Raw genomic sequence first — 144,179 nt, 5'->3', positions numbered from 1 at the left:
AACATTACTCATGAAAATGTTTAATCTTATGTATTTCCAATTCAACATATTTACACTGCAATCATGTCATTTCTAACTTCATTCTATCAGAGAATTAATCTAGAACCCCATATTGTATTGGCCTTTCGTGGCTCCTTTCCTGTCCTGTCCTGTCCATGCATTGTGGAAAGAACAATGTGCAGCTTTTTAAGACTGGCTGAAGAAAAAACACAGCCTCAAACCAACAACACACACACACACACACACACACACTCACAAACGCACTCACAAACACACACAGACACACTCACAAACAAAGTAGTCAGTGGATAGAGCTGAGTGAAGGCAGACCAGACAAGATGTGACAGAGACACAAGTGTGTAACCTGTACAAGTGTGTAACCTGTACAAGTGTGTAACCTGTACAAGTGTGTAACCTGTACAAGTGTGTAACCTGTACAAGTGTGTAACCTGTACAAGTGTGTGGGGAGAAATGGAAATGTGTTTTTTGCATGTCCAACTGCCCTTGAGAGACACACACACACAGACATGTCGAAGAAGGTAGTTGACATCGAAAAACATCCTATCACACTTCACGGGGACTCCCCAATACCACTGGCTGGAGCATCGACAGGGCTGGTGCTGGTGCTGGTGCTGACCGATCTACTTCATTAAGTCTTCATTTTAGTTCTGTCTTTGTCCCCCGTCCCCGTCCCTGTCCCCGTCCCCGTCACTCTTTTGGGCTTCTTGTAAGTGCTCAATTTCTCTAGTTATGTGTTCGTTCAGACTCTGAATTCATGTCTCATTATTGTCATTCAGGTTCAAATACTATTTTATATCATCTCAAATACTTGACTGAGCTTGATTGAGCTTGCCTTGCACAATGGAACAAGTAGAATCGTTGGAAAATTGCAAATCCCACCTATCTGGCACTCCAGGCAGGCTAAAGCAAACTCTAAATGTATTTGAAAGATTTCAAATAGTATGTGAACCCAGTTCTGTCATTATGGGGCACCCATCATCCTCTGTTCCAAACCGTCTGTCTGCACTTCCTCATAAAAACGTCTTTGAATGTTTTGACAGTGCTTAGCAGGGATGCAATTCCCATGGGAAGAAGCACAAAGCACGCTCCCGATCACTCTTTTCCCAACCAGATCCCTCCCTCGTATCTGTATCAGAGGATGGATTTTCTTCCAATGATGGCTGATTTCTCTGAGATCATTCAACCTTATTTATATGTACGGTAGAATCATTTTACACATATTCAAATCTGTTTTGGTGATGTAGTATAAAAAGTGGCTTGTACTCTTTGCTGTGTTTGCAATCATTACTGTTGTTCCCAATCGTATCAGATGGGAGCTGATTTGTTATAGGTCTAGGAGGCAATAGAAGTGTGTTTAAGTTTTAAATCCTCTTAGCACTACTGGCTGAGTGGTTATCCAGTTTTGGTGTGATCGTGTAACTAACTTTATCGGATCAGTATACAGTATATCTTCCAGATTAGGCCTTGATACTGACAATGGTTCCTTGGCACAACCTAAAGCCCCCTTATTCAAATAGGAAAAAGAAAAATAGATGATAATTTGTAGAGAGGGGATTTTGAGCAGCGTAATGTCAGCAGGTCCAAATAACTGTCAACGACCCCTCAAAACCCGTACTCTGTGGTGTGTGTTCTCAAAAAAACACTGATACTTTGAGTTGTAGACTCTCATGTTATTTGGCTTCTGTTTTTCCAAGAAGAAAGTCCAGACACTAGAATTATATCCTAAATTAGTTTTACATATGCACCGTGATACAAGAGCCTGATGGATAACTAAGCCGATGAGTACAAATTAAGTATATTAGAATACTTCAAATCTTCTTCCAGTAGCCCTTTACTCTCATACCTGTGTGCGGGTTGAAAACGGCAGATTTGGACATTGAAAGTGCTTAAATTGGAATGCAGTGGCTTTATACTAACATGCTATACTTGACGTCAGACATCAGGGTCTGCGCTTCACAGCGCTGTATGGGTTTTTGCCAATGATGTAAAGTACCAGTCAATTGTTTGGACACACCTACTCATTCAAGGGTTTTTCTTTACTTTTTACTATTTTCTACACTGTAGAATAGTAGTGAAGACATCAAAACTGTGAAAAAACGCATATGGAATCATGTAGTAACCAAAAAAGTGTTAAACAAATCAAAATATATTTTATAGTTGAGATTCTTCAAATAGCCCCCCTTTGCCTTGATGACAACTTTGCACAGTCTTGGCAATCTCTCAACCAGCTTCATGAGGTAGTCAACTGGAATTCATTTCAATTACGTAACAGATGTGCCTTCTTGAAAGTTAATTTGTGGAATTTCTTTCCTTCTTAATGCATTTGAGCCAATCAGTTGTGTGGTGACAAGGTAGGGGTGGTATACAGAAGACAGCCCTATTTGGTAAAAGACCAAGTCTTATGGCAAGAACAGCTCAAATAAGCAAAAAGATACGACAGTCCATCAAGGCAAAGGGTGGCTACTTTGAAGAATATATCAAATATATTTTGATTAGTTGAAAGATTTTTTGGTTACAACATGATTCCATGTGTTATTTCATAGTTTTGATGTCTTCACAATTATTGTACATGTACAATGTACAAAGAAAATAGTAAAAATTAAGAAAAACCCTTGAATGAGTAGTTGTGTCCAAACTTTTGAACGTTACTGTATATACAGTAACTCTTGGATTGCTGGTACTATGTATTGGCCATTGAGTGGCTTTGACGCCACCGGTCGGCCATAATGGCACTCCCCAGTAGAAGTAGTTTTCCATTGAAATGAATGGAATTCCACAGTATTTCAATTAAATGTTTCAAGGACAAATGATTTGTATTTCAGTATTTTTGTTGTTGTTGTTGTGGTGAAAGTAATATTAGTAATCTCAAAATAATATATTTTAAGGAAATGTTTTTATATATTTCTTCTTTTTTTATGTTTAGCTTACATAATATAATTTATCCGTAGACATTAAGGTGTCTGAAATAGAATTAATGTGGCAAAAACAAGTGTAGACATTACTATAGCTTCCAAAATTACAACAGTGGTGGAGTGCAAAGATAAAGGTTGCATCAACAAAAAATGTGTCTGAGTGAGGACTCTATGTATTTTCAAAGATGAGACATTGAGGATTATAATAAATACCGCTTTGATGTCATACAAGCAAACCACACACTCGTGAGTCCAAATGTGCACTTCACATTTCCATATCATAAAACTCATGAAATATACAGTGTCAACGTTTATGATTACGTTTACGACTACCTGTCCTGATGACTCTTGGCTGTACCCGTCCTCCTGGTCATGCTGCTGATCCAGTTTCTGCTGTTTTGCCTGTGGCTACGGAACCCCGATCTGTTCACCAGACGCGCTACCTTGTCCCAGACCTGCTGTTTTTGACCCTTTCCCTCCCTCCCTCCCTCTACCGCACCTGCTGTCTCAACCTCTGAATGCTCAGCTATGAAAAGCCAACTGACATTTACTCCTGAGGGTCTGACCTGTCACACCCTCAACAACCACTGTGATTAGTATTTGACCCTGCTGGTCATCTATGCAAGTTAGGAACATCTTGAAGAACGATCTGGCCTTAATAGCCATGCACTCTTATAATCTCCACCCGGCACAACCAGAAGAGGATTGGCCACCTCTCAGAGCCTAGTTCCTCTCTAGGTTTCTTCCTTGGTTCCTGCATATCTAGGGAGTTTTTCTTAGCCACTGTGCTTCTACATCTGCATTGCTTGCTGTTTGGGGTTTTAGGCTGCGTCTCTTTATAAACACTTTGTGACATCTGCTGATGAAAAAGAGGCTTTATGAATACATTTGATTTGATTTAATAGCGTTTTTACTGTCTTTTATGTCCCCTCCATGTATTTATTTTTTGCTCAGAAAACTTTAGGGGCCAAATAAAATCACCACCTGATGAGGGACCCTGCTCTAGTTCCTCAACAGTACAGGCTAGGAGAGCTCAAAAAAAGCACCTTATGGTTGAAGACTCTTCTTTAAGTCATAAAAGTGCATTGAAATAACTTAGGAACTGTGCATCCTTTGGAGAGGTGTGTGGCCACTTGGAAACACCAGTTAGACCTCTCACTCAAAACCTTGCCATTTTATTGTTTTATGTTGCACCTACCCAACATTTTCCAGGAATATTCTTATCATGTTACTGAACGCATCCAGAGTATTTTCAGATTTTGTTATCAACAAATGCGGCGAATGTAAAATGTAAAATTCACAAAAAATCAACACTTTAATGTTTGAATTCAGTCTTGTGTCAGGTGAACTGTTGTGTCCTCACCTTTAGTCTAATAATTTCCCCATAATCTCCAAACTGTTCCCTCTCAATTGCTACCATGGTTATGCGTATGCATTTCTTCTGTAAGAAACATTTCGATTTAGCCCTATCCCTATAGGCCAATTCCCACAAGTGTAAGGAGTTAAGTGGCCACAAGTCATTGCCTACAGCTGAGGAAAACAATTGAATGCATGGAAAAGGCAGTAGAAACTCTTTTACCGTTCTTTAAGCTTCTTCTCTTACGGGCCATTTTGAACTGTCCCGATGTTTATTACCTCTAATATACCACAGAATATCCATTATATTGACCAGAAACTCAAGTGGCTGCTCATAAAAATGGATTGGGAAAAAAATAGAAGGCCTTCGGGAGTAGGCAAGGTCAGGTGGGACCATACTAGCCAATGAGGGAGGGGGCAGATGTGCGTGTGGAACAACAGGCACAACTCCGATATAAAGTGTTTTTTCTCAGAATTGCCAGGATGTGACATGTCCTACGTATATCAGTACACTCGTAACAACCTAAGAATTATGGAACTACTATTCGATCAAATAAGACACACAAAGAAAATAATCCATTAAATTTTTTGTTAACCAAATTTGACACTCTTATTGATCTCAAAACAAAAACAAAAAATATGCCACTTGCTGGAGAAGACAGATTTTGGGCCCAGTTATCCCTCTCGCTTCACGCCTTCCTCTCTGAATATACCTTTGACCCAGCCATGGTAAGCATGTTGTTGAACAGTTAGAAACCGTTTGAAACACACACCACACACCAGCCGACACCACCACAGCGCGTTTGTCTCAGCCACTCACCAACCACCCTCCCAGCCCCCACATTCACTCCCCATGAAGATAGCCCAGTTGACTCCAGGGATCCCCGGATCCCCCGGCCTAACAGACAGCTCTTTGTGCTTAGGAGAAAAGCCTCTTAGCAGCCTGTTACTCATAGGACTCCTGTGGCCTCTTCTGTTCAAGGAGGAAATACAACTCTGTATGTTTACTCTGCTGTCGTGGGTTTGTACTGTTTTGTTTTTACTCAACGAATACATGCTTTTTGGGAGCAAAGAGTTAGGGAATTGAGGTTGCTCTTATTTACTTAGTTATTATTGCTACTCAGTTCAATTTTGATTCATCTCTACAATATGATTCAGTGGGATTTATAAATAACGATGAACTGAGGCTAAAGAGCCAAGGAGTCATTTGAATCAATTGCAGGTAAAGCATTTGAGCCTCCCCTATGCCAGCGTACTTTACCAGACACATGAAGTGGCTACATTTCAACCTACATCACTACACTGCCCTGACTATTTCTCATTGGTCCTTACCACGAGGTCAGATGTGACAATTGCAATTATCACATTTTCTACAACAAATGTTGTTTTTAATTTCTTCTGATTTGAAGACGAAAGAAATGCACACCTGTTTAGGCGAGGTGCTGGCTAGCAGAGTGGAACACTTGAAAAAGAAAAGGAGAGCTGCACATTCTAGGAGCTCAGATGCAATAATTGAATAACCTAATAACCAACATTTGGACAGACAAGCTGATTTATTTTGATTACCTGAGGACTCTGACCTTTGCTCTATGCCAAATTACAATGACTTCAACTCAAACACACTCCAGAGAGACATTGTCTGCTTCCCAAAATGGCACCCTATTCCCTACATAGTGCACTATATAGGGAATGGAGTGCCATTTGGGACGTAACCAGCTGGCTGTGCATTGCAGCGACCAACAGGGAAGATAATTGCAGTCAGCCATTCAGCAGTGACTGTTAATGATTATCTTAAGGCGGGCTAATCATTATGCATCCCACTGACAGGCACCTTGTCTGTTCATTGAGGAGGATGCCTAACCCTTACCACAGTCCTCATTTACCATTGTCATTGGATAGTGAGACATATCGTACGGCTGGTGAAGTCTGATAAAGACAAATGAGTTGTCAGATATGTAAATGGTCATTTATGTGTGAGCGTGGGAATGTTGTGGGATTACATACGTATACATTGTTGTGTGCCTCACGCTTGAGAATCTCTCTCTTGTTGTCAGAGCAAAAGTTTGTTAAGTATTTCTTAAAACCATTGTTCTGACAGGAAAATCTGGGACACATTGTCCCAATGTAACCTCGTGGAAGTTTATTTAATGTTGGTGAAAAACGTTTGAAAGTAACTCTGTCGTAGCTTTCACTGTATTTCCTCGTTTCAATTTTCTCTACATCACCGCTTGTTTGCAACATGTCTTGTTCGTGTCTTCAGAGACTGTATCTCAGACGATACACCGAATAGGATGTCACACACTCAAAGATATGCCCTTTCTGTTACTCTGGAAAAGGAAAGCATTATTTCATTACCTGGTGAAAGAATGAAAAATGCTGCTAATTCTCTTTGGACATGGAGGTTTTTCAAATAGCACAGCTAGTCTTACTGTGAGTAGCACAGTAGCACAGTACAGAAATGGGAAGTTGAGCATTTGTAGAAAGAAAAGTCACTCTGGCATAAGCACAGATAAGTGGCTGGCATTAGTCATTTGCTGGTGGTGATTGAGGGGAAAAATGTATGGGAAATCTCTGAATGTTGGCTAGCTAGTCACAATGCAGGAATTCCTTTACAGCCCACCAGTGGAAACAGTAGGATGATAGATTCCCATAACTAACTGGTTGGCTGAAAGACCCCCGTTTGTAGTCAGAAGAGAGCTATAGTCTGTGGCATTATGGCAAAAAAAATTGCATTTACTGTATTAAACATTCATTAGAATGTTACTATTTTGCATTTCAATGGAATACACAGTTATATTTTCAACCTCAATGTTTTTGTCTGTGATATTTGCCATAATAAGGAGTGTCTACTGTCCACAGCATAGCAGATTTACCAACCAGATATACCAACTAGCAACTACTAGCAAAACTGGAACATTCAGGTAGACAATTGGTGACTGATAACCCTCAAACCACAAGTGAGACTTATTGGCTTATTGGACGTCACACAAGTTGAAAAGAGACATGTTCTCCTATTGTATAAGGCTGTTTCCCCTAAATGGATTGAAATAGCATTGGAATGAATGACATCGATTGAAACGCAAACAGGCCTAGCCCCCAAGTCTAATTTACATTTACATTTAAGTCATTTAGCAGACGCTCTTATCCAGAGCGACTTACAAGTACATACATTCATACCATGGCCCCCCGTGGGAATTAAATGTACATGTGAATACGGGAATTTAGGGGTACCATTCACAGAAAGAAACACATGGGAGGAGTATCCATTATTGAATCACATCACCATTAGTCATTGACAGCATTGATGATTATTTAGTACCTACACGTTTTGACCCAGGTGAGTGTGGCATGCTGTGCTGCAGCGTGTGCAAAACAAATACTGCATCTTTAAAGGGATACTGTGATACAGGCCTTTTTCTACTTTCCCAGAGTCAGATTAACTTGTGGACCCCATGTTTATGTATCTGCGTGCAGTATGAAGGAAGTTAGAGGTAGCGTCACAAGCCGATGCTAACTAGCGTTAGCGCAATGACTGGAAGTCTACAGGTTTGGTAGCATACGCTACAGGTCATGAGAAAGCATGTTGTAAGGATGGTGATAGTATAGCCCTGCATTGATATCTGTTGACAGTTCGCTGTCTAAGCACGGCAACACGCAACAGATTTCACAACAACAGGGAAGCTTGGGTAATAATGGTGATTAAGTAAGAGTACAGAAACCCAAATAGACTTGTCAGATGTTTTAACTAATCTAATGTGGCTATGAAGTAGATTCATGCAATATCATTTTATGGTTACGAATTACGATTCTATCATTCTTTCTTTGACATTTGCCCGTAGGAGAACAGATTAACATGAGGTATGAGCATGTCTAAGTTGTTGTTCCAATGAACAAGTTGATACGTGTCTGATGGAACATTTCAGACATTGTCAGTGAAGGAGGACTCATTCTGCGGTATCGGACGCTTTTGTATGTAGCCAAGACCTATTAAAGACAACGACTCCCACAATCAGGACAAATCAAGGTTGCGTTCAGTAGACACCAAATTGGAGGAAAGGTTTTGATGTACTACCTGAACTGAATAGGAATGGCACCTTTCATTTTCTAGTTCAAAAAGCACACTATTGGGTCAAAATGAGCCAAGCAAAGACAAGCTGTACTAGAACCAGCACAGTAAGGTCCCGGTCGGCCCTGTAGTGTGAAACGGGTAAAAGTGAAATATGATTTAAAAAAATGGAATTGACAACACTTCAGAAGCTGAAAGCCTTTGCCTCAATGAGTAATGCTCTGTACTTTAGACAGTGCAGTCAGTTACTAGGTGTGTGTGTGTGTGTGTGTGTGTGTGGGGGGGGGGGGGGGGGGGTTATTAAGGGTTAGTTTAAGGGTAAATAGGATTTTGAATGGAAATATGTTTTTGGGTCCCCACAAAGATAGTAAAACAAATGTGTGTGTGTGTGTGTGTGTGTGTGTGTGTGTGTGTGTGTGTGTGTGTGTGTGTGTGTGTGTGTGTGTGTGTGTGTGTGTGTGTGTGTGTGTGTGTGTGTGTGTGTGTGTGTGTGCGTGTGTGTGCATGTGTGAGTGTGTGTGTTTTGTCTGTATTTATATTCTTTAATAATGTGCCATTAATTATATCCATGTTTTTGGCAAGCTAACCTGCACATTTTTGGCGATCCAGTCGGGAGGCTAGTGGCGTGTATCTTAAATGCTTGTTCAAACCCTTTAGCCTCCAGCACCATGGCATGATCTTAACCAGACTAAAGAATCCACGGGGTGAACATATTTCTGCTGTAATTATTGCCTGGAGACGCCGGACAGCATTCCACTCTCCACGGTGCAAAAATGACAGACAGCATTTGCATCCCAAAATTGCGTCCATTGAATCCACTCCCAAGAAGAGATGAAGAGTGTAGGCTGATGTTAATCATGACTGCAGCTGTATGTAACCTACACCTTCAATGTTTACTCACTGTATGTATGCATTTGGGTAAGTAGAACAGATTGGTGCAGTGTAAAGGAATGCAAATTCCACCCCAACATGGTCGTGAACTCACAACCCTCTGCACACCAACTCAAGAAGCACTGTCAATACCACTGATCCCAAACAGCAGCAAGGTTGTCAAGCTGCATGTTTTATGGAATTTAATGGGGAGGTAACACTCACCTGGCAATGGGAGTGTAAACAGGTTTTAATGCCCCTTTGAAGAGGGTATATTGCCTGTCACACTCTATTTTAGAGGCATATGGCAGCTCTTACGAGCATCCGTCCCAAATGGCATTCTATTCCCTACATAGTGCACTACTTTTGACCAGAACCCTATGGACCACAGCCAAAAGTAGTGTACTATAAAGGGAATGTGGTGCCATTTGGGACAGATCCCTGCTGCTTCCTCTCCAGGGTACACTCGTAAATCAAATGGGGGAACTGGATTTGAAGCACTGCACAGCCAATATGATACACTGGTAGGTCATGTTTTGCAAAGACAGTAGCGTATGAGCATACTAAATTCTTGTTAACAAAAGAGACCTTGTGTTTTGGCATTATGTAGGACAATGCCATGCATTATTGTGTTCACCATTACATGTGTGGTAATGTGAAGTATATACAAACCAAAAGAAAATACATTTCTTTAATCTCATTGGCCTATAATGTACTGTAAAGCCAGAGTGAATTTAACATTTTCAACACCTTTGACTTTAGGGATACCTACAGTACCAGTCAAAAGTTTAGACACACCTACTCATTCAAGGGTTTTTCTTTACTTTTGACTAATTTCTGCATTGTACAATAACAGTGAAGACATCAAAACTATGAAATTGACACATATGGAAACATGTAGTAACCAAAAACGATGTTATCTTTGAGAGTCTTTAAAGTAGCCACCCTTTGCCTTGATGACAGCTTTGGACACGGTTGGCATTTTCTCAAACAGCTTCAAGAGGTAGTCACCAGGGATGCATTTCAATTAACAGGTGTGCCTTGTTAAAAGTTAATTTGTGGAATTTCTTTCCTTCTTAATACATTTGCGACAATCAGTTGTGTTGTGCCAAGGTAGGGGTGGTATACAGTAGATAGCCCTATTTGGTAAAAGACCAAGTCCATATTATGGCAAGAACAGCTGAAATAACACATATGGAATCATGTAGTAACAAAAAAGTGTTAAACAATATATATATTTATATATTTGAGATTTTTCAAAGTAGCCACCCTTTGCCTTGATGATAGCTTTGCACACTCTTGTCATTCTCTCAACCAGCTTCATGAGGAATGCTTTTCCAACAGCCTTGAAGGAGTTTCCACATATGCTGAGCACTTGTTAGCTGCTTTTCCTGCACTCGGCGGTGCAACTCATCTCAAACCATCTCAATTGGGTTGAGGTCAGGTGATTGTGGAGGTCAGGTCATCTGATGCAGCACTCCATCACTCTCCTTCTTGGTCAAATAGCCCTTACACAGCCTGGAGGTGTGTTGGGTCATTGTCCTGTTGAAAACAAATGATAGTCCCACTAAGCGCACAACCAGATGGGATGATGTATCGCTGCAGAATGCTGTGGTAGCCATGCTGGTTAAGTGTTCCTTGAATTCTAAATAAATCACTGACTGTGTTACCAGCAAAGCACCCCCACACCATTCCACCTCCTACTCCATGCTTCACGGTGGGAACCACACATGCGGAGATCATCCGTTCACCTACTCGGCATCTCACAAAGACACGGCGGTTGGAATCAAAAATATAAAATTTGGACTCACCAGAAAAGGACAGATTTCCACCGGTCTAATGTCCATTTTTCGTGTTTCTTGGCCCAAGCAAGTCTCTTCTTCTTATTAGTGTCCTTTAGCAGTTTTTTGTTGTTGCAGCAATTTGACCATGAAGGCCTGATTCACGCAGTCTCCTTTGAACAGTTGATGTTGAGATGTGTCAGTTACTTGAACTCTGTGAAGCATTTATTTGGGCTGTAATTTCTGAGGATGGTAACTCTAATGAAGTTATCCTCTACAGCAGAGGTAACTCTGGGTCTTCCTTTCCTGTGGCGGTCCCCACGAGAGCCAGTTTCATCATAGCACTTGATACTTTTTGCGACTGCACTTGAAGAAATTATTTTTTTCCTTGAATTGACTGACCTTCATGTCTTAATATAAAATGACTCAAGTAAAAGTGAACGTAACCCAGTAAAATACTACTTGAGTCTAAAAAGATCAGATTTTAGTACAGTTGTGGAAAAAGTACTCAATTGTCATACTTGAGTAAATGTACAAAGTGAAAGTAAATTCTACACAACAAATTCCTTATATTAAGCAAACCATACGGCACTATTACCTTTTTTCTGATTTTTTTTGACAGCCATTGGCACACCCCAACACTCAGACATAATTTACAAAAGAAGCATTTATGTTTAGTGAGTCCACCAGATCAGAGGCAGTAGGGATGACCAGGGACGTTCTCTTGTGTGAATTGGACCTTTTTCCTTTACTGCTAAGCAAATTGTAACTAGTACTTTGGGTGTCAGGGAAAATGTATGGAGTAAAAGTGCATAATTTTATTTTGGAATGTAGTGAAGTAAAAGTAAAAGTAGTCAAAAATGTATATAGTAAAGTTATATAGTAAAGTAAAATACAGATACTCCAAAACACTTCTTAAGTAGTACTTTAAAGTATTTTTACTTAAGTATTTTACACCACTGGTTATTTCATAGTTTTGATGTCTTCGCTATTATTCTAAAATGTAGAAATTAGTAAAAATGAAGAAAAACCCTTGAATGAGTAGGTGTGTCCAAACTTTTGTCTGGTACTGTATATATTTCCATAACAGGTGTAGCTGTACCTATGTATGGGAACTGTTGTGAGTAATTTTTCCTTTTTATAGGTCCGTCTTATTGCCTAACCTTTCAAGAATTTCTTTGACTTCTTAAAACCATCACTGGAACACTGCTCGGCTGATAAGACAATAATAGAACGCTAATAAAAATTGGGTCATATTACTCCAGTGCTAGCCTCCCTACACTGGCTTCCTGTTAAGGCAAGGGCTGATTTCAAGGTTTTACTGCTAACCTACAAAGCATTACATGGGCTTGCTCCTACCTATTTTTTCCAATTTGGTCCTGCCGTACATACCTACACGTACGCTATGGTCACAAGACGCAGGCCTTCTAATTGTCCCTAGAAATTCTAAGCAAACAGCTGGAGGCAGGGCTTTCTCCTATAGAGCTCCATTTTTATAGAATGGTCTGCCTACCCATGTGAGAGACGCAGACTCTGTCTCAACCTTTAAGTCTTTACTGAAGACTCATCTCTTCAATAGGTCATATGATTGAGTGTAGACTGGCCCAGGAGTGTGAAGGTGAACGGAAAGGCTCTGGAGCAACAAACCAACCCTTGCTGTCTCTGCCTGGCCGGTTCCCCTCTCTCCACTGGGATTCTCTGCCTCTAACCCTATTACAGGGGCTGAGTCACTGGCTTACTGGTGCTCTTCAATGCTGTCCCTAGGAGGGGTGCGTCACTTGAATGGGTTGAGTCGCTGACGTGGTCTTCCTGTCTGGGTTGGCGCCCCCATTGGGTTGTGCCGTGGCGGAGATCTTTGTGGGCTATACTCGGACTTGTCTCCGGATGCTAAGTTGGTGGTTGAAGATATCCCTCTAGTGGTGTGGGGGCTGTGCTTTGGCAAAGTGGGTGGGGCTATTTCCTGCCTGTTTAGCCCTGTCTGGGGGTATCATCGGATGGGGCCACAGTGTCTCCTGACCCCTCCTGTCTCAGCCTCCAGTATTTATGCTGCAGTAGTTTATGTGTCGGGGGGCTAGGGTCAGTCTGTTATATCTGGAGTATTTCTCCTGTCTTATCCGGTGTCCTGTGTGAATTTAGGTATAGTCTCTCTAATTCTCTCTTTCTCTCTTTCTTTCTCTCTCTCGGAGGACCTGAGCCCTAGGACCATTCCTCAGGACTACCTGGCATGATGACTCCTTGCTGTCCCCGGTCCACCTGGCCGTGCTGCTGCTCCAGTTTCAACTGTTCTGCCTGCGGCTATGGAACCCTGACCTGTTCACCGGACGTGCTACCTGTCCCAGACCTGCTGTTTTCAACTCTCTAGAGACAGCAGGAGCGGTAGAGCTACTCTCAATGATTGGCTATGAAAAGCCAACTGACATTTACTCCTCAGGTGATGACATGTTGCACACTCGACAACTACTGTGATTATTATTATTTGACCATGCTGGTCATTTATGAACATTTGAACATCTTGGCCATGTTCTGTTATAATCTCCACCCGGCACAGCCAGAAGAGGACTGGCCACCCCTCATAGCCTGGTTCCTCTCTAGGTTTCTTCCTAGGTTTTGGCCTTTCTAGGGAGTTTTTCCTAGCCACCGTGCTTCTACACCTGCATTGCTTGCTGTTTGGGGTTTTAGGCTGGGTTTCTGTACAGCACTTTGATATATCAGCTGATGTAAGAAGGGCTATATAAATACATTTGATTAATAGAACGCTGCATAGGAATCCCCGCAAAAATGCCATCGAGGGGTTGTAACTGGGGAGCTAATAAATAACATTACAAAGACAGATTTGACGACTTTCTTGGATTAAGCTATTGTTTTGATGTGGCGATTATTAAAGGCTATGCCGTAGCTTTCATCTGGACGTAATTATGGCTCTAACCTCACAATGATATACACGACAGAAGTGATTCACAATGTGAAAGGCAATGACTGATTTTGACTGCCGTTGACAAACGCCCTTATCTTTCCCCTGACAATAACACGAATACGGCATAATATGTCATTTTAACAGAGCTGAGTGCACCATGACATATGGCTTACTTCTAACCCTAAGAAAATATACAGTCAACAATAGTATGATGGGTTAAGCTTTTATTATGTGTTGTCGTGATTGTAGACCAAACTGTTGTTTGTTAGGGTTGGTTTACATTTCTTGATGTCCGATGTCTCTTGAAGTCGCATTTGAGTGTTAACTTATTGACAATGAAGCTCCACAAGCTATACCTCAACAGATATGGATAGACATTTAGATCAAAGCTTGAAGAAGTCTCCTTGACTCCTTGGGTGATACAGTATATCATACTTGATGACGATGAATATTGTAGGACCTACTCTGAAACTGACTGCATTTCATGACATGGTTCAAAACATAGCTGTTCATCTGTGTTACACCAATCTAAGATCTACTCAGAATATCTTCTATAGCCTCTCCTGAGTCCGTACGGGAGTTGCAGCGATGGGACAAGACTAACTACCAGTTGGATGTCATGAAATTGGGGAGAAAAAGGGGTAAGAAAAGTTAAATATATGTGTGTATATATAGAATGTTGTCTACAGTTCAGTATAGTTATTTCTTGGCATTATACAGGCTGCTTTTTGGATGATCCCTGCCATAAGGGGCTTTCTCATTTTCCTCACAGATTAAATGGTTTAGCCAGTCGATGAATGATGATGACCCGTAACAGTGGTGCCAGCTGCTTAAATCCTATTGGGGCATCATGGGATGTTTTTCTATGCCTACTTCCCTCACTCAATCAATGGAGTAGCTTTATTTTTTACATACGTGGCAGAGACCGCCATCAGTTAATAATGCAGTAGGTCCATTAACAAATCAAAACACAAACACATGACGGACTGTTATAATAGAGTAGCTTGCTTCACTAAGTTAGGTCCATTATGTAACACACACACATCTTTGTCAAGCATTGTGGGAGTTTTGGGCATATCCACGTTAACAGAATGACGCTGAGACTCCGATTAGTTACAAATGTAAACAAAAAACTCTATGCACAATTACAACTTTTAACAATTGCCACAGAAAATGTAACAAAAATCCATTTACTCGAAGAACAGTGCAGACGTAAAGTTTGGTAACAGAATGACGGTAAAATCTCCCTCGGTTTTAAATGTTTTTTAAAAACTCTTAAATATCTACTCCAAATTAAGATTCAAAGATGTCTGCAGAAAGAATGGGGTGTCAGCTATGACATGACACCTTGACTTGAAAAATATATTTTGGTTATCGAACTACAGTAAGTGAAGTGGACTAACACCTGGTAACAAAATTACAGTAAAAGAATGACATCATGGGTCCCTGATCTGTACTATACAGAAATGCATCATTATGAATGTCATTCTCTTCTTGCCAATGTTTTCTGAACAGATACATAAAGGTAGAAAAAAAGAACATCCTTCTTTGTATGTTTGGGTATTATTCTTCACACTGGCTATTATTCTAATGAGCCAAACAAGACCAAATTTGGTTGGTCCGGACCAAATCTGTAGCAATCATAGATGTCCATATTTCACAAGTTTGGACATCACAGCACAGTAAAGCACAGCGGAGCACAGTAGAGCACAGCACAGTATAGTTCAGTACACTAAAGTAAAGTAGAGTGCAGTACAGTACAATACAGTAAATTATACTCTACTTTACTTTACTGTACTGTATTGTATTGTACTGTACTGTGCTATACTGTAAATATGGACTGGCTTTCATCAAGATGCCCACTCAAGAAAAAGCATCAAACTGTAACCAGTGCCTTCAACCCGGTTCAGTTTATCAGTCAACCAACCAGGGTATTTACAAACACAGGAATGAAATCATCAACATGTATTGATCACATCTTTACTAAATCTGATGAAATTCGAAGTATCAACATCCATCAGATGTAAGTGATCACAATATAGTAGCCATATCTCGGAAAACCAAAGTTCCAAAGGCTGGGCCTAATATAGTGTATAATAGGTCATACAATAAGTTTTGTAGTGATTCCTATGTTGATGATGTAAAGAATAATTACTGGTCTGTGGTGTGTAATGAGGAGCAAGCAGATGCTGCGCTTGACACATTTATGAAATTGCGTATTCCAGTTACTAATAAGCATTACTTAGTTAATTAAGACAATTACTGTAAGAACGATTAAATCCCTGTGGATTGATGAGGAATTGAACAACTGTATGTTTGAGGGATTTGGGAAAAGAAATGTCAAATAAGTCTGCCTGCACAGCCGATTGGGCAAACGTACTGTAAATTGAGAAATCATGTTGTTAAACTGACGATATTGCCACTCCTATTTTCCATCTCTTCAAGCTAACCCTACAGGAAAGTGTGTGCAATCAGACCTGGAGGGAAGCAAAATTCATTTCGCTACTCAATAACAGCAAAGAACCCTTTACTGGCTCAAACAGCTGACAAATCAGCCTGTTACCAAACTTTAGTACACTTTTGGAAAAGTTTGACCAGATACAATGATATTTCACAGTAAACAAATGAACAACAGGTTTTCAGCATGCTTATAGGGAAGGGCATTCAACATGCATGTCACTTACACAAATGACTGATGATTGGCTGAGAGAAATTGATAATCAAAAGATTATGGGAGCTGTTTTGTTAGTCTTCAGTGCAGCTTTTGACATTATCGATCATAATCTGCTGCTGGAAAAACAAATGTGTTATGGCTTTAGATCCCCTGCTATGTTATGGATTGCCTGTCTAACAGAACACAGAGGGGGTTCTTTAATGGAAGCCTCTCCAACATGATCCGGGTAAAGTCAGGCGTTGCCCAGGACAGCTTACTTTTTCTAATACTAACCTGTCACTGGCTCTGAGTAAAGCCTGCGTGTCTATGTATGCTGATGACTCAACACGATACACGTCAGCTACTACAGCAAGTGAAATCAGTGCAACAAAGAGTCACAGTCAGTTTCAGGATGGGTGGCAAGAAATAAGTTAGTCCTAAATGTAAAAAAAAAACATTCACTAAATGCTAAACCTCACCTAAATCCTGTAATGAATAATGTGGAAGTTTAGCAAGTTGAGGAGACTAAACTGCTTGGAGTAACCCTGGATTGTAAACTGTCAAGGTCAAAACATATTGATACAACAGTAGTTAAGGTGGGGAGAGGTCTGTTCATAATGAAGAGTAACTCTGCCTTTTTAACAACACTAGCAACAAGGCAGGTCCTACAGTCCCTAGTTGTGTCGCACTTGGAATACAGTCGTGTGGTCAGGTGCCACAGAGGGACTTAGAAAAATGACTATTGGCGCAGAACAGGACAGCACGGCTGGCCCTTATATGTACACGGGGAGTTAACATTAATAATATGAATGTCAATCTCTCTTGACTCAAAGTGGAGGAGAGATTGACTTCATCACTACTTGTTTTTATAAGTGGTGACAAGCTGAATGCACCTAGCTGTCTTTTTAAATTACTAGCATACAGCTCAGACACCCATGCATACCCCATAAGACATGCCACCAAAGGTCTCTTCACAGTACACAAGTTCAGAACAGACTATGGGAGCCACACAGTACTACATAGAGCCATGTCTACATGGAACTCTATTCCACATCAAGTAACTCATACAAGCAGTAAAATCAGATTTTAAAAAACGGATTAAAGAACACCTTATGGAACAGCAGGGACTGTGAAGAGACACACACATGCACAGACACACGCATACACACACAAATAACAAACACACTGTACACACACGGACACACATGGATTTTGTGTTGTAGATCTGTGGTAGCAGAGTAGTGGCCTGAGGGCACACACTTAATGTGTTGTGAAATCTGTTGCGAAATGTAATGTCATGTTTTTTAAAGAGTAGCTGCTGCCTTGGCAGGAACTAATGGGCGTCCATAATGAATGCAAATACAAGTACTGTGCTGTCTAAACTTGTGAAACGGTCTAAGATTGGTTGAGATTTGGAATGACCAAATTGTAACTTCTTTTTAACATCCATGGACATCTGGTGTCGGTCAGAGCTCAGTGGGTGAGGGGGCTGGTTACAGTAAATGGAAAGAGAGGGGGCTCATGGCTAGGTGTCAGTAAGAGCTGGGAGAGGCGACATTAACTGGAGAGAGAGAGATGAGAGAGGGGAGAGGGAGGGAGGGGTTGTCCAGACTGTTTAATCACTCCTGCTTTGACCACCAGACGTCAGAAAGAGAAAAAAACACCTATGAACTGAACATAACACTATGCCAGTGGAAGGGAGGACAGTAGTACTGAACATAACACTATGCCAGTGGAAGGGAGGACAGTAGTACTGAACATAACACTATGCCAGTAGAAGGGAGGACAGTAGTACTGAACATAACACTATGTCAGTAGAAGGGAGGACAGTAGTACTGAACATAACAGTATGTCAGTGGAAGGGAGGATAGTAGTACTGAACATAACACTATGCCAGTGGAAGGGAGGACAGTAGTACTGAACATAACACTATGCCAGTGGAAGGGAGGACAGTAGTACTGAACATAACACTGTGCCAGTGGAAGGGAGGACAGTAGTACTGAACATAACACTATGCCAGTGGAAGGGAGGACAGTTGTACTGAACATAACACTATGCCAGTGGAAGGGAGGACAGTAGTACTGAACATAACACTGTGCCAGTGGAAGGGAGGACAGTAGTACTGAACATAACACTATGCCAGTGGAAGGGAGGACAGTAGTATTGAACATAACACTATGCCAGTGGAAGGGAGGACAGTTGTACTGAACATAACACTATGCCAGTGGAAGGGAGGACAGTAGTATTGAACATAACACTATGCCAGTGGAAGGGAGGACAGTTGTACTGAACATAACACTATGCCAGTGGAAGGGAGGACAGTAGTATTGAACATAACACTATGCCAGTGGAAGGGAGGACAGTAGTACTGAACATAACACTATGCCAGTGGAAGGGAGGACAGTAGTACTGAACATAACACTATGCCAGTAGAAGGGAGGACAGTAGTACTGAACATAACACTATGTCAGTAGAAGGGAGGACAGTAGTACTGAACATAACACTATGCCAGTGGAAGGGAGGACAGTAGTACTGAACATAACACTATGTCAGTAGAAGGGAGGACAGTAGTACTGAACATAACACTATGCCAGTGGAAGGGAGGACAGTAGTACTGAACATAACACTATGCCAGTGGAATGGAGGACAGTAGTATTGAACATAACACTATGCCAGTGGAAGGGAGGACAGTAGTACTGAACATAACACTATGTCAGTGGAAGGGAGGACAGTAGTACTGAACATAACACTATGTCAGGGGAAGGGAGGACAGTAGTACTGAACATAACACTATGTCAGTGGAAGGGAGGACAGTAGTACTGAACATAACACTATGTCAGTGGAAGGGAGGACAGTAGTACTGAACATAACACTATGTCAGTGGAAGGGAGGACAGTAGTACTGAACATAACACTATGTCAGGGGAAGGGAGGACAGTAGTACTGAACATAACACTATGTCAGTGGAAGGGAGGACAGTAGTACTGAACATAACACTATGTCAGTGGAATGGAGGACAGTAGTATTGAACATAACACTATGCCAGTGGAAGGGAGGACAGTAGTACTGAACATAACACTATGTCAGTGGAAGGGAGGACAGTAGTACTGAACATAACACTATGCCAGGGGAAGGGAGGACAGTAGTAACGAACATAACACTATGTCAGTAGAAGGGAGGACAGTAGTACTGAACATAACACTATGTCAGTGGAAGGGAGGACAGTAGTAACGAACATAACACTATGCCAGTGGAAGGGAGGACAGTAGTACTGAACATAACACTATGTCAGTAGAAGGGAGGACAGTAGTACTGAACATAACACTATGTCAGTGGAAGGGAGGACAGTAGAACTGAACATAACACTATGCCAGTGGAAGGGAGGACAGTAGTACTGAACATAACACTATGTCAGTAGAAGGGAGGACAGTAGTACTGAACATAACAGTATGTCAGTAGAAGGGAGGACAGTAGTACTGAACATAACACTATGCCAGTGGAAGGGAGGACAGTAGTACTGAACATAACACTATGTCAGTAGAAGGGAGGACAGTAGTACTGAACATAACACTATGCCAGTGGAAGGGAGGACAGTAGTACTGAACATAACACTATGCCAGGGGAAGGGAGGACAGTAGTATTGAACATAACACTATGTCAGTAGAAGGGAGGACAGTAGTACTGAACATAACACTATGTCAGTGGAAGGGAGGACAGTAGTATTGAACATAACACTATGTCAGTAGAAGGGAGGACAGTAGTATTGAACATAACACTATGCCAGTGGAAGGGAGGACAGTAGTACTGAACATAACACTATGCCAGTGGAAGGGAGGACAGTAGTACTGAACATAACACTATGCCAGTAGAAGGGAGGACAGTAGTATTGAACATAACACTATGTCAGTAGAAGGGAGGACAGTAGTATTGAACATAACACTATGCCAGTGGAAGGGAGGACAGTAGTACTGAACATAACACTATGCCAGTAGAAGGGAGGACAGTAGTACTGAACATAACACTATGTCAGTGGAAGGGAGGACAGTAGTACTGAACATAACACTGTGCCAGTGGAAGGGAGGACAGTAGTACTGAACATAACACTATGCCAGTAGAAGGGAGGACAGTAGTACTGAACATAACACTATGTCAGTGGAAGGGAGGACAGTAGTACTGAACATAACACTGTGCCAGTGGAAGGGAGGACAGTAGTACTGAACATAACACTATGTCAGTAGAAGGGAGGACAGTAGTATTGAACATAACACTATGTCAGTAGAAGGGAGGACAGTAGTACTGAACATAACACTATGCCAGTAGAAGGGAGGACAGTAGTACTGAACATAACACTGTGCCAGTGGAAGGGAGGACAGTAGTACTGAACATAACACTATGCCAGTGGAAGGGAGGACAGTAGTACTGAACATAACACTATGTCAGTAGAAGGGAGGACAGTAGTACTGAACATAACACTATGTCAGTAGAAGGGAGGACAGTAGTATTGAACATAACACTATGCCAGTAGAAGGGAGGACAGTAGTATTGAACATAACACTATGCCAGTAGAAGGGAGGACAGTAGTATTGAACATAACACTATGCCAGTGGAAGGGAGGACAGTAGTACTGAACATAACACTATGCCAGGGGAAGGGAGGACAGTAGTACTGAACATAACACTATGTCAGTAGAAGGGAGGACAGTAGTACTGAACATAACACTATGCCAGTAGAAGGGAGGACAGTAGTACTGAACATAACACTATGCCAGTGAAAGGGAGGACAGTAGTACTGAACATAACACTATGCCAGTGGAAGGGAGGACAGTAGTACTGAACATAACACTATGCCAGTAGAAGGGAGGACAGTAGTACTGAACATAACACTATGCCAGTGGAAGGGAGGACAGTAGTACTGAACATAACACTATGCCAGGGGAAGGGAGGACAGTAGTAACGAACATAACACTATGTCAGTAGAAGGGAGGACAGTAGTACTGAACATAACACTATGTCAGTGGAAGGGAGGACAGTAGTAACGAACATAACACTATGCCAGTGGAAGGGAGGACAGTAGTACTGAACATAACACTATGTCAGTAGAAGGGAGGACAGTAGTACTGAACATAACACTATGTCAGTGGAAGGGAGGACAGTAGAACTGAACATAACACTATGCCAGTGGAAGGGAGGACAGTAGTAATGAACATAACACTATGCCAGTGGAAGGGAGGACAGTAGTACTGAACATAACACTATGCCAGTGGAAGGGAGGACAGTAGTACTGAACATAACACTATGCCAGTAGAAGGGAGGACAGTAGTACTGAACATAACACTGTGTCAGTGGAAGGGAGGACAGTAGTACTGAACATAACACTATGCCAGTAGAAGGGAGGACAGTAGTACTGAACATAACACTATGCCAGTGAAAGGGAGGACAGTAGTACTGAACATAACACTATGTCAGTAGAAGGGAGGACAGTAGTACTGAACATAACACTATGTCAGTGGAAGGGAGGACAGTAGTACTGAACATAACACTATGCCAGTAGAAGGGAGGACAGTAGTACTGAACATAACACTATGTCAGTGGAAGGGAGGACAGTAGTACTGAACATAACACTATGCCAGTGGAAGGGAGGACAGTAGTACTGAACATAACACTATGTCAGGGGAAGAGAGGACAGTAGTATTGAACATAACACTATGTCAGTGGAAGGGAGGACAGTAGTACTGAACATAACACTATGTCAGTGGAAGGGAGGACAGTAGTACTGAACATAACACTATGTCAGTGGAAGGGAGGACAGTAGTACTGAACATAACACTATGTCAGTAGAAGGGAGGACAGTAGTACTGAACATAACACTATGCCAGTGGAAGGGAGGACAGTAGTACTGAACATAACACTATGTCAGTGGAAGGGAGGACAGTAGTACTGAACATAACACTATGCCAGTGGAAGGGAGGACAGTAGTACTGAACATAACACTATGCCAGTGGAAGGGAGGACAGTAGTACTGAACATAACACAATGCCAGTGAAAGAGAGGACAGTAGTACTGAACATAACACTATGCCAGTGGAAGGGAGGACAGTAGTACTGAACATAACACTATGCCAGTAGAAGGGAGGACAGTAGTACTGAACATAACACTATGCCAGTGGAAGGGAGGACAGTAGTACTGAACATAACACTATGCCAGTGGAAGGGAGGACAGTAGTACTGAACATAACACTATGCCAGTGGAAGGGAGGACAGTAGTACTGAACATAACACTATGCCAGTGGAAGGGAGGACAGTAGTACTGAACATAACACTATGCCAGTGGAAGGGAGGACAGTAGTACTGAACATAACACTATGCCAGTAGAAGGGAGGACAGTAGTACTGAACATAACACTATGTCAGTGAAATGGAGGACAGTAGTACTGAACATAACACTATGTCAGGGGAAGGGAGGACAGTAGTACTGAACATAACACTATGCCAGTAGAAGGGAGGACAGTAGTACTGAACATAACACTATGCCAGTGGAAGGGAGGACAGTAGTACTGAACATAACACTATGCCAGTAGAAGGGAGGACAGTAGTACTGAACATAACACTATGCCAGTGGAAGGGAGGACAGTAGTACTGAACATAACACTATGCCAGTGGAAGGGAGGACAGTAGTACTGAACATAACACTATGCCAGTGAAATGGAGGACAGTAGTACTGAACATAACAGTATGTCAGTGGAAGGGAGGACAGTAGTACTGAACATAACACTATGCCAGTGAAATGGAGGACAGTAGTACTGAACATAACACTATGCCAGTAGAAGGGAGGACAGTAGTACTGAACATAACACTATGCCAGTAGAAGGGAGGACAGTAGTAATGAACATAACACTATGCCAGTAGAAGGGAAGACAGTAGTACTGAACATAACACTGTGTCAGTGGAAGGGAGGACAGTAGTACTGAACATAACACTATGTCAGTGGAAGGGAGGACAGTAGTACTGAACATAACACTATGCCAGTGAAATGGAGGACAGTAGTACTGAACATAACACTATGCCAGTAGAAGGGAGGACAGTAGTACTGAACATAACACTATGCCAGTAGAAGGGAGGACAGTAGTAATGAACATAACACTATGCCAGTGGAAGGGAGGACAGTAGTACTGAACATAACACTATGCCAGTGAAATGGAGGACAGTAGTACTGAACATAACACTATGCCAGTGGAAGGGAGGACAGTAGTACTGAACATAACACTATGCCAGTGGAAGGGAGGACAGTAGTACTGAACATAACACTATGCCAGTGGAAGGGAGGACAGTAGTACTGAACATAACACTATGTCAGTGAAATGGAGGACAGTAGTACTGAACATAACACTATGCCAGTGGAAGGGAGGACAGTAGTACTGAACATAACACTATGCCAGTGGAAGGGAGGACAGTAGTACTGAACATAACACTATGTCAGTGAAATGGAGGACAGTAGTACTGAACATAACACTATGCCAGTGGAAGGGAGGACAGTAGTACTGAACATAACACTATGTCAGTGGAAGGGAGGACAGTAGTACTGAACATAACACTATGTCAGTGAAATGGAGGACAGTAGTACTGAACATAACACTATGTCAGTGGAAGGGAGGACAGTAGTACTGAACATAACACTATGTCAGTAGAAGGGAGGACAGTAGTACTGAACATAACACTATGCCAGTGGAAGGGAGGACAGTAGTACTGAACATAACACTATGTCAGTGGAAGGGAGGACAGTAGTACTGAACATAACACTATGTCAGTAGAAGGGAGGACAGTAGTACTGAACATAACACTATGCCAGTAGAAGGGAGGACAGTAGTACTGAACATAACACTATGCCAGTGAAATGGAGGACAGTAGTACTGAACATAACACTATGTCAGTAGAAGGGAGGACAGTAGTACTGAACATAACACTATGCCAGTAGAAGGGAGGACAGTAGTACTGAACATAACACTATGCCAGTGAAATGGAGGACAGTAGTACTGAACATAACACTATGTCAGGGGAAGGGAGGACAGTAGTACTGAACATAACACTATGCCAGTGGAAGGGAGGACAGTAGTACTGAACATAACACTATGCCAGTGAAATGGAGGACAGTAGTACTGAACATAACACTATGTCAGTGAAATGGAGGACAGTAGTACTGAACATAACACTATGCCAGTGGAAGGGAGGACAGTAGTACTGAACATAACACTATGCCAGTGAAATGGAGGACAGTAGTACTGAACATAACACTATGCCAGTGGAAGGGAGGACAGTAGTACTGAACATAACACTATGCCAGTGAAATGGAGGACAGTAGTATTGAACATAACACTATGCCAGTAGAAGGGAGGACAGTAGTACTGAACATAACACTATGCCAGGGGAAGAGAGGACAGTAGTACTGAACATAACACTATGCCAGTGAAATGGAGGACAGTAGTATTGAACATAACACTATGCCAGTAGAAGGGAGGACAGTAGTACTGAACATAACACTATGTCAGTGAAATGGAGGACAGTAGTACTGAACATAACACTATGCCAGTGGAAGGGAGGACAGTAGTACTGAACATAACACTATGCCAGTGAAATGGAGGACAGTAGTACTGAACATAACACTATGCCAGTGGAAGGGAGGACAGTAGTACTGAACATAACACTATGCCAGTGAAATGGAGGACAGTAGTATTGAACATAACACTATGTCAGGGGAAGGGAGGACAGTAGTACTGAACATAACACTATGTCAGGGGAAGGGAGGACAGTAGTACTGAACATAACACTATGTCAGGGGAAGGGAGGACAGTAGTACTGAACATAACACTATGCCAGTGGAAGGGAGGACAGTAGTACTGAACATAACACTATGCCAGTGGAAGAGAGGACAGTAGTACTGAACATAACACTATGTCAGTGGAAGGGAGGACAGTAGTACTGAACATAACACTATGCCAGTGGAAGGGAGGACAGTAGTACTGAACATAACACTATGCCAGTAGAAGGGAGGACAGTAGTACTGAACATAACACTATGCCAGTAGAAGGGAGGACAGTAGTACTGAACATAACACTATGTCAGTAGAAGGGAGGACAGTAGTACTGAACATAACACTATGCCAGTGGAAGGGAGGACAGTAGTACTGAACATAACACTATGCCAGTAGAAGGGAGGACAGTAGTACTGAACATAACACTATGCCAGTAGAAGGGAGGACAGTAGTACTGAACATAACACTATGTCAGTAGAAGGGAGGACAGTAGTACTGAACATAACACTATGCCAGTGGAAGGGAGGACAGTAGTACTGAACATAACACTATGCCAGTAGAAGGGAGGACAGTAGTACTGAACATAACACTATGCCAGTAGAAGGGAGGACAGTAGTACTGAACATAACACTATGTCAGGGGAAGGGAGGACAGTAGTACTGAACATAACACTATGCCAGTAGAAGGGAGGACAGTAGTACTGAACATAACACTATGCCAGTGGAAGGGAGGACAGTAGTACTGAACATAACACTATGTCAGTGGAAGGGAGGACAGTAGTACTGAACATAACACTATGCCAGTGGAAGGGAGGACAGTAGTACTGAACATAACACTATGCCAGTAGAAGGGAGGACAGTAGTACTGAACATAACACTATGCCAGTAGAAGGGAGGACAGTAGTACTGAACATAACACTATGTCAGGGGAAGGGAGGACAGTAGTACTGAACATAACACTATGCCAGTAGAAGGGAGGACAGTAGTACTGAACATAACACTATGCCAGTGGAAGGGAGGACAGTAGTACTGAACATAACACTATGCCAGTGGAAGGGAGGACAGTAGTACTGAACATTAACAGTATACCAGTAGAAGGGAGGACAGTAGTACTGAACATAACACTATGCCAGTAGAAGGGAGGACAGTAGTACTGAACATAACACTATGCCAGTAGAAGGGAGGACAGTAGTACTGAACATAACACTATGTCAGGGGAAGGGAGGACAGTAGTACTGAACATAACACTATGTCAGGGGAAGGGAGGACAGTAGTACTGAACATAACAGTATGTCAGTAGAAGGGAGGACAGTAGTACTGAACATAACACTATGTCAGTAGAAGGGAGGACAGTAGTACTGAACATAACAGTATGTCAGTAGAAGGGAGGACAGTAGTACTGAACATAACACTATGCCAGTGGAAGGGAGGACAGTAGTACTGAACATAACACTATGTCAGTAGAAGGGAGGACAGTAGTACTGAACATAACAGTATGTCAGTAGAAGGGAGGACAGTAGTACTGAACATAACACTATGCCAGTGGAAGGGAGGACAGTAGTACTGAACATAACACTATGCCAGTGAAAGGGAGGACAGTAGTACTGAACATAACAGTATGTCAGTAGAAGGGAGGACAGTAGTACTGAACATAACACTATGTCAGTGGAAGGGAGGACAGTAGTACTGAACATAACACTATGTCAGGGGAAGGGAGGACAGTAGTACTGAACATAACACTATGTCAGTGGAAGGGAGGACAGTAGTACTGAACATAACACTATGCCAGTGAAAGGGAGGACAGTAGTACTGAACATAACAGTATGTCAGTGGAAGGGAGGACAGTAGTACTGAACATCACACTATGTCAGGGGAAGGGAGGACAGTAGTACTGAACATAACACTATGCCAGTGGAAGGGAGGACAGTAGTACTGAACATAACACTGTCAGGGGAAGGGAGGATAGTAGTACTGAACATAACACTGTCAGGGGAAGGGAGGACAGTAGTACTGAACATAACACTATGCCAGTGGAAGGGAGGACAGTAGTACTGAACATAACACTATGTCAGTGGAAGGGAGGACAGTAGTACTGAACATAACACTATGTCAGTGGAAGGGAGGACAGTAGCAGGTGACCCAACTGTGGTTTGTGACTATTATGATTCCCCATTGTAGCCAATTCAGAAACAGAATGACACATTTTAATCACTCAATAAATCATACAGTAAACCAAACTGTTATTAGTAAAAACAATATAACTAAATGGTAAGTCTACTTTTACTTGTAACTTCTATGAACTTTCATGATCCTCCCTCTTCATTACGGAGAAAATTAGGAAATCTCAAAGATATGTGGGTTTTTGATAACAGAACGACACAATTTTTTTAAACTAGGCAAGTCAGTTAAGAACAAATTCTTGTTTACAATTACAGCCTAGGAACAGTGGGTTAACTGCCTTGTTCAGGGACAGAACAATATATGTTTACCTTTTCAGCTCTGGGATTCAATCTAGCAACCTTTCGGTCACTGGCCCAACGCTCTAACTACTAGGCTACCTGCCGCCCCAATATTGCCTACAAGATACTAGGCAATATTTCTTAAACTTACAAAAGGCAAATTATTTCTGAAAAACGAAATATATAATGTTGGGGGGTCTTTACTTCAGCATGATTGTGTTTGGATGTATTTCTGATATCTTTTAAGACTTTTTTTGCTAGATGTTTTATAAGACTCCTCTGTTTGACTAGAAATCAAAGCCTTTGCTTATTAATACTTTTTAGGATGGAACACAGTTGAAAAATGTATGCCGTAATTTGGCTAAAATAATATATATACTGAACAAAAATAGAAACGCAACATGTAAAGTGTTGGTCCCATGTTTCATGAGCTGAAATAAAAGATCCCAGAAATGTTCCATACGCAAAGCTTATTTCTCTCAAATATTGTGCAAAAATGTGTTTACACCCCTGTTAGTGAATATTTCTCCTTTGCCAAGATAATCCATCTACCTGACAGGTGTGGCATATCAAGAAGCTGATTAAACAGCATGAAAATTACACAGGTGCACCTTGTGCTGGGGACAATGAAAGGCCACTCTAAAGTGTGCAGTTGTGTCACTCAACACCATTTCACAGATGTCTCATGTTTTGAGGGAGAATGCAACTGTCATGTTGACTGTAGGAATGTCCATCAGAGCTGTTGCCAAAGAATGTAATGGTCATTTCTCTACCATAAGCCACCTCCAACGTCATTTCAGAGAATTTGGCAGTACGTCCAACCGGCCTCACAACTGCAGACCACGTGTAACCACACAAGCCCAGGACCTCCACATCCGGCTTCTTCACCTGTGGGATCATCTGAGACCAGCCAACTGGACTGGGTGAAACTGTGGGTTTGCACAATCAAATAATTTCTGCACAAACTGTCAAGACCAGTCTCAGGGAAAGCTCCTCTGCGTGCTCGTCGTCCTCACCAGGGTCTTGACATGATTGCAGTTCGGCGTCATAACCTCCTGCAGTAGGCAAATTCTCACCTTCGATGGCCACTGGAGAAGTGTGCTTTTCACCGATGAATCACAGTTTCAACTGTAGCGGCAGATGGCAGACGTATGACGTGGTGTGGGCGAGTGGTTTGCTGAGGTCAACATTGTGAACAGTGCCCCATGGTGCCGGTGAGGTTATGGCACTGTATGGGCAGGCATAAGCTACGGACAACGAACACAATTGCATTTTATCGACAGCAATTTGAATGGACAGAGATACCGTGACAAGATCCTGAGGACCATTGTCATGCCGTTCATCCGCCGCCATCCCCTCATGTTTCAGCATGATAACAAACGGCCCCATGTCGCAAGGATCTCTATACAATTCCTGGAAGCTGAAAATGTCACAGTTCTTCCATGGCCTGCATACTCAGACATGTCACCTATTGAGCATGTTTTTTGAGCATGTTTTTGATGCTCATGATCGACATATATGACAGCGTGTTCCAGGTCCCACCAATATCCAGCAACTTCACATAGCCATTGAAGAGGAGTGGGACAACATTCCACAGGCCACAATTAGCCTGATCAACTCTGCGAAGGAGATGTGTATTGCCCTGCATGAGGCAAATGGTGGTCACGCCAGATACTGACTGGTTTTATGATCCACGCCCCTACCTTTTTTTAAAGGCTTTCGAATACATTTATTTCAAATGACTGATTTTCCTCATATGAACTGTAACTCAGTAAAATCTTTGAATTTGCTTCATGTTGCATTTATATTTTTGTTCAGACTCAGCTTTCATTTGAAACCAACCTGAATGTGCTCTAATGAACTTCACATGTGTAATAATGGAGCAGTGAGTTGGGAAGCAGGTGCAGGTGAAACGTTTAATAAAACAACAAAACCAGGAACGAGACAATTCCATGTGGCTACACACCGGTACACAAGAATAATACCAACTGGTGAATGAACATAAGAGAGGTACATATAAAGGGGAGGAAATGATGAAGGTAATGAAGTCCAGTTGTAAATCATAATGATTAACAGGTGCGCGTAATAATGAGTGCCAGGTGTGCGTAATGATGAATCCCTGGACCGGTGGTTATTATTCTGGCGACGTCGTAGGCCGGAGGGGAAGAGCAGGAGAAGATGTGACAACATTAGTGCTCATTGGGCCTTTACATGGAAATGCCCTTTATTTGCCTAGTTATAGATCATGTTAAAGGGATAGCTCACCCAAATGACACAATTACATATGTGTTTCCTTGCCTAGTAACCGATCCTTATGAACCAGAAGAGATTGCCATCTTCGGGTTTGTTTACCTAGCCACTGACACCAATTAGTGATAGATTAGCTATTGATTTTTGAAGAATGTAAGTTATAAATGTCCATGCTTTTGAGAGTGGTTACATTTCTCCAGCCACATCCCTCAGCTGTTTAACAAATGAAGTGGCAGGCCAACCACTTGTTGCTTTTCCAGTTGCAGATTGACCCTTTAATGCCCATACCAAGTTATTGGGCTACACTGTCAAAATCTGAAAAAACAAGTTTGCTCACACATTAAATCCAGATTTCTTGATTACATGATTACTTGAATCCAAATGCATTTTTTTCATCCAGTGTTATTGAAAAATATCATCAAAAGGCTTTCTTTCTGAAACGTTGCTTGGACCACCATTTGTTCATCATTCTTACCGACTTCCCAGGTATCTTTTCTCACTGTTTTGTCTGTCAAGTTAATAAATTGTCCTTTACCCGAGGTTACGCAGCATGTGACCCTGTCGTGTTCAGCCTGGTGGTCTCCCAACCGTCAGCTCTGTAAACATACCGTGCAGCTCGCTGTGTCATTACATCACTTCGCACAGGGATCATAAAAGGTTGATTAAACATTGACTTATCAGACTGCTGTGATATAATGAGTTGGAAGCTGTAGTTAGAAGGCAAACATACCAAAGGTATCACACAATGTTTGTATTTTCTCCCTCCTCCCTTCCAGGCCATAGCTGACAGTTATCAGCTGAGATATGAGAAGCCCTTGGGAATGGGAGACCTCAGCTACATGGGTATGGAGTGAAATTAGTGCCAACAGAAATTAAACCAAAACTGTAAATGTTTTACTGAAGCAAGGACAATTCCACAATTATTCCCTTAAATATGATTGATGGATGGTTCTTCACCATAAGGATGATTACAATTCAAATCTATTCTACATTTGCCAATTTATTTAAATATTCGTCCAGTTCTAGTCTTTACTAGATTTTTTCAATTTACTCCATATCTCTGTACTGTGACTAATGGTTGCCAATTTAACTTGAGTATATTTAAACTAATCCAAAATGTATAGCGGGGCTTTCAACCTGTCACGATGTAATACTCTACTCTGTGAGACAGCAAAACCTTGTCCAGACTTTACTGTGCTGCTATAGGTAATGTTATCACCCTCAGACATCTTTCTAAGACAGTGAACCATTGCTTACTGAATTGATGATCGAATTCAACCTCTTTAAGAGACAAAAAGTCTAATTAGAGGCTTTTGTGGCGTATTTTTTAATTTGTTGGTAACAATTTACTTGACACCCAGCATCATAACATGTTATGACACGGTCATATCCATGTCTTAATATGTCATAACCGCTGAAATAACTTTAACCTGTTAAAATATGGTCATAACACTGTCATGACCCATATACAGTACCAGTCAAAAGTTTGGACACACCTACTCATTCAAGGGGTTTTCTTTATTTTTACAATTTTCTACATTGTAGAAAAATAGTGAAGATATCAAAACTATGAAATAACACATATGGAATCATGTAGTAACCAAAAAAGTTTTAAACAAATCAAAATATATTCAATATATTAGATTCTTCAAAGTAGCCACCCTTGATGAAATCTTTGCACACTCTTGGCATTCTCTCAACCAGCTTCTTGAGGTAGTCATCTGGAATGCTTTTCCAACGATCTTGAAGGAGTTCCTACATATGCTGAGAACTTGTTGGCTGCTTTTCCTTCACTCTGCGGTCCAACTCGTTCCAAACCATCTCAATTGGTCCAACTCATCCCAAACCATCTCAATTGGTTGATGTTGGGTGACTGTGGAGGCCAGGTCATCTGATGCAGCACTCCATCACTCTCCTTATTGGTCAAATAGCCCTTACACAGCTTGGAGGTGTGTTTTGGGTCATTGTCCTGTTGAAAAACAAATGATAGTCCCACTAAGCGCAAACCAGATGGGATGACATATCGCTGCAGAATGCTGTGGTAGCCATGCTGGTTAAGTGTGCCTTGAATTCTAAATAAATCACCAACAGTGTCACCAGCAAAACCCTCACACCATCACACCTCCTCCTCCAATGTTCATGGTGGGAACCACACATGCGGAGATCATCCGTTCACCTATTCTGCGTCTCACAAAAACACGGTGGTTGGAACCAAATATCTCTAATTTGGACTCATCAGACCAAAGGACAGATTTCCACCGGTCTAATGTCCATTGGTCGTGTTTCTTGGCCCAAGCAAGTCTCTTCTTATTATTGGTTTATTTTAGTAGTGGGTTCTTTGTAGTAATTTGACCATGAAGGCCTGATGTTGAGACGTGTCTGTTACTTGAACTATGTGAAGCATTTATTTTGGCTGCAATCTTAGGTGCAGTCAACTGTCGATATCTGGGGCTAATGAACTTATCCTCTGCAGCAGAGGTAACACTGGGACTTCCTTTCCTGTGGCGGTCCTCATGAGAGCCAGTTTCATCATAGCGCTTGATGGTTTTTGCGACTGCACTTGAAGAAACTTCTTGGCATTTCTTGACATTTTCAGAAATGACTGACCGTCATGTCTTAAAGTAATGATGGACTGTCGTTTCTCTTTACTTATTTGAGCTGTTCTTGCCATAATATGGACTTGGTATTTTACTAAATAGGGCTATCTTCTGTATACCAACCCTCCCATGTGACAACACAACTTTTTTTAACCTTTATTTAACTAGGCAAGTCAGTCAGAACAAATTCTTATTTACAATGACGGCCTACCACGGCCAAACCCGGACGACGCTGGGCCAATTGTGCGCCGCCCAATGAGACTCCCAATCACAGCCGGATGTGATTCAGCCTTGATTCGAACCAAAGACTGTAGTGTCGCCTCTTGCACTGAGATGCAGTGCCTTAGACCGCTGCACCACTCGGGACCCCAAACGGATTGGCTCAAACACATTAAGAAGAAAAGACATTACACAAATTAACTTTTAATAAGGCACACCTGTTAATTGAAATGCATTCCAGGTGACTACCTCATGAAGCTGGTTGAGAGAATGCCAAGAGTGTGCAAAGCTGTCATCAAGGCAAAGGGTGGCTACTTTGAAAAATCTCAACTATAAAATATATTTTGATTTGTTTCACACTTTTTTGGTTACAACATGATTCTATGTGTATTTCATAGTTTTGACGTCTTCACTATTATTCTAAAATGTTAAAATAAAGTAAAACCCTATGTGTCCAAACTTTTGACTGGTACTGTATTTACACCTGTTGTGACATATATTGCGTTATTTTATGGCTGGTTATGACATCTACATAGGAGTGTCACAACCCTCATTTATTTTCCTTGCCAAGAAGTGTGCTTCTTACTGTAAGTCCTTTGTTGTTGTTGTTGTAATGAATTCCTTAAAGTCATGTTTTTTTCCATCATATTTGAAAAAGCTTGCATAGAATACACTTTATGACACTATCATGAAGCATTTTGACCATCCTATGTCACAATCACTTGGACTTTAAATGCACTTTAAAACAGTGTCAAGAATCATTATGACCCTCCTGTGTCACTTTACTTGGACTTAGAACATACTCTTTATGATACCGTCAAGAAGTATATAAGCCAGATAGGCCTATCACTTACATGCCCTTATGTCAGTTGTCAGTCAAAAAGAGGGTGTATTGTCCTGCTCCTGAAATCTGCTCCTGCATTCATCCCAGTCATCAGCAACAGAGCATTGTGCATTGTGGGGTAAGTGCATGTCTGACATCAATTTGTGTGCAATTACAATGAAAACATAATATGGTTCGTTTCAGAAAATGTTACATAACATAAACATACTGTTGACAATGGAATGGTTTGCCTTGTGTGGTAGGTTATATGGGTTTTGACACTCTTATGTATGTGTCATAACCAGCCATAAAATAACTATTGTGGTAGGTTTTGTGAGTTTTACACTCTTATGTAAGCACTGCTTACACAAGCACTGCTTGATATATCAATTATATATATCCTTATTCATTATATATCCTTGAGAAACCTAAGAGAATAATAAGGTAAAAATCGGTGTTATTTCTGTTAAACTCAGCATGACACTTGGTCTCTTCCACCCTCCCTGACACACCTGCTATGCCTTTGTAACCTAGCTTCTGTTTACCTAAGCCACCTGTCCACCACCTGTTTTTTCACTCATTTTTAAAAATGTCATTACATTTTGGTTTGTTCTCTTGCAGATAAACCCCTTAAACAGTTTGGTGCCTCCATTGTTTTTAATGTGGATTGGTTGCCATTATGACTGAATCTTTACTTCATCACAACGTCTCATCTGAATCCGTGCTCACAACGAGCACGCTTGCTCATCGTATCATCCAGGCGCGTGTTTCCATTGCCACCCAAACCCATGTCAACAGCGTGTAATGTGTATGTTGCATGTTTGAAGATGATTATATAGGTAGGTATACATACTACATGCAGGTTATAATACTATTGCATAATGTTGAAGAAAGAGATTTAACACCAACATGTTATGTTGCATTTATATCCTATTTCTATTTGCTACCTAATTCATCGTCGACACGTTGATGAAACACAAACTGGGTGTGTCAGTGGACACAACCATCTCAAACAGAACCTGCCCAAACAATTCAATATTTGACTGACACACACACACACACACCCCTTAGATTTGGTTACCTCCCATCTCTATTTGACAGTCAGGAGACATAAAACTAGCAAAGCTTAAAGGGGCAATCTGGGATTAGGTTGATACGTTTATAAGTAAATACTTCAAGAATAAATGGCTATGAAAGTCCAAAAATGTATGTATCAATCTCATATTGCCCCTTTAAACCTCCTCTCGAGAAGGAAGAAGCTTTAGTAATATGTTAAAATCATACCATTTATCATCCTTGCCAAGTATAGCTTTCACAAAATTCAGAGTTGTTGCAAGTTTGTTTGTTTATTATGATGCCTGAGACTGAAACATGTTATATCATCAATGTTATTATAATCTAAATTAGGACATAAATAAAGTGTGCTTGTCTCCTTGTTCTCGTTCCTTTGCTCTGTCTGGGGTGGAAAGGGACACCGGAGAGGCAAACGGGAACATGAGCACCTAAAGAACTGTTCTGCAGGTGTGGGAGAACCTTTTCATGCAATGTCATTTATTGAAGAAGATGTTAGAAATGGACCACTTGTTTACCAATGACAGACAATGTCGACTGTAGGTAACAGAAATGATATGTCCGCATAAATCCCCATTGCCTGACTTTATTAGTTATTTGATTACATTCATTGAACAGTGTTGATACCGACCTTATCTAACGCTTATAAATAGGTATCTCATCCATGACATGATGCGTCATCGCAAATGACTAGGTTCTTAAATCAGACGTCAACACTTGCCACCCGAACTGTACACACTAGGTCCTTTGTGTTGATTGAGCAAGACCTTTCGGAGTGACAAATGTATGCTGACTTCAACAATTCAAGGATTGTGCAAGCACGTGCCCTCACTAATCTCTAAAACAGAGCTTCATCAAGAGCCCGGAGTACTAAACCCACAGGCAATATACAGGCACGGTGTAAGAAGGACAAGCGATTGCTTCACAAGACAGGACAGTTGTTCAATAAACGAGGCCTCTGTTGACGTTAATGGAACGCATTGTACCTCTGTACATTTCATTACCGCCTCTAAGGAAATGAAATGATGTCCGCTAGTTTGTCTGTGCATATATTAGAATTAACTATGGCTCAGTATGCGATGACCTTTGACCCTTTGCACTCTCAACCCAGGAAGGCATAACCTGCTCAACTGGTCGGTAGACTGTCTTCCTTGGTGTAGCCTACATAATAAGGCCTTTCATATAAAATAGAAGCCAGATCCATGCAAAAGATAACAGCCGTGCCCCTGTGTGCAAACATGTATCAGTGTTCTGTGACACTTTATTTTTTTTTTTACATGTTAGGGCATGTCTGAGATCAGCAGGAAAATGTATTCCATACCAGAATAGTGACTATTAGTAGTAAGCTGCACTGGGGAATCGCAAAAGGAGTAGGTTTGGAAAATAGAACAAGAACATCATTTTATGCAAGGCTCACGTGGAGCCAGCAAACTTGTGCCCAGATTTGATTGAAAAGAATATAAGCGTCTCCCTGCAAAGTTACCTGTCTAGTGTAGTAGTCCAGTCGCATGCACGAGTTGCTTTAGCAAACCAGCCATGACACTTTTATGAGTGTTGCAGTATCATTCATAACAACCTTCAAGTCAACTGTTACCTGAATACCGTTGTGATGACAATAATGCGACATATGACTCTCATTTCAAGTGAAAAAATGCCTACACTACAGGAAACGGTCGTGGGCCCATTTCAGTTTTACGGTGTCGTTATGGATCAAAAGTGAATTGCCCTTTTGAAACATTGTGTAAGAACTGCCTTCTTCAACAACTAAATACCATCAATTAAAAACGTTTGGCTGCTCGTCAGTATAGACTGTGCTGTTCCACTGTCTACCCCATTCACTTCCTGGTTAACCAGACAAAATGTTATACTGCTTTATGGTTCTGAATGATAGTTTTGCACTCAAACAGGACAAAACAAACCTAAATCTTGCTAGGTATGTTGACACGCTGACTGCACACTACTGATCTTGATATAATGTGTTCTTTCCAAACATTGAATTTAGCCACTGTAACGTCTGTAAGGATTCTTATTCAGAAGACGACAGTGTGTGTGTGGAAAGTGTGAAAACGTTGCAGTCAATGCTTATCATAAGACGACGAGGTTGTTATAGGTCAATATTTGCAACATAAATGACTACTGTGACATACTGGGCCGGCGTTATGAGGGGCCTTGGGGGGCCTGGCCCACCCTACTGTACCTCCTTGACCGTCCAACTAATATATGTAAAAGGTAGACTCAGCAATGTAGATGCAGAAAGTAAATAGCACAGTGGGTCAATGTCCGCATCAACTAAGAGTGTTGAAGTGTGACGCTCAACTTCTCCGCTATTTTGGTCCCATGGGTACCACCGCTTTAACAGCGTGAAGCGAACCGTGCACATGAGCAGGTACTTTGTGTGGGTGGATGTGTGAGAGCATATATAAGTCATGCATCTTGTGCATCTCAATATCTGTGGTGCTGCTCACGGAGTCTACTTGTTTTTCTGTTTTTGTTTTTTTACAATCTATTTATTGGCATTTAAAAAAAATACAATTTAACAATCATCAGCAAATATGACACAGATAATGCCCCGTTATTCCTTCCACCTACACAAACAGCATGCTACATGGGAGCACATCGTACAAAACCCTTCCCTCCCCAATACATGAACACCCCCCTCCCTCCCCTCTACCGGTATTAGCTTCAATGATTAAAAACAACAAAAACTAAACAGAATGACCTTCACATCCAATGCTAGAAAATGTATTATTCAATGCAAAAACAAATAATAATAATAATAATACATTAATGAAGAAAATAATAATGAGGCAGCTAAGGTGACGACTCTAGAAACTGCTGAAAGTCCCCTCAGACGTCAGTAAATTCTAAGGGTTTATTACGTAAATTGTACGAAATTCTTTCAGATGGAACATAGGAAGTTAGTTCTTTTAGCAACATCTGCTTGCTTGGTGGAGTGTCACTCTTCAATATAATAGCTGGAATGGCTGCAATGACTGCCAATTTAATTCATCTGGTTTTGCTACCAATATTAACTGGTAGAACAGTCATCTCCAAGAAGAATAAGGGAATGATCTAGTGGTACAGTCATATAAGTGACCTGTGATAAGATCTGAATAATCTTCCCAATAATTGCCTAGTTCAGGGCAGGACAAAAACATATGCATAAATGTGCCCACACCCTTTTTACGCCTTGGGCAACATTTTTTATATGTAGAATTGATCTTATACAGTCACTCTGGTGTAAAGTAGACCCTATGTAAAATATTGAATTACATCAACTTGTGCCTTGTGTTAAATGAAAGACGCTGAGTATCTAAAAAGAGCTTTCCCCATTTCTCATCCTCAACAATGAGACCAAGGTCATCATGGCACTTCATGCAAGCTTTCAGAGCTTCATCGTTCCCCAACAGAGCTTGAAGACTAGAGTGCATGTAACAAATGAAACCTTTGACCCCTTTCCTCTCCAGCCACAGTTTACCAGTTATAGGTTTACTCATGGGCTGAATCCTATCTCCTGCTGAGTGGCAATATAATGCCTAACCTGTAGGCACATGAAGTAATGACTTTGAGGTAACTGAAAATGAGATGCCAGGGGTTGAAAGGGTAGTAGTTCACCTTCTCTATACAGATGACCAGTTATTTTAATTCCTTTGTTGAACCAAGAACATGTAACAGCATCTCTCAGGGGTTTGGGTAAGATGGGGTTATTATAGAAAGGAGTTTGTTCATATATTGATCTTTGCCCTTCTGTTTGTTTACAGACTTCAATCCATATATTTAGTGTTTTTAATGAAAGGGTTGTTCATGAGACCTAGCAAAGCTTTACTATAAGGTAAAGATGCCAATGAAACAGGGGAAAGACACTCTTCCTCTATCTGTCTCCAAGAGGGTGAACTTGTTGTATATTGCCATACCCACACAGCCTTTAACTGAGATGCCCAGTGAAACAACTGGAAGAGAGTAGAGTTAGTCCTCCTTCTGAGTATGGTTTGCATAAAGTTGTGTTTCACTCCGGGGGGCTTTCCCTTTCCACTGAAATGAAGAGACCTTCCTATTAAGTTGTTTGAAAAAAACTCTGGGAATAGGAAAGGGCGAGGTTTGAAAAAGGTACAAGAATTTTGGTAATATATTCATCTTTACACAATTGACACACCCAATAAGAAGAATTGTTAAATCCCTACATCTATCCAGTTCTTCCCTAACCTTTTTGAGATGGGGAGTATAGTTCAGTTGATATGTCTTAATCATTTCAGAAGGAATTTGCAATCCTAGATATGTAATTTTCTGAGTCTCCAAGAAAACGTCTGGTCTAAGATTGGGTTCTGCAATGCTGCCATGTTAAAAGGCATGATTATACTCTTCTATAGGTTTTTTTATATCCTCAAAAAGGTCCCATATTCTTTCAGGATGTCAACTAATGCTCAGGGTGAAATTTCTGGTTTAGTGAGGTAAAGCTAAATGTAATCAGCATATAACGAGACCAGATGTTCACGCCCACCTATACGAACACCGTGGATGGATGATCGACAAGCTTCTGCAAGTGGCTCGGTAGCCAAAGAAAAAAGGAGAGGAATAGCGGGGCAACTCTGTCTTGTGCCACGTGATAGGGAAAACTGGGAGGAGACGTTTCAATTAGTCAGGATCTGAGCTATCGGACACTTGTACATTCATGTAATCAGACCTACATACTGAGGTCCAATAATCATCCTCTGTAAAACTTCAAACAGCTAGTTCCATTCTATGCAGTCAAAAGCTTTTTCCGCATTTAATGAAGCCGCCACTACAGGTTCTTGGTCATTCTCTACATAATGCATAATATTAAATAATCTCCTGATATTATCAGGAGATGAGCGGTTTTTGTTCGGTCTATATCAACCAAGTCAGGAAGAACTTTACCTAACCTAAGAGCTATGAGTTTGCAAGAATTTTCTCTGAAGTGTTCGATAAAGATATTGGTCTACACGACCCACAAAGCAGAGGATCTTTCCCAGGTTTTAACAAAACTGTGAACAGTGCTTGTGCAAGTGTCTGGGAGCGTTTCTGTCTCTATGGCATAATTAAACATATTGCAAAGAGGCTCAATTAGTTTGAATAGAATTCAATAGAGAATCTGTCTAACCCCGTAAATCCCCCAGCAGTGTTGAAAATGGATTTCCTAATTTCCTCAGATGTGATCTCTTTCTCCAAGGACCCTCTATCCTCATCAGTTAAAGCTTGTAAATTGAGTTTGTTCAAAAACTCATGCAGTGTGGCAGGGGCATCCGCTTCAGACCTATCCAATGTTTCATAAAACTCTCTAAAGACTAGATTATTTTCCTCAGGACCCTGAACAGCTGTGTTATTTGGCAGCTTAATAGAGCTAATAACTCTACTAGCTTCCTCTCGCCTTATCTGCCAAGCAAGCAACTTTCCTGCTTGATCTCCACGTTTATAGTAGTTTTGTTTTCTTCTCCTAAGTGCGTTTTGGTCAAATGTCACACTATATTCATTTTCCAGATCTCTAATTTCTTTCTCCAACGAATCTACTTGAGCCTTATACATCTTACAAACACCTAAACTAAACAAAATGATTTCCCACCTCAGATATGCAAGGAGAGCTTCCCATCAAATTAGGGGGGAGAGTCTACCTTTTAAATATTGAAAATGTATTTGACCGAGACACGCACTGACAGAAAGACTCATCAAGCTCACATAAAGCACCCGAGCGAGTGAAACAGCCCCCCTCTGTCTCTGTATAAGTAGCACATGTTTCTGAAGCTGTATGGACAGAGTATGGCATGTCATACTATTTTTGGCCTGACAGCATCAGATACATGGGCTACATATAGTAAGACAGAGGGGCGCTGTTTTGCTCTGAATCTTTCTCTGGTGAGATAGTTTCAGCCCCACAGTGCACTGTTCGGATGCTGAAGTTATTTCAACATCCCCAAATTATTTGGGACAAACGTTTGAAGGTAACCTACTTTTGGAAGTGATTTGCTTGATAATCAGATGAAAACATCTTGACTGTTAGTGTTCATCCCACATTAAAAGGTAATACATAATTACAGTTAAGTTAAGTCTTTACTATAAAACCGATTAAAACATTTGGCCACGAGCAAGTGCACACAGGAGGCCCTGTGAAAAAAACGTGCCCCTTTATGGAAATAAAATGCACGTCCAACTGATTTGTTCTGCTTATGTACTGCTACTGACATCCTTATATGAAGGCCCCCTTCAGCTGTAACATTCCCATGATATCATTGTATTCCATAACCAAACTAAAGACTGCTGTAACAAGGGAAAGTACAGTTCTCTGTGCTCTATACTCTAATCCATTCCACCGTCCCACTGCACGCCCTCAGGTATTCCAACTATGCGAGGAAATCCTCATTAAGTGGCAATGAACTGAAATGTCATGAGGAGGGTTTTGTAACGTGACGCACCCTACCTTGGCATGTTAGTTGAGTCATAATGGCACTCTCGGTTCCTGTTCACTTAAACTCTCAATGTCCATTATGTAGTCACACCACGATGTGATACTGTAGTAGGTTTCTGAACAACTGACAGTTACTGGCTTCACAACCATAGACTAAAGCCCAGGGGTTGAAGCATTAGTCAGGGGTTGACGATTGTCCGTTGGGGAAGACATGGAAGTGACTATCGTTGTCAAAATGTATCATATTCATATTTTGGACCCTACCCTATTGGACCCTATTACGACTTCTGATAGTTCATTCCAAATTCGAACTTTGTCTGACTTTGCTGGACTCATAAGTGGTCTCATGTCGAGATTAGTCCATCTTCATTTCATCATTTTAGTTGGTGCCTATCCTACCTATTCATTTCTTGATGAAACTAGACCTACACAAAAGATAGAACAGGGCTTGGACTCCTCTCAACATTTGAGGTCTGAAAACGCCTGACACAACATTAACCTCGCTCGCTACAGTAGGCCACTGAAATCTGACCTTGCTCAGCTAAGCGTGACCTGGTCACAACATCTGATCTCACATCTAAGGAACTAGCCCAGACAAGCCTTTCCTCTAGTCAGCCATCCCATGTCTCTTGAGTCTGGAGTGTTTCGATGAACTAACCCACAACCCCACAGGAAATTAAAGCAGCAGGTGTTTGGAATAGCTCGGCTGTCTGTAGCATGTGTTGGGTTCTTGAGCTGTGGCACTGGGCTAGCAGCTGTAGGCGACAATTCTAGCTAGTAATGCAGTGAAGAAAGGTCCTAATCATGTGGTAATCCATGCACTAAATGTATATGTTTAAACCTTTGTCAGCTATTGTACTGTAAATGCAATGTGATTTATTGCCCATGTTGGTGTGGTGGTATAGGCTAATTGTTGATGCATTTAAATGTTTTTAAATGTTTAAATCTCGTATTTTCACTTCTGAAGTCGTAAACATGACATGATTGTGTTCAAGTGCTTTTGAAGTCAGAACAATTCTTCAAAATGACATTTTAGCTAACTAGATGAGCTAGCTAATGACGCAGACATTAAAGTTGGCTAATCTGCTAATGTTGAGAATTGCTCAAACCAGCTACATTGTCCACATTGTCAAAGTTTGACATTGTTTTATATTTTGGTTGAAAAGGTGAAAGGTCAGTAATGAAACGTCACAAGTTGTAATTTCCCAGTTGGAACCTCATATTTCTGAATTTCTAACATCGACGGCAGCACGTGTTCTTTTTTGTGATGCTATTTTTATTTGTGGTTCTTAGGTTTACAATAACAAAATTGTCCATGAATTGATGGATGTCTAAAAAGGATTTGAATAGGGGCAATTGGTGGACTGAGTACTTGTTTAGGTTAGGCTTAAATTGTGAAGAAAGGAAACAGGAGATTAAATAGGTCTGGCTGACTTGCGATAGTGGGTTGAGGCCATTCTCCCATGTAATTGTGAATTAGTAACCCCTTGACAACGCCTTAGCTTAGCAATAGCATGACCACACACACGCGCGCACGCACAGACATCCCATAGCTCTATCTACAGTAACAAGCCCAGCCAGAGACCTCTTACAAAGGTTTCATCCTTTCAACCGGTCTGCTTGACTTCCCTTGGTAATTGGACACTTCTGTTTTCTGTAAACCAGCTTAAGAAAAGGATTTCATGTGTAGGAGGACTTCACATGGACCACGTGCTATGCTGTAAAACAGCTGTCTGTATGGTAAATCTAGTCAATCTAACAGTCCACTGGCAACACACTGGTTGAATCAATGTTGTTCCCACGTTATTTCAATGAAATTACATTGAAGCAACATGGAATATGCGTCGAATTGATGTGTGTGCCCAGTCGGATAGCCCCCTTTCTCTACCCTCACTCTCAACAAGCTTCATAGAATAACCTAGGGTTATTCATTAGGGCACACACCCAAAAAACGTAAAAACATTTTGTAACAGAAAATGGATAGCTACATTTTCTTCTTCTTTGGTGCCTAATGAACACGGCCCAGGATGAAGTAATTTAAGACAAGACTCTACTTTCTGATGTATGAACCGACTGAGCAAAACCTGGTTGAATCAATGTTGTTTCCACGTTATTTAAAACAACAGAATTCAATGTGATTACATTGAACCAATGTGGAAAACTGATTGGATTTGAAATAAGTTATCAACGTAAGGGAATTTAGTCTTTTTTTCTCACAGCTTTTAACCTAAATCCAATGACATTGAGACATATTTTTTTTTTTACATTTCACGTTGAATTCACATTAGTTGACAACTCAACCAAATGTAAATAAAAACTTGACGTCGAACTCCTTTAGCTATCTAAGAAAGTATCTGTTTTCATGTACTTTACAATTCTACTTAGATAGATGTGTGGTTTTGGAAAGAAATGTATTAATCATGGGTATGGCCAGCTAATAATATATCAGATATATAATCCACAGTTGCTCCTCACATCCTCAAAAAATAAATAAACATGAATAAAGATGATATATTAGTCAGATGTGAGGGTCTTGTGTCATGCCATGGGCCTCCAATAATAACCCCCAGCTGGCTCATTACCAAGTCTCAATAGAATTCCCATCAACTGTTAAGAACCAGTTAGCCACACAACTGAAAAGCCTATGGACTCTGTGACTTTACCCAAATAGAACACATGAAATCAATCAATAACTGGGGTTTGAAGGTCAATTTTATTAATTCAGCCTGTGAACAACTCAATACTGTGCTGGAGATACTAAGTACACATGTACGGTGGGTGACAAGAGTGTGACTGACGCCATGTTGAATAGGAGATCCATTATTGTGAAACTAGAACATGGTGTACCCAGCTAATGGTTTGAGATAGATAGGGAGCTCCAACTCCTACCAAAGAGTGACCGGGTGTACAGGCTTTTGCTCCAGCCCAACACTAACACACTTGATTAGGCTACTCGTGGTCCATATTGAAGACTGTCAACGGTTGATTATGTGAAACAGCTGTGCAAGTGCTAGGTTGGAGGAAAAGCCTGCATACCCAGTAGCTCTCCAGGACCAGGGTTGGAGACCACTGAGATAGCCCATAGAAGTTGGCTGGTTTCACCTTCTATCCTATTATGACAAAGTACGGTCATGACAGAAAAAAATGATTAATACTTGAACGTTAAAATTGTGTAAAACAAGGCTTCACATCATCATACGCATTAGCAGCAGTGAATGTCTCATACACACACTCTCCTTTCCCTGACTGTGACAACATACACACACTTACAGACTTGGTCTGTGTAACTTCTGACCAAGAAACCAAAGATTTCAGACCATGTCCCTTCTGAAAAGGTGCTTTGCATCACAGATAAAATGTTACCCAAACATGATTGAAATGTTATTCAAAGAGTCTAGACTTGCTCACTGTCTCTTCGCTAGAACCACAGTGACTTCAATATCGAAGTGGACGGACAGCAGTTTACAGTAGCATAAGCCTTAAATAATGGCCCTCATTCTATAGAAATCTTTTCAAGGGCTATTAACCCTAAATATCATAACACTACAGTCCATGTCTGAGCACAGAAAACTAGAGTATAGATGATCTGAGCCACAGTGTCCAGTGAATACTTCAGTCTACCTGCAGTAGCTTCAAATAATATTGATCACAGTGTTTCTTGCTACAAAACAAGGTTAGCGCTTAGGAACATATGGTAGTGTGTGTTCATATTTCAGTATACTTGTACAGTATATATTTTTTTAGGTGTGTATGCGTGTCTACCTCAAGGTATGATTATTTGTCTATGTGTGCATCTAGGAAAGCACAGTCAGGGTGATTGTTCCTTTGGTCCTCTTCAGGATGCCCACGGCATCCTCGTGGGTGACCCCCTCCAGACTCTGTTCGTTAACAGCCATAATCTGATCCCCCCGCTTCAGATGCCCGTCCTCTGACGCTGCCCCCTGGAGAAAACACACCCACACGCCAGGTTACCACGCTTTCAATTACAAGCGTTTTAACTATCAATTCAAAAAGTATAGATTTCATCAATCTTCAAATCACATTTCAAAAATGTTCAAATGAGCTTGCAAGAAATATACAAATCTAGCATTATGAAGCTGTTTACCTTTAGTTTTAATGGGAGGTATTCTAACGTCAGATATGCACAAGCAAATCCCCTGCAGATCTCAGGTCAGAATGCTGACCTGCTTTAGTTAATTATAAAGTATGTTTAGCAAAAAGAGGAGATTTCCCCCAACCTTTCCGAACACGGTTTTCACATAAATGGGCAGGTCTCCGTGTGGGCTTCCGAAGCCACCAACGATGCTGAAGCCCAGTCCGTCTGGGCCTCTGTCCAGTGTGATGGTCTTATATTGAGGAGGTCTGTAGGACGTACAGAAATGTTGTCATTAGATATCTAGATATCAGAGGAGGCTGGTGGGAGGAGCTATAGGAGGAAGGGCTCATTCCATTCCAGTCAATACAATGAGCCCGTCCTCCTATAGCTCCTCCCAACAGCCTCCTCTGATAGTTATCGTCTGTTGATGTTTATCGAGCTTTGTATGGGTTTCACAGGAACGACAGTAGTGTGTGTGTGTGTGTGTGTGTGTGTGTGTGTGTGTGTGTGTGTGTGTGTGTGTGTGTGTGTGTGTGTGTGTGTGCACGTACCCCAGGTCGTCGTGGAAGATGCTAGTAGCAGTAAGACCTGAGACTGAAAGTCCGGTAGCTGTCTGCTCATGAAAGGGGCCAGTCACTGTGGTATCACTCCCTGCTACCACCTGTTGGGTTTTGTGGTTGTAAGATGAGTGATACATGAAAAGGTCATTTGGGTGTTTCATCGTTCAGTTCATCAGCTCAGTTATTGGCCTTTTACAGGAATTTGTCTCGCATTTTAGTAATGCTGAGATAAAGACAACATTAATCATCAACATTTGCAGACAACATGGCATAGATGACAGCAAGCACATCAAACAGACAGACAAGCTACAGATAATGCACAGTTATCATTGATGTTGTGAGCATTGTCGCTAAAAGACCAGAATAATCTTACTGTAGTTGGGAGAATGACTGAACGAGAAGTATTTCACTGACCTGAAGCCTGATGGTGCCGGTGGCGTTCTTCAGCAGGGCGACGGCCTGGCTGTGGCTCATACCCTCAGTAGCGGTCCCACAGATACTGACAATAATGTCACCGATCTGGAGGTCACAAAGAGTTCACGAGGTTCAAATCAAATCAAAATGTATCACTCACATGCTTCGGCAAACAACAACTAACAACTAACAGGGAAAAGCTTACTTACGGACACTTCCCAACAATGCAGAGAGAAAGAAAATAGAGAAATAATCGAAAAGTAAAACACATAATATTAGGCCGTCATTGTAAATAAGAATTTGTTCTTAACTGACTTGCCTAGTTAAATAGAGGTTAAATAATGTTTTCTTTGATTTAAAATATTAGCAGTAGTAAGGTCATGGCCTGTGTTAACCCCTTGGACACAATGTTTGTAATACCGATACATTTGGGTTAGAGACAGAATACTAAATCGACCCCTAACCCCCACCTCCTAGGCCCTTGTAGGCGTAAACTAAGACGGGCATTGTATTTTTCCAAGATGGCGTAGCAGTGTAGACGTCTTTGTCCTGTCGTGTCCCGTGTCCCTTGTATATATCTTTTTACATATTTTTCTTCGCATATCTTTTTACAAATATTTTCTTAAACCTCAACTTCTACTCTCCTGCAACCCGCCTCACCCAATGTGGCGTGGATCTGCTTTTTTCTAAAGTATTTCTATTTACTTCTGATCTGGAATCCATCAACTGAAGATAGCCAGCTAACTACCTACCAGCTATCAGTTAGCAAACCATTGCTAGCGGTCATCAGCTAACCTTTAGCTCGTAAAGCTCTCTCTAGTTCGAACAACGTGACTAAAACCAGAGCATAACGGACCAATTTCTCCTCATATCCCCGGGTTCCTACCGCAAACTCTGAACATTTTCATCTGGATCTTCGCAACTAGCTAACCACAATCCCGGGTGACCACTCCTGGCTAGCGTTTCCATCCCGGAGCAAGCACCAATTAGCCTGAAGCTATCCCGGCTAGGGCTCCTGTGCTACCACTGAAGCCCACTCCTGGGCTACAATATCCGGACCACTTTACTGCCGGTACGGAGCACGGAACCCCGCCGATCCTCTACGACTGGAATACCGACATAATCTGCCCGAGGACTCCAACAGGCCCCTCAGGCGTGACGCCCGCTGAAGGCCCATTCTGCTAACACACTAGGCCTGCTAGCTACCTAGAGCTACCTGGAACCCTACTAATTCCACGACTGGTCTATCGACGTCACCGCACGAAGAGGCAAAAACAGACTTCCCCCCCATCGCGACGTCCCCCAAAGGCTAACTTGCTAGCCCCGGTCTGCTAACTGCTAGCTTGCCTGCCCCGGTCTGCTAACTGCTAGCTTATCTTGCAGCTAGCGCAGCCAGGAAGCTAGCACCAGTTAGCAAACACAATTCTACAATTCACAACCTCTCTTTCGCCATCGCCATCCGGCTTGGATTCTCTGTCGACACGACCACGTCTGGTCTGCAGACGAATACCCCATTCGCTGTGCCCTCAACCGGCCTCCGTCTGAGCAGACCCCCTCCGTCTGAGCAGACCACCCCCCGGGCTACTAACTTTAAACGCGTGCTAGCTTAGTGGAGGCCTCACTGCTCCATCTATGGCTGCCCCTTGGACACTATGATCACTTGGCTACATAGCTGATGCCTGCTTGACTGTCCATTAATTCACGGTACTCCATTCTGTTTATTTGTGTTTTATCTGTCGGCTCTGTGCTTTAACTCAGGATCTGTGTGTAGTTAATCCGACCCTCTCTGCCTAGTCGTCGCCATTTTTACCTTCTGTTGCTGTGTTAGCTGACTAGCTGCTGTTATCTCACCTGTTGTTTTAGCTAGCTCTCCCAATCAAGACCTGCAATCACTTTATGCCTTATTGTATGTCTCTCTCAAATATCAATATGCCTTGCATACTGTTGTTCAGGCTAGTTATCATTGTTTTGGTTTGCAATGGACCCCGTAGTTCCACTCTCCGTACCTCTGATACCTCCTTTGTCCCACCCCCCACACATGCGGTGACCTCACCCATTGAGACCAGCATGTCCAGAGATACAACCTCTCTTATCATCACCCAGTGCCTGGGCTTGCCTCCGCTGTACCCGTGCCCCACCATACCCTGGTCTGCACATTATGCCCAGAATCTATTCTACCACGCCCATAAATCTGCTCCTTTTATTCCTTGTCCCCAACGCTCTAGGCGACCAGTTTTGATAGCCTTTAGCCGCACCCTCATCCTACTACTCCTCTGTTCCTCGGGTGATGTGGAGGTAAACCCAGGCCCTGCATGTCCCCAGTCACCCTCATTTGTTGACTTCTGTGATCGAAAAAGCCTTGGCCTCATGCATGTCAACATCAGAAGCCTCCTCCCTAAGTTTGCCTTACTCACCGCTTTAGCACACTCTGCCAACCCTGATGTCCTTGCCGTGTCCGAATCCTGGCTTAGGAAGGCCACCAAAACACCAAAAACTCTGAGATTTCCATACCCAACTATAACACTTTCCGTCATGATAGAACTGCCAAAGGGGGAGGAGTTGCAATCTACTGCAGAGATAGCCTGCAAAGTTCTGTCATACTTTCCAGGTCTATGCCCAAACAGTTCGAACTTCTAATTTAAAAAATTAATCTCTCCAGAAATAAGTCTCTCACTGTTGCCGCCTGCTACCGACCCCCCTCAGCTCCCAGCTGTGCCCTGGACACCATCTGTGAATTGATCGCTCCCCATCTAGCTTCAGAGTTTGTCCTGTTAGGTGACCTAAACTGGGATATGCTTAACACCCCGGCAGTCCTACAATCTAAGCTTGATGCCCTCAATCTCACACAAATCATCAAGGAACCCACCAGGTACAACCCTAAATCCGTAAACATGGGCACCCTAATAGACATTATCCTGACCAACTTGCCCTCCAAATACACCTCTGCTGTCTTCAATCAAGATCTCAGCGATCACTGCCTCATTGCCTGTATCCGCTACGGGTCCGCGGTCAAACGACCACCCCTCATCACTGTCAAACGCTCCCTAAAACACTTCTGCGAGCAGGCCTTTCTAATCGACCTGGCCCGGGTACCCTGGAAGGATATTGACCTCATCCCGGCAGTTGAGGATGCCTGGTCATTCTTTAAAAGTTACTTCCTCACCATATTAGACAAGCATGCTCCGTTCAAAAAATGCAGAACCAAGAACAGATATAGCCCTTGGTTCACTCCAGACCTGACTGCCCTCGACCAGCACAAAAACATCCTGTGGCGAACTGCAATAGCATCGAAGAGCCCCCGCGATATGCAACTGTTCAGGGAAGTCAGGAACCAATACACGCAGTCAGTCAGGAAAGCAAAGGCCAGCTTTTTCAAGCAGAAATTTGCATCCTGTAGCTCTAACTCCAAAAAGTTCTGGGATACTGTAAAGTCCATGGAAAACAAGAGCACCTCCTCCCAGCTGCCCACTGCACTGAGGCTAGGTAACACGGTCACCACTGATAAGTCCGTGACAATCGAAAACTTCAACAAACATTTCTCAATGGCTGGCCATGCCTTCCTCCTGGCGACTCCAACCTTGGCCAACAGCCCCGCCCCCCCCCGCTGCTACTCGCCCAAGCCTCCCCAGCTTCTCCTTTACCCATATCCAGATAGCAGATGTTCTGAAAGAGCTGGAAAACCTGGACCCATACAAATCAGCTGGGCTTGACAATCTGGACCCCCTATTTCTGAAACTGTCCGACGCCATTGTCGCACCCCCTATTACCAGCCTGTTCAACCTCTCCTTCGTATCATCTGAGATCCCCAAGGATTGGAAAGCTGCCGCGGTCATCCCCCTCTTCAAAGGGGGAGACACCCTGGACCCAAACTGTTACAGACCTATATCCATCCTGCCCTGCCTAGCTAAGGTCTTCGAAAGCCAAGTCAACAAACAGATCACTGACCATCTCGAATCCCACCGTACCTTCTCCGCTGTGCAATCCGGTTTCCGAGCCGGTCACGGGTGCACCTCAGCCACGCTCAAGGTACTAAACGATATCATAACCGCCATCGATAAAAGACATTACTGTGCAGCCGTCTTCATCGACCTGGCCAAGGCTTTCGATTCTGTCAATCACCATATTCTTATCGGCAGACTCAATAGCCTCGGTTTTTCTAATGACTGCCTCGCCTGGTTCACCAACTACTTTGCAGACAGAGTTCAGTGTGTCAAATCGGAGGGCATGTTGTCCGGTCCTCTGGCAGTCTCTATGGGGGTACCACAGGGTTCAATTCTCGGGCCGACTCTTTTCTCTGTATACATCAATGATGTTGCTCTTGCTGCGGGCGATTCCCTGATCCACCTCTACGCAGACGACACCATTCTGTATACTTCCGGCCCTTCCCTGGACACTGTGCTATCTAACCTCCAAACGAGCTTCAATGCCATACAACACTCCTTCCGTGGCCTCCAACTGCTCTTAAACGCTAGTAAAACCAAATGCATGCTTTCCAACCGTTCGCTGCCTGCACCCGCACGCCCGACTAGCATCACCACCCTGGACGGTTCCGACCTAGAATATGTGGACATCTATAAGTACCTAGGTGTCTGGCTAGACTGCAAACTCTCCTTCCAGACTCATATCAAACATCTCCAATCCAAAATCAAATCTAGAGTCGGCTTTCTATTCCGCAACAAAGCCTCCTTCACTCACGCCGCCAAACTTACCCTAGTAAAACTGACTATCCTACCGATCCTCGACTTCGGCGATGTCATCTACAAAATAGCTTCCAATACTCTACTCAGCAAACTGGATGCAGTTTATCACAGTGCCATCCGTTTTGTTACTAAAGCACCTTATACGACCCACCACTGCGACCTGTATGCCCTAGTCGGCTGGCCCTCGCTATATGTTCGTCGTCAGACCCACTGGCTCCAGGTCATCTACAAGGCTATGCTAGGTAAAGTGCCACCTTATCTCAGTTCACTGGTCACGATGGCTACACCCACCCGTAGCACGCGCTCCAGCAGGTGTATCTCACTGATCATCCCTAAAGCCAAAACCTCATTTGGACGCCTTTCCTTCCAGTTCTCTGCTGCCTGCGACTGGAACGAATTGCAAAAATCTCTGAAGTTGGAGACTTTTATCTCCCTCAACAACTTTAAAAATCTGCTATCCGAGCAGCTAACCGATCGCTGCAGCTGTACATAGTCCATCTGTAAACTACCCACCCAATTTACCTACCTCACCCCCATACTGCTTTTATTTATTTACTTTTCTGCTCTTTTGCACACCAGTATCTCTTCTTGCACATGATCATCTGATGATTTATCACTCCAGTGTTAATCTGCTAAATTGTAATTATTCGATTTATTGCCTACCTCATGCCTTTTGCACACATTGTATATAGATTCTCTTTTTCCTACCATGTTATTGACTTGTTTATTGTTTACTCCATGTGTAACTCTGTGTTGTTGTCTGTTCACACTGCTATGCTTTATCTTAGCCAGGTCGCAGTTGCAAATGAGAACTTGTTCTCAACTAGCCTACCTGGTTAAATAAAGGTGAAATAAAAAAAATAAAAAAATTGTATGCCACTTGTTGGAAGGGGTTAGCGGAAAGGAGATAGCGCTCTGTGCTGATTGAGAATAGAGATACATTACCCCTAATCAGTCGGCTTTCAGCCAGGCATCATAAAACAATAGATTCCGGCAATGAAAGTAATACTGACTTAGTAATGATACAATGAGATAACAACTGATAACATTAATTTAGGTCATATCTAATACAAGCGAACCATATGTATCAAAACCACTGCTTTGTGTCTTGCCTGTTTTAGTTCACCCTGAAGGAATAACAATGTGATTGTTTCCCATTAAAGTGTAAAAATGAAACAAAAACAGCTTCTTAGCAAGGGCTGTCTGGGAATGGTCTGAGTGGGCTTTTGAAGGGATACCAACATAGATATTCTATTCAAGACATCCACACAGGCCCTCTATTCTGTTACATTTTATGGGTAGAGTTAGATATATGGTCCCAGATGGCTTACTGCTTTAGTATTGTCTGCTGCCAGTCTGTATGTGGGAGCGACAATGGTTAGTTTGTCTGTCCTTCTGCAGGAGGCCATAGGCCATCGCTTTCAGCTGTGAAGGCCCTCGAGCCTAATAGGACCAACCTACGTGATGACTTGAAACTGACTAAGGGGAGTATTTAGACTTGAGATACAATTTTCACGCAAATCCCACATTGACGTCACTGAACGATTTATGAAAAAAGTGGGTTACACACAGAAATTTCAAATCTGAATAGCCCAACGCCCCAAGTGAACCAGCCACAAGTGAAGGGGTAACACACTTAGTTGTAAATATTCTAGAAGTTGACTTAATACTGATGTTTGTGTTTGCATTCGTGGCTTTGGGGAATTTGTATGACCAACATGTCGACATGTTGAAGCTCCTGATTCCATGTGATCTGCGGAGTCTGACTTTCCATGAGGGTTCTAGAACTCAACCAACAACATAGCCTACATAGCCCTATCCTGTTTAACTCTTAAGGATCCGCCCCTTTTCTTCCAATTTTCGCCTAAAATGACATGACCAAATCGAACTGCCTGTAGCTCAGGATCTGAAGCAAGGATATGCATATTCTTGATACTATTCGAACGGAGACACGTTGAAGTTTGTGGAAATGAGAAATTAATGTAGGAGAATATAACACATTAGATCTGGTAAAAGATAATACAAAGAAAACACCAACCGTTTTTTTGTATTTTTTGTACCATCATCTTTGAAATGCAAGAGAAAGGCCATAATGAATTATTCCAGCCCAGGCACAATTTAGATTTTGTCCACTAGATGGCAGCAGTGCATTCGCAACATTTTTGACTGATTCAATGTTCAAGACTGCCCAAATGTGCCTAATTGGAATATTAATAACTATTCAAGTTCATAACTGTGCACTCTCCTCAAACAATAGCATGGTATTCTTTCACTGTAATAGCTACTGCAAATTGGACAGTGCAGTTAGATGTCACATCTGCTCCTGCAACGGCCTCTACTGCTCATCCTGTGTCTCCTTGACCTGCCGCTACTCCCCCAGTACTCTCTCCCTCCCTCTCCCTCTCTCTCTCTGTTTGTGTGTGATTGTGTGGGCGGAGACTGGTGTGCTGGAGTCAAAGTTGATCCCCACCAGCTGCAACCTGTTACATAATCAAGACTTCTACAAATACTCAGCCATGCCAATTCCACACTGCCAGATCGTAATCTCTGCTCAGTCAGTCTACGTTTCTAGCCGTTTGTTCCTATTCAGATCCTGTTGTGCCTGTTTTGCCTTGCCTGACGCTGTTTTCCTCTCCGCTACAGTTCTGCCCGCTCTGACTCTGGTCCCTGTCTCCTGTCCCACGTCTCGTCATCCTGCTACTCTGTCCTGGATTCACCACTCTACTTCTCCCTTGGATTCCCCTCCGGACCTGCTTACCCTGTCTCAACCCCTCTCGCTCCAGCCTCAGCCTCCGCACCTGGATTCCAGCAACCCGCCTGAGCTTCCCCTGACCTGCACTCCATCTTCCCCCTGTGTTTCAAATACCTTGATTACTTCATCCCAGTCTCCTCGTCTGAGTCTGCTCTTGGTTTCCCCTCTTCCACTCCGCGTAACAATAGATTAACAAGAATTTAAGATTTCTGCCAATATCAGATATGACTATGTACTGGGAAATGTTCTTGTTACTTACAATCTCATGCTAATCGCATTAGCCTACGTTAGCTCAACCGTCCCGTGGATGGGACACCGATCCCGAAGAAGTGAATAACTTTTCAAGTTCATAACTGTGCACTCTGCTCAAAAAATAGCATGGTATTATTTCACTGTAATAGCTACTGTAAATTGGACAGTGCAGTTAGATTAACAAAAATGTAAGTTTTCTGCCAATATCAGATATGTATATGTCCTCGGAAATGTTCTTGTTACTTACAACCTCATGCTAATCGCATTAGCGCACATTAGCTCAACCGTCCCGTGGATGGGACACCGATCTGTAGAGATCCTTATTAACAGGACCCTACAGCTGCTGCTGTACCAACCCACCTTGAGTTTGTGTGTCTGGACAACGAGGCTAGTAGGGTTCATCATGGCGATGAAGATGGGAACATCACCCAGGGGACTGCCCACTCCACCCGCAATACTGATGCCCAAGGAATCAGTGGGGCCCTATGAGGAAAGACAACCAATTACACAAAGTACTTCAAAATCCCTACAACCACAAGGTGTAGTAAGTTACCCCCCTAAAGACAAATAAAACACATATAGGAACAGTAGTAGTGAAAAACCAGTACAATCCGTATGTTGCATCTATCTTAATACAAGGACAAGCTAAAAACTGTTTTGTTTTTCCAAAAATGTATGAATACTATAAAAGAACACTGACCTTAGTGAATTCAACACTTCTGATCTCCTGGTGGTCCAGTGCTGTGCAAACAACAACAGGAAACAGACAAAATGAATCAAGACAAATGGATCAAGCCAGCTTCAGTTTTCCAATCCACTACATGTTAACTGAAAATGTCTTACACTCCTGATTTGTGTGTTGTAAGCTGTCACAGTCCACTTGGAGGCTTCCAGAGGAGGCTGACAGAGAGTGAGGGGTCACCTTGCAGCTGCCTGTTTCACTCATCTACCCAAATACAAGGGAAGAGAAACTTAAAATGAATGGCATAAGTTTCTTTCCTTTCCATTTTGGGACTAAGGACTATCAATAGGACATAGAGGCAGGAGAAGAACTGGGGTGTATTCAGTGAGCTGAAATCATCAGAGAGTTGCAGATAGAATTTCAATGAATAGAGCTGACAGGGTGTCCCTATTCTACATGGGTCATATCTGTTAGATGCATTTCTATCTGAACATGCTGTAATGTTGCCCCCCTAAACAGTCCCCAGCATGTAATTAAGGTCCAGAAAACAAAACGGCAGCTTACCTGACTGCCCTGTGAGAACCTCCTCTCAGAGTGGAAGGGCCCGGCTTTAAATCTGCCCACCTCCATCACTATGGGTCCCACACCACACTGTAAACATAAACATGTAAACACATAAAACGCTTTTTAACTAAACAAACCATCAAAATAACAGATGCTAGTGACGTATTCTTCACCAACCGGTGGGAAAAGAGCCAAAACAACACACTTTAACAAATTCCCCAATACATAAATTATTAACAATTTGTAACTTAATATGAGACAACAAACACATTGAACCAAGCCTGGCCCCAGATCTGTTAGTGCTTTATAGCCAAACCCTTTGACCCAGATGGGACTTCCCATGGTTCCTATATAGGCTCACCTTCAGCAGCTCGGCCACTAACTCCTGGGTGGCATTTCTAACGTCCTCCTTGTTGACGGACAGGATCTGGTCTCCCTGCATCAGCCTCCCGTCACTCTCCACCACGCCCCCTTTCACTATGTCTGACACAAACACCCCTGTGTCGTTCCTGTTGGGGATAGAAACATCATCATATGAGTGAACCAGGGTTTATGCTGTGTTAGTGTGAGTGCTTGGTGTCTCTGTGAATGTGTCTGCCATTTGTGTGTTAGCGTTTTGTAGTTAGGGTTAGATAGATACAAGATCAAATCAAATTATGTACTTTTAAGTGTCATCATTTTTTGTGTCGTCACAAAATGTTGTATTTAACTAATAGGTTGTGGAAAGAATTGTCCTCTCTGAGGAAAATAAGGTATCTATCTATCTATCTATCTATCTATCTATCTATCTATCTATCTATCTATCTATCGCCACATGCTGTAGTTGGTTGACATCCATTTTGATTTACCCCAGTAAGAGGCATGGGGGTTCAGGATCTATAGGTTAAAGTAAAGCAGGTTCCAAAGCAGCATAGAATGACCCAAATACACTGAAGGCAAACCCGTGTAAAAAGCCAGGGTATCAGGCTTGGTGGATGTTGGGCTTGTCTGTCTACTAGGGCAAGGGCTGGGTATCTTTGGGAATTTGTTCTGTTCCGATACCCGTTCCAGTTATGACTCTTATATTCGGTACCGGTTGGAGAATGTTTCCTTATTCGATCCATATGTTGAATGAAAAACACATTTAAATCTTGCAATGCCTAATATGGTTTTCGAGCAACTATTCAATTCACTGACCGATGTCAATCACTGAGTTAGGAAAGGTCAAACACATTGATCCCTGCTGCTTAACAACCTGTGACACACACACACACACACACACACACACACACACACACACACACACACACACACACACACACACACACACACACACACACACACACACACACACACACACACACACACACACACACACACACACACACACACACACACAGCTCTAGTGAGTCTAATAGGGGATTAGTAAATTAGTCTCTGATGGGTTGTGTAATGACTCGACATCCTAAATACTTGAGGGGCCCTCCATCCTAGTAAAAGAAAGCTTATCTCCAACATCCTTACGGACATCCATTTTAGGACATCCATTATTTACGATGTACATTTTAGGACATCCTTGATAGCGGTGCACATTTTAAGACCTCCTTTTTACAGTGTACATTTCAGGAAATCCCATAAATGTTTTCAGTCAAACGTCCCTAGAAGACTTATAGGTTCTAGTACCTTCTCCCCACGATACTGAGGCCCAGGCCCTGCCCGGGCTTCTTGTTCAGCTCCACGGTGAAGGCATCCCACAGGTCCTCCTCCTTGTACTGAGCCTCGTCCCTGTAAACGCTGAGACGCACCCGCTGAGGGGTCTGGCGAAGCACGTTGATAGCTTCGTCATGAGTGGCAACGCGCAGGTCAATGTCATTCACCTGTGGAGAGAGGGAGGGAGGGAGGAGATGAAAGAGGAAGGGATAGAGATATATATATATATATACATACATATATAGAGAGAGAGATAAAGAGATATATATATATATATATGAGAGAGAGATATAGAGAGAGGAGAAAATAAATCACACGTCAACCATCCAAGGCTTAGCTAAGGTCGACCGCTGTTCAACAGAGTTTAGAATAAGAGAATCATGTAGCAATGAGCTTTGCTTAATATCACCTGAACTCCAGAGCGAGAGAGATTGCAAGAGAAAGAGAGCGAGAGATTGCGAGAGAGAGAGAAAAACAGATTTGTCCATTTAAAAATGTTGCGGCAAGAGTACAATCAATAGCATTTGATATTGTTCCTATGTTTATAAACACTGTAGACTCAAACACATTGACAAACATGAATATTGGTGAAGGATGTGACGAGCGTAACATACACAGTCAACAGCTAGCATGAGGGTAGGTCTATTCATTTTGAAAACTTTGTCTGGTAATAACACCATAATGTACTTAGCTTAGAGCTGAGAACCGCAACCTATTCTAAGGGTCCATATCAAGGGGAAATAGCCCATTAGCGCTAGCATAGGATTGCATGGCTTTTCCCATAGCAGACTGAAATGGGTCACTAATGACATTGGTTCTGCTTGAACCACAGAATGGGTGGCCACTCTCTCACTTTCCCCCCTGACCCTATCATGATCAGTATGAATACTACAGCTTGGCTGAGGGCCCAAAGTGAATTACTGAGAGGGGGGGGGGGGGGGTGTAATTTAGTCATAAGGGTGTGTGTGTGTTTGCGTGCGTTGAAAGGGGTTGACTGAGCTACCATGACTAACTGCCCCAGTCACACCCCTAGTCTCCATAACAAAGCAAAGGGCAAAGGGGTGGCTGTCAGAGAGTTAAGCTGGCTATTAAGATGTCATTCTATATATCATGCCATCTATACATGCTGACTGTTTATACATGGTCAATTTTAGATGTTATATATGATTCAAGTGAAATTGCAAAGTTCTTCTTTAGACTATGAACCAAATCCTTAGATTCTTAAGATTCACGTATGTATTGCAACACAATATTATACCAGAGTGTGAAATACGTGCCTTTATCTCAAGTTAGGATTGGGTTCTCCTATCTGATATTGTCCATCACACGGGATTGCTGAAGATGTACGGGCCTGGCCAAATAGTCTCAGAGTAGGAGTGCTGATCTAGGATCTGTTTAGCCTTTTATATCATAATGAGATTACAGCGATGGGGGGGGGGGGGTCTGATCCAAAATGATGAACACGCTCCAATACCTCCAGGATCTGGTCCCCAGCCCAAAGTCTCCCATCCTTGGAGGCAGCTCCGTCCTCATAGACCTCGTGAATGATGATGGTCCCCTGGAGAAAGAGAAGCGAAATAAAAGAAGAGTATGAAAGAGGCGAAAAAACAAGTGATGAAATCGGAGAGGTGTGTGGTTGGAGAGAAGGAGAAATAGAAGACAGAGGGAGGAGGGATGAACGAAGATTAAATTGAGAGAAGTTGTCAGATAGAGAGAGAGAGAAGTGAAGATCATATAATGACAAGACAAAGGAGTTCAGGAATACATGAGGCAGAGTGGAACAGGTTGGCATTAGCTGGAGTCTGTGTATGTGGGTGTCCATGGGGGAGGGTGGAGGGGTATGGGGGAGGTGGGTCATTCTCAGGTCAACGGTCACATTCCAGGCCTGGATATTGTCTCCTGTGGCTGAGGCTAGACAAATTCCTCAGGCCTGGCTGAGCAAACAGAATGGAGGGGAGAGAGGAGGAGCGGTGTGTGTGTGTGTGTGTGTGTGTGTGTGTGTGTGTGTGTGTGTGTGTGTGACAGACTGCATCACTTCCTATATTCCTTTGCCATTCCACTGCCTCCACAGCTATTTCCGCCCGGGATACTACTAGCAGCTCTAATAGCACAGGAACCAAAGAGGGTGGCACATCTTTCAACTTTGTGTCATTATTTAAGTAGTAGTGGGTGGGTCTTCTCCTAATGGTAGTGGTTGAACTTGGGACTAATTGTTTCTTATGTACTGTTGTAAAATATAGAATTGAACAAAAACACATTGTAAATTCGGATTTAAAACTACAGATAAAACTATGTACATATGTAAAACTATGTAAAACTAACCCAGATTCTTTGTCAGTATCTGTGAATTTGCAATCTGATAATTGGGATCCAACAACCGTTCTGTCATAGATTATTCAGAAATACAAGTTCAGATATTATTCTATAACACGAGTGGACACTTCAAAAGCCCACAGTCATCACAGAGCTGCTTTGATGAAAAGTTCCTTGGTCGTGGTCTTTGGTCTTTGGCCTACCAGTAGAGTGTCACAGCCCCCCACGATGCTGAGGCCCAGGCCTGTGCGGCCCTTGGAGATGTCTATGGTGGTCTCACAGCCGGGGATGATGGGACAGGTCACAGGGTCAGAGGAAGCCAGAGTGCCAGGGGTGGACGAGCGACTAGAGCCTGATGAGAGAGAGTGGGAAATTGAGATGAAAGGATGAAATAAATATATTAATTCTAGCCTGGTCCCAGATCTGTGTGTGCTTTTAGCCAACTCCTCTGATTATTATTGGCATGCCATTCAATATACCCCAATGACAAAAATATTGGCTAAAGCACATATCCATTCGATGCTAAGCTGAAGTCAGACTAGAATCTCTTCAGACACTGTTGACAAGGTATACAGAGCATTCAGAAAGTATTCAGACCCCTTCACTTTTTTCACATTATGTTACTTTACAGCCTTGTTCTAAAATTGATTCAATTGTTTTTTCCCCTCGTCAATCTACACACAATACCACATAATGACAAAGCAAAAACGTTTTATTTTTTGTTAAAAAAAAGAAGCGAATGTATATATATATATATATAATAAAAAAAACTGAAATATGAAATTTACTGTATAAATTTACTGTAGGCTCTTTGGAGTTTTGGCTGGGTTTCTGTATAAGCACTTTGTGACAACTGCTGATGTAAAAAGGGCTTTACAAATACATTTGAGTGATTTAATATTATATCTTTTTTATACTGTATCTGGTTTATTCCCCATTATGTAAATCAACAGAAACAGTATTGACTAACAATCACAGATGTGATTTCTATCCCAAGTGATTGGTATTGAGCATATCACTCTGCTCTATCTAACTGAGTGAATCATACTTCTTTCAGATTTTGTGTTATAACTAGCTCCAATATTTAAGTTATGTAAAACATCCCCAGTTAGGTTGTTTATGCTTAATAAACCCAATTGCTAATGATCTATCGCATTTCCTCCTGACAATACATGACAAGCGGTTTACTCACTCCTGATTGGCTCTGACTCAGACTGGCCCAGGGTATCCATGGAGATTCTAGGGATACTGGGTAGGCTGGTTGCCTGACCAGTACAGTGAGGGAGAAGGGGTGATGACTTGTCTGTGCAGATAGTCAATTTCACTGAGCTTTTGGCCTTCTTCAGTAAAGAGTGGACCTGAAATGGAGGAAAAAAACATGCTTAGAAAAAAAAGTGCTATCTAGAACCTAAAAGCGTTATTCAGCTGTCCCCATAGTAGAACCCTTTGGAGAACCCATTTTGGTTCCAGGTAGAAATCCTTTGGGTTCCAAGTCTAACCCTTTTCACAGAAGGTTCTACATAGAACCCAATAGGGTTCTACTTGGAACCAAAAAGAGTTCTACCTGGAACCAAAATGGGTTATCCTATGGGGACAGCCGAAGAACCATTTTGGAACACTTTTTCTAAGAGTGTAGTCCCCAACAGATGGTATATGTACGGGCTATTAAACGAAGGGCTATGCGTTCTATGGAAAATAATGAACGACGTGAAAGGTGTGTTCGACGACGCGCTAGCGGAGTGGAACTGACCTATCAAGGAGTTGCATTATTTTTCAGAGAATGCATAGAGCCCCGAGTTGACTATCCCTTTTATACCATGGCTATAATTGACCACATTTTCCACAAGAAATGTGTTCATTTGTTCAACATCCACTGAAGTAGCTAGCAAGTTAACTAGATAGCTACAGCAGTTGCCGTGGTAACCAAACAAACAGACTTGCTAGTTTAGCTAATCAAATCATCAGTCCTAGCTTGCTATTATGAAAATTGTAAAAATGAACTATAGCCATTGAATTCTACATTAAATGATATACTGGGTGGTATAGACAGTATACCAGGGGTATGACAAAACATTTATTTTTACTGCTCTAATTACGTTGGCAACCAGTTTATAATAGCAATAAGGCAGGCCAATATACCACGGCTAAGGGCTGTGTCCAGCCACTCCGCGTTGGGTCGAGCATAAGATCAGCTCTTATCCGTGGTAAATTGGCCATATACCACACCTCCTCGGGCCTTATTACTTAACTAACACTCAGCAAGCTAATCATCTAAATATACATTAACCCTGGAATAGGGTGTGTGTCTAAAATGGCTGCAGAGGCAGCTCTTACCCTGTCCACAGTGTAGCCCATCACTGGCGTGTCCTCCACAGCCAGGAGTTTATCTCCAGATTTGATGCTGCCGTCCTGCATAGAGAAATACAGGACTGGTGTTAGAGAATGTTTTGCAATGGGTATAATGTGGGCAACCAATTAGCATAACATGTAGGATTGTCCAATAGGATTTTCTGTAGAGTATTGTTCTTTAAAACTAGTCATGGACCCCTACTCTGCCCTGCCAAGCAAAAAGGCAGTAACTGCTCATAGCGTGGAACTGAGAAATATGGCTTCACAGTGGTTTCACAGTAACTTTATGCAGTTACTGCTAACATGACCCCCATTTTCTCCAAAACACATTACAATAGAGGCAGGATACTTGTGCACATGATTAAGCATGTATTTAATGTAGCAAAAAATGACATGAACAAATTTTTGATCAAATGAGTAGTTACTGCCTTTTTGCTTGATAGGGCAGTACAGGGTGTACAGGCTTTTGTTCCAACCCAGCCTTTTATTGATTCAACTAATCAAGGTCCCAATGAGCAGTTGATTAGTTATAGATATTTTTGCAGACGCTCTTATCCAGAGCGACTTACAGTAGATTAATTTTCCCATTTTTATCTTCCATACTGGTCCCACGTGGAAATTGAACCCATGACCCTGGCGTTTGCAAATGCCATGCTCTACCAACCGAGCCACACGTGACCAGTAATATTAGGTGGTTTGCGCTGGGCTGGAACAAAACCCTGCTCCCCTTGTGGGTCCCCCAGAACACTTCTATAGAGAATACCTATTTGAATCAGAAGAGTAAGAAACAGTAGTGACATACCTTTCCTGCTGGTCCTTTTTCAGTTATACTCTGAATCACAACCCCATCCTTGGTGTCCTCACTGAAAGTGATGCCGAATCCACCCTCCTCCTAGAGTTAAACAGTGATAATGTAGTTGAATTGTACTCAATAGCTCCCTGTCAACCATAATTATTGGCACAGTGAACCACAATTGAAAACATAATTATGCACATGAAATATGCACAACGACGCATTAAACATAAACATAGCGATCAGAAACAACACAACACAGGTTTGTTTTGTAAATTGTGAGGCATTTTGGAGCATTATGGTTCTACCGGCATCAAAGACTCGAAAGAAACAGGGAGGTACCATCTGAACTTGACTAATACGAAACACTTGTTTACATTTTCGGTTGCAAAATGTTTTGGTACGATGTGCCGTAATGAACACTATCCAGCTTCACTCAGCATCTTGATCTTTTGTTCCTGGAGAGCGAGAGGAAGTAACAGGGAAGTATGTGTCTGGTATGTGCTCATATCAGATGTTACCTTCATACCTTGATCCTCTAATAGACCATGTGGATAGATAGCTAGGCTGAGACTCCCATCCAGGTGTTTGGCTTGTCAAAAGACCCATTCAATTAGAATAGGTTCACATCCCCCTCTCTCGTTCTTTCTTTCTCTCTCTTTGTCTGTCTATCCTGCTTTTTCTCAGTTCCTAGGGTAGACTGCTGTCGTCCCTCGATCATTTGCTTCCTCCTCTCTCTGTCTCTCTAATAACAGTCTATCCAATTAGAATAGGCCCATTTTCTCCCCTCTCTCATTCTCTCTCTCTCTTTTACCAGCCTATTAAACTAGAAAAGGTTATTTCGACCCAGTTCCCTCCCTCTCTCTCTTTCTCTCACTATGGTTCTCTCTACTTCCCTTTGTTTTATGACCTCATCAATAAAACCTTTTCCTGAAAAGGTCTGAGGTTATATAACTCATAGCAGCACGGGAGCTTCTCCAGGTAACTTATAGCAGAGCGGCACGGGAGTCTTGAGTGTCTCACCTTCAGCAGAATGACATGCTGCACATATTTGAACATGTCGACATCGATCGCCGAGGGTGCAATGGAAGAACATGTTTCCAGCTGTGAGAAAATGAATAATAAAGAGATTGAAAGAGTATAATATACGAGTGTATTTTCAGTCATTGAGCTGCTTCACACTGTAAGGTCGTTTATATGCATGTGTGTGTGCATGTGGCGTGTGTGAGTGTGTGTGTCAGCGTGCATGCCCGCATGTGTGTGTATGTACTATGCCTTTGTGTGGACATGCCTGCATGTGTGTGTGTGTGTGTGTGTTTACCTCTGTCTGGGGCTCCAGTGTGTCTCCATGTTCCCTCACTGGTCCCACAGCCATCTGGTTGAGAGCATCTGTGTTCCTGCCCACCAGTCATAACTCAGAGTAAATCACCAATCAGAGTAAATCACACCCAGCTCTCTGCCTGTCTGATACTTATAGCTCATATGAATCACAGAGCCTGCGCCCCAAATGGCACCCCTTCCCCTATACAGTGCACTACTTTTTGTCTTAAACTGTTGGACAGTAAAAAATTATGGACATTTGATCCAAAGTATTCCTACGCATAATAGAGAGATATATGTGGCCGTATGAAATTATTATGTTTAAATCAAATAGTCTATCTGCTTGGGCTTCTTGCGGTCAATTTGCAGTTGACTAATTATTTGTAACTGTGTTCCGCCCCCCTGACCGGAACAAGAAAAAAAATAGGCCCACGGCTGAACCTAGTTGATGATCCTTGATGTAGGGAATATTGTGTCAATTGGGACGCAGACTGAGTCTCTAAACCACACAAGTCTAATTGAGGCAATCAGTTGAGTTAAGTAGTGTGTGTTCCTGCCCGTGAGTCGAGAATCCCTTATTTTGGTCTGATTCATTTGGGCCTGTCTATGTGTGATAACTAGCCGGGTTTTCACGGATCCTGACTGATAGTAACACAGGTAATAGAAGAAGACATCTTGGAGTATTGAGATGCCCCTTGTGTCTTCTCTGATATCAGTTTACATCAGTCCTTTGTAACACCACAGCTCCCTCTACTGGGCTTTATATGGTGATGCATTAGACTTGAACTAGTCCTTTGCTATTGAAGGGGCTCAGCTACAGCAGTGTTTTCCAACTCCAGTCCTCCACTACCACTAACAGCAAACACCTGAATCAACGTTTTCAGGGCTTGATGATTGGTTGACAAGTTGAATCAGGTGAGTTTGTCCCAGGCCACAACAAAAATGTGTATGGTTGGAGGTACTGGACGACTGGAGTTGGGAAACACTGAGCTACAGTATCTATACATTTTTGTCCTTGTTAACACTTGGTAAAGATACTTGAAACAATACTTGGTGGGGGGATGGAGATAAGGACTTGGGATATATGTCCTTGTTTCTTCAAATACACCACCTGATGAAAATGATCTTGACCTTCGATGGGGCGCTTTTAATGATGGAGGAGGCATTCTGGTGACTCCGCCCATACAGAATCTGCCCGTTGATCTGATAGGGTGCAGAAATGTACTTATTACTACTGTCTTCATAGCACTTTATTGAATTGAATTCGATGCAATACTATTCAATTCAGCAACTGCCATTAATTTTGCTTGCTTCCTGCAAACCTCAGATAATATAGTCGAGACTAAAACTCGACGCAGATCTCAAATCAGAGAGGACAATCTAAATCAAGTCATATTTGTCTGATTCAGACCATACAACACAGTAATAACCACTGGGCATCAACTCCTGGTTAAGAAGCACCCATCTAAAGCATCTGTGACCACTAAGTTACTAATCCAAGCCCCTCACCTCCAACAGTTCATCCCCGACCACAACGCGACCATCTTTGCCAGCAGCTCCACTGGGGTCGATCCCGACCACAAACACGCTCATGCGGGAGCGGTCACGGTTGCCAGCCAGGCTAAGGCCCAGGCCGGTCTTCCCCTTCTCCAGCTCAATCATGTGCAGAAGCCCTGGGAGGCTGCCGTACCTCTGACTGATGTTTTCTGTAGAGAACAGTAGATGAAATGGGTTGAAACACTGGCAAATCATACTGATGGACGTGAATACAGTGGCGGGCTTGACTACAACCTGTGTGTGTTGTATAATTATAATTCACATGTGAAATGATTGAATAGAGCCACATACAGCTATAATGGATAGATTTCTATGTATTTTATAGTATGGCTTTACGCTGGATTTAAGCTGGCTTTTCTTGACTTACTACACTCACAACCGAACATAAGAAGAATGTGACAGAGAAGTCATGAATGGGAATCAAACAAAAGGGTTCTAAGCGCAAGGATCACATCACATGCAAAGTCATAATCAATACAACATCTCACAAGAGTCAAATTCTTCTATTACACTCCCTGACTGACAGGCCTCTCTCTCTCTCTCTCTCTCTCTCTCTCTCTCTCTCTCTCTCTCTCTCTCTCTCTCTCTCTCTCATCTATGTTGTTCTGGGCTGTATGCCTGAATGCTCCTGTACTAATCTCCCTGACTCAGTCTCCATCTCATCAATCGGATCACCACAGAACACACACACACACACCAGGGGCCCAGAAGGGACTATACTGCCTGTAAACAGAAGAGCTCGAGGCCCCATCCAGAAACAACCCCTTTCCCTACCCCCTAGACTAGGGGTATTCAACTGTTACACTACAAGGTCCGGAGGCTGCTGCTTTTCTGTTCTACCTGATAAATAATTGCACCCACCTGGTGACGCAGGTCTAAATCAGTGCCTGATTAGAGGGGAAGAATGAAAAAAAAACGCAGTGGGACTGGCTTCGAGGTCCAGAGTTCAGTTTGAAGGCCCAAAGCACTTAATTTTGAATAACTGGATAGGCATAATATCACTGTGCTAGTCTAGTTCACTTGCCTAGGGATCCTAGTAGCAAGACTTACATTGAACTCCATTCCACATCAAGTAACTCATGCAAGCACATTATGGAACAGAGGGAACTGTGAAGAGAATCTGTTGTAAATGTAATGTAATGTTGTTTTTTATTGTATATAAATGGCTTAATTGTGCTGGACCCTGGGAAGAGTAGCTGCTGCCTTGGCAGTAACTAATGGGCATCCATAATAAATACAAATAAAAATACTTAGCTCTTGAAGTGGACTGAAATTGGTGTCTGTACAAATGTTGGGTGTACCGGTGTGTTCCGGCCCAATTCAAGCACTGGCAAGACCATGATTGCAATGTGGAGGCCCTCTAGTGGCCACTAGGTCCTAGCACATGGGAGCAGGCAAGCCAAGAGGGAAATGTCTGAATCCATTGCATAGTCTAGAAACAAACCCTACTGCCTACCCACTGTGCAGTGGATCTTTGTGTAAATCTGAAAGGAGTATAAATATGGTAGTAGCTGCACATTGCCCTCTTAAGAATTTGTTGGACTTTCCCCTATCAAATCTATCCAGTTCTCCACAAGTGCATAGGGAGTAGGGGCTAGGGGTTGGGTCTCTTTCCTAGAGCTGTTCATAGAGTCACACTCACTCCATCTGTAGCCAAACTTATCCTCCTCTTCCTTCTGGGACGGTCTGTCGGGAATCTCTGTCAGAGTATCCGTGTCTGTCTCTCCAACGTGGGGAACCACAGGAAGAGAGAGGTGAGGAGTGGTGGACGATGTCTTTCCCGCTTCCCGCTTTGCCGGCTGCCACATCACAGAAGTATCGGGAAAATAGATTTGTTGTGTGGCAAAAAGGCAGATAAAAATCGCTTAGTTTCAACATAGCAGGTTTAGCTGACTACAACCTAAAGCTGTATTGTTAAATTCAGTCGGTAAAGTAAGTTTTAGTCACTCGTGTGCAGATGGACACTTTAAAATAATATTACCCTACTTTTTAGGGATGATTTTTGTTTATATGCCTAAACAAGGAATGCTTGCTGTGAGCAAAGTCATAAGCAGTGTATTTCTAGATTACTTCAATATTCAAGACTGAGTTTAATAACAAATGTTCCTTACTGATAGAATTCAATCCAACCATTGTATATAAACATACCCTCGTAAAACTGACTATCCTACCGATCCTTGACTTCAGCGATGTAATTTACAAAATTGCCTCCAACACTCTACTCAACAAATTGGATGCAGTCTATCACAGTGCCATCCGTTTTGTCACCAAAGCCCCATATACTACCCACAACTGCGACCTGTATGCTCTCGTTGGCTGGCCCTCGCTTCATATTTGTCACCAAACCCACTGGCTCCAGGTCATCTATAAGTCTTTGCTAGGTAAAGCCCCGCCTTATCTCAGCTCACTGGCCACCATAGCAGCACCCACCCGTAGCACGCGCTCCAGCAGGTATATTTCACTGGTCACCCCCAAAGCCAACTCCTCCTTTGGCCGCCTTTCCTTCCAGTTCTCTGCTGCCAATGACTGGAACGAACTGCAAAAATCACTGAAGCTGGAGACTTAAATCTCCTTCACTAACTTTACGCATCAGGTGTCAGAGCAGCTTACCGATCATTGCACCTGTACATAGCCCAACTGTAAATAGCCCACCTAACTACCTCATCCCCACATTGTTATTTATTTGTTTGCTCCTTTGCACCCCAGTATCTCTACTTGCACATTCATCTTCTGCACATCTATCACTCCAGTGTTTAATTGCTAAATTGTAATTATTTTGCCACTATGGCCTTTATTGCCTTACCTCCCTAATCTTACTACATTTGCACACACTGTATATATACTTTTCTATTGTGTTATTGACTGTACGTTTGTTTATCCCATGTGTAACTCTGCATTGTTTGTGTTGTTCTGCTTTGCTCTATCTTGGCCAGGTCGCAGTTGTAAATGAGAACTTGTTCTCAACTGGCCTACCTGGTTAAATAAAGGTGAAATAAATAAAAATATGATAATGGATACAAAGGTAAACATTGGATTATTTTTTATCAATTTAGTTAAATTCAAATGCATTTTGATTCCGAATCAAACCATTGCAGATTTTGGGGATGAATTTGGCAATTTCAATTAACACATTTTGCAAAATGATCCAAAATTCAGAAATTTGTATCGATGCTATCTGTAAACAACAAAAACGCAAAAAAGAAAAAGGTATTCAAACAGGTTTAGTGGAAAGAGGCTAGGACAGCATGTATGCATGTAAGGGCTGTCCAGTATGTGTCTCCACATATATTCCATAACACAACCGTACGAGCATACATGGAAATAGAAGGTGAAAAGCACGACAACACAAAGACCCACAAACCTTAAACGGAGTAGGAGTGAAAGGGTTAGTTGGGGAGAGGCGTAGGAATAGTCTACTGTGACACTCAACCTCCTACAAAGAACAGAGAATAGTCAGTGACTTTCTAGGACAGCATCATAGCGAAACTAAAGGCAGAAACTTCACTCCACTGCTATGATGGAGAGTATGAGTGAAGTGCTAGGTCTACTAAAAATTCTAATTTTATGAGATAAATATGATTCATTATTGCGGATTAAGACTGGATAACTGAAGGGTCATGTGTATGCAATCACACATTCACTCGTTGTGATGGGATCTGAACTTTAAAAGTACAATGAACAAAAAAATGTTTCCCAAATTTGGTTTGAGACTTCTACGACAATACAACATCAAGTTAAAGGCATTACCTAAGTTTAAAAGACCAAACACATTCAAATACAGTACTTGAGCAGTGCTTTGTTTGATTGCTCCGAGCTAAATCCAGAGCACCTCAAGTATTTGAAAGTATTTGACATATGTATTTGATGCAGGTTTGAAGGTTGCATAGAGACACTAACCTTGTCACTATTGCGCCGCGCCACTCTCTCCTCGTTGGTGTCCGTGGTTGAGGACTGTTATGTACAAGAAGGACGGAGACATGAAAAATACACCATTAGGCATTGCCATCAAATTACATATCAGCAAAGGTTGAACTTACAAAGGTGAGACATCATACTGTATTTAAATTGGTGAGGCTTGCATGGGAAATGTCTAAAATGTATAGAATGTACATTCAGTGAAGTAAAAGAATCCATATACATCCATATTAAACATACCGGTCAATGTTTAAGAAAACCTACTCATTCAAGGGGTTTTCTTAATTTCTTAATTTTCTTAATTTAAAAAATATATATTTTCTACATTGTATAATAATAGTGAAGACATCAAAACTATGAAATAACACATTTGGAATCATGTAGTAACCAAAAAAAAGTATTAAATATGAAATATATTTTAATTTGTTTTAGATTCTTCAAATAGCCACCCTTTGCCTTGATGACAGCTTTGCACACGCTTGGCATTCTCTTAACTAGCTTCATGAGGTAGTCACCTGGAATGCATTTCAATTAAAATGTGTGTCTTCTAAAAAGCTAATTTGTGGAATTTCTTTCCTTCTAAATGCGTTTGAGCCAATCAGCTGTGTTGTGACAAGGTAGGAGTGGTATACAGAAGATAGCCCTATTTGGTAAAAGACCAAGTCCATATCATGGCAAGATCAGCTCAAATAAGAAAAGAGAAATGACAGTCCATCATTACTTTAAGACATGAAGGTCAGTCAATACGGAAAATGTCAAGAACTTCGAACATTTCTCCATGTGCAGTCGCAAAACCATCAAGCGCTATGATGAAACTGGCTCTCATGAGGACCGCCACAGGAATGGAAGACACAGAGTTACCTCTGTGGCAGAGGACAAGTTCATTAAAGTTACCAGCCTCAGAAATTGCAGGCCAAATAAATGCTTCACAGAGTTCAGGTAACAGACACATCTCAACTGTTCAGAGGAGACTGTGTGAATCAGGCCTTCATGGTGGAATTGCTGCAAAGAAACCACTACTAAAGGAAACCAATAAGGAATAGAGACTTGCTTTGGCCAGGAAACACGAGCAATGGACATTAGATCGGTGGAAATTTGTCCTTTGGTCTGGAGTCCAAATTGGAGATTTTTGGTTCCAACAGCCGTGTCCTTGTGAGACGTGGTGTGGGTGAACGGATGATTTCTGCATGTGTATTTCCCACCGCAAAGCATGGAGGAGGAGGTGTAATGTGTGGGGGTGCTTTGCTGGTGACACTGTCTGTGATTTATTTAGAATTCAAGGCACACAACCAGCATTGCTAACACAGAATTCTGCAGTGATACGACTTCCCATCTGGTTTGGGCTTAGTGGAACTATCATTTGTTTTTCAACAGGACAATGACCCAACACGCCTCCGGGCTGTGTAAGGGCTATTTTACCAAGAAGGAGAGTGATGGAGTGCTGTATCAGATGACCTGGCCTCCACAATCCCCCGACCTCAACCAAACAAGTGCTCAGCATATGTCGGAACTCCTTCAAGACTGTTGGAAAAGCATTCCAGGTGAAGCTGGTTGAGAGAATGCCAAGAGTGTGCAAAGCTGTCATCAAGGCAAAGGGTGGCTATTTGAAGAATCTCAAATATAAAATATATTTTTTATTTGTTTAACACTTTTTTGGTTAAAACATGATTCCATATGTGTTATTTCGTAGTTTTGATGTCTTCACTAATTATTCTACAATGTAGAAAATAGAAAAAATTCAGAAAAACCCTTCAATGAGTAGGTGTTCTAAAACTTTTGACCGGTAGTGTATTTTAAAAACTGTTGTTTGAATATAACAAAAAAAGTAGCCTCCACAAAACATCAGTGTTTTTTTTCTTCATGAGTTGTGATTGTATAAGCTTTGTCAGAATAGTTACTGTATACGTTACACATAGGGAAAACTAAAATGATGCGGCCAGTGAGGTAGGCAGCCCGGTAATCGATATTCCACCCAAGCCTGACCACCTCTCAACCAGGAGCTGACTTAATATAGTCTGCCTGCCAGCCAGAAACCACAACAGCAACATGGCAGTGAACCTTGTGGTTTGGGGTACTGAACATATTGGCTATTGTGTTCTTTTAGCTTTTCCTGTTCATTGATTCTTTCTCAGTTCACAAAACTTTATGAGCTGGTATCCCAGGCAGGCACAATCTATTCCTGGACTCAAAAGCAATTTCAATGGTGATTTTCCACTGAGCATGCTTTTGAGTTCATTAGTAGAATTAATCTGGGTCTGGGAAACTGGGCCAAAAATAAACTATTTTACACTGAGAGAGTATATTATACACTGTAGGATTGACCACCCAAAAGCAGACCTTGAGTAGCAAAAGGAGGAAAAAGCAATCAGTCTAAATGAAGTAAGATTGGGCACTGACAAAATTTTTATCAAAGGCTCTAATGGAAAGAAGGGAATTTGGAGGCTCAAAAGTTGAAACACCTCTGTAGTTATTCAAATGATTCCAAAAATAAGTGACTGGTAATAAATGTCCTTGAGGAGACCAGTTTTTTTTAAAGAAAATCAAAGTTGAGCTCTTTCTTAGAAGTCAAACAACAAATGTTTCTGAGAATCCTCAAGGGTGCTTTTGGATTATTCACTAGTGACAGAGAAGTGTAGAAGGCCATAAAGGGGAAACTGCTCGGAAGCATCATTACGATCTGTAGGTGGGCCCCAATGGCACCATTTAAAAGGGCAAGAGCAATACAGACCTGCCCATAGCAGTTAACCTTTGCAGCATATAACGTTTACCCTGGATGCAACCGGATTCCAATTTTTTATTGGGTATATTGTTTTGCACACACATACATACAGTAGTCTATAAGCAAGTCTGTGAACACTTCTGAATGAAGAGATAAAGCAATGTAGACTCCACTGATGTGCAAAGAAAAAGAGGAAGAAAGATCAAAAGAAACCAAGAGAGAGAGGGAGAGAGAGGGTGAGGGAGAGAGAGGGTGAGAGAGAGAGAAGGTGAGAGAGGGAGAGAGGGAGAGAGCGAGAGATTACCTGGCACATGTGATGAGGCAAGCGTTTTAAAGCAGTGCTGTACTCTATGACTGGTGAGGAAGTGGGGCTATAGCGGGACTTGGGCTGAGGAAGAGGTGCATGCTGGACTGGTTAGTGGAAGGTTGCGGAAAAGGTCTATAAAGCTTTAACCATGCATGCAAATTGATGATTGTGAGTTGTATGTCAATATACACAATAGACACAATTTAATAGGTACACCACCCCATTCACGAAAATGGTTTGCTCCTACAGACAGTGAAGCAGGCACACAGGCATTCAGTTACTGTTTGATTGAATGTTATAATGTGCAAAACGAGTGACCTAAGTGACTTTGAGCGTGGTATGATCGTAGGTGGCAGGCGCGCCAGTTCAAGTATCTCAGAAATGTCCAGCCTCCTGGGCTTTTCACGAAAGACAGTGTCTCGGGTTTACAGAGAAAAACAGGCAAGTAACAGTGCCGCGCAGAACTGCATCTTGGAATGCACAACTCATCTTTCCTTATCACGGATGGGCTATTGCAGCAGACCAACAACACCGGGTTCCACTCCTATCAGCTAAAAATAAGAAGGAGTGGCTCCAGTGGACATACGATCCAACACTGGACAATTGAGGAGTGCAAAAACATTGCCTGCTCCAATGAATCCCGGTTCCTGTTGCATTATGCTGATGTCAGAGTCAGGATTTGGAGTAAGCAGCATGATTCCATGGCCCCATCCTGCCTAGTGTGAACGGTACAGGCTAGTGGCGGTGGTGTGATGGCATTGGGAATGTTGTCCTGGCACATGTTAGGTCCCTAGATACTATTTGAGCAACATTTGAACGCCACACCATGTAGAATCCACACCCCGGATAAGTCAGGCTGTTCTGGAGGCAAAGATGGGTCCGACCCGGTACTAATAATCTGGCCACTGAGTGTATGTAGGCTATTGCAAACCTTGCAGCAATTCCAGTAGGATATTAGTTAGTCATGCTAGTGGTGCTTTCAAACCAATCAAGATGATGCAGCAAAAATACAGTCAGTCTAATGTTTTGTCATTTTAAGTTGCTGTTGAACTTTTAATTAAATGGATCCTGACAAGGAATCTGTCAATTAATTGAATATAAGCAAAAGCCTTTCTCCCACTTCAAATCCGTCCTCTCACAAAGCGCACTCTCGGGTGTGAAAGCGCCCTAATAGCCAGTCATGCTTTTGAGGCCATGACACAGATATAGATACTGTAGCTACTGTAGTCTTTGTTGGATACAGGATGGTTAAGCAGCTTTTAGAATGGGATAATTAATGGTGAGAGATTAGGAAATCGCCGTCAACAAAACAAAGGAGATGATCGTGGACTTCAGGAAACAGCAGAGGGAGCACCCTGCTATACACATCGAAGGGACAGCAGTGGAAAAGGTGGAAAGTTTTAAGTTCCTAGGCGTACACATCACAGACAAACTGAAATGGTCCACCCACACAGACAGTGTGGTGAAGAAGGCGCAACATCGCCTCTTCAACCTTAGGAGGCTGAAGAAATTTGGCATGTCACCCAAAACCCTGACAAACTTTTACAGATGCACAATCGAGAGCATCCTGTCGGGCTGTATCACAGAGGGTGGGGTGAATCCTGTCGGGCTCAACCGCAAAGCTCTCCAGAGGGTGGTGCGGTCTGCACAACGCATCACCGGGGGCAAACTACCTGCCCTCCATGACACCTACAGCCCCCGATGTCACCGGAAGGCTAAAAAGATCATCAAGGACTTCAACCACTCGAGCCACTGCCTGTTCACCCCGCTATCATCCAGAAGGCGAGGTCAGTACAGGTGCATCAAAGCTTGGACCGAGAGACAGAAAAACAGCTTCTATCTCAAGGCCATCAGACTGCTAAACAGCAATCACTAACTCAGAGAGGCTGCTGCCTACATTGAGACACAATCACTGGCCACTTTAATAAATTGATCACTAGTCACTTTATACAATGCCACTCTAAATAATGCCACTTTATTAATGTTTACATATTTTACATTACTCATATCACATGTACTGTATATACTGTATTTTATACCATCTATTGTACCTTGCCTATGCCGCTCGGCCATCGCTCATCCATATACTTACATGTACATATTCTCATTCACCCCTTTAGATTTGTGTGTATTAGGTTGTTGTTGGGGAATTGTTAGATTACTTGTTAGATATTACTGCACTGTTGGAACTAGAAACACAAGCATTTGATTTGATTTTTGATTTGAAATTAAGTATTGTTGTTGAAAGACATTAACCACACAGCCAGCATGCTAACACAGGGAGCTAGGAACACTTAGCTAGCATGCTATCACAGTAAGATAGCATGCTAGCAGGCTAACACAAGGAGCTAGATGGCTCACCCTGGGCCTGTGGACGATACTCTGGACCAGGAACACTACAGGGTTTCCTGCCCTGCGGATGGCCTCCACAGCCTGCTCGTGACTGGCATCACTCAGGTCCACACCGTCCACCTGATACATTCCAAAGAAATAAACAAGTAATTCATAGGTTATTACTGTGCAATTACCATTTCGCCATGTTAAAGTAAATGCATGCTAATCTCTATAGTGTGAAATAATATTGATTGGTGTACCTCAACAATCCTATCTCCAGTCTTCAGGGTTCCATTGCGGCCGGCGGGGCTGTCCTCCATGATGTGTTTGATGAAGATGCCCCGCATCACCTCGCCGTTGCTAAGGCGACTGCCCATCCCTCTGCCCCCCACAATGCTGATGCCAAGGGACTTGCCCGCTTCTCTTTTGAGCTCCACCCTGAGCGAGGCAACACACATTGTAAAATATATTTTTTAAAGGTTACTGTATTGTGCCACTTCTTGGGACAGGGTTGGGGTTGTTATAATGTCATTTATTTGCATACAAAGTAAAAATAAGAAGTGACATTGAATGAGGAAATGGGTTGTGTAAAAATCTCACCTATTGAATACAAATTCAGGGAAGTACAACATTACAGATGGTTCAACAATTGAGAATGGAAATGATTGGGGCATTGTGGCGGGTCGGTAAATTAGGTAGACTGGATATGATTCTCAGTCATTTAGATTAGGGAACCGTGTCAGTTCTGCAAATTGGCTACATTTCTATCTGTGACTTTCTAAACGTTGTAGCTCATTGAGTTAGCCTCAGCTATCAATAACCATACTCCCGGAGTGCTACAGTGTTTGCTGATTCCCTCTTATAGATATATATGCAGGCTCTACCTCAGTTCCAAAGCGGTATAACTAATGCTTGCTGTCCAAACACTGCTTATTACTTATTTACACAATCAGCTTTGTTTCCTTAATGTTAAAGTTGGAAAGAGGGTACACCCCCCATCTTTAGTGAAGAGTGAAAGCCTTCAATGGCGATGCCCATGCAAAAACAGGCTTTGTGCCAAGGGCATGTTGTTTGTTCAACTCTATGTTCTGGTCCAAGCCAAAGTCCTACTTCCTACTCACTTCATAGGCTCGTTCCAGTTACTGAAGGTGGCGGTCTGTAACTCGCTCTCCTCTCCCTCTCCATCCTCCCGCTCAGGAAGTTCTGGGATTTCTCTTCTGCAAAGAGACAAACAATTGTAAACCTGGTGGTTTGTTCATCGACTTGTTTTGTCTGGAGTTAAACCAAATAATGTTGTGAAAGCAGGTCTATGCTGGAAAACAAAAGCATATACGTTTACTTAAGGCATCGTTATGAAAACACTTTCTATAAATGTATTGCTTCTATAAAGTTTTATAAAGTTTGAGCTTACATTGGGGCGGGAGGTGCATCAGAGCAGATGTCATCTTTAGGCTGCTCCAGGCTTGTCTTGTACTCCTCCAGATACTCCACAGGGACATAGGTAATGCTGAAAACACACACACCAATGAGCCTCAGCACTCCTCCGAACAACAACCTGACCAAGATTTGCCATCATCACTGCAAATACCCCCAAAATATATAACCTATTCATAAACATATGACACGGGAGTTCAACCTTGTGTGCACGCATGTCAGAATTCATCATCAGGAATGATATGATCGTTTAACAAAGCATTAAAGTGGAAGTGTCTGCCTTCATATGCAACCCGATATGTCAGAATGAGCCTTTTTACAAAACAGCCTTTTATTTATTCACAGACGTCTAATTTACATTGTTCTCCTCCCCGTCCAATTTACCTCTGCGGCCCAAGATTGCAGGAGGGGAAGGAATGAACTCTGTAAATTTCTCCGGCAATGCATTCTGCCTATCATGAGCCCAAGGTGAGCCGTCAATGAATAATGTAGTGAGCCGTCAATGGATTGAGTGTGGGAATTCTTTCCAAAATAATGTCATTGAGTTTTGAAGGGAACATCAATTGGAACACGAATTCTTAATTTACTGGAACAGTAGAGAACGTTCCAAACTATTAAGAATCGAATGAAAGGGAGTAGAAAAGCGCATAAGTCCGCTTTGGTAATCCCAGTTTCAAGCAATTAATCATCAGTAGTTGATTCTAAAGCACACACACACACATTTGAGTGAAGATGACAGATCTAAAAATGATGGAATGACTCATACTTCAACATTAGGACAGGCAGACACTGAGGTACTTGAATCCCTGTTCATTCAAACAGCAATTCAAATGCCTCCAAAAACAGATGAAGGAAGAAATAAGGGAATTAGTGTGTGATGGGATGGATACAGCACAGACGAAAAAGTGCAAAATCAATCGTTATCCCCCCACACAAATGGACCTGCACGCCCAGTTGTCAACGAGAGGCATGTCAATAAAGTGTTAAGGATGAAGTGTTAAAAACCCATGGTTAGTGGTGCAGTCCAGTGAGAGACTTATCCAGATACCTTGACTGTGTGTTGGGACCGCGGCCAATGTGCTGTATGTAGCCTATACAATTATCTAATCTAGTGAACTGTAATCTCCACAGATGTCCACATTATTTGATTATTAACGAGTTAGAGGTAACAGTGCATTTAGCTAAGAAATCTGTTCTGTTTGCTCCATGAGAAAGCAACAAAAATTAACTATTCAGATTAAGGTTTGTGTATGGCTGATATACACTATGGTTGATATACACTATGGTTGATTTAAACTATGGTTGATATACACTATGGTTGATATAAACTATGGTTGATTTAAACTATGGTTGATATACAGTATGGTTGATATACAGCATGGTTGATTTAAACTATGGTTGATTTACAGTATGGTTGATTTAAACTATGGTTGATATACAGTATGGTTGATATACAGCATGGTTAATTTAAACTATGGTTGATTTAAACTATGGTTGATTTAAACTATGGTTGATATACAGTATGGTTGATTTAAACTATGGTTGATTTAAACTATGGTTGATATACAGTATGGTTGATTTAAACTATGGTTGATTTACAGTATGGTTGATATACAGTATGGTTGATTTACAGTATGGTTGATATACAGTATGGTTGATTTACACTATGGCTATATACAGTATGGTTGATATACACTATGGTTGATATACACTATGGTTGATTTACACTATGGCTATATACAGTATGGTTGATATACACTATGGTTGATATACACTATGGTTGATTTAAACTATGGTTGATATACAGTATGGTTGATTTAAACTATGGTTGATATACAGTATGGTTGATTTACAGTATGGTTGATATACAGTATGGTTGATTTACACTATGGTTGATTTAAACTATGGTTGATTTAAACTATGGTTGATTTACACTATGGTTGATTTACACTATGGTTGATTTACAGTATGGTTGATTTAAACTATGGTTGATTTACAGTATGGTTGATATACAGTATGGTTGATTTACAGTATGGTTGATATACAGTATGGTTGATTTACACTATGGTTGATATACACTATGGTTGATATACAGTATGGTTGATTTACAGTATGGTTGATATACAGTATGGTTGATTTGCACTATGGTTGATATACAGTATGGTTGATATACAGTATGGTTGATATACAGTATGGTTGATTTACACTATGGTTGATATACAGTATGGTTGATTTACACTATGGTTGATATACAGTATGGTTGATTTACACTATGGTTGATATACAGTATGGTTGATATACAGTATGGTTGATATACAGTATGGTTGATTTACACTATGGTTGATATACAGTATGGTTGATTTACACTATGGCTATATACACTATGGTTGATTTACACTATGGTTGATTTTCAGAATGTGTTGTAACATCTAGATCTGGATAAAAGTCCCTTCCACGGACAGGTGATGACACTCGGGTGCAGAAGTGAGAAAATGTGGACAGAGAGGAAACAAAGTGGTAGATTTTGTTGCAGACCCGTCAGCGTGGGAGTTAGCGGTACTCACACATAAAAGGGGCACAGATCGTCCTCTGGGGCACAAGCAGATCTAGAAGGTGAAGAGGATGTTAAGCACCGGAGGCTAACATACTGGAATGTACTGACATGTTTAGCGTTAAGCAAGCAAGACTTGAGATCCCGAAAATGATGGTGCCCCAGACTTTAATGTAGCATCCCTCGAATGCATGGAGAGAATACCACTTAGGAATGTAAAAGGCAAAGGTGAGTTGTTCAAATTTCACCATTGAGCATCTGTGTTAGGAGTCCAAATGCTGTAGGAAGCTTTTCCATATGACTGGAAGTCCTACCTTCATGTAGCCTACAGTATTCAACTGGTGGTGTTCATCAGACATGTATGTACGGTAGCCTAAATGCTATCATGCTTTGGATGGCACAAATTTGAAGGGATATTAAGGTGCTCTCTGTGACTCACAACACTGGATGACAATGACATTTCCCACTATCGACCTGGCTAAAAGAAAACTGTGAGCTCTCCTTAACACAATTTCTACTACGTTATAATGTTTACTGCATGGTTCATTAACAGGTGTTGTGAATTTGTATTCGTTTATTTATTATGTTTGCTTATTTATTTGTTTATTTGGATCCCCATTAGCTTTTGCAGAAGCAGCAGCTACTCTTCCTGTGGTGCACGAAAAAACAAAAGCCCAAAGTAACAAAACACTGGCACACTGACGGAAAAGTCACACCAGTTTGTGAGGTATGTGTATTAGGCATCTCAATTCAGTTCAATTAAATGTGTATTTGGATGGTTTGGTAAAGCAGTTAGCTGTTGTATGGGAGATGTAAAAGTAGAAAACAAACTGTTTCTACGAGAGATGCCGAACAAATAACCTTAATGGGATCATCGGGAGCAATTTAACCAAATGCCGTACACTACAAAGCTTCACTTGATCATAATTGTACACATACGCTATAGAAAAGCGACCAAATCATTCAGAAAACAAAAAAGAAAAGGGCCATATTTGATCGAGACGCGTTTATTTAGTGTGATGTCAGGTGACGTGTAACTGTCACTATAGTGGTGTGTCTATGTACAGCACCAGTCAAATGTTTGGACACACCTACTCATTCAAGGGTTTTTCATTATTTTTACTATTTTCTACATTGTAGAATAATAGTGAAGACATCAAAACTATGAAATAACACATAAGGAATCATGTTGTAACCCAAAAAAGTGTTAAACAAATCAAAATATATTTTATATTTGAGAATCTTCAAAATAGCCACCCTTTGCCTTGATGACAGCTTTCCACACTCTTGGCATTCTCTCAACCAGCTTCATGAGGTAGTCACCTGGAATGCATTTAAATTAACAGGTGTGCCTTGTTAAAAGTTATTTTGTGGAATTTCTTTCCTTCTTAATGCGCTTGAGCCAATCAGTTGTGTTGTGACAAGGTAGGGGTGGTATACAGAAGCTCTATTTTGAAAAAAATAACAAGTTCATATTATGGCAAGAACAGTTGAAATAAGCTAATAGAAACGACAGTCCATCATTACTTTAAGACATGAAGGTCAGTCAATTCGTAAAATTTCAAGAACTTTTAAAGTTTCTTCAAGTGCAGTCGTAAAAACCATCAAGCGGTATGAAACTGAATGATGAAACTGGCTCTCATGAGGGAAAGGAATAACCAGTTACATCTGCTGCAGAGGATAAGTTCATTAGAGTTAAGCAGCCCAAATAAATGCTTCACAGAGTAACAGACACATCTCAAAATCAACTGTTCAGAGGAAACTGCTTGAATCAGGCCTTCATGGTGGAATTGCTGCAAAGAAACCACTACTAAAGGACACCAATTAGAAGAAGAGACTTGCTTGGGCCGAGAAACACGAGCAATAGACATTAAACCAGAGGAAATCTGTCCTTTCGTCTGATGAGTCCAAATTTGAGATTTTTTATTCCAACCGCTGTGTCTTTGTGAGAGGCAGTGTAGGTGAACGGATGATCTCTGCATGTAAGGTTCCCACCGTGAAACATGGAGGAGGAGGTGTGATGGTGCTTTGCTAGTGACACTGTCAGTGATTAGTTTTGAATTCAAGGCACACTTAACCAGTATGGCTACCACAGCATTCTGCAGTGATACGCCATCCCATCTGGTTTGCACTTAGTGGTACTATCATTTGTTTTCAACAGGACAATGACCCAAAATACACCACCAGGCTGTGTAAGCGCTATTTGACCAAAGACAGTGATGGAGTGCTACATCAGATGACCTTGCCTCCACAATCACTGGACCTCAACCCAATTGAGTTGGACTGCAGAGTGAAGGAAAAGCAGCCAACAAGTGCTCTGCATGTGGGAACTCCTTCAAGACTGTTGGAAAAGCATTCCTCATGAAGCTGGTTGAGAAAATGCCAAGAGTGTGCAGAGCATATCAATATATTTTGATTTGTTTAACACTTTTTTGGTTACTATATGATTCCATATGTGTTATTTCATAGTTTTGATGTCTTCACTATTATTCTACAATGTAGAAAATAGTAAACATAAAGAAAATTCCTTGAATGAGTAGGTGTGTCCAAACTTTTGACTGGTACTATATGCTTGTAGAGAGGAGAAAGTTTTTGGTTTTGGCCTCCACAATATTATCCTCTGACTTTACATTGTAACAGAAAAGGAGTGTGTATCAATGTGTAGGGAATCTAGGGAGAATATATTTGAGGTGAAATCTGCACTCTTCGTGTTGGAAGTAGGTGGATATTTTAATGAAGGCCTATAGTGAAACCATATAAAAAAGGTTTCCATGGACAAGGTATCAAAACACTGAACATGTTGCCCTAGCCCTGGTCCTTACCCCAAGTCTGGCCCGATGAGGGAGTGTCTCCGGAGCATGGCGCGGGCCTGGGTGTTAGTCAGGTTGGCCATGGACTCGCCGTTGATGACTAAGATTAGGTCCCCCACTCCCAGGCGGCCGTCTCGGCTGATGGAACCTCCGTGGATGATGCTGCGGATGTACATCCCCAAGCCATCCTTGATGGAGCTCACTGTCATTCCTGTAAGGATGACAGTGACAAAATGCACAACATTCCCAAAGACTTGGAACCTACAGTATAGGAAAAACGCTTACCCACGATTATGTGTAAAATGTGTTCAATCCTGATTCATAGCTGAGGCCCCTATGCTCCACTTGGAGCTAAACGCAATAAGCCAAGTAAGTATTTTTGTTTTATACAAGAAATACAAATACTACAAATGAACTGAAATACAACACATTTAATAAGTAATATTCGACAACCCTGACAGATATAAAGCACATAAAAGCATAATCATATATTTTGCTAATTTAAATACAATTATGGTATGTAAGGAGGAAAGACTGATAAAGTGAAGGCTGTTGTCTATACAAGAATTACTCATCAATATACAACATATTGCCAAAGAAATAATACAAACCGAGACTGGAGTTGCCCTTGACAACAGTGATTGTCCTTTCAAAATGACTCCCAGTGGTTATAACCTCATCCCCTTCCTCTTTGGACTGTTTTACAGATGGCTCATCCCCCTTGAGAATTACAATTCAATAAAAAGTATTCATGAAACAAATGCAAACATATTTTCTATGGAGGAAGTTTAAGTACAGCATATAAAAATTAATAATAGCGACAGAATGAAATTGAGGTCATCTAAACTACCAGGGAAGTTAGGTGGAAACGATTAGTGAGGGCCAGGGAATCAAACATACAAAGTAAGGAAGGGATTCATCTCTAAATATTTTCTGTGATGCCATTACCATAGGAAAGTAGGTAATACCTAGGAATGTGATTCTAGTAAAAAGTAGAATGTTTCAAACTGGTTGGATTATCATTATTCTCGAAAATCCAATCAATTTCACATTGGCCTGTGATCAGTCCAGTGCATTTCGACATGGGTTGAACGTAACTTGTTGCATTTCAATTTCCTGAGCATTGCCGAGGACTGATTTACTCATGCTTGTTTGATTACGAGGCACACTCAATGACATTCAATGGCAAAACAAAAGATGGCACGGCTCTTCAGATCAAGGCTCGTTTACCTCCATTAAGCCTTCCATCTCCCCTATGTCCTCAACGGCCATGGTGGACTCCACCTGAAAATGGAGAGACTGCACTGGCTCCCCCAAATCATTCAAACCGGGCTCAGGGTCAGTGTACGGACTGTACGAGTTTGACAGATCCGACGGCTCCATTTGGGTTAAGTGATGCGCCAGGTACTGATCGGAGCTAGTTAGTGCGTTGTCGTCAATCGTTAGGGCGTGACCTCCAATACTCCTGGGCAGGGGGAAAACGATGGGCTTCTCCTCCGGGGAGAAGGGTTCAGTGTCGTCCGCAAGGCCGAACAACGTCACCAAGGGATGCTCAGTCAACAAGTCCAGGCGGGCACTCCGCTATGTAGAAGAAGAAGAAAAAATGACGAGTCGAAATGGAGGTTACACCTCGTTAGTTTCTACCTCGGTCGCCGTTCTGCACTCCTCCTAATGAGCCATTGAAAAGCCATCAGTAGCTGACGGGGAATAGCAATAATTACAGTACAGATGATTGTGCGTGATGCACCAAATATCTCTGTATTATCTCCCTAGATATAATTCAAGAGACCCGAACTGTATGGAAATGAATCTCTTCAGAGATTCCTTAAGCATCCGAGACGGCATAATAAAACTTGGAAAAATAAATCCTTAGGAGAGGAAACTGTGGAATAACTGCAACAAGCAGAAATACCGAGAGCAGGACTGAAGCACGCAGCGGGCCATATTATTCTAATAGGGTAGTAATAGCTTGATAAGATGAAGTACAGTATCTATAGATAAATACTAATAAAAAAAAGGATCAACCATTCATACATAAGGACTCTAGAGGCAGTACTCTGGAGGTAGGACTCTGGGGAGTGACAATGATCTACAAGCTTATGCAAAATGTGAGACAAAAACAAGCTAAATGCATACAAAGAAGCGACTAAAAACCACATAAACATTTTATCACTTCAATATAGCTGACAGTTTGATGTAGTCAAACAATTATAGCACAGCACTTCTAATGTCACCCCCGTATGATAAAATAAGCAACTTATTTTGATTACGCAAGGAGTTTTCTTAGTGAAAAGGGCAGCAGCTTGCTTCAGTGAAATTCAAACAAATGACAGGGAACAGATACTGTTTTTGCATTGTAACAAGCTTTCTTAAAATTGCTGACTGTAATGGCTTTAAAATTGACTCAGCTAACCACAGTGCACGTTTGTTGGCCTACTTTGGGTGTGGAGGACTGCAAGGTAGTCTGGTAGTCCATATCGGCGCTGCAGGTGCTGCCGTGGAGGGCGATCATGGATGCCTGTAAGGTGTCATCCTCATTGCCAGAGAAGCGACGCTCCAATGCCCTCTCATCGACCAGGTCTCCCTCATTGGAGTCAATCTGCACCAAAGAATGTGAATGTAATGAATTAGATGGTGAATATATCTCTCTATGCCATGGATGAGCTATCCATTCACGGATAGCTTTGTTAGTGCCATGAGAGCTATTTCTAAAGGATATTCTAACTCCGATATTGGACATTGTTGCTCTTTCCCATTGTGTCTCAGAGTGTTTAGTCGAGTGATACTTAATAAATTGTTTGTCTTGTTTTTTGTGGCTAAATTTTGATTAGATACTATTGAGTTTTGCATTAAATTAAATGCACTTGATACAAGATTTTAAAGGATGCATTTTAAAGTTAGAATGGTTATTTTGTGTCTTTAATTTTGATTGGCCGTTTTTTCTTGTCCCTCAATTTCATTGGTTAATTTACATTTACATTTCAGACTCTTATCCAGAGCGACTTACAGTAGTGAGCGCAATTTTTTGGGGTACTTTTTCGTCTTTGTACTTTTTTGTGCATACATATTTTGTACTTGTCCACAACGGCGACTAACCAATGCAGGCTCTGCCCGGAAAAGGTGGTCCTCCGCTGGCTCCTCCTCATCGCTTTCTTTAACCAGCAGTGTTGAAGATAAAAAAAAACAGATTCCAGAAGATGACGACGGACTGTCCTCTTCATTGTATGGCTGTGGAGACAGGGCAGGAAATAGGAAAAATCCCCAGAAAATAATACTGAGGAAATTCCAATCATTGTCTACAGGTTTCAAATTCCTAGTCAAATATGATTGTAGTTGGGTTGTTAAAAAATATAAATGAGGTTGTTAGTAGCGAAAAGCATGTGTTTTAACGGTTTGATTTGGTCTCCATGGTTTTGTCTGTAGTTAGGAATGACGGGCTACATCACAAGGTAATATTTCGGTAAAAAGTTATACATGGTTATTCGATTTCCAAAGTTGTTGCCACAGCTTTGCTTTAAAGGACCTTTCGATCTTGATTTTGTCTAATATGATGCCCGGAGAGAGAGAGCGCGAGAGAGATAGATAAAGAAAAGACTGAGAAATTGAAGAAGATATTGGAGGATCAAACTCAATTTGGAGAAGCAATACAACAACCCCCCTACATTCCAGGAAAGCTTGATAACTCCACAGAGGCTTCCCAAAGACAATGTAATCCACCCGACCTCCAATAACCTTGACATCCCAGAACCAGAACTTACTGTATGTTCTCATCATAATGGTAAGCCCAAGAGAGAGAAATGTAACTTTAAAGCTGAAAGAACGTGGCCAATTTTCACAGAAAACAAGACGAGAAATCCCTCAGGTGGTGAATGTGTTTGTGGACAACCCCTTTTTTTAACAGCTGCCTCAAGGCATTTATGTACAAGGAGTCCAAGCAATATGACACAAAGGGCAGGGATGTTTGTGCTGCCTTATGCTGTTGTCAGGGAGATTGGAGTTGAGTCAGCATGCAGCCTAACTCTACTGCCTTATCAGCATGAATAATACAAGCCATCTGTAAGATGAGCCCTCATTATTGGGTGGCCACACACCAGAGAGAAAACGCACACACAAACGCTCACATACATATAACACACACAGAACACATTGCACCCCCACCCCCTCCCTGCACACACACACACAAATACACACACACCAGCCTCTCTTTAGAACAAAAATCACAATAGGGTTCCCTTACAGGCAGTGGCTTGGCCACCCCAATGTGAACCATGCCGATGTTGGCCCCCTTCAGTGCCTGGACGGCTTCCTCCAGACTGGCGTTGTCCAGATTGGTGCTGTTGACGAACATGAGCCGGTCGCCTGGCAAAAGCCTGCCATCCTGTTCGGCCACTCCTTCTGGCACCAGAGAGCGAATCACGATCACCGTCTTGGCTGGATCCATTGGGTCCTATTACAAGATCTGTGTCAGTGAAGTCAATGGACGCACTCGACAGATAATCTTATACAATAAGGACTAAAATCTATTATGTACTTTCAGTTCGAGGATTTGTTTATTCTGAATGTTCTGTATATCAGGTGTTCGAAACTAAGAGTAAGCAATTTAGTTTAAAAAATACAGTGCATTACAGTGTAATGAGTCAATTTTGCTATTTGTTGAACTTCGTTTCCCAGAGGGCAAAGGTCCTAAAGCTCACATGACCACTTCCACCCAAAGTAAGAAGACAGAAACGACCTACAACAACTAGTTGAAGTGAATGATAAGTAAATAAGTAAATTCTATCATTTGGGGAAAATCACACTTGACTAGCAAGCAGGGTTGGGTAGATTACTTTCTAAATGTAATCCGTTATAATTACTAGTTACCTGTCCAAAATTGTAATCAATAACCTAACTTTGGGATTACCCAAACTCAGTAACGGAATCGTATTACTTTCAGTTACTTTTAGATTACTTTCCCCTTAAGAGCCATTAGAAGAAGACAAAAATGTATATTACCAATTGAATGACATCTATTGCAGGATAAATCAATGTTAGAGTTTACATAGCTTGCCATAAACGGATGTTACATTTTACTTTATGGGATGGTTATGTGGGCTTCTTCTAACCCATCCCTTTTTACTCCAGATAATAATACGATTAGGCTATATCTTTACATTAAAAACCAACGTCGGTCAGATTTCCAGTAATTACAATTCATCATTTATTACCCCTTGATCTTCAAAAATAGGACTTGGAAATATGGAATTATAGATTAGCCACATCGTTATTAGCCTACTCTGTTGTTTATGATTTTGTTGTCAGAGGACTGATTGGGCTCATTGTTTCGAGAAATACTGCGCTCATAGAATGGCATGCTTTGGGCACTACTGAAAAGGGAAACATGTATGCCATAGGTTCCTTTTGCTATAGGCCTATTGTTTAAATAGTTTGTTGGAAACACTTTGAATTCTCTATAATTTGCAGAGGTCTACCAAAAGGGCGCGAGTTTGAGGATGTGTCCGTTAGGCCTATGGACATATGTTTTTGAATCAGCACGAATTAGATTGAGCACTAAAAGCCCCACAGTATGGAGCACAATACCATGGAGGAGTTGGGAAAAAAACGTTTATTCCAAAGGATGGGATCGGCACTATGCAGCTGTTGCGAGAGTCGTTTTTCACTGGCTGCCCACTGGTCGCAAAAACAATGCTTGATAGGCAGCTTAACTTCTTCAATTCAACCATTATTGGGTTAAAATACTCATTTAGCCTACATTTGGGAAGAGCCATCCACAACAACCACAATCCATAAGGAGCTAAATGATAAAGCAGCAGTGTGATTCACATCAATGCGCTATGTAGATATCAATAAGTGATATCCGTTTCGCCCGTAGGCTACATCACTGCTTTCGTCTTTACCTCCAAGTGTTTATTCAAGTTGGATAATCTTTGGATACCAACAGCAGTCGCACCATTGGAAGACATACCTTGGACTGAAGCCTACAAAAACCTATTCCTGTTATTTTCCCTCAAACCATAAAACGCATTTGGTGTGTCATCATAGTGGTCTCTGACTTGTGGTCAGACTTGCTCAGGCTGAACTAACAAACTTTTTGCAATGCTGATTTGGATTTTATTGAGAAAACAGAAAGGTGTCAAAGAATTTCTACGCAAACATCCTTTTTAAATTTAAAAGTAATCCAAAAGTAATCATCATTTTTTTTCTCAAAAGTATCTGTAATCTGATTACAATAATTTTTACTGGTAACGTAATGGATTACAGTTATTTTTTGTGTAATTGGTTATATGTAAACGATTACACAAAAAATAACTGTAATCCATTACGTTACCAGTAAAAATATAATAATCTGATCCAAAAGTAATCATATATTTTTCCAAAAGTATCTGTAATCTGATTACAATAATTTTTACTGGTAACGTAATGGATTACAGTTATTTTTTTGTGTAATCGTTTACATATAAACGATTACATGTAATCTGTTTCTCCCCAATCCTGCTAGCAAGTATAATTCCTATGACAATCATTCCCAGAATTCCCATTCAGAATTCCCACCTGGTAGTCCAAGATGCTGAATCCCAATCCACTCTCTCCCTTCTCCAGCTCGATGTCCTGTATTTCCGTCTCCCACATGGCCAAAGGAGCTCCCAGAGTCTCCTCCGTCACATTTTCCCTTGTTGCCGCCCCCTCGGAACCTCCGGGAACCAGGAAACTGCTGAGGTCTCCCTGTATCTACAGAGATGTACCCTCGATATCATCCCAGCGCACGCATTCCTGACTCACACCGAGCCCGTAGGCTCCTAGTTCTCCGCTAGTTTCATTTTGTAGCGGAGAACTAGGAGCCTACGGGCTCGGAGTGAGTCAGGAATGTGAATTTTGTGTTCTTTACCTGAACTGATGCAGCTGAAGAGCTGAGGAGATATCCCTCAAAAATCATCTGAAAGCAGGTTTCCTTTGAAGGTTAACTTTGTGTAGCTCCCTGGCTACTATCTTTTGTATCCCATGCATTGTCACATTTTCTGAGGTATTACTTTAGATGGATTGGTGTTAATGAACGGTCAGAGTCCTTCCTAATCCTAAATCTTAATCCTTTATTGTTAGCAATCTGGAGGCCCGGCAGAGCATTGGACAGACTGTGCTAAAATAATGAGGGTGGATGAGTCAAGTAGGAGGACTTCATGATGTTCATTTCCAATTATATTAGCCATTCAGTATCAAGGGGTGGGGGAAACACTGTTTACTGTGAGCTACTGTATGTCCAGCAGCCACCATTTTATGAAGGCCTTTCTGGCTTTCATTCAGTTTTTAATCACTTCCTGAACAATTAATTTGCTGAAATGACTGCATTATTTGGTTGAAAACAGAGTTGTCCCCAACCATGCATGTTAAATTGCATTATGTGGAGGCTAGTAATTAATGACTATGCAATGCAATGACTATAATAGTAACTCAAAAATTGACCGTTTAAAAAATATGTTCCAATGGTGATGTCAATAGCATATACTATACATGGATATTGTACACGTTTTGTGTATCAGTGTAGGGAAATTACCTTAATTTTAGGTTCAGTGGAAAATTCATCCAACCCTGTTTGGACAGAATCCCTGTCACTCTGAAGGAGAGGGGCGGGCCTACAGCAGGCCATGTAGACACAGACAGGAAGCTCCTTCAGAATCCTCACCACTTCCTTGTGGGTCTCACCAATCAGGGATATTCCATTGACCTGGATGGAGAGGGGTGGACGCACACATCCAATGGTCAACACTCATATTGAGTCAGGCTGGGATTCATACCTTGACAACAAAGTCAAGTCAAGGTATTGGAGTGGCCATCACAAAGCCCTGACCTCAATCCTATTGAAGATTTGTGGGCAGAACTGAAAAAGCGTGTGCGAGCAAGGAGGCATACAAACCTGACTCAGTTACACCAGCTCTCTCTGGAGGAATAAGCCAAAATTCACCCAACTTATTGTGGGAAGCTTGTGGAAGGCTACCCAAAACGTTTGACCCAAGTTAAACAATTTAAAGGCAATGCTACCAAATACTAATTGAGTGTATGTAAACTTCTGACCCACTGGGAATATGATGAAAGAAATAAAAGCTGAAATAAATCATTCTCTCTACTATTATTCTGACATGTCACATTCTTAAAATAAAGTGGTGATCCTAACTGACCTAAAACAGGGAATTTTTACTAGGATTAAATGTCAGGAATTGTGAAAAACTGAGTTTAAATGTATTTGGCTAAGGTGTAAATAAACTTCCGACTTCAACTGTATGTCACTCCCGTTGGTTCCTTCCCCAGGCATCATTGTTTCTGTTTCAGTTTCCTGTCTGTGCGCTGTTCGTGTTTCTTGTTTAATTCATTTGTTTATATAATTATGCACTCCCTGAACTTGCTTCCCGACTCCCAGCGCACATCGTTACAGCAGTAAGTAAGTTCCAGGCTAACTGTTGTTCACCAGGGGTGTATTCATTTTGCCGATTCAATATGCTATTGGCGGTGTCCCTTACCTCGAGCAGTTCGTCCCCACTGATGAGTTTCCCACAGCGGCCCACTGGCCCCTCGGGCAGGACAGAGCGGATGTAGTGGTGCCCGTTGTTGGCCTCCAGACTGATACCCAGACCACTGCTCTCACTGAACTTCTCCACCTGGGCAATCTGGCACAACGGGTGGATACAGCTCAGTTGGCATGAAAATAAAAACGTTTTTTTTTCAGAAACATTTTCAGAGAATTGCTTTCACAGTCAGCATTACATTTATATAGTGTCAATATGGTTGGTTATTTTTTTTTTCTGACCAATGTTTTGACATTTTCCATTGATGACAAATACAACAGTGTTTTTATTCTGCAAACAGTGCATGTCCATCCATAAAATGCCAAAAGAATGTGTATAAAACAGGAAAAAATAGAACTACAGTATGTATCATTAAGTAGAGACAAACTAGGCTTGGGTGAATGTTTCTTCTGTTTACTAACCTCTACTTTGTTGCTGGGGCCGAGCGTCTCCTGCCACTTCTTCATTAGCTCCAACTCTTCATCCTCTGTTAGCTTTGCTTCTTAAAAACAGCAATATAATATGGACTTAAATAGAATATGAAGTTTAAATTACATTCAGCCAACTGCCGTGTGCTACATGATTACAGCGAAATGACTCATACTGTTATCTTAGCTCCTTAAAACACAGAAATATAATACTAACCTAATTAAAACGTAACTATGAAACCAACAGACAGTCACACGCCAAGACAGTTGTGAAGAGGGCACGACAAAACCTATTCCCCCTCAGGAGACGGAAAAATGTTGGGATGGGTCCTCAGATCCTCAAAAGGTTCTACAGCTGCACCATCGAGAGCATCCTGACTGGTTGCATCACTGCCTGGTATGGCAACTGCTCGGTCTCCGACCACAAGGCACTACAGAGGGTAGTGCGAACGGCCCAGTACATCACTGGGGCCAAGCTTCCTACCATCCAGGACCTCTATACCAGGCGGTGTCAGAGGAAGGCCCTAAAAATTGTCAATGACTCCAGCCACCCTAGTCATAGATTGTTCTCTCTGCTACCAAACGGCAAGCGGTACCGCAGCGCTAAGTCTAGGTCCAAGAGGCTTCTAAACAGCTTCTACCCCCCAAGCCATAAGACTCCTGAACATCTAATCAAATGGCTACCCAGACTATTTGCATTACCTCTCCTCTTTTACACCACAGCTACTCTGTTGTTATCATCTATGCATAGTCGCTTTAATAACTCTACCTACATGTATATATTACCTCAACGAACCAGTTCCTCCGCACATTGACTCTGTACCGGTACCCCCCTGTATATAGTCTCGCTATTGTTATTTTACCGCTGCTCTCTAATTACTTGTTACTTTAATTTCTTATTCTTATCCGTATTTTTTAAACTGCATGACTAAATGACTCACAGCAAGCGGTAGGCTACAGTTAGACAACTCCAAACGCACTACTTGAAAGAGTACTTTAAGAATCACTTCAAAGGCATCGTTCATCTGCCCTTTTATGCAATAAAAACAACATACAGACCCTTATGCTCTTCATGCACAGTCTATAGTCCATCTGTAGATGCTCAACAAACTATCAGCAGAATATCAAAAACATGTCAACAACATTCTATTGAATTACAATAGGAAAAACATCTATAGACATTCATTGATAGTTTGTTGAGCATCTACAGATGGACTATCCGAATAAAGGGCTACTGAAAATCTCTTGAAATACACCGTAGCCTAAAGCCAATCATCGCGACAGTAGCATATTTTAAAACAGATTGCGATCCATTATCTCTACCGCTGTACTTAGTAAAGGATCCCAGATAACAGGGGGGTGGATTGACTTACCGTCTCTGGTGTTCTTAGTTAACTGATCCTTCACAGTGGAGACATCCGATTCCCCACTCAATGCCTGGTACTGTTTCTCACCTGCACCGGAGTACACAATACAAACAGATTAATACACACATACACACACAACACACTTGTAGAGCTCTTGGTTAAGTCATCTTGCTCCCAGCCCGAAACATGATGGCTATGATGTCATGGGTTGTGCATTGTGTCTTGTATGGATGATAAACACATACACACACACTCCCAGACACATATCACAGAAACATGTGTAGAAGTCTGCTTTAGTTCCTCCTGGTTCCAGCTAACAACATGCTGGCTATGTCATTACGGGTTGTGTTATTATTGGCAGTATGCGTGAGTCTGCGTAAGCCTGTGTGTGTGTGTGTGTGTGTGTGTGTGTGTGTGTGCGCGCGTGTGTGCATGCACGTGTGTGTATGTGTTGTAATGCATTTTCCTACGTCTACGGTTCTTATGACGCTGGCCCAATTACAGGCTAAATGAGTTCAGGGTTTCCAAAGCAGGGCGGAGGGCGCTGCCTTCTAAATCTGGAGCTGTGGTTGTGGTGAGAGGGTTTAAGTAGAAGTCCCTTTCCCATCCTAACACAGATGGAGGCCATTCACGTAGGGCATTGTTGTGGTATGTGTACTGTCGTCAAGTGGGCACAGCCCTGCAGCGTCACCAGGGATGTGATCAGGGGTTGTATGTATCAAGCTTCTCAGAATATGTGTGTATTGGTCAAGGATCTGGTCTTCCCTGTCCATGTAACCTTAATCATTGTCATCTAAAAGGCTAAACTGATCCTAAATCAACACTCTGAGAAACTTGATGCATACGGCACCAGGCCTACATAGAAATCAGGTAAATCTGGATTTTGGCTAGGGTATAGGTCCATTTCAATCATTTATGAATGAAGGATAATGTCAGAGTACGATCTCCTGTGCCCTTGAGCAAGGATCCCCTAATAGCTCCTGTGGAGCTACTCTGGATAAGAGCGCCTGCTAAATGACTAACGTAAATGTATATGGAATAAAAATGTGTTTTGCTTGACTATAGACTACTGTTATAGGAGGTATTTGTGACTGTTAATCAAAGATGCAGTTGCCATGGCAGGGTCATTAGGGCACGCCACGGAAAACATTTAAAGCACTTTGTGTTTTTTTATTTTTTATTGGACAAATCCAGGTAGTCTAGAGCTGACCCCATTTAGTCGACTGGTCGATTGTTTGGTCGACCGAGATTTCTTTAATCGAGCAGTCAGTCGCATTTTTTTTTCTTCATGGTGCACAAGACACCTGTCTGATTCACGCCTGTCTGAGTAGACTAAATCATTGCGGAGGCCGTGGGGATGACACAGTCCATCACTCTAAGACATGTGCTACTGAAATTGTATTTGGTTATATTACGTAAGAACAATGGCGCAACATTAATACAAATAATATTAGTTTATAACAAATGCGCTTTCTCCGGCATTGGACAGCGGTCGCTGTCCGCAGTTCTGAAACATCAGTGCGCTGTTGAATTGGCGCCTTTTCCTAGACCATGTAGCTCTGTGCATAATAGCAAAGTTAACCAGCATATTGATTTTGAAAACGATAAGAAATAAGACAGATTCTGCTTCTGTTCCCTGTTTGAGTGTTTGGTTAATAGCCTACTGATTCCGTGAGCTCCAAGCCTCATGCAACCACAACATGTCGTAATAAAGTAATTTCCCAAATTCTGCTGTTTTTAACATTTGCTATGCTGTAATAAAGTATTTACACTTTTTTGTTTGTTAGAAAAGCCTCAGAAATGGCTGTAATTATGTTGCAGCTTCAGCATCACAGACTGTGTGATAAACACTATTGATGTTCTGTGGTGGTTGCTGCAGCAGGGAGGAGAGCTGTAAAAATATATATAAATAACACAGCGTAGCGAGTCTGAGCCGGGCCCAGCACAATCCAATCAATTTTGGTCGTACTCCATCTAAAGTAATTTGTGTTTCTTCATTATTTCATCAAACAGCGTGCTTAAAGCATCAGACAAGCTCAGTGCATATTGCTGATTTTTGATTTCATTAAAACACATAAGGTGTGTCTATATATTGAAAAATACACGTTGACAAATGTTGACCAATCGGTCGAAAGAACAGACAACTCTTGGTCGATCAAGATTTTTTGGGGTCGGGGACAGCCCTAAGGTAGTCTCTCCCTGTTTCAGGCAATTTTCTTCCATTCCGTGCCTAATGAACACGGCCCATGCCCTTTGTCCACTGGTACCTTGAGCGGTGGTGTCCACAACATCTGTTCTCTCCAGTGTGGGGTCTCGGCCCCCTGGGGTTGTTGGAAGTACGATCACACTGGGCACCACAGCGGGTGGGATGTCCTCTGGACGGAAGCCACTTCTGACCAGCTTCAGGTGTACCGTCTGGCCCGTGTGTCTCAGCACCTCCACGGCCTGCTGGTTGGTGTAGCCCTGGATATTCATTCCGTCCACCTGCAGGCGGCGATCATTCATGTAAAGATTATTGATACATCATAGAGTTGGATAGAGGGCTCTTCTTTGCATCTTTGCCATTATGGCTTCTGTGCCAGCATGGTCATTGTCATTGAGGGCTTTGACCATGCTAAAACAGACTTTGTGCCACATGAGCCATCTATCCAATTCAATAGGACAGCACACAAACAGGCAGGCAAGCACACAGACACATACACACCCATACACACAGGCTGCCACACAGGCAGACACACACCCATACACACAGGCAGACACACACCCATACACACAGGCAGACACACAGGCAGACACACATAAATGATCGCAACCAACAGACAAACGTACATCACAAATAGAACACAAATTATGATTGAAGATTTGCTCATGCTTCAAATCAGGGTGTAACACAGAACGGGTATTGTATTCATTATAATTGCTCAATTTAGCGTGATGATTGGAACAGCGTCTCAATACTCATTCAAGAAACAACACTTAAAATAATAGGTCTCCACTGAAGCTAAATTATTCAAATGTGGGGCCTTACTCTCCCCACATGATCTAAATCAGTGGTTCCCAAACTTTTTATAGTCCCGTACCCCTTCAAACATTCAACCTCCAGCTGCATACCCCCTCAAGCACCAGGGTCAGCGCACTCTCAAATGTTGTTTTTTGCCATCATTGTAAGCCTGCTACACACATACTATATGATACATTTATTAAACATAAGAATGAGTGTGAGTTTTTGTCACAACCCGGCTTGTGGAAAGTGACAAAGAGCTCTTATAGGACCAGGGCACAAATAATAATATAATGATAATCAATAATTTTGCTCTTTATTTAACCATCTTACATATAAAACCTTATTTGTTCCTCGAAAATGGTGAATACATCACCACAGGTAAATGACAATGGTGTGCTTGAAAGGATGTACATTTAGTTTCATGCTAGTGAGGGCCGATAATCCACTCTCACATAGGTACGTGGTTGCAAACAGCATCAGTGTTTTAACAGCGCGATTTGCCAAGGTAGGATACTCTGAGCACAGCCCAATCCAGAACTCTGGCAGTGGCTTCTGATTAAATTCAATTTTCACAGACCCGCTTGTTGCAATTTCGATGGGGCTCTCTTGTTCAGATATCGTTAAGTGGACTGGAGGCAGGGCATGAAAGGGATAACGAATCCAGTTGTTTGTGTCATCTGTTTCGGGAAAGTACCTGCGTAATTGCGCACCCAACTGCTTCGCTATATCACATTTGGCATTGTCCGTAAGCTTGAGTTCATTTGCAAACAAAAAAATCATACAAAAATGGAAAGACCTGTGTGTTGTCCTTGTTAATGCAGACAGAGAAGAGCTCCAACACTTAATAATTGCCTCATTTTGTCCCACACATTGAATATAGTTGCGGAGAGTCCCTGTAATCCTAGATTCAGATCATTCAGGTAAGAAAGAACATCACCCAGATAGGCCAGTCATGTGAGAAACTCCTCATCATGCAAGCGGTAAGACAAGTGAAAATTATGGTCAGAAAACTTCAAGCTTGTCTCTCAATTCAAAAAAACGTGTCAATACTTTGCCCCTTGATAACCAGCGCACTTCTGTATGCTGTAAAAGCGTTACATGGTCGCTGCCCATATTAGTACAGAAAATACACGAAAGTTCAGGGGCCTTGCTTTAACAAAGTTAACCATTTTCACTGTAGTGTCCAAAACGTCTTTCAAGCTGTCAGGCATTCCCTTGGCAGCAAGAACCTCTCGGTGGATGCTGCAGTGTACCCAAGTAGCATTGGGAGCAACTGCTTGCACACGCGTTACCACTCCACTATGTCTCCCTGCCGCGGCTTTTGCGCCATCAGTACAGATACCAACATGAGCAGCAGCTACGTTTGGCTCCATACGGACCGTTAGTGGAATTCCCGCGAGAGAGTAACGGTTAGTGTGATTGGATGTTAATTATTTGACTAGGTTACCTGTATTTGACATTGTGTTGTTATTTCGCTGAACACTAGATGGTTTAATACATTTTTTTGCAGTGAAACGAGGCTACTCAGCCGAGACAAAAAACTCACCCAAATGTATAACTCCGTTGGAAAATATAAATGGACTGTTTGAAAATGTGATTTTATGTGAATCACATTTTTATTTGGCGTACCCCCGACAGCATTGCGCATACCCCAGTTTGGGAATACCTGATCTAAATAGATAAAGCTCCAAATGATCCAAAATGAGAGATACCCCTGCACACTTTATTTCATACTTTGGAATGGAATTTAAATGTCATTTCATATTATTCAAAAAGTTGAGGATTGTGGCCTAGGGTGGTCTAGCGGTTAGGGCTGCTGCCTTCAGCACACAGAAACGGTGTTGGCATAGGTTTGAATCCTGCCTACTGCACATCCTCTATCTTTCCCCACTGTCAACTTCTCTCTCTCTATCTGTTCAATAAAGTCAGAACTATATCTGTTCAATAAAGTCCGAACTATATCTGATCAATAAAGTCCGAACTCTATCTGTTCAACAAAGTCAGAAATCTATCTGTCTGTTCAATAAAGTCAGAAAGGTCCGTGAACATATATAAAATAGACACTTACGGCTATGATCTGGTCCCCAACATGGATGCGGCCATCTTGCTCTACTGCACTGTCTTTAGTTATACTTTTCACGAAAATACCAGAGGGCTCTGAAAATAGACACAATGACAATGTGTGGATAACATTCATGAAACAAGCAGAATCCTTTATACAGTACAAGAGACATCCTTTAACTGAATCTGCAGTAAATAAAACAAAAGTCTATTAAACAGCACTGCCAAATCTTACCGGAATTCTTGTCCCCCACATAGCCGGCGATAGTGATTCCCAGACCCTGGGCGTTCTTGGTCAGCCCGACGTCGAACGATTCAGCCTCCTCTTCCTCATAGCCCTGTGAAGAGACAGAGGAAGAGTGAGTCAGCTTCTAAATTCTACAAAATGGCCTACAGAGAGCACAGTAGAGGGGGCGAGTCGCGGGGGCCAATTGTTACCAATTTACCAACAAGCATTCCTCACCTATGTATTCACACTTTCGGCCAGATGAGTTGTTATTTATTTTATGAATCAAGCATCAAGGTTATGGAGACTGAATATACTGTCTAGTTTGGGAGAGTGAGTCATGGAACTCATTCATATGTTGATAAGGGTAAAGGCTAATACTGCTTGATAATGGACAGAGAATTCCAGTTCTAAGCCTTTCGGAAAATGGTGACTTCTGAGGCTGAGTCACAGATGATGTCACGCGTCACAAATTATACTCACTGGATCCCTGAGACGAAGAGAGATGGAGGGAAAAAGAGACAGAATCATGGGCCCTCTATGGTGGACAGCAGTGTAAATATTGTAAATATTATATTTTTATTCAACTAACCTAATAAAACCACCCCAATCCTCCACCCCCAAACCCCCCCCCCCCCCCCCCCCCACACCCACCCCCACCCACCCACCCACCCAGCAACCCAACCACACCTCTGCTGTACAGAGAACATGTGCATGTCGTACCTGTTGCTCTGTGACAGTGGGCAACGGCATTGGGACGGTGGAGGTCTCCTCTGGAGGGCCTCTGGTGATGACCAGCTTCACTCTGTTACCACACTGCCTCAGGACCTGGACCAATCACAATACAATTGATATCAGCACTAGACAATAAACAGTGTACTTGTCCCTGAGGGCTTTACTGGAAAGAACAGTCTTAGTACCTGAGCCACCTGCTCACTGCCCATGCCATAAAGGTCAGTGTCCCCAATCGTGAGGATGTGGTCCCCACTGTGCAGACGCCCATCCTAAGGACAAAGTACAGTAGGAAAGTCATTGGTTATTACTAGTAGGTATATCTTCCAAAAACCAAGCTTTCTGATTTCACATCCTCTAAATACCAATGTGTGGTGCATCCATGACATTTAAGTCACCTGATCAGCGATGCCTCCAGGCAGGATGGTTTTGACAATGACACCGGTGTTCTTCCCTCCCACAATGCCAAAGCCCAGGCCTGTCCCGTCGTTGACCAGCTCTATGGTCTCCACATGATTCCAGTGGGCCTAAGGAGGGACACAGAGAGTGAGGGTCAGATATGGACCTCAAAACATTAATTCCAGGATACATACTATATATAGGGTGTAACCCTTAGGGCAAACGAGAGGTTGGGCGCAAGGAGAACAACAAGGACTAATGAATAGGAAATGAAGCGACATCATTCCAGAAACCAACTGCAAGGAAAGAACAACAAGGACCACAATGGAGATACACTCTTTAGTCCCTTTGCTCTACTAGGAACTAAAATGAATAAGTTAAAGAGATTCTCCAGTACTATTGTATACATTTTAGCCAGTAGTTCTGAACGTAGCGCTCACGACCCAAAAGTGGTCCCCGAAAATTGCGTACTACGTCACATATGTGCAGATATGTGCACCACGTCATTGCCCTCTCTCTCTCTCTCTCGCTCTGCTGTGTGTGCATCATGTGCCTCTTGCTAGCTGTCACTCAAGTGGCAAGAGGCTGAAGCTCATTGGTTGAACTCAAATTGCTAAGGGGATGGCCCACACAGGGGAAAATGAAGGGGAAATGGCGCAGCAGAGCTTCCAGAATCGCTTTCAAAAGAGGGATTTCGTTTGACGTAAGACAGTAATTTTGCTCATAGATTATACATGTATGAACTACACATTGACACATCCAGCCCAAAATGGGAGGTAAGAAAAAAAAAATTGTAGTCAACAAAGCATGTCTAAGTAAGTGCTCAAAGACAGAATTTGAATATTGTGGTGTGTGTGTTTTCCCCAGTGAGCTAACATTATACAACTGTCTGTTTATGAGGGGTGGATTTGTTTCTGTTTGTTCCTCATCACACTAGAGTGGTCATGCATGACACTAGCTTCCCTGGGAATGTGGGACACCATAGTGTGTGCGTGTGTGTACAGAATGTGAATGTGTTCATGTTTGTGCATATGTACAGAATGTGAGTGTGTTCATGTTTGTGTGTGTATGTGTGTGCTAGTGTGTTAATGTATGTGTATGCTTCCACAGGCCTCTGTGTGTGCACTCCCCTCACCGCGCTGGAGTGGGCAGACAGGGTGCTGGCAGCAGAGGGCGTGCGGGACACCACGGGGCTGGCCAGCTGAGGGATGGGTCCTCTGGCCACAGTAAGCTGCACACGCTCAGACGCTCTCTGCAGGATGCCTATGGCCTGCTGGTGGGTCACTGTCTGGTCCAGAGGCTGACCGTTTATGGCCAAGATCTGGTCTGTCTCCCTCAGATTCCCATCGCTGTGGGAACAGGATGATGCTCATTGATTTGTTTATTATTTATATTGGTAAACTGCTTTGAGATAAAACATGTATTTTGTGAGGGAAACATGTAATGTACTCTGGTCAAACATAGTTCATGAGGATGTGGCCTCAGTGTAACAAAGTCCATTCTTGAATAGTAGATCGTCAACAGCTGATTTTCTGAGGGGCAAGAAAGTCTTAGAACTGTGAATAATCTCACTGTATAAAAAAGATGCAGGTCGAAAAAGACATGGGTCATTAGTCACCAACTATGGTTTTGGGGAGATACTAACACATTAGATAATCAACTGTTGACCTAGTGGCCAAAACTGGGAAAAAACTGGGCCAAAACGGAGTTTCTGGTTATAATGACATCATTTCAACCAGATCTATCAGCTGGGGATGACCCTTATTAACTTTCCCATACCAGTGGGCCACACTCCCGGGCTGGATCTCCTGGACGAAGATGCCCAGCTCCCCGCGGTTCTCACTCCTCAGACCAACCACGCTGAAGCCTAGGCCCCCAGACAGCGGCTTCACCAGCTCCATGTGTGTCACGTAGCGCCCCTAGACACAAACACACGGGCGCACACACTCAGCATTAGCACTCCCCTTACCCCCTCTCACAACAGCATCAAAGACATACTCTCTCCTCTGAAGTCTATTTGAAGTCACTCAAGAGTGTGTAGTGTAGCGTGCACTTGTCTTGGAATGTCTTTGAATATTTAGCTAGCTTGACTGTGAGTGTAACCAGCCTTGCTTATGATTATCAAGAGATATTTCTGGAGATATTTCTACAGAAATAGTACCAACCGCCAGCATTTGTGCAAAAGTCAAGTCAGATTAGAAACAAAAACTTTATAACGAAATATGTGCCTCTTAATAATTGCAGCCTCGAGAAAATATACAGTGCTGTGAAAAAGTATTTGCCTCAACGTTCACATATTTTTGATACGGAATGTTATCAGATCTTCAACCAAAACCTAATATTAGATTAAGGGAACCTGAGTGAACAAATAACACAACAATTACATACTTATTTAATTTATTTCATGAACAAAGTTATACAACACCCAATGCCCCTGTGTGAAAAAGGAATTGCCCCCTTACACTCAATAACTGGTTGGACCACCTTTAGCTGCAATGACTGCAACTAAACACTTCCTGTAGTTGTTGATCAGTCTCTCAAGTTGCTGTGGAGGAATTTTGGTCCACTCTTCCATGCAGAACTGCTATAACTTAGCGACATTTGTGGGTTTTCAAGCATGAACTGATCGTTTCAAGTCCTGCCACAACATCTCAATTGAGATTAGGTCTGGACTAGTCCATTCCAAATGGTTTATTTTCAGCCCTTTTCACATAGACTTGATTGTGTCTTTTGGATCATTGTCTTGCTGCATGACCCAGCTGCACTTCAACTTCAGCTCACAGACGGATGGCCTGACATTCTCCTGTAGTATTCTCTGATATAGGTCCTGGACGACTTGTCGCCCAAAAAGTTATACTTTTGAATCATCTGTCCATAGAACATTCTTCCAAGAGTCTTGATGATCATCCAGGTGCTTCCAGGTGCTTTTTGGCAAACTTGAGTGAACTTTTTGGATGACAAGGGTCCCATTATGCATGGTGAAAACCAAACACTCCACAGTAAGAACCTCATACCAACGATGAAGCATGGTGGTGGTAGTGTGATGGTTTGGTATGCTTTGCTGCCTCAGGACCTGGACGACTTGCACACACATTACACGTTTATTCCTTAGTTGATCCTGCCCTGCGTTGATTGTCGTAGGAAGAAAATGCCGACATGCAAACAGCGAGCTGGTTTATAAATGTGCACATTATTATGTGCAGAAACATAAAAAAAGAAACTGAGGGACAGAATATGGACCCACAAATGGTTTGGCAGACCAATACAACATGGACGTATATTCTACAGAGGGAATTGGAGGTGAAATCTTTTAATATTAAAAAGGAAGCTGCATTCTCTCCACAGCGCCACCAATCTGTCTCCATTACCTTGGTCCACACGGTGCGTGTTGGGTCGTCACTAGTTACCACATCCACAAAGTCATAATTATGGCTAAACCCCGCCTATTTCTAAAATGTCTTAAAATGTCTTTCTTAAAATCTGATTTCAAATCTAACCTTAACCACACTGCAAACCTTGTGCCTAAACTTAAATTAAATCAAGTTATCATTGATTTTTACGATATAGCCAATTTTGACTCTGTGGCTGTGGCAACTAGTGATAACCTGCGTGTTGGTGTTGCTTTTCTCTTCTCCATCATTGTTTTGGTCTCACATGCTGAGTGCTCACTGGCTTTTGGCAGTAGTCCTTGTCCAATCGCGTCGTAGGACTGCTAATACTACAAGACGCAAAACCAAAATGTCAGAAAATTATCTGGACCTCCGACAGGAGTCTGGAGAACGGTACAGTGCATCCTTGACCCACTCAAACTACGCGAGTCCCGACGTACTGATCCTAGCCCAAGCTCATAGGATTTCCTTCCCTTCATGAAAATTAGTCTGGGATGGCAAAAATGTGGCAAATTCGTGGCGAAATCGTGTAGTGTGTGCCCAGCATTACAGCATTGGGTCAGTAACTGAAAAGTTGCTGGTTCGAATACCAGAGCGGACAAGGTGAAAAATCTGTCGATGTGCCCTTGAGCAAGCCACTTAACCCAAATTTGCTCCAGGGGCACTGTACTACTAAAACAACACATTTCACCGCACCTATCTGGTGTACGTGACAATTAAACACATTTTTTGGTTTTCTTTACCTGAGCCATAGAGCGAATGATGTGTTCAAACTCCTCAGGAGACGGCTTCCCATTGATCTGTGTACCAGTGGAGGATTCTGGGTTGGCAAGATGGCTGCCATTGGCATGGGCTGCTGTGTAGCATTCACTCAGGTCATCGCCAAATGTTGTTGTGACACCATCCTGAAACCATTCATGGAAAAACAGTCAACAAGGGAAGCATTCGAGACCGCAGGGTTGTGCAACATTTTGATATAGGCAATCTTGAACTGTGTAAACACTGTAAACTGTGTAAATTCTGTATGAAAGACATCAGCTGCTAAAAACTGTGGCTGTAATAGTTTGAATTTGTGGCAGTTGTTTGATTATCACACACTGTAATCAAGAACCGGTAGGAATTATACATCTTGCCAGAAACAGACTTAATCCAAAAAAGTACAGTTCTATTTTGGGATATATCAACTAGGGTTGCAAAGGGTTGGAAACGTTCCGGTAAATTTCCGGAAATTTTCCATAGGATGTTAAGCCCTGGAATTTGGGGAATTTTGCTTAAATTCATTTAAAAAAGTTAGCTTATAACAGTGAACCTTTTTTGTGGGATACACATAAGGCAATTCTATGTATTGTGGCATATTTAGGTTAAACTATCCACAATTCAATGGAATTGCAACCCTCTGCATGCACAGTGCACTCTTCCATCACATGTACAGCTGATTCTAAAGATCTTGCACACTAATGAGATGCTGTTGAGCCCACACTCCTACACTGTCTGGGCCAAGGACTAAATGCTTTCTGGTAAATTTAGATTACAATACTGGGTGGGGTGAATATTTTATATGACATACATGATTTTTTGTTAACTAGTAAATAGTAGCCCACAGCAAAGTATGTTTAAATCATTTCTAACTTGTTAACTATTTCTCCTAGGTAGTTTTTGCTACCATGTGGGTTTTAGCTTGCTTGAGCCTTCTAACTGAGGAGTGTTAATTCACCTGTTTCCATACATGTTTCATTTTTAAATATTTATCTTACAAAGGAGTTGTTTAATCTAACTGCTTAACTATTTATTTGTACATGGAATTATATTTGGGGGTTTAGACAATTTTTTCCCTAATCTTTACAGGAAAATGCCACGGGCACTATCTGATGTGTGGAGCCATTTCACTGCAGCTAACATAGAAGGAAAATCTGTGTACATTTGCAAATACTGTGCTAAATCATATGTGAAGAATGCAACAAAGATTCAGGGTCATCTGGCCAAGTGCATAAAGTTCCCTCAGCGCTCACAACAAGCAACCTCTGACAAAAGTCCCTCTACTTCTATTCGAGGTGAAAATTATGAATCGGACACCTTATCGATAGCAACAACTCATGGTCCTCCTGGAATCAAAAGTTTTTGTTGACTCAATGGAGGAGCGTAGTCAGAGAAATGCTGATGAATGTCCTGCTCGAGTTATGTATGCAACTGGTTCACCTCTGATGCTCACAGGCAATGCGTATTGGAAGAATTTCTGAATGTTCTTTGCCCAGCATACACCCCTCCAACCAGACATGCTTTATCTACTCATTTTCTGGATGCAGAGTTCAACAGCGTTCAAGTGAAGGTCAAGCAAATCATAGAGAAAGCAGACTGTATTGCAATCATCTCTGATGGGTGTTCGAATGTTCGTGGGCAAGGAATAATTAACTACATCATCTCCACCCCTCAACCAGTATTCTACAAGAGCACAGACACAAGGGACAACAGACACATCGGTCTCTACATTACAAATGAGCTGAACGCAGTCATCAATGACCTTGGACCACAGAAGGTATTTGCACTGGTGACAGACAATGCTGCGAACATGAAGGCTGCTTGGTCTAAAGTGGAGGAGTCCTACCCTCACATCATACCCATGGCTGTTCTGCTCATGCATTGAATCTGCTCCTCAAGGACATCATGGCACTGAAAACAAAGGATACACTCTACAAGAGAGGCAAGGAAATGGTTAGGTATGTGAAGGGTCATCAAGTTACAGCAGCAATCTACCTCACCAAGCAAAGTGAGAAGAATAAGAGCACCACATTGAAGCTGCCCAGCAACACCAGTTGGGGGGGGGGGTGTTGTCATCATGTTTGACAGTCTCCTGGAGGGGAGGGAGTCTCTCCAAGAAAGTCTGACCCAAGTCTCTCCCCATCAAGAGGATCCTCCTGGATGATGTATTTTGGGAGAGAGTGGTAAGCAGCCTGAAACTCCTGAAACATATAGCAGTAGCCATTGCACGGATTGAGGGAGACAATGCCATCCTGTCTGATGTTCAGAATCTGCTTGCAGAAGAAATCCTTACTTCCGTGCCCACTTCACTGTTGCTCCAAGCAGAGGAAACTGCAGTTCTGAAATACATCAAAAAGCGTGAATACTTCTGCCTGAAGCCCATACACGCTGCAGCGTACATGTTGGACTCCTGGCAAGAGCATCCTGTCTAATGCAGAGATCAACAAGGCCTATGGTGTCATCATTCCCGTGTCTCGCCACCTTGGCCTGGATTAGGGAAAGGTTCTTGGCAGTCTGGTGAAGTACACTTCCAAGCAAGGGCTTTGGGATGGAGATGCAATATGGCAATCGTGCCAACATATCTCATCAGCCACCTGGTGGAAGGGGCTTTGTGGATCTGAGGCTCTTTCCCCTGTTGCCTCCATCATCCTACAAATCCCACCAACATCAGCTGCCTCAGAGTGCAACTGGTCCTTGTTTGGGAACACACACGCAACAGGCTGACCAATACAAGGGTTGAAAATTTGGTGGCCATCCGGGCAAATTTGAGGCCTTTTGAGCCATCCTTGACAAGGTTGGAAAGTGACAGTTAAGATGGGGCCTCAGAGTCTGATGTTCAAGAGGTGGACATTGAGGAGGTCCAGGGAGAAGACATGAAGCCTGAGAGGAAGACAACCAAATATTTAGTTTCATTGGAGATCATTCAATATTGCCTTTCTTTTGTTGTTCAGTGAAATCATCCCATGTGAAAAGTCAACTCATTTAATTTCTATTGGAAGGATTTAATCATTTGCAATTATGTCTACTTACGAAATGAAGGTAAAAGGTTTATGTTTCTGTCTCCATTTGACAGGGTAAATATATACAATGAAAAAATATCTACATTTAAATGGTATTAATATTAATCTGCATATTTTTCTGTTAATTCCCATATATTCCCGTTAATTCCAATATATTTCCGTTAGTTCCCACGGAAAGTTTCCACCTCTGAATATTCCCCAAAATGTGCAACCGTAATATCAACACAAACCATGTTTACATGTCACATTCTGTTACATGCATTGCATTGAGTAGAACTAATATCCAAAATATCCTAAATGAGGCTACACAAGCTGATCCAATCAAGTTCTAACCAAAACCCTGCCATCACTGCTGTTAAAATAAACAGAGGCTAATTTTGTGAATTCCCTAAATCTAACTAAGTCTAGGAGCCTAGGAGCGTCAGAGGCGGGCCAGCTCGTTACCCAACCATGATTAGCTGGATCTATAGTAGTCTAATCCTTCAGGGATAATAGCTTTTTAGCTGATCCAACAATGACTCTGCTTCCAATGCAATATTTCCATCATAGCCATCTGGATGCCTTGATATGCTATTCCTTAAAGGGGCTGCAACCACTGTGTTTCTGTGACTAATGGATTATATGAATTAGACACTGTGTAAAACCCTATTTTTGAATATTATTTGCTTGTTGGCTCTAATGTTTGCTCATGATTAGTTTGAATGTGATCCACAAGGACTAGCGATGTATAGCTAACGCTTCATAAGCACTTTGTTTGAAATATAGCATCCTCAGTTGCCCTTTTGAACTTGTAATTGTGTGCTTAGCATATTGAAGAAGCATTGTTGACACACTAGCTGACATATCATCCAGACAGTTACCTATATAGTGAGGTTTAAGCCTTTGTGAACAGAAAACCCCTGTAGTCTAGGCTAAATTGGCATAGCGCCCAAGTTGCTGTCCCATTCACCAGCTATGTTAGCCAGCCGAGCTAAGAGGATTAAAGTTCCAGTTTGGTTCTTGCATTTAAGAAATTGTTTCTGCCCCACTTGACATGGTGGCGGCCTCTCTCTTCTGCGAGCAAGCCCTGTCGCCATAGCGACACCGACCGTTCAGGCCCTACTGGCTGGAGCACACAGACTGTATGTGGGTTTAGGTTTCGACTGACACCAAAAACACTAACTGCGTCTTTCCTCCAAATTGGTTTCGCCCAATGAAGCCGGAAACGTCTCTTTGTACCTCAAGCACTCAGCTTAATCTCTGCTCCACTAATTTGAATTTAAATGATTTCATGTTTTTTTTATGTTGTTTTCTGTGATTCGCTTTATCTATAAACATAGACTCCATTGCACATTTATTTTAGCTTGAAAACATTAGGGTGGAAGAGCAATAGATTAGCATGCCACACAAACACCGTTAACCATGCTATACTGTGTGCATTGGGTTGTTACCTTGTGCATAAGAATGTGACACTGCTAAAATAAACTATAAAGCACCAGCACACAAAAAAAATGTCTGCAAGGATTTTATAATCTAAATTCCTTCAGGGGTGAAAAAAATACAAGCTGTAGCAGCATCTTTGCCTCCCACTGCATAGCTCACATACTTTCTCTCTCTGTCTCAAGCACTTACCCGGGCCCATTCGCATACATCCACAGTGACCTAACAAGAGCTCTTTCTTGGGTAAAAAAATTCTCAATTTCTCATGGGTCCTGGATAAGTCAAGGAGGCCTTTTGGCTTTGGCTGGCTGTGTCTGCTTATATAACCTTATTAAAAGTGCCCAGATGAACTCTGACTGCAATATGCCCACAGTAATACATGATTTGAGAGAAGAAAAAAAGCTATGTCTGTCTGGAGGCAAGCCAAAACAGAGAATCATTTGATTTGGATTCAACGCAGACTAAATCAAGACTGAAATAAGTAGTAGTAATTTCCTTAATTCTAACTCCTAGACTTAATAATACTGTTGCAGCAAAGACCATACTTGGTCAATCCTGAACTTAAAATTGCACATTTAAGCTAGTGAATAGGCAGTGAATTATTTGCAAAAAGACAAGCTGGGTCTGCCGCTATGCCTTTAACACATCTACAATGTATCTACATCTACAATGTATCTACAATGTGGACTAAAACTTAAAGACTGGGTTAGGGAGTCAAAACAAGAGACGGGATGAGGTTAAGTCTGTTTACTTTATTGCGTCATGTTTATAACCCCTGTAAGGGTTAGAATGATGGCTACCCTAAACATCATTCTTAAAGGGATAGTTCACCCAAATTACAAAAACAAAACCAAAGCATGGATTGCTGTCATATGTAATTTTGTAATTTGGGTGAACCCTTTAACCCATATCCATATCCACAGTTTGGATAAAACAGCCCAGTTGACATTTAAATTGACTCGCCACGTCCAACAACCCTAGTTTAGGTTTCCTGACATTAAACCAGAAAATCAAGATCTATATCTTATATTGTTCATCAAAGTTACTTAACTGACCCTGAGTGATCCTGCTTTGTGAACTTAGTGATCCTATTTCCCAACCCCCAAAAGAGACCTGGTCTTACCCACCTGGTCTTTGAGGAGCTGGACAGACTTCTGCAGGGCCAGAATCTGGTGGAACAGGGGGCTCTGGAGCACCGACTTGAGCAGGCTTAGCTTCTCCTCGGTGGGGACCTCCCCCCGCTCCTTCAGCTTGGCCTGGAGCCGCTCCACTGCCTGCAAGGCACGCTGGGTATCTGAAAAGCATCGCATAGTTCAGTGACAGCATGGGGCGGGAGCCATGTGGAGAAAAGGGGAAGAGAGAGGCGGCAGGGGGATAGCTATCAGTATGAACAGGCAGGCTGATCACAAGTGTTTTGAAATTGTTCATAAGTTGAGTATAGTTAGATAGGAGGTTGACATGCCCCCTTCAGCTACTCTAAAACATTCTGTGAGTTTAATCCAAGTGTTCCTAATTTGTTGTCAGTGTTTATTCAGGTTTTATTGCTGAGAATGTGAAGTCCATGATAGACTTCTAACGTTTTCATCTTTATCTGAATAGGTCTATCAGACAATTTTCTTGGGCCACTATAACTATAACTATTTTGCCAATTGGATTGGTCCCCTCTACCACACGGAACTCCACTAATCTACCGACGGAAACGCACAAGGTGGCTAAAAGCAGACCTCCATCTTCTGCCAGCTTGCTACCCATGGCCCGGCTAGCTGTCTGAATCGCCGTGACCCCAACCAACCTCACTACTCACTGGATCCTTATGATCACTCGGCTAAGCATGCCTCTCCTTAATGTCAATATGCCTTGTCCATTGCTGTTCTGGTTAGTGTTTTTTGGCTTATTTCACTGTAGAGCCTCTAGCACTGCTCATTATACCTTATCCGACCTTTCAGTTCCACCACCCACACATGCGATGACATCACCTGGCTTCAATTATGTTTCTAGAGACAATATCCCTCTCATCATCACTCAATGCCTAGGTTTAGCTCCACTGTATTCACATCCTACCATACTTTTCTATGTACATTATACCTTGAAGCTATTTTATCGCCCCCAGAAACCTGCTCCTTTTACTCTCTGTTCCGGACGTCCTAGACGACCAATTCTCATAGATTTTAGCCGTACCCTTATCCTACTCCTCCTCTGGTGATGTAGAGGTGAATCCAGGCCCTGCAGTGCCGAGCTCCACTCCTATTCCCCAGGCGCTCTCTTTTGATAACTTCTGTAACCGTAATAGCCTTGGCTTCATGCATGTTAACATTAGAAGCCTCCTCCCTAAGTTTGTTTTATTCACTGCTTTAGCACACTCTGCCAACCCGGATGTCCTAGCCGTGTCTGAATCCTGTCTTAGGAAGACCACCAAAAACTCTGAAATCTCCATCCCGAACTACAACATTTTCAGACAAGATAGAAAGGCCAAATGGGGGCGGTGTTGCAATCTACTGCAGAGAAAGCCTGCAGATCTCTGTCCTACTATCCAGGTCTGTACCCAAGCAATTTGAACTTCTACTTTTAAAAATCCACCTCTCTAAAAACAAGTCTCTCACCGTTTACGCCAGCTATAGACCACCCTCTGCTCCCAGCTGTGCTCTGGACACCATATGTGAACTGATTGCCCCCCATCTATCTTCAGAGCTCATGCTGCTAGGTGACCTAAACTGGGACATGCTTAACACCCCAGGCATCCTACAATCTAAGCTTGATGCCCTCAATCTCACACAAATTATCAATGAACCTACCAGGTGCCACCCCAAAACCGTAAACACGGGCACACTCATTGATATCATCCTAACCAACTTCCCCTCTAAATACACCTCTGCTGTTTTCAACCAAGATCTCAGCAACCACTGCCTCATTGCCTGCATCCGAAATGGGTCAGCGGTCAAACGACCTCCACGCATCACTGTCAAACGCTCCCTGAAACACTTCAGCGAGCAGGCCTTTCTAATCGACCTGGCCCGGGTATCCTGGAAGGATTTTGACGTCATCCCATCAGTAGAGGATGCCTGGTTATTTTTTTTAAATGCCAGCCTCACCATCTTAAATAAGCATGCCCCATTCAAGAAATTTAGAACCAGGAACAGATATAGCCCTTGGTTCTCTCCAGACCTGACTGCCCCTAACCAACACAAAAACATCCTGTGGCATTCTGCATTAGCATCGAACAGCCCCCATGATATGTAACTTTTCAGGGAAGTTAGAAACCAATATACACAGGCAGTTAGAAAAGCCAGGGCTGGCTTTTTCAAGCAGAAATTTGCTTCCTGCAACACAAACTCAAAAAAGTTCTGGGACACTGTAAAGTCCATGGAGAATAAGAGCACCTCCTCCCAGCTGCCCACTGCACTGAGGATAGGAAACTCTGTCACCACCAATAAATCCACTATAATTGAGAATTTCAAAAAGCATTTTTCTACGGCTGGCCATGCTTTCCACCTGGCTACCCCTACCCCGGTCAACAGCACTGCACCCGCCACAGCAACTCGACCAAGCCTTCCCCATTTCTCCTTCTCCCAAATCCAGTCAGCTGATGTTCTGAAAGAGATGCAAAATCTGGACCCCTACAAATCAGCTGGGCTAGACAATCTGGACCCTTTCTTTCTAAAATGATCTGCCGAAATTGTTGCAACCCCTATTGCTAGCCTGTTCAACCTCTCGTGTCGTCTGAGATTCCCAAAGATTGGAAAGCAGCTGAGGTCATCCCCCTCTTCAAAGGGGGGGGGGGGGGGGGGGGGGGGCACTCTTGACCCAAACTGCTACAGACCTATATCTATCCTACCCTGCCTTTCTAAGGTCTTCGAAAGCCATGTCAACAAACAGATTTCCGACCATTTCGAATCCCACCGCACCTTCTCCGCTATGCAATCTGGTTTTAGAGCTGGTCATGGGTGCACCTCAGCCACGCTCAAGGTCCTAAACGATATCTTAACCGCCATCGATAAGAAACAATACTGTGCAGCCGTATTCATTGACCTGGCCAAGGCTTTCGACTCTGTCAATCACCACATCCTCATTGGCAGACTCAATAGCCTTGGTTTTTCAAATGATTGCCTCGCCTGGTTCACCAACTACTTCTCAGACAGAGTTCAGTGTGTCAAATCAGAGGGCCTGTTGTCCGGGCCTCTGGCAGTCTCTATGGGGGTGCCACAGGGTTAAATTCTTGGGCCGACTCTCTTCTCTGTATACATCAATGATGTCGCTCTTGCTGCTGGTGAATCTCTGATCCACCTCTACGCAGACGACACCATTCTGTATACTTCTGGCCCTTCTTTGGACACTGTGTTAACTTCTTATGGCTGCAGGGGCAGTATTGAGTAGCTTGTATGGAAGGTGCACAGAGGTGCCCATAGTAAACTGCCTGCTCCTCATTCCCAGTTGCTAATATATGCATATTATCATTCGTATTGGATAGAAAACACTCTGAAGTTTCTAAACCTGTTTGAATTATGTCTGTGAGTATAACAGAACACATATGGCAGGCAAAAACCTGAGAAGTTCTACTTCCTGTTTGAATTTTTTCTGAGGTGGCAGATTTTCAACCAAGCTCTCAACGAAATTACAGTGAGATATGGATGAGTTTTCACTTCCTACGGCTTCCACTATATGTCAACAGTCAATAGAACTTTGTCTGATGACTCTAATGTGAAGGGGGGCCGAAAGGGGGGCCGAAGGAGACAGGAATGAGTAATCACTGCCACAAGCTGAGCATGCTTTCACCATGCGCCTTCACATGAGGAGGACCTCAGTTCCACCGCTCTTCTGAAGTCAATCTAATTCTCCGGTTGGAACGTTATTCAAGATGTATGTTAACAACATTCTAAAGATTGATTCAGTACATCGTTTGACATGTTTCTACTGACTGTTACGGAACTTTTGGACATTTCGTTACATTATAGTGGAGGCGCTTTGTGACTTTGGAATTGTTTACCAAAGGCGCTAACCAAAGTAGCTAATTGGATATAAATAACGGACATTATCGAACAAAACAAGCATTTATTGTGGACCTGGGATTCCTAGGACTGCATTCTGATGAAGTTCATCAAAGGTAAGGAAACATTTATCATGTATTTTCTGGTTTCTGTTGACCCCAACATGGAGGCTAATTTGGCTATTGTTCTGAGCTCCGTCTCAGATTATTGCATGATTTGCTTTTTCCGTACAGTTTTTTTTAAATCTGACACAGCGGTTGCATTAAGGAGAGGTATATCTATAATTCCATGTGTATACCTTGTATTATCATCGACATTTATGATGAGTATTTCTGTTGAAACGATGTGGCTATGCAAAATCACTTGATGTTTTTGGAACTAGTGAATGTAACGCGCCAATGTAAACTCAGATTTTTTGTTATAAATATGAACTTTATCAAACACAACATGCATGTATTGTGTAACATGAAGTCCTATGAGTGTCATCTGATGAAGATAATCAAAGGTTAGTAATTCATTTGATCTCTATTTCTGCTTTTTCTGACTGCTATCTTTCGCTGGAAAAATGGCTGTGCTTATTGTGGTTTTGTGGTGACCTAACATAATCGTTTGTAGTGCTTTCGCTGAAAAGCATATTTGAAATCGAACACCTTGGTGGGATTAACAACAAGATTACCTTTAAAATGATATAAAACACATGTATGTTTGAGAAATTCTAATTATGAGATTTCTGTTGTTTGAATTTGGCGCCCTGCACGTTCACTGGCTGTTGTCATATCGATCCCGGTAGCGGGATGCAGCCATAAGAAGTTTTTACAACAATCCAGACGAGCTTCAATGCCATACAACTCTCCTTCCGTGGCCTCCAACTGCTCTTAAATACAAGTAAAACTAAATGCATGCTCTTCAAACGATCGCTGCCTGCACCCCCCTGCCCTTCCAGCATCACTACTCTGGACGGTTCTGACTTAGAATATGTGTACAACTACAAATACCTAGGTGTTTGGTTAGACTGTAAACTCTCCTTCCAAACTCACATCAAACATCTCCAATCCAAAGTTAAATATAGAATTGGCTTCCTATTTCGCATCAAAGCATCCTTCACTCATGCTGCCAAACATACTCTCGTCAAACTGACCATCCTACCGATCCTCGACTTCGGTGATGTCATTTACAAAATAGCCTCCAATACTCTACTCAATAAATTGGATGCAGTCTATCACAGTGCCATCCGTTTTGTCACCAAAGCCCCGTATACTACCCACCACTGCGACCTGTACTCTCTTGTTGGCTTGCCCTCGCTTCATACTCGTCGCCAAACCCACTGGCTCCAGGTCATCTACAAGATCCTGCTAGGTAAAGTCCCCCTTATCTCAGCTCGCTGGTCACCATATCAGCACCCACATGTAGCACGCGATCCAGCAGGTATATCTCTCTGGTCACCCCCAAAGCCAATTTCTCCTTTGGCCGCATCTCCTTCCAGTTCTCTGCTGCCAATGACTTGAACGAACTACAAAAATCTCTGGAACTGGAAACAGTTATCTCCCTCACTAGCTTTCAGCACCAGCTGTCAGAGCAGCTCACAGATTACTGCACCTGTACATAGCCCATCTATAATTTAGCCCAAACAACTACCTCTCTCCCTACTGTATTTATTTATTTATTTTGCTCCTTTGCACCCCATTATTTCTATCTCTACTTTGCACATTCTTCCACTGCAAATCTACCATTCCAGTGTTTTACTTGCTATATTGTATTTACCTCGCCACCATGGCCTTTTTTGCCTTTACCTCCCTTATCTCACCTCATTTGCTCACATTGTATATAGACTTATTTTTCTACTGTATTATTGACTGTATGTTTGTTTTACTCCATGTGTAACTCTGTGTTGTTGTATGTGTCGAACTGCTTTGCTTTATCTTGGCCAGGTCGCAATTGTAAATGAGAACTTGTTCTCAACTTGCCTACCTGGTTAAATAAAGGTGAAATAAAATAAAAATGTCTATTACAGCATAGTGGATGGCTATCATTCATATTCCAGCTCAATGTCACATCTATAGGTTCAGTCTACTACATGATACTCAAATTTTCCATGTACCCATCATGAGGTTGCTACAACCTAGCCTATTAATGAAAGTTTACAACGTAGGCGCAAAGGTCAAGAGAACTTGTTCTCAACTTGCCTACCTGGTTAAATAAAGGTGAAATTAAAAGTTTAAAAACTGAGTAACCCATGCTCCCGTTAACACACAGAACCAAACATGCTTGCTAATGTGAGAAGCACTATGTGAATGATTCATTGGGGAGAAAAGAGAGAGAGAGAGAGAGAGAGAGGAGAAAATAAATCACACGTCAACCATCCAAGGCTTAACTAAGGTCGACCTCTGTTCAACAGTTTAGAATATGAGAATCATATAGCTATGAGCTTTGCTTTATATCACCTTTACTCCACACACACAGATGCATACAAAGCTCTCCCTCGCCCTCCATTTGGCAAATCTGACCATAACTCTTATCGTCCTGATTCCTGCTTACAAGCAAAAACTCAAACAGGAAGTATCAGTGATGCGCTCAATATGGAAGTGGTCCGAGGAAGCTAATGCTAAGCTACAGAATTGTTTCACTAGCAGACTGGAATATGTTCCGGGACTCATCCGATGGCATTGAGGTGTTTACCACATCAGTCGCCAGCTTCATTAATAAGTGCATCAACAACGTCGTCCCCACAGTGACCGTATGTACATATCCCAACCAGAAGACATGGATTACAGGCAACATCCGCACTGGCTGCATTAATGCTTGGTATGGCAACTACTTGACATCCGACCGCAAGGTGCTACAGAGGGTAGTACGTACAGCAATGGATGGCAGGGCCTAGCTCCCTGCCATCCAGGACCTCTATACCAGGCGGTCTCAGAGGAAGGCCCTAAAAATTGTCAGACTCCAGCCACCCAAGTCATAGATTGTTCTCCCTGCTACTGCACAGCAAGCGGTACTGATGCACCAAGTCTGGAACCAACAGGACCCTGAACAGCTTCTACACCCAAGCCATAAGACTGTTAAATAGTTAGTTAAATAGTTAACCAAATAGCTACCTGGACAATCTTCATTGACCCTTTTTGTACTAACTTTTTTGACTCATCACATACGCTGCTGCTACTTTTTACTATATGTGACTTTATTCCTAGTTATATGTACATATCTACATCATCATACCCCTGCATGCTACCCCTTGTATATAGTCAAATTATCATTACTCATTATGTATCTATTATTGCTTTTATTATTACGTGTTTTACTTTTCTATTATTTCTTTATTTTCTTTCTCTCTACCCTGTTGGGAAGGGCCTGTAAGTAAGCATTTTACTGTTAGTCCACACTTGTTGGTTACGAAGCATGTGACAAATGAAAATGTACTGGATTTGAAATTCGATTTGATTTGCACCTGAAGAAAGAAAAAATTCAACAATGATTAACAATGATTCGCTGTTAGCTTTGGCTTGGCAGAGAGACTCAGACCCGGAATGGGCAACCAGAGAAAAAAGGCCTTCCACAGTTTGCTTGCTGGACTCTGCATAAGCTCCACAATCAAACAACTCAAGCCTACTCGCCTCTCTTGCTTCTCTTGCCTCAGAGCAAGGATGGGTTTGACGGGCCAATTTCAGAGGACCGCGGACTGTGACTAACACCTAATAGGGCGTGCACAAGTTCCAAAGCACTGTTCATTCTGAGAGCTAGCTTACAGATGTAGAACCTTAATTTGATCACTCTTTTGTTGCTCAGAATTTTTCTGCACCGCAGGAAATGCAGATGAGCTTCGCGACTAAAAACCCATACTAACACACGGTTATATTAACAATATTAGACTTTTCACATAGCCTCCTTTTGTACAGCTAATAGCCTAACCACCGATCAAGCAACATTATGGACTAAACTTTATTTTGCTGTGACAATATAGGTCAAATTCAGATCCTACACACGTACCTCACTGAGCAGAAACAGTAAACAAACCAAAAATACGGGAGTCTCGACAGACACATTTCTCTCTTGTACCTTTTGGAGTACTTTGTTTTAGTTTTCTTAGCTGAGTGTTTGAGCATTCATAACAAGGATTCTCCTCAGACTCTGAGTTTGTTAGTGACATAGGGGGATTTTACAATAACAGAGGCCAAGTCAGGATTCTTTCTGTTTGGATGGGAGATGGAGAGTTAGGGAGTAACATATTACCTAAATACATAATAACATCAATCAAATTCACTCTCTTCATCGAAACATTACAGTACCACCTCTCGCTCTTTTCATCTGGTGAGACCTTGCACATAACCGACAACATTATCAATCAACACATTTCTAACTTTGACATATCACAAATTGACTGATCTCTTACCCATTGTCTCAATCATGTCTTTTATTCCCGGTAGATGTGATAGCTGCCCATCCACCAGAGTGTAGTCAAGGCCTGCAAAATACCCATATCTGTGTTACACACCCTCCAAATGAATATGACATCAACATAAAACCATGACGAGTGCTGCTGCAATGCTACTTTTATCACTCATTATCACATAAGCTACTTACTTATTCAACGTTTATATCCAAGTACACTCAGGACAGTGTTTTCATACTGACTGACAGTAGATCTTTAAAATATCTCAGCAGCCCAATCTGAATTTTCATACATTTAGATGACATTATATAAAGTACCCATTTTTACCTGGAGTATTGTTTTACTTCTTCAGAGGAGAGCTGCTACACTACTTACTTACTTCCTGACTTTATTGTCCCCATGGGGAAATTTTGTTGCAGTGTCATGTACACGTTTAAAGTGGCGTTTAAATACCAAACCAAATTGACAATACAACTTTCATAACAGTTACATACCAATAAAACGAAGGAAAAAAAGAAAAAAAAAGACTAGCCTGCTGGCCTTACTGAGTCGAGAGGAATATTAGCCCGAAGAGCTGATACACAACAATAAGCAGGATCTTTACTAGGCATATGTAGTTTGTTGGGGACTTTGTATTTGTATTTGAACTAATGCTCTTATTCAGGGATTAACATCTGCCAATTGCCATTCCTGGGGCCTTAATTGACATTGGCGATGGCTTTGTGACATGTATGTCACCGTCAGGCATCTGTGTGGCCTTAGCAAAGCCATTTACTCTACATATTAGGCCTATAACAGGCAGGTGTTCTACTTCTGTGTTCAGTAGCCTAACCAATAGCCATATATCACTTCTCAGTTACTGTAAATCAAGTATTCATTAACACATTCAGGAATAAAATAATTGTGTTACCATACCAAGCACAGGAATGATAACGTTTAAAACTGAAAGATTAAGTGATGGAGATGAAGTCAATGTTCTGACAGATGTTTCATTTTATATTGGGACACTTTTTATATATCAAGATACAATAATGTACAAATCCTGGAAGATGAATATTGCATATTCATGGACTACAGTAAATCGTCACCAAATGCTCTGTAGTTGTAACCTAGTCATACCCACTCCAGCCATAGGACATAGCTAGATTTTTTCCCCTTTAATTGCATTCATCCATGATCAATAAGAAGCGGTATGAGGGATGATCTTAATTTTTTGTTGGCACCTTTTTTCATTTGTTTAAATCCCATATTAGCCTAATAATTAACGTTAGGTGCAGGTGTATATGCTGAATAGCCTTTTCGAATGTCATCATCCGTAGGCTTCACAACAGGAAATGTCAATACCCTTTTTTTTACAGACAATAGCATTTTTTGTCTACCAATATAAAAACTAATTTGAAACCAAAATGAAAACAACTTAAAGTTTCACAAAGGGCCTTTCACAAGGTTTGGACAAACAAATAGCATAGCCCTAGCCGAGACGCGCGAATGGATAACGGTTTCTCGATGTACGTTTTGCAAGCCATAGCTCATATTCATAATCATAAACCCGCTATAGCATAGTTTTCGTTCTTCGAATAACTCAAGTATTCTTTTTTCAAACTTAAATGTGTTTGTATACGTGTCTGTTAATGAATTTAAACGGTATTATTTTGAAGCTAGTCTCGGCTACTGAGAAGGCAAGGAATACAATCCGCTTTTCTCAACTCCTCCTTCTTCTCCATCTCTTCTTCGGGACACTGAATCAACAGGTTTCCGACGTTATCAGATAAAACAGAAAAGTTGGATAATGTTGCGACAACAAATGAAACCACCCAAAGTGCTTGAAACATTCTCACAAAACTATAAACGTATAATATCATAGGCTGTGTAAAATAATACAGATAGCGTCGAAACACGTACTGAGGCAGCGGGTGAGAATGTAGCCTTTACAATAGCAACATGTTGCTCACAAATCCGAACTCGGAATTCAGTTTTACATTTGTATCCAAAACAATTAGCCTAGCCTATTAACTTTTATATAGTCAAATAAATTTAAATTCCTGTTTTAGGGACGAAGGAAACTTACATAGGCGTTGACCCTTGTCTGACGGCTGACATAGGACGTATATTGCCTGTCCCGTTGTCCTTCGGCTAACTGCGCATAGACAGAGTTTAAAGATGGGGCGTACTTGTAACTCGATCTTCTACATACATTTGCAGCAATAGCGGCACGGAGAGTTGAGCTTGAGACAGTCTATGGTAGAGAAGGCCGAGGTTTATTGGGAGATCACAAGCGCCGCTTGGTGGATACTGTGACAACTAGGACTAAAGTGCAGCCTGCTGTACTAAAGGTAATCTCATTTATTGCACTCAGACTAGTTTATTTTACGCCTGCTACATTAGGTTACACGCAGAAAGACGTGATTGGGGATTTTTGGGGTATTGCAACAGGCATGTCTGCAATTGCGTGCACTCGGGCTCAGTTAGGGTTTGGCCGGGGTAGGCTGTCATTGCACATAATAATTTTTTCTCAACTGACTTGCCTAGGTAAATAAAATACATTTTAAAAATGCATACATTTTGTAATGAATATATTGGGGGATATGCAATACAATGTAACTTAACACAGGCTTTCACAATATTTCAGGTAACACCAATGCTTCAAGAAATGGTCACTGGCAGGAATGTTAAACCAGGGTCCCCACTCTTATCCATTTGTCAAAACATAGATAACAGCTCTTTATCTTTCTGTCTGTTCTTCACATTGTGAAGTGCTGATCTCCTCTGCTATTCTGATTACTGGCAAAGTAGGGGTCCTATAACCTATTCAACTTGGTGCAGAATAGTTTCCCAATAAACTTCAGTACATATGCCTATCAATAAAGACAAGAGCCCTTAAATTATAGACACTAATGATTGTATAGTACTAAAACGTAATTTTTACCGTTGGTATTTACGATTATCTCAAATCATTCAACGTATAGCTGCATCTAGAGCCAATGCTACATTTGCTAGTGCTCTTCCGGCACTATTGTCAATTCTCTCCGTCTCTTGCTCTCTCTCTCTCACACACACAAATTCCAATTTCAGGGACGTGCGACCAAAGTACAAATGACATGGATTGGACAAGTGCAGATGAGCATGCAAATGTAGGTGCATTATGTGATCGCAATGTGAAAAAACTAAAGCATTTATGCTCAGCAGACACCTTGGAAAGGACACGGCATGCTGTTTAGATCTTCTGTCTGTGTCCTGTCTGTGTCCTGTGCTTCATTTCAGACCCAGATGTGCCAAGCTTATAAAATGTTGATATGAGAGAGAGAGAGGTGTTACTCAAAGTTAAATGTATCAAATGCCGTGGGGACACAGTCCCTTTTTGCCTGTTAAATTTTGGCTTCCTTGTGGGAACAAGTGTTTATAATTAAACACTTGTATGTATGTTTTATGAATAGGGGAGGCATTTGTGTACTGTTGTTCCACTGATCAGGGTAGCAGCTCAACTATGTAGATAGCGTGGTTGAATTTGAGGTGGTTACTTGCTTGAGACCTGAAAATATGTGTTAGCTCCCTGAGGTAATGCCTAGGCTTTAGCTCAGTGGGATAGTACTATCTTGTCGCAGTGCACACCTTGGCATTGGTATTGGTATCTACATACATTGGCATTGTCTAATGCAGCTTGGTTCATTTGTGTCTATATCATCATGGCACATAATAGCCATTATTATTTCAGAAATCCTATCTAATTGCTGAGGAAATAACTGCCATCATCTCACATATTGGGCTAGAATGGGAACTGTCTCTTGTCAAATCTGCCAGTGTAACCGATGTGAAATGGCTAGCTAGGTAGCGGTGGTGCACGCTATCAGCCTTTCAGTCGGTGACGTCACTTGCTCTAAAACCTTGAAGTAGTGGTTCCCCTTGCAAGGGCCGTGGCTTTTGTGGAGCGATGGGTAACGATGCTTCGTGGGTGACTGTTGTTGATGTGTGCAGAGGGTCCCTGGTTCGCGCCCGGGTCGGGGCGAGGGGATGCCGTAAAAGTAAAACTGTTACATTGGTGCCGTGACCCGGATCACTGGTTGCTGCGGAAAAGGAGGAGGTCGAAAGGGGGGTGAATGTAACCAATGTGAAATGGCTAGCTAGGTAGCGGTGGTGCGCGCTAGCAACCTTTCAGTCGGTGACGTCACTTGCTCTGAAACCTCGAAGTAGTGGTTCCCCTTGCTCTGCAAGGGCCGTGGCTTTTGTGGAGCGATGGGTAACGATGCTTCGTGGGTGACTGTTGTTGATGTGTGCAGAGTGTTCCTGGTTCACGCCCGGGTCGGGGCGAGGGGCCGCCGTAAAAGTAAAACTGTTACATTGGTGCCGTGACCCGGATCACTGGTTGCTGCGGAAAAGGAGGAGGTCGAAAGGGGGGTGAATGTAACCAATGTGAAATGGCTAGCTTGTTAGCGGTGGTGCGCACTAGCAGCCTTTCAGTCGGTGACGTCACTTGCTCTGAAACCTTGAAGTAGTGGTTCCCCTTGCTCTGCAAGGGCCGTGGCTTTTGTGGAGCGATGGGTAACGATGCTTCGTGGGTGACTGTTGTTGATGTGTGCAGAGGGTCCCTGCTTCGCGCCCGGGTCGGGGCGAGGGGACGCCGTAAATGTAAAACTGTTACACCAGCTCATCCAATGATTCCCCACTTTCGTCTTGGCCTCCTATTGGTTGATACATTAAACTGTCTAGCAATCAGGAAATGCATGACTGAACAAGAACGTCCTGTTTTCAGAGCAAAATGGATTGGAAATGGGTTTTGTCTTCAGAGCTACTTAGCAAAAAAGTGTCCGACATTATCTCAATTCACACAGGATAAAGGTAAGACCCAGATGCAGACTGTGTCGAAGTAACAATGTTTATTACAGCAACAGGGGCAAAGGTACAGGACAGCAGGCAGGGTCAGGTCAGGCAGAGGTCGGTACTCCAGAGGTGGGGCAAAGGTACAGGACGACAGGCAGGCTCAGGGGCAGGCAGAGTGGTCAGGCAGGCGGGCTCAGAGTCAAGATAGGCAAGGGTCAAACCCAGGAGGACGAGAAAAGAGAGACTGTGGAAAACCAGGAGCTGATACAAAAACGCTGGTTGACTTGACAAACAAGACGAACTGGCAACAGACAAACAGAGAACACAGTTATAAATACACAGGGAGACAATCACAAAGACAGATGAAACAGATCAGGGTGTAACAGAATATGGAGAAACTGTATCATAAGGGTGGCAAAACGGTTTGGCCCCCCAAAAAATAAAGAAGCTCTATAAAGTCTACCAGTTGTTCATTTAAAGTGAGACTGTATTGTATGTGTAACTCTTGTAGCGATGTTGCTCATCGATGACCCTTGCTGAACACTCATTCCAGTCCAGTCCAGTATAATTTTTTATTTTTTGTTATTTTTTGTTGACGCTGATGATGAGAAGCAGGTACAGAGAGTTGAACATTTAATTTAGCACAGACATGGAACAGGACAGGAACAGCATCAAAAGCAGGCAATACAAAGTCATACGACAATTAATGCTGAAGTGGGGAACAGAGCTGGGGAACAGACAGATATAGGGAAGGAAATAACACAAGTGATTGAGTCCAGGTGAGTGCAATGAATTGCTGATGCGCGTGACGAGGGAAGCAGGTGTGAGTAATGATGGTGGCCGGAGTGCGTAATGCTGGGTAGCCTGGCTCCCACGAGCGCAAGGGAGAGAGAGCGGGAGCAGGCGTGACAAATAACTATGTTGTTTTGATCGCAAATGTGAACGAATTTGTTGAATATATTTAAAAGACTGAAATATCCCTGTCAATATTTATGGCTTGTTTAATAATCAACAATGTTATATCTCCCTCCGACATTCATTGAATTGACAGTTTTAAACAAGGGCATGCCATTTCAAGTGATACACTACATTTCAAATTGATTATGAAATTCTGACTCACTGAGAACAAAGGCCTAAATTGATCTGTCCACACAGTGTTATGTTAGTCTTTTGGTGTCAGGAAGGCCGTAACAATGGATGGTGCAGTGAGGAGGCAGACATGATGTTCCCCTTGCAATGTCCGGAGTAAGGGCTTTTATTAGTGGAGAAGCTAAAGGTGGCAAACTTCTGTAACACATATTTACAACAAGAAATAACAAGCATGATGTAGACTATTGACAGGAAACATATAATCATATCTTTTTTTAAACTTTATTTCGTAAATATTTTCTAAAACCCTTATTTTTCTTAAGCTGTATTGTTGGTTAAGGGCTTGTAATTAAGCATTTCATGGTAAGGTCGACATCTGTTGTATTCACCGCATGTGACAAATAAAATTTGATACTCAGATAAATGAAAAACAATCAACAACTCAAAACAGAGCTCTGAATAACACAGGCCTCAATCACGCCTGATAGGGTAAGTTTGTCATACTGGCATTCTATCTGGAAGAGGAATGACAGGTTTTAGACAGGATGGGAAACCCTCAACATGGACCTTACCATTTTAGACCAATAATAAATCCATATAGTCATGATATCACTATTCACATTATTCAAGTAATACAATATCAATTACCAAATATATAGCCTACAATGCAATAGGAGTGTTTAACTATGCATAAAAAATACAATAGACCGGGGTAGACCTAGGCCTTGATCACACCTACAGCATCATTGTATTTTTGGTACACCAGAAGTACATGAATCCCCAATGGAACGCTGCGTTTGCCTTGCAGCATTGCGTTGCAGACGCTTCGAACACACCGACAGCATCATTGCATTTTGGTACACCAGAAGTACATTCGTCCCCAATGGAACGCTGGGTTTGCCTTGCAGCATTGCCTTGCAGTGCGTTCTGTGTGGTGCATACTATGGATTTATTAATCCTATGCGTCAAACTGTATGGGTAGACGGTTTAACAGAAATCGTAGCAGAAGGTGAATGTTGAATTTTTGTTGCACACATATCTTGATGATGATACGTTCTATTTTGCGCAATGATGCTTCAAACACACCAATAGTGTTTTGCGCAAAATAGTATGCAGCATCATCTGAATATGTATGCTGCAAATGCAGCGTTTCATTGGAAATGAATGTAATTCTGGTGTACCAAAATGCATGACACTTTTGGTGTGTTCGAAGAGTGATTAAGGCGCAACTATAACTGTCTAGTTTGGCTGACACCAGAGGGGGCTGTGCTTTTTTTACCGATTGGTACTCCTCTGTCTTTCTCACTGGTTCCTGTCCAGACCAGTGAGCACGGTATGTTAATATAATAGCTTGTTTAAAACGTTTACATGCATTGCAAGAAGAACGATTTCCCAAATAATCCTGTTTACGTGGACACATCTGAAATCAGGCAACTGATGGAACTTTTTTTTAAATGCAGGGAATAGCAAATCAAAATAAACGTTCTAACACAGTGACCATGTTATTTTTGCAAATACTATTTGATTCTGAGTTTGGACATATACCGTATGTATGTGAAAACTATTTACAAGATGCAAACTTTAAGTTTTTCCCAAACTCACTTCAGTTGCCCATAAGATGGAAGGATGCGCTACCTGGTGCTGGCACATGCGCAGATTAAATACACAACTGGAACGGCGATTAAACTCTTTACATGTCCTAATAACTCTAAAGATTGCTCAGAAAACCAGTTGTTTTAATCGCAGTAAGCTTACTTCGATTATGAGTTTTCGCCGATTAAGATAAGCATACTCGGCCTTTGCCATAATCAGTTGAAAATAGAATGATTAGTGCTCAGTAGCGTCACAGCTCTTCCTGGCTGTGTACCAAGTGGTTTGCATCAGCCAGGCGATTGACTGTCAGCATCAGACTACAAACTGCATTGTTTTTTCGCAAATTCGTTCGGCAATATTGACATGTTAACACTTAACCATGTTTCCACCCATTTGCATGTGAGTAAAGTAGGCTACATGGTGGTTAACAGTATAGAGTAATTGTCGGTAGGCCTTCCAAATGTCAACAGAACTTTTATGTGCACTACCTCAGGCCTTAAGAAAGTAGGCCTAAAGCAAGCATGAAAACATAATATTCAATTGTGCTTACTTAAAAGCCTACAATCAATTAGTAAGAAAGTAGTAACCCAACATAGTGTCTCAAAGGCCTAACAATTATGGCCCTGTAGCATAAACTAGGTTCATTATCTTGATACTGATGTTAAAAATCGAAATCTAAAACAACCCTCTGTAAAGAATGCAAAAACAACTGCGCATTCACATATTTTACCGCATTAAGTAGACAATTAAGCTTCCAGTTGTTTCAGCACTTTAAGCATTCAGTACTATTAAAGAGTCAACACTCAAGATGAAATTGCTTGGAAGCATAATGAGATTGTGTCCTACTTTGTTGGGTTTCCTTCGTCTCCCCATAAGGCTTCATTTTCCTAAATAGCTTTATATTTGGCATAGTTTCGCAGCGGCATGTTAAGTTTGTGCATTGAGCTTTTATGGTGCTATGTATCACTTTATGATGTTCATTTATGATAGTGTCTCAGGTGCTTAACTGTCTGTGTTGGTAAACCCCGCTGTTGGTAGCTGTATTTGGCAGGAACACACACGCAATTATACATTGTCCAGTAACTCAATGGTCGTGTTTACAAGTAATAATACATTTAAATGCGCCCTTGTCTATTCACAAATGACTCAATAATGGTATCCTCCACTCAATGAAGCTCACTATTCCAAATCTAGTCACTACAGCTCCATAATCACCATACCACATAGGGTACACACTGGTTGAATCAACGTTGTTTCCACTTCATTTCAATTCAATTACGTTGAAACAAACGTGGAATAGATGTTATATTGACATCTGTGCCCAGTGGTAAGGCTGCAAGTGTGGCGGAGGGGGCCTGAGTTAGTAACATGATGCAGCAGCAGGACGCACGCCTCTCTGTCTCTCTCAATCTCTCCTCCTGCAATTGGCACCCTATTCTCTATTTACTGCACAACATTTGACCAGGGCTCATAGGGCTCTGTTGCAAAGTAGTGTACTATAGAGAATATGATTCCATTTGGGACGTAACCTTATGTGCTGTGGTGTTACATGGAGACCTATACTATTAAACTGTCTCGGTCTCATTTGTGTCTCTGAAATGTGTGATGGTACAAGATCTCAGATGTGGTGATATTTTCATAAGTGGTATGACATTCACATGATTGTTTGTGGAAAATGTTCTTGTGCAGGCCGTTTTCATGTATTGTTTAACGCACTCAAGATGGCAGCACTATATTACAGCTATAGGCTATATACACTCTTACATGTATTTATTTGGACAGTGAAGCTAAAACTTTTAATTTGTCTCTACACTCCAGTGTTTTTTATTTGAGATCATATGTTTCACATGAGGGGACAGTACACCATGTCACCATTTATTTGAGGGTATTTTCATACATATCTGTTTTATTGTTTAGAAATGAATGTGCTATATGTTCTAATCCCCCATATGAAGGTGTCATAAGTATTAGGACAAATTCACTAATAGTGTATTCAGTTTAGTCAAAAGTTGAGTATTTGTTCCCATATTCCTAGTACCCAATGACTACATCAAGCTTGTGACTCTACCAACGTCTTGGATGCATTTGCAGTTTGTTTTGGTTGTGTTTCAGATTATGCACAACATAATTCTAACGTAGAATATAAATGAATGGTAAATAATGTAATGAGTCATTTTGGAGTCAATTTTATTGTATATAAGAATAGAATATGTTTCCTTACAATTCTACATCAATCTGGATGCGACCATGATTATGGATAATCATGAATGAATCGTGAATAATGACGAGTTAGAAAATTACAGATGCACAAAGATCATTCCCCCTAAAACATGCTCCCCTATTACCAATAACAGGGGAGATTAGCATTTTTTGGGGGGGGTATGATCTTTGTCCCTCTGTAATTTTCTCACTTATCATTATTCATGATTCATTTATGATTATCCATAATCATGGTCGCATCCACATAGTAGAAGTGTTCAGATCTGATCCAGAAACATCTTCTATTTTTATTTACAATAAAAGTGACTCTAAAATGACACAATCAATTATTCATCATTCAGTTCCTATTGGGAAAACACATTCCAAAACAAATTGCAAATGCATCCAACAAGTTTGCAGAGCCAAGCTTGATGTCATTACGTGCTAGGAATACGGGACCAAATACTACACTTTTGACTACTTTAATACACTATAAGTGAATTTGTCCAAATAATTATGAGAAAAAGAAAACGTATTCAAATCGGGGACTAGATACATAGAGTGCATTAATTTCTAAAAGGGTAAACAGATGTATGAAAATACCCTCAAATAAAAGGTGACATTCTGTACTGTCACCTTATATGAAACATTTGATCTCAAATAAAAAATGCTGGAGTAGAGAGCCAAATTAAAAGTTTTAGCTTCACTGTCCAAATAAATACTTTAGGGGAGCGTATAGCCACACAGAAGCTAGCAACCAGGGTTTTCAAACACTGGTACAGATGTAGGCTCTTAGTTTAAGCCAGACTACTACAGCAGGAAAATAATTCTGCAGCAACAAGAAATGTGAATTATTATGTGGATTATAATTAGGCTAGTGTACCTTTTTTTGTGAGGGCTGATACCTTTTTTCCTTAGGGCAAATCCAATGACATTTTAAAGTGGAAATTACAAACTTTTTAAACCTTGAATAAACTACAAGTTTGGATTTTCTGCTGTGCAGGAACATTACATTTTCAGCAACAAAAGAGTGATCAAATTAAGATCCTACATCTGTACAGTAATGACATCCAGTTTTGGTCAGCTCACTAACTGCAGAAACCATTTGCATCTGGGGTGCATAGCAAGCAGTGCCGGCTAAAGATAACGATTCATCTTTTCAAATGCAAGCCCCGTTGAAAAATGTACCACTGTCTGCACTAGTTCAAGGTGTACCAGTATACTTAATATGAATGTGCGTCACTATCAAAGTCTACACATCATTGATATTCAAACATGTGTATGTAAAAGAAAGACTGCTATTGGTGATTGATTTGGAAACCATTCATCAATTCATAATCTGAATCTTTACATTTTCGAGATTGGAAACATTCACAGTCACACAATTTCAAGCAATCTTAAAACGGTGTATTAGCCTACAGCTTTATAAAGGTGCAAACTAAGAATTTGACAGGTTTATACCGATCAGTAGATGCCTACGGTGTTGCTAGCAGTTGACAATTGCCTCGTTTCCACAGCCTTACCAAGTAGTTTTAGGACGCACTTAGTCTGGTAAGGCCGTCTGTTACACATAAATATTTTCCTGACAAAATGTAATATGACTTTGACATGAGTAATTTAAGCATGATACAGGTAGAGGCGGCGTAGGTAGTTGGGTTGCATTTTTATCCCATCTTTACTGCTAGGTGGAGCCCGAGTATATGTTGTGAGCGTCAATCCAGATCCGAGTTTTGCCTCTCGCCGTTCTCGCATTCTACCTTGAGTCGAGTCAAGACCGCATTTCTCTCAGGCAGTGCTCCGAATTTGGTTTGTCATGCGCCGAGAGCTCAGCTTTGGAAACAATTTCTCGAGTTCTTTGCCGTGGACCTTTTCTAACAAGAGGCTAAATACATTATTTTGGATACTCTTTTTTTTGTTTTTGTTGGCATAACATGTTACGCCTTTGAGCTTTTTCTTTAGGACATGATGTAGCCTAGCTACTGCACAAAAGAGGACGTGTGTCACTGTTGAGGGATTGACATCTAGATAGAACGGGCTCCTTGTGTAGGCTTTCTCCCGCAATATCATCAGTAGCCTATAGGCTACACGGATCATACTACAGACATTTCCAGCTCTTCTATTAACTTACCGGACTCGTGAAAGAATAGGCTATAGCCTTAACGGAGTTATTCGAAATAATTATTGGGAATCGCGTTCTTTTCCCTCGATCATCTGAGTAGATTGAAATCTGCATGGTTTTCAGTGCGCAAGTACGATAGCCTATCCATTGGGGAAAGACAATATTGTGTGAGCAATTTTATGACTTACACTTTCAATGGGATGACTACTTGAAGGGTATAATCGTTTTCACCGGTATCATCTTCTAAAACACGGTAAGAATATTCTACTAAAATGTAGACTATATGATTTTAGCTTCATCTGCATCTATATTTTGATGCGCATATGCACTTCAATTAGGCTACCTGCAGTTTCTCATATATCCAATATTTGCGACAACGCTGAGTGTTCAATGCAATGTGTAGGCTAGTGATGTTATATGCTAGGCTGTATCCCCCCCCCAAAAAATGGTGCTAGACTTAGACTTTTAAATAAACTTGTCGGCATTATTTATTGGCTATGCAGTTTGCAATGAATTGCTTAGTCAGGATATCGATACTTTTTGGTGTCTGTTGCGGTGATTAACGAGCGTCACTTAATTAAAGACAATAGACATTTTTCAATGAGCGCGTCCGTCCTGCTCTAGCCAAACACGAGAACCTATGCTTACATTTCAAATAGTTTGGTGCATCATGGTTTATTGTGAAGGGAATGGTTGGAACTATGCTCGTGCAAGGTGCGTTTCTCCATTCATTACCTTTCTTTCAGAGCATGTTGAAAGGATGTGCACCGATTTTTACATTGCGCAAAAGCAATGTGAAGTTGGATGATGAATGTATTGCAATGAATTAAGTTTGTGTTGGATACACTGCAAAACCGTTCAGGTATTCCCGTACATGCCATGTCTGCTTGAAACAGGGGTTGTATACAATAAGATGTTCAAGGGAAAATGGATGGAGTTTATAGGCAAATTTCCTGCATTTGGAATTCTGACAATTTTTAGTGCCACCATGCAAGTTAAAGGGGAAAAACTGACGCAGTAACAGAGCAGTGGGGCACTTCTGCATCTCACCAGAAAGGAACTGTAGGCTTATGAGCAACCAGAATTGGTTACATTTATGTTGATCATCTCATTCCAAAGAATGCATGTTGGGCTAATTTATATATTTATTTATCAAACATCACTTGCACAAAGAGCATAGGTTATATGTTGTGTTACATTGCTATAACATTATGCATTTCAACTCATGTAGTGATGGATTTTACATTGTGATTCCCGAGGTAGGCCTATCAACAACAGCTCTGAACACCTCTGCCTACCTCTGCCTTACTACCATGAAGCTTACATGCTTCTATAGGCTCTTGTCTGGAAATTGCTGGTGTTGGACAAACACTGTAGATACGCTTTGATTCGTGCATATTAAATCTAAACTGGCAGCGGTAGCTAGGCTAACATTTTGATCAGAACTTTTCTTAACCCTCCACAGCAGTGATCTTAGTTGTCTTTTGTCTCATTTCAATATGTTTTGTTATTTTGTCCGCAATGCCATTTTGAATTTGAAATGGAATGGACTATCAGGAGTGACTGGCTATTGTGCGACATAAAACATTCCAATTAGGATCCGAGTCGGTAACATTCCTTTATTTTGAATCCGTCCCATCAGATAACAGTACCGTAGATCGTTTGTGCGTTATTTCCCAGCCATTCTACCCAGGGCTAGGCCTACTAGCGCACAATCTCTTTGTCGCTGACTCTGTCTCATCATCTGTGAAGTGCTCCCAAGGCGGTGACACGTGATTACAGCAATATCGTCAATGTGGTGGGTGTACGGTAAACATGCCCACAACAAAACTAACACAGCCATCTACCTCAGACGGCGAAGACCTTGACATTCTCCCCCAAGAGGAATAACGAGAGGACAGTTGAAGCTTTCTGTCTAATTGGATGTCAACCTGTAGTTTACTTTCAATGTATCTTGTCTTTGCTTATCCAATGCCATGTCGTTCTTCATAATATTTGCTCCACAGCTGTGGACAAAGTGTCCCAATGGCGGAATGTCTGACGGATTTTACTTTTGACTATATTGAGAGATGCTGACCTTGATTTACCTCTTATTGTGGTGCCGCCCCATTGCAGTGCATTCTGGATGTCTGGCCTAATTCATTTTAGCCAACCGCTTATGCAGTAAAGTCAACATGTCTGGAAAATTGATAATCCTGTCAGTAGCCACAGTTTCTCTGTCTGTAAACTGCCTTTTATTGCCAAAAAAAAGGAAATTAGGGAGTCACACAGCACCCCAGAGCTGGTACTTCGATTCTTTATTTAACTAGGCAAGTCAGTAAAGAACAAATTCTTATTTTACAATACCGGGCTACCCTGGGCCAATTGTGCGCTGCCCTATGAGACTCAGAATCATGTCCGGTTGTGATACAGCCTGGGATCGAACCAGGGTCTCGTGACACTTCTAGCATTGAGATGCAGTGCCTTAGACCACTGCGCCACTCAGAAGCCCTTACCTGTGTGAAAACAATCAGTGGTACCCTATGGACATTACTGCTTTAGGTGTTCTAAGGCTTAGTGGGTGGTTTTTCACTAAACCAAACTTGATCTATTCGTTCTGGGCTGGAATTCAATCAAACTGGTACATATAAATAAAGGAAAGGGAGCGTTTTTGGGCAGTTAGCTAAAACACATTGATTTGATCAATCTAGGCCTAAAATAATCAAATTTGGAAGTAATTATTTAATTGGGTTTAATAAGCAGTTATTTGAATCAACGGTGCGGTGGATGGTTATCAATGTTTAATTCTAACCAGGTGGTCCCACCCATGTTTACAAGCCAGGCAGATAGCTACCTACTGAGAGCCTAATGTTTTAGTGAACAGCTGTTGTAAACAGGATATGCAGCTGACAAGGTCCCGCAATGATGTTGCTCGAACAACAAAGGTTTAACAAAGACATCATAAAACCTTCGAAGGCCTATGTGCTTTGTAAGCAAAGTCATACAATTAAGTTGTAATGATATAACCAGTACTTACATCTATCTGATGCATTGCCAAATGCTAAATACCCTTTTACTGTTTAGTATGACATTTGCTTATGAATGGTTTGTGAAGCATTATACAGGTCCTTAATAAAGGGTTATAGTACCTTTTTTATGAATGGTTTACCCTTCAGGATGGCTGTTTTCCCTCGTCTTTATTGTCTTTCGTTTTGTGGTCTTGACAAAGATGGTTTTACTGAGACGTTTCTCTAACAACTACGCAACAACTGGTTATCTCTCTTAACCCGCATGATGTGTGTGTGTGTATAGGTTGGAACGGCTCTTGCCAGCTCCACTTGGAGGTCTTTATTCTGCATTGTCTCTCTGGACAGAGCCTCTGTGTTTTTATATTGCTCTCATGATGTAAGCCCTCCCCTCTATTTGTTGCCTCACATTCCCGCGAATGGCGTCAATTTTTAATGATATGGGTAAATTTGGTGTCCTCAGTGAACTTTGGTTTCACCAAAACCAATCCTGACTACTTCCACATGGGCTGCCATTGCATTTCGTCCTCTGACGCAATCTCATTTTGTGGGCTGTTTTTCCATTTTCTTTTTCTCCCTTTTTCCAAATGCACTGTCTTAGTTCTCAGTGAGTGTATTTGCGTTTTCATAAAGTCTATTTGATTAATGTGATTTGTTCTTTCATTTTGAACATGAATACGCAGCAGGTGGAATCACATTTGCCATTATAGTATGAATCGAGACATGAGCTCTTCAATTCTCTTCATCGATTGAACTGTATAGGATATGACTTAATAGCTGCTCTGTTGTAAATTAAGGCTTTTGCTGGAGTTAAAAAGTACTGTCCTTGTATCGATTTGAATAGCCTACAAAGGCTAGAGGCTACTAGGCTATGGAGGGTATTTAGATGTCTGTAAATTGTGGCGCTCACACTTTCACGGTCTCACTCTAATCTCCCTCTTGCTACAGACTAGGCCTTAATTATTTTCAGAGCTCAAATTAGTTGATAGCTTTAGGATGAGAGGTTGTGATTTATCTGAATATGAGTCGTCTTTGAACAAAATCAATGGACACGTCCTGTACATCACATTCAGCCCTAAGACAACATTGCTGCTTGAGGTACAGTAAGGGAAGCTATTAAGGGGGAGTGTTGAAGTGGTTTGATCACTAACTGGTGGAATATCACCTCAATCTATTTTCCTTTGCCTGTTTGGGTGCGGGACATGGCTCATGTAACAGTATATGCATCTTATTGCTCAGGTACATGTACAAACTGGTTTCGGGGGTGAAATTCATATTCATCTCGGCGCCTGCATGTACGATCATCTGTTCTTCAATCAAAAGCCATTTGTTCATTGTGGCTTCTGCACCGACTGCCTTCTGTCTCCATGTACATTGTGTTTAATGAGGGAAATTAGTTTCTTTATAGAAGCCAGAAAAACAATTACAGGAAGAGAGGCGAAGCCAGCAGCACCTGGTAATTGTGTTTTTTGCCCCCCTCCCCTTCAATGCTTCCCTGACAAACCAAAATAACACTTAGGTCACACCAAATGTGGCTTGGAATTTTCAACCAATTTGGTCATTGCCAAAATTGGTGTTGGAATAGATTTTTGGGTTGCTGGATGGCATGAGGGGGTAAATGTATGATTGTCAAAATTGACCTTGGATCCCTACGGATTGCCGCATGCAGCTGGCGGTTGCATTGTTAGACATTTGTGATTCTACCTAGAATAAAGGCTTTAGAAATGCTAGCGTAGCATCGATCATATTGCCTGACAACTCAATGAGTTCTGCTGCTGCTCCATCGTTCGTTACATACTGTAGTCTGAGACGGCCATCGTTGAAGTTGTTTGTGGTGATGTCAAAATGAGGGGTGTTGTACAAAGTCATCAGCGATGAGATCATCTCTAACCAATCAGAGTATCGAAACCAATGACACATTTTTGAAATGCAGTTTGACCTACGTGTGTCCTGGCTCTGGTCCAACACATTGGTTTCTGGGACCAATCAGAACGGTTAGAATGTTTGTGTTCTAGAAATCGTCGGAGGTATTCAGATCTAGACTCATTGCGGAGAAGAAACTAAGGTCCGTGGCATTTGGCCGAAGCAAGGAGTTTGGGTAGCCAGGCAATCAATCATGTCCTTTATGGGTACAAATAGCCAGGCTTGGCTAAATCCTTGCATACAACCAGGTAGAATGACAGATGCCAAGGAAACAACAGTTAGGCTACCTGCCCGACTCTCTTACGCACACACACACACACTCATGTAGGCCAAAAAGGCCCCTGCTGTTAGTGTGAGGGCCTTGGCTCTCTGGGGTCTCCAGGACAGGAGTGATCATGCTGTTAAGGTGAGACAAGCCGGTCTGCCAGGACTCGTCTGTGGCAGGAATGTGACAGAAGAAGAAAAGAGTGGCAGAAAAGAAAAGAACCATGGCCGTGGAAAGTAAAGGTCCTTTGAGGCACGTCTCTCTCAACACTTTCAGTGTCCTGGGCTACAAAGAGCTCGGACAGAAAGGTTGGGGTGAAAAGCTTTCACAAACTGTCAACAAAAGGAAAGTCCGGTAGAAAATGAGGCAGTATTGAGGTGTCCAGAGCATTGTGGTGGATCCTTCCTCGATTGACATGTTTGAAAGATAGGGTCGTGCAATTGGATGCTTGATGCTGCAGCTCGGAAAAAGGGATGACCTCGAAGTGTTTGAGTGTTTTAAAAGAAAAGGCCTAGAGGAAACACCATGGACACGATACAGAACATAAGAGCCATTAAGGCCAAGGTTTGCTTTCAGGAAGTGACAAAAGGCATATTTGAGGCCCGTAGCCGTGGCTCTATATATCGAAGGCGGGCGATTTGCAGGGTCAGAGTAGTGAGATGACAGGGGTTATTGTGGTACAAGTTAAGTGCTTCTGCATCAGCGTTTGGCACCACACAAAAGATGGAACTGGAAAGGTTTTGAGCTCTTAAGGGTTTCTGAGTGGTTTAAAACACAAGCACACACAGACAGACGGACAGACACATACATTTGGTGCCCTATGAGTCACGTAGTGTTATTTTTTTATTTTCTATTGTCAGACTGAGGAGAATAATGCGGTGTGTGGCAATGTGAGTGTGATAGAAGACATGCATTCATCCCACCATCCCTCTCATTTGCTAACCCATCCATTATCCTCAAATAACCCCATTCTTCTCCCTTATGACAGGGATTATCAAATTCATTCCAGCACCTTTCTCTTTGCTGAGTTTGCCCCCAAATGCGGTTGGGAAGAGGGTACGAGGGTAGGGTCTAGGGCTGGCACAATTTACCGTGTAACGATGGTTATGGTTGAAGACCATAAAAATGAAATCAGTTTCTGCGGTAACGTGGAATCTTAACGTGGAATCTTAACAACGTGATGAAACTTTGTTGCTCCTTGCTGAAACAAGCAAGGTTTTCAGTTGCCTAAGCAACACCCTCCTCCCTGCAGCAGCACACATAGAACTAGAATGACTGGAAATGTGCTTGGAACCTCTAACCCTGTCAATTTGACTGGTAAACTAATGGGTACACTCGCAGTGGCTGCCTGGTATAGTGATGCAATCATTTCCTTAGTAATCTAGAATGTTCATTCAAATTGTTAAAGTGATGTAGCTCATGCAATGGAATATATTTTTTGTAGTGTCAGTTGACCTGATCAACAAATCACAGCTCGTATTGGTGTACATTTCCGGCTTTTACTTACTGCTTTGCTCCTGTGGGTACACTTGCAATGGCCGACAGTCCACTATTATGCCATCATTGATTTGAATCTGGATGCCCATTCTATTCATTATATTTCTATGGCAGCACATGTAGTCAGGAGGAGAGAATTTGCGTCTTAAAATTAGAACGATAGTTAACGGTGACCGCGGTCATTTGGCTGGCAAATAACTGTCATCCAAAATTACGCGTCCATCACAGCCCTAGTAGGGGCCGATGATCGACCGCTTTTAGGCGGGATGGAGTTGTGGGGGATTTCATGCCCATAAGTTTGCAGTGTTTTAAAAGAGCAGCTTATGAATTGTCATAGTCATGGAATTGTCATAGCTGCTTCCAGTAGGCTTGTCATTCAAACAATGCACTGGAAACTTATGGGTTGAGTCAGAGGCAGAGAGAAAATTAGGGAATGTGACCATCATGGAACATAAAATCACTCTAAATCAACTTGGCCCCCGTTGATTAGATGACTGCTACAATGAAACCCGTTATGCTGTTGCGGTCCATCCAATAAAGACGGGAAATGATACACATAAAAATAGCCCGTCGGCCATCTTTCCCGAGTTCCGGTGCCACGTCACATTAATTCAAGTAATTTATGCATTCAATTTGAATAAAAGCCTACGAGGGTGGCATGTCAGCGAGGGCAGAGCTCGACCCGTGTGGCGTGCGCTTGGCCCCAGCATGACCAATTATGTACCCCCCCCCCCCACCCAGTCAAATTTCTTTGCTCGTTGACTTTCCCTGAGCCTGCAGTTTTTCAATAATCTGCTACCTCCCTTCCACCTTCAATTTGCCACTTAACTTGTCCCTGGGGGGGTCAAAACAGTTAGTCTGAGCAGCGTTACAATTTACAACTCAAACCTCACACCAGATATCTCAGACTCTGAATGTGATGTATTTGCTTTGTAGTTTCGAGTGCCGCCGCCTTCACAAATGGACATGCTTCCTTAATCCCTTCAGATGGAAAGGAAATACAATTCAGAGCTGTCGTCGTCTATTTAATTGTTGTTCATAGGCCTACTGTAACTGACAATAGCAGATGGATTTATGGAATAGGAATAGAAGCTTGACGTGATGAGTGTTGCTGTAGATTTATTGAGTGTGACCTTTTACCTACAGTAGTGTCTTAGAAGAGCCCTCCTTTTGATTAAATAGGGTGACCTTTTAGGGTTTCTATTGATGTACACTATATATACTTATATATATGTGGACACCCCTTCAAATGAGTTGATTAGGCTATTTCAGCCACAGCCGTTGCTGACAGGTGTATAAAATTGAGCACACAGCCATGTGTCTCCGTAGACAAACATTGGAAGTAGAATGGCCTTACTAAAGAGCTCAGTGACTTCAAACGTGGCACCGTCATAGGATTCCACCTTTCCATCAAGTCAATTTGTAAAATGTCTGCCCTGCTAGAGCTGCCCCGGTCAACTGCAAGTGCTGTTATTGTGAAGTGGAAACATGTAGGAGCAACAACGGTTCAGCCGCAAAGTGATAAGCCACACAAGTTTACAGAACGAGACTGCCGGGTGCTGAAGCACGTAGTGTGTAAAAAATAAATAATAATCTGTCCTCGGTTGCAACACTCACTATCGGGTTCCAAACTGCCTCTTTAAGCAACGTCAGCACAAGAACTGTTCGTCGGTACCTTCATGAAATTGGTTTCCATGAACGAGCAGCCGCACACAAGCCTAAGATCCCCATGTGCAATGCCAAGCGTCAGCTGGAGGGGTGTAAAGCTCGCTGCCATTGGACTCTGGAGCAGTGGGAATACCTTCTCTCGAGTGATGAGTCACGCTTCACCATCTGGCAGTCTGACGGACAAATCTGGGTTTGGCGGATGCCAGGAGAACACTACCTGTACCAATGCATAGTGCCAAATGTAAAGTTTGGTGGGGAGGAATAATGGTCTGGGGCTGTTTTTCATGTTTCGGGCTAGTCCCCTTAGTTCCAGTGAAGTGGGAACTTAACGCTACAGCATACAATGACTTTCTAGACAATTCTGTGCTTCCGACTTTGTGGAAACAGTTTGCGGAATGTCTTTTCCTGTTTCAGCACGACAATGCCTCCGTGCACAAAGCGAGGTCCATACAGAAATGGTTTGTCGATCGGTGTGGAAGAACTTGACTGGCCTGCTCAGAGCCCTGACATCAACCCCATTGAACACCTTCGGGATGAATTGAAACGCCGACTGCGAACCAGGCCTAATCGCTCAACATCAACCTCACTAATGCTCTTGTGGCTGAATGGAAGCAACATTAGTGGAAAGCCTTCCCAGAAGAGCGGAGGCTCTTATAGAAGCAAAGGGGGGACCAACTCCATATCAATGCCCATGATTTTGCAATGAGATGTTCGAAGAGCAGATGACCAAAAGTATGTGGACATCTAGTGTATCCTGGAATAGGTAAATTCATCTGAAGTGATGGTGTCATTCGGAGTAATCAAATGTTAGTTACGAAGGTGTAAAACCCACTAGAAGGACTAGTACACGAGCAACTTCTTTTCTCACCAGTTATACGTTTATTGTATGGCATTATTGAACAATGTGTAGAACTGTACGTGTATGTGATATGTGATATACACAATTATATTCAGTTACCATATGAAAGAAACTTGCTAGTTCCATTGGTTTATTAAAATCAGTCCACTTTGATTCACCTAGTCCTCCCACAACAGGAATTAATCAAATCAGAAGGTTTAAGTTTGGTAGTTATTTCTGTATGTGCGACCTGACGTGTGAGTGTGAAAAAGATTGATGTGAAATAATTTATATGCTGGCTATAATTCCTGAAATGTCGATTTAGCATTTGAAGGAATCCTAGCGTCTCTTATGATCCTCCTGGTGTTAAAAGGCACCCAGAAGCTATTAAACTGACATAGTCCAACGAAGCCCCAGTACATCAACCTCTTTACTACTCTGTAAAGTGTGATCCATTTGTCTATATGTATTTTACAATGTGACACGTTTTCTGAGGAGAAGATTGATATTGAAGCTTTGCTAGGTTTGGAGTTTTATTTCCTTAACTAGATGTGGTGGGGATGCAAACAAAACAGGGCTTTTTCTGCTAAATGGAGGGACTTGGGTTAATTTATGGCCTGTTTGGAAGGCAGGTTTGGGTCTGAATCCGTAATGAGCAAGTGCACCTCCAGTCGCATACAAATGAATGACGACGACAGTTCGTATTTATGCCTCCCAAACCATGGAGACCTCCCGATCTGACCACTAATTGCCGTTTAAAAAGGCTTTAGTTCCATGCACCATATCATAAATATCAATGTATAGTTCCTATACCGTACAATGATGGACAATGCCAAATGTGTCACATGCCTAAGGAATACAGATGGCACCCATCAAGTTATCGCAAAGGTTTTCAGATGATAAATGTCTTAATTGCGTCCCAAATGGCACCCTACACCTTGGGTTTCCAACCACACCTGCACGTTTATTTTTTATTTTAAAATACATGTTTTATCTGTAAAAAAAATGGCACCCTACTCCCTATATACTGATTTTGACCATGGACCATAGGGTTCTGCACCATGGAGGACAGCTAGCTACTGTTCTCCTCGGTACATCGACCTCAATACAAAACCTAGGAGGCTCATGGTTCTCACCCCCTTCCACAGACTTCCACAGTAATTATGACAACTTTCAGAGGACGTCCTCAAACCTATCAGAGCTCTTGCAGCCTTAACTGACATGTTGTCCACCCAATCAAAAGATCAGAGAATTAATCTAGTACTGAAAGCATAAGCTACAGCTAGCTAGCACTGCAGTGCATAAAATGTGGTGAGTAGTTGAATCAAAGGGAGAGCAAGATAACAGTTTTGAATAAATTAATTTCAGAGAGTGAGAGGGAGAACACCTGAGGCTTAGCTAAGGTCAACCACAACAGAGCTTAGAATATCAGAATCATGTAGCTCTGACAGATCGAGTGAGTGCCATATTTGGTTGTATTTTTGATTGTATTATTATTTTTTAACGTTCAGTTAGCTTGCGAATGCAGCTAGATATTTTGGCCTACTCAAACACCCAGCTCAAACAGAGAGGGATTGTATATTAGCGATCTGGATATGGCTATCCAACGCTGGAACTCTCAAGTCAAGGTAAGCTTTTGGTTTTATTCATGTATTGCCACCGGGGCCCGCTGGTCTAACTGCTTTCTGACTACACTGTGCTATGTGATTGTAGCGGATTTCCTTACGCGTTAGTGAACTAGAACTAATAGAACTATGACAGGACAACTATGTAGGCGGTTATGATATGAAGGTTTGGCTTGGAAAGGTTTTTTTGCCTGGTCACAGACAGCTGATGTGTTGTGCATTGAAGTTCACGGAAAAGGGGAGAGAAGGAGAGCGCTTAGTTGCGAGAATTGTATGTATACATACATACATACATACATACATACATACATACATACATACATACATACATACATACATACATACATACATACATACATACATACATACATACATACATACAGTTGAAGTCAGAAGTTTACATACACCTTAGCCAAATACATTTCAACTCAGTTTTTCACAATTCTTGACATTTAATCCTCGTAAAAATTCCCTGTCTTAGGTCAGTTAGGATCACCACTTTATTTTAAGAATGTGAAATGTCAGAATAATAGTAGAGTGATTTATTTCAGCTTTTATTTCTCCATCACATTCCCAGTGGGGCAGAAGTTTACATACACTCAATTAGTATTTGGTAGCATTGCCTTTAAATTGTTTAACTTGGGTCAAATGTTTCGGGTAAACATATCTGAATTTGTCCAATAGATTCTGTAATTTGCAAGTGTTGGATTAAGGATTACACCCTAGACCAGATACATGCAGGCAAGAGTGTGCAAGGTGGTATTGAATGGGTCTGTGACCTTAATTACTCAATTCTCTTGACCTTTGCGCCTATGTTGTAAACGTTCATTAATAGGCTAGGTTGTAGCAACCTCATGATGGGTACATGGAAAATTTGAGTATCATGTAGTAGGCTAAACCTATAGATGTGACATTGAGCTGGAATATGAATGATAGCCATCCAATATGCTGTAATATACATTTTTATTTTATTTCACCTTTATTTAACCAGGTAGGCAAGTTGAGAACAAGTTCTCATTTACAATTGCGACCTGGCCAAGATAAAGCAAAGCAGTTCGACACATACAACAACACAGAGTTACACATGGAATAAACAAACATACAGGTAATAACACAGTAGAAAAATAAGTCTATATACAATGTGAGAAAATTATGTGAGATAAGGGAGGTAAAGGCAAAAAAAGGCCATGGTGGCGAGGTAAATACAATATAGCAAGTAAAACACTGGAATGGTAGATTTGCAGTGGAAGAATGTGCAAAGTAGAAATAGAAATAATGGGGTGCAAAGGAGTAAAATAAATAAATAAATACAGTAGGGGAAGGGGTAGTTGTTTGGGCTAAATTATAGATGGGCTATGTACAGGTGCAGTAATCTGTGAGCTGCTCTGACAGCTGGTGCTGAAAGCTAGTGAGGGAGATAACTGTTTCCAGTTCCAGAGATTTTTGTAGTTCGTTCAAGTCATTGGCAGCAGAGAACTGGAAGGAGATGCGGCCAAAGGAGGAATTGGCTTTGGGGGTGACCAGAGAGATATACCTGCTGGAGCGCGTGCTACAGGTGGGTGCTGCTATGGTGACCAGCGAGCTAAGGGGGGACTTTACCTAGCGGGGTCTTGTAGATGACCTGGAGCCGTAAGGCCATGCTAATAAAAAAATCTTAAATGGCACCGACTGCCAATGATTCACATCCATTTTCACATTTTGTTGCTACAGCCTGAATTTTAAAGTGGATTAAAGTTAGATGTTTTTGTCTCTGGCCTACACACAATACCCCATAATGTCAGTGGATATTTTATATATATATATCTTTACAAATGAATACATTTAAAGCCGAAATGTCTTGATTCAAGTATTCAACCTCTTTGTTATGACAAGCCTAAATAAGTTCAGGAGAAAAAACGTGCTCAACAAGTCTCATAATAAATTGCATGGATTCACTCTGTGTGCAATAATAGGGGTTACCATGATTTTTGTATTTAATGAATACCTCATCTCTCTAACCCACACATACATATAGCTTTATGGTCATTCAGTATAGCATTGATTTTCAAACACAGATTAAACCACAAAGACCAGGGAGGTTTTCCAATTCCTCGGAAAGAAGGGCACCTGTTGGTAGATGGGGTAAGAAGAAAAGCAGACATTGAATATCCCTTTGAGCATGGTGAAGTTATTAATTACACTTTGGATGGTGTATCAAATAACCAGTCACTACAAAGATAGAGGCATCCTTAACTCAGTTGCCGGAGAGAAAGGAAACCGCTCAGGGATTTCACCATGAGACCAATGGTGACTTGAAAACAGTTACATGGCTGTGATAAGAAATAACTGAGGATGGATCAATAACATTGTAGTTATACCACAATACCAACTTAATTGACATAGTGAAAAGGAAGCATGTATAGAATAAAAAATATTCCAAAATATGCATCCTGTTTGCAACAAGGCACTAAAGTAAAACTGCAAAAAATGTGGCAACGAAATAAACTTTATGTACTGTATACAAAGCCTTATGTTTGGGGCAAATCCAACATTACACTGAGTACCACGCTTCATGTTTTCAAATAGGTGAAGTGAATAGGGGAAAGATATTCCGCATGCTTGCCACACTGAACAAAAATATAAACGCGACATGTAAAGTGTTGGTTTCATGAGCTGAAATAAAAGATCTCAATAATGTATTTTTCTCAAATTTTGTGCACAAATTAGTTTACATCCCTGATAGTGAACATTTCTCCTTTGCCAAGATAATCCATCCACCTGAAAGTTGTGGCATGTCAAGTAGCTGATTTAAACAGCATGATCATTACACAGGTGCACCTTGTGCTGGGGACAATAGCAAGACACTCTAAAATGTGTAGTTCTGTCACACAATACAATTCCACAGATGTCTTAAGTTTTGTCTGAGCGTGCAATTGTCATGGTCACTGCAGGAATGTCCACCAGAGCTGTTGCCAGAGAATTGAATGTTCATTTCTCTACCGTATGCCGCCCCAGAGATACCGTGACGAGATCCCAAGGCCCATTGTCGTGACATTCATCCGCCGCCATCACCTCATGTTTCAGCGTAATGTGCAGCCCCATGTCGCAATGATCTGTACACATTTCCTGGAAGCTGAAAAATGTCCCAGTTCTTCGATGGCCTGCATACTCACCAGACATCTGACACCCATTGAGCATGTTTGGGATACTCTTGATTGGCATGTACGACATCGTGTTGTAGTTTCTGCCAATATCCAGTAACTTCGCACAGCGATTGAAGAGAAGTGTGACAACATTCCACAGGCCACAACAGCCTGATGAACTGTAACTCAGTAAAATCATTGAAATTGTTGCATGTCGTGTTTTATATTTTTGTTCAGCATAATAGGAAAAGCGGAAGACCCTATAAATACTCTACCTTCCATGCTGATGAGTGAGCAAGGAACCGATGTGAATTATGAGTTTACTAAATGACAAAGTGACAAACCATTCAGACCATCCTTACTGATTTGAACTATTGTAACTACATTACAATCCAGGTGTGCAAAGCTCTTAGACTCACAACTGTTATCTCTGTCAAAGATGATTTCTAATATATCTACTACAGGGGTTTAATACTTGAATCCAGGTGAAATCTATGATCCTTTATTGATGTCACTTGTTAAATCCACTTAATCAGTGTAGTTGAAGGGGAGGAGACAGTCCCAGGCTAAAGAAGGATTTTGAAGCCTTGAGTCATGGTTTGTGTATGTGTGCAATTCAGAGGGTGAATGGGCCAGACAAAATGTTTAATTGCCCTTTGAACAGTGTATGTTAGTAGGTGCCAGGCACACCGGTTTGTGTCAAGAGCTACAACACTGCTGGATTTTTCACTCTCAACAGTTTCCCGTATCAAGAATGGTCCACCACCCAAAGGACATCAACATGGGCAGCAATTGGAGGGAACTCAGTATTAGGAAGGTGTTTCAAATGTTTGGTAAACGCAGTGTATTAGTGTTTTTATATATATATGTTTTTACAAATGTTCAAATTTTTCTCCCTCTTTGACAGAGTATTTTGTGTAAGTCATTGTCAAAAAAGAAATTCATTTTAATCCCACATTGTACTATAACAAAATGTGGAAACGTAAAGGGGTGTGAATACTTTCTGAAGGCACTGTACAGTGCATTCGGGAAAGTGTTCACACCCCTTCCCTTGTTTCACATTTTGTTACGTTACAACCTTATTCTAAAATGGATTAAATAAAAACACTCCTCATCAATCTACATACAATACCCCATAATGATAAAGCGAAAAGTTTTGTTCCCTCAAATTTATAAAATGTTGAAAACCGATGCCCTATTTACATAAGAATTCAGACCTTTTGCTATGAGACTCGAAATTGAACTCAGGTGCATCCTGTTTCCATTGATCATCCTTGAGAGGTTTCTACAACTTGATTGGAGTTCACCTGTGGTAAATTAAATTGATTGGACATGATTTGGAAAGGTACACACCTGTCTAAATAATGTCCCACAGTTGACTGAATGTCAGAGCAAAATCCAAGCCATGAGGTCAAAGGAATTGTTCCGAGAGTTCCGAGACAGGATTCTGACGAGGCACAGATCTGGGGAAGGGTACCAAAACATTTATGCGGAATTGAAGGTGCCCAAGAATACAGTGGTCTCCATCATTCTTAAATGGAAGAAGTTTGGAACCACCAAGCCTCTTTCTAGAGCTGGCCACCCGGCTAAACTGAGGAATCGGAGAAGGGCCTTGGTCACCTCCCTAACCAAGAACCCGATGGTCACTCTCATAGAGCTCCAGAGTTCCTCTGTGGAGATGTGAGAACCTTCTAGAAGCACAACCATTTCTGCAGCATTCCACCAATCAGGCCTTTATGGTACAGTGGCCAGACGGAAGCCACTCCTCAGTAAAAGACACATGACAGCCTACTTGGAGGTTGCCAAAAGGCAGCTAAAAGACTCTGACCATGAGAAACAAGATGATCTGGTTTGATGAAGCCAAGATTGATCTCTTTGGCCTGAATGTCAAGCGTCACGTTTGGAGGAAACCTGGCACCATCCCTACGGTGAAGCATGGTGGTGGCAGCATCATGCTGTGGGTATGTTTTTCAGCAGTAGGGACTGGGAGACTAGGATCGGAGGAAAGGAACAGAGCAAAGTACAGAGATCCTTGATGAAAACCTGCTCCAGAGCCCTCAGGACCTCAGACTGGGGTGAAGGTTCACCTTCCAACAGGACAACAACCCTAAGCACACAGCCAAGATAATGCAATAGTGGCTTCGGGGCAAGTCTCTGAATGTCCTTGAGTGGCCCAGTCAGAGCCCGGAATTGAATCCAATCGAACATCTCTGGAGAGACCTGAAAATAGCTGTGCAGTGATGCTCCCAATCCAACCTGACAGAGCTTGAGAGGATCTGCAGAGAAGAATGGGAGAAACTCCCCAAATACAGGTGTGCCAAGCTTTTAGCATCATACCCAAGAAGACTCTAGGCTGTAATCGCCGCCCAAGGTA

General features: G+C 41.9%; 2 protein-coding genes across 23 annotated transcripts in view; one reads left to right on the top strand and one right to left on the bottom strand.

Moving 5' to 3' along the window:
* Positions 1-43,905: 43,905 nt before the first annotated feature.
* LOC129865734 (multiple PDZ domain protein-like) lies at positions 43,906-118,299 on the bottom strand. 4 transcript variants are annotated; one of them, XM_055938716.1, is made up of 50 exons: positions 118,116-118,299; positions 116,048-116,119; positions 107,806-107,972; positions 102,227-102,388; positions 99,874-100,013; positions 99,230-99,443; positions 98,094-98,222; positions 97,884-97,967; positions 97,687-97,791; positions 96,973-97,075; positions 96,745-96,833; positions 93,940-94,156; positions 91,679-91,759; positions 90,300-90,379; positions 89,833-89,979; positions 88,872-89,042; positions 87,875-88,051; positions 85,560-85,769; positions 84,419-84,550; positions 83,760-83,921; positions 82,553-82,903; positions 81,934-82,042; positions 81,335-81,533; positions 78,526-78,567; positions 75,939-76,034; positions 75,649-75,744; positions 74,788-74,965; positions 74,555-74,665; positions 69,150-69,203; positions 68,614-68,685; positions 66,895-67,051; positions 65,205-65,401; positions 64,807-64,898; positions 63,697-63,772; positions 63,399-63,479; positions 62,385-62,474; positions 61,568-61,642; positions 60,426-60,591; positions 59,437-59,585; positions 58,395-58,478; positions 56,894-57,087; positions 55,593-55,740; positions 55,232-55,318; positions 54,829-54,931; positions 54,686-54,726; positions 54,346-54,468; positions 46,282-46,386; positions 45,859-45,968; positions 45,450-45,573; positions 43,906-45,152 (listed from the first exon to the last, which is right to left on the bottom strand). In XM_055938716.1, the coding sequence occupies exons 2-50, from the start codon at positions 116,061-116,063 to the stop codon at positions 45,006-45,008; spliced, it is 6,243 nt and encodes a 2,080-aa protein (XP_055794691.1). In that variant the 5' UTR covers positions 116,064-116,119; positions 118,116-118,299; the 3' UTR covers positions 43,906-45,005. The 4 variants fall into 4 exon arrangements, with proteins under 4 accessions (XP_055794691.1, XP_055794692.1, XP_055794693.1 ...); XM_055938717.1 differs by having other exon boundaries at positions 90,300-90,376; XM_055938718.1 differs by lacking the exon at positions 68,614-68,685 and having other exon boundaries at positions 118,116-118,298.
* A 9,207-nt stretch (positions 118,300-127,506) lies between these two features.
* Positions 127,507-144,179, top strand: part of LOC129865730 (adhesion G protein-coupled receptor L3-like) — a 306,636-nt gene continuing 289,963 nt past the window's right edge. For all 19 annotated transcript variants that reach the window (XM_055938713.1, XM_055938710.1, XM_055938701.1 and 16 more), the window contains exon 1: positions 127,507-128,115. The gene's annotated coding sequence lies outside the window, so the exon portion shown is untranslated. The remainder of the gene's footprint in view (positions 128,116-144,179) is intronic.

The sequence above is a fragment of the Salvelinus fontinalis genome, chromosome 11 (genome assembly GCF_029448725.1).
Source record: "Salvelinus fontinalis isolate EN_2023a chromosome 11, ASM2944872v1, whole genome shotgun sequence".
Lineage (NCBI taxonomy): Eukaryota > Metazoa > Chordata > Actinopteri > Salmoniformes > Salmonidae > Salvelinus > Salvelinus fontinalis.
The sequence above is the reverse complement of the archived record's forward strand: the minus strand, read 5'-3'. Positions and strand labels throughout refer to the sequence as shown.

Bases quoted from the DNA above. Each gene is read 5' to 3' on its own strand.
- LOC129865734 (XM_055938716.1), bottom strand. The intron at 74,666-74,787 runs GTACACCAATCA...GGAATGTATCAG, and splicing joins CTGGAGATAGGATTGTTGAG to GTGGACGGTGTGGACCTGAG. The intron at 65,402-66,894 runs GTGAGTGTGACT...TGTTCTCTACAG, and splicing joins TAAGTTTGGCTACAGATGGA to AAAACATCAGTCAGAGGTAC.